The 144,179-nt window shown below is 26.9% G+C and overlaps 7 protein-coding genes across 14 annotated transcripts; 3 read left to right on the top strand and 4 right to left on the bottom strand.

The window, feature by feature from the left end:
• Positions 1 to 26,445: 26,445 nt before the first annotated feature.
• On the bottom strand, positions 26,446 to 95,950 carry LOC129605896 (carboxypeptidase Q-like). Of its 7 annotated transcripts, none has more exons than XM_055515937.1 (7): positions 95,543 to 95,950; positions 39,752 to 40,035; positions 39,524 to 39,670; positions 27,725 to 27,878; positions 26,959 to 27,638; positions 26,777 to 26,899; positions 26,446 to 26,704 (listed from the first exon to the last, which is right to left on the bottom strand). In XM_055515937.1, exons 2-7 carry the CDS (start codon positions 40,018 to 40,020, stop codon positions 26,572 to 26,574), a joined length of 1,506 nt encoding a protein of 501 aa, XP_055371912.1. In that variant the 5' UTR covers positions 40,021 to 40,035; positions 95,543 to 95,950; the 3' UTR covers positions 26,446 to 26,571. The 7 variants fall into 7 exon arrangements, with proteins under 7 accessions (XP_055371912.1, XP_055372132.1, XP_055372051.1 ...); XM_055516157.1 differs by having other exon boundaries at positions 95,620 to 95,950; XM_055516076.1 differs by having other exon boundaries at positions 95,647 to 95,950.
• On the top strand, positions 30,666 to 37,053 carry LOC129605833 (vanin-like protein 1). The gene is made up of 6 exons (XM_055515841.1): positions 30,666 to 30,927; positions 33,412 to 33,558; positions 33,735 to 33,872; positions 33,928 to 34,250; positions 34,337 to 35,128; positions 36,815 to 37,053. The coding sequence occupies exons 1-6, from the start codon at positions 30,874 to 30,876 to the stop codon at positions 36,915 to 36,917; spliced, it is 1,557 nt and encodes a 518-aa protein (XP_055371816.1). The 5' UTR covers positions 30,666 to 30,873; the 3' UTR covers positions 36,918 to 37,053.
• On the top strand, positions 65,531 to 94,305 carry LOC129605700 (putative uncharacterized protein DDB_G0286901). 2 transcript variants are annotated; one of them, XM_055515647.1, is made up of 4 exons: positions 65,531 to 65,744; positions 90,217 to 91,510; positions 91,761 to 91,814; positions 92,839 to 94,305. In XM_055515647.1, exons 1-4 carry the CDS (start codon positions 65,705 to 65,707, stop codon positions 93,695 to 93,697), a joined length of 2,247 nt encoding a protein of 748 aa, XP_055371622.1. In that variant the 5' UTR covers positions 65,531 to 65,704; the 3' UTR covers positions 93,698 to 94,305. The 2 variants fall into 2 exon arrangements, with proteins under 2 accessions (XP_055371622.1, XP_055371703.1); XM_055515728.1 differs by lacking the exon at positions 91,761 to 91,814.
• A 7,412-nt stretch (positions 95,951 to 103,362) lies between the features above and the next one.
• LOC129613950 (probable RNA-binding protein CG14230) lies at positions 103,363 to 105,810 on the bottom strand. The gene is made up of 4 exons (XM_055528337.1): positions 105,497 to 105,810; positions 105,016 to 105,425; positions 104,048 to 104,960; positions 103,363 to 103,949 (listed from the first exon to the last, which is right to left on the bottom strand). The coding sequence occupies exons 1-4, from the start codon at positions 105,693 to 105,695 to the stop codon at positions 103,759 to 103,761; spliced, it is 1,713 nt and encodes a 570-aa protein (XP_055384312.1). The 5' UTR covers positions 105,696 to 105,810; the 3' UTR covers positions 103,363 to 103,758.
• A 2,890-nt stretch (positions 105,811 to 108,700) lies between these two features.
• LOC129607997 (ubiquilin-4) lies at positions 108,701 to 116,065 on the top strand. Its single transcript, XM_055519330.1, has 3 exons — positions 108,701 to 108,947; positions 113,574 to 114,963; positions 115,035 to 116,065. The coding sequence occupies exons 1-3, from the start codon at positions 108,855 to 108,857 to the stop codon at positions 115,109 to 115,111; spliced, it is 1,560 nt and encodes a 519-aa protein (XP_055375305.1). The 5' UTR covers positions 108,701 to 108,854; the 3' UTR covers positions 115,112 to 116,065.
• Positions 116,066 to 116,842: 777 nt separating this feature from the next.
• On the bottom strand, positions 116,843 to 118,597 carry LOC129611341 (uncharacterized). The gene has a single exon (XM_055524476.1). The coding sequence runs from the start codon at positions 118,153 to 118,155 to the stop codon at positions 117,625 to 117,627; it is 531 nt and encodes a 176-aa protein (XP_055380451.1). The 5' UTR covers positions 118,156 to 118,597; the 3' UTR covers positions 116,843 to 117,624.
• Positions 118,598 to 127,723: 9,126 nt separating this feature from the next.
• Positions 127,724 to 143,216, bottom strand: LOC129612531 (hybrid signal transduction histidine kinase G-like). The gene is made up of 4 exons (XM_055526218.1): positions 142,479 to 143,216; positions 132,943 to 133,180; positions 128,841 to 128,926; positions 127,724 to 128,739 (listed from the first exon to the last, which is right to left on the bottom strand). Exons 1-4 carry the CDS (start codon positions 142,924 to 142,926, stop codon positions 127,985 to 127,987), a joined length of 1,527 nt encoding a protein of 508 aa, XP_055382193.1. The 5' UTR covers positions 142,927 to 143,216; the 3' UTR covers positions 127,724 to 127,984.
• Between the last annotated feature and the right edge of the window lie 963 nt (positions 143,217 to 144,179).

The raw sequence follows: 144,179 nt of genomic DNA, 5'->3' as shown, positions 1-144,179 counted from the left end.
CACTTTTCCAAAAATTTTTGCTCTATTTCAAAGACCGCATAAATCGTTCATCCTAAATATATGCAATACTAGAAATAGTTTCGTATATGAATGAAAATAATTTTATTGGTGTGGTAGGTATACATTGACTATATTTAAAAGAAGTATTTTCACTTGTTGTAGGGAAAAGTGCTGCAATACAAACCATTGGTTTGACTCAACTTTATTAAATATTTGACCATTTTTAGTACTTAAGATTAGTGGCGGTGATTATGTAAAATTAGGAATGTAGAAAATTAAAATCTTTACCGAATATGCTCTTATGGTTTGAAAAATAAACTCTTTAAAATTAAGAGTATTTTAAAATAGTTTTATAGGTTTAATATTGAATTATAAACAATGCTATAGACCAGGATAACATGATATGCAAATCATCCTGTCAAAAACCTAAATGATTATTAAGTAAAACTCATACTACATAATATCCTGAAACATTTTGTGCCAAAAAAACATAAAAAGTTAAAAGCTCATGCATATTTATGAAAATTGACTTTTTCTGTGAATTCTGTATATAAAATTAAATTTAAAGTAAAATTTAAGTAAACTTTTGCATTTTATGCATATATCAATTATATTTTATGACAATTATTAAAGATTTGCGATTGTTCTAAAAGTTATTTGGTCCTATCTCAGTAATTACTCAGCGCTAGTTTTGAAAATTTGTCAGAGCTGTTACGTATATTAAAATTATGTTATCAGGGCTGTTAGGTTTGATAAAAGCCGTTGAAATTTCTCGACTGCTTGTGACAGCTGCCATGCAACCTTATAAGCTGTTTGTTCATAGTTCGGAAACTATTAAATCTAAAAACTGAATTTTGAAAAAACACAATTGCAAACCATTTTCACTAAAACTTTCTTATATTTTTTTATTTTAACAATCTTATATGTATAAAATAGTACTATACATTAAAAGCAAGAGGTTTTATGAAACTGAGAGTCAATTATTTCCGACATTTAAAATAATTTATTCGTGCGGATATCACAGAGTTAACTGGGTCAACTATATGTATTCTCGCTTTCAATTATTTCGATTTTTTACTCTGTGTTTTCTTTTAGAATCCTACAATAAGTTTTATAAAAACTTTTAAAATAAGAATATAAGAAAACATCTTATGTTCTTAAGAACGCTAAAAGTTTTTTTAGAAAAATTGAATTTAATTATTAGAAAAATTTTTTTAAAAATTTCATGTTAACGTTAATTAAATTAATTTTTATTTTTTGTATTAAAAAAATAAGCGATATTAAGCTACACTCTATTTTATGGAAGTTGAATGGGAAAATCTATTGAATTCTTTTTATATGATTTGAAAAACGTAAATTATGATTTAAAAATGAGTTTACATTAATATTAAATTTAGAGCTTGCATTATTTTTGCCCATCGTTTTTAGCACTTTTCCAAAAAAAATTTGAAAAAAAGTGCTTATTAGTTTCACTCTGTCCGTCCGTCCGTCCATACGTCTGTCTGTCCGTCACACAGAGAAAATAAAATTAACGAATGAAAATAGACTGTATTTTAAAAGCAATATTTTCACTTGTTGAAGGGATAAGTGCTACAATACAAACCATTGGTTTGACCCAACTTTATCAAAATAAAGTTTAAGATTTTCAGTCTGTTTAAAATATTGTATTTTTAAATTCTCGAAAGTCCTCGATTTTTTCACTAAATTGTCAAGATTCACTTTATCGATCGTCATAAAATTCTTTTAGGCACATATCACATATAATTACGTAGTTCAGAAATTTGTAAATTCAATCAATTCAAATGTAAAGTCGCATTACCAAAAATCATGAAATAATTATTGAAAATATTTTTGATTCAGAAGTTTATTTAGACCCACTTATTACACAATATAGTTTAAAATCCTTAAAAGTAAAAACTATATTTGTTTGATCTCTAAATATGTTTATGTATTTTTGTATGTATTTTTAAGATCAACTTAGTTTTAACCTAACCTTACATAACAATATTATAAAAATAACAAAAAAAAGAAAAAACGACATTTTTCTATAATGGCTTTAACATTACATTATGTAATTATATGTATCGAAGTATATGAATTTACTTACATGCATATATAAAACATATAGTATACATTTACATATATTAAAAACACAAAAACTTGTTAACATTCTTTTGTTTTCCATATAATAAAAAAAAATTTATGAGTTACAAGAAGCGTATAAGTAAAAAAATACACCGAAAAAAAATATATATTAAAAGAAGAAGATATAAAAATTCTCATGTTAGAAAAGTGATTTCTCTTCTTAAAAAATTTTATCACACACATACACCCACACATATTAATGCTTGCACGCAGAATGATATTCGCAGACGCCATATACTCGTATATATAAATATACTCGTAATATTCACTTGGTTCTTTCTGTTGTCATTTCAAAATAATGTTTTCCTTTTTGCTTTTTTTTTTTCTTTAATTTTTATTTCTCATTGTGGAGGAGTTAAGAATATAAAAGAAGACAAAAAAAAAATTTTATTTTCCTTAATTTTCACACGTTCTATCATCATATTATTGTGTTTTTTTCTGCTATATATGAATGTGAGGGTATACATGTATGGAAAGGGATGTACATATATTCATATAATTCGTTATTACTCGTATAATTCCAGAAATAAAAAAATGAAGATATTGTCTTTTTTTTGTATATTTTTAAGAGAAAAAAGGACATATGCTTTAATAGGTTTTTTATTTAAATAAAAGAGCCATTATTTGTTCGAGATGTAAATGAAAAAAAAAACATGAAATAATCTGGCCAACACATAACAAACCGCATTGCATATATTTTTGTTCGAGATATACTTATAGTCTACTTATATAAGACTAGCGATTTCACTATATAGAGGATGAAATCGCACACATTTACACATTAAGTATACTTTTTCAAATTTAGAGAAAATCGTTAGAGTAAATTTTACCCGAGTTACCAATTGATTGTTTTATTATTGCGAGATATGACTTATTCGAAAAGTTTTTATTTTCTCAACGAATAAAATTTATAAACAAAATCGTATGAAAACTGCTTAATCCTTTTCAGTGCAAGCCACGACTGTTGTACCGTTAAATGACTTAGGTACTGTAACTATCAAATTATTGCTAAATGAAGTTGAGCCAAAACAATGGTTTGTAATTTTCGGCGCTTTTCCGTTCAACAAGTGAAAATACTACCTTTTCAAAACAATATATGTAGAGGCAAAAAAAATTTGAAGAAGTATTATAATAATGATTAAATGTAAGAGTTAATTGCGTGAGTTAAGAAAAATAATTATGTTTTTTAATTGCATGACATTTACCGTTAGCATTCTGCATTTAAAGATATTTGAAAAAGCTTGCAGTTTCAGTAATATAAGGTGCCAAAAATTCGAATGTTTCTAATTCTAATTGTAATGAGGTATTTATTAGTTTCTAAAACCTGCTAGAATTTCAGACTCCTACAAACAGCGATCTTGAAGAAATACTATGTCAAAAATTTGGAAAAAATTGATTTCAGATAACGATAAATTTTTTAAAACTTTTTTGGAAAAGTTCTAAAAATATGAAAACACATTTTTGGTTATAATATTTTTTCTTGCAAAACATAATGAATACCTTAACAACTGTAACTTTAGGAAATCATATGAAAATTCTTATAATTTTCAATTATAATTTAACTTTCAAATTTTTTATTCGGCACTTGCCTTAATGGGCCGAAAAATGACTTCCAGCTATTTTCTTTTGTTAACTTTGCCTTACCAGAAAAAGTGTGAAATTTTGAAATTATACTCGTATGATGTAAATATTTTGGAGAAATAAAGAATTTTAATAATAAACAAATTTGAAATAATGACGCCTTGAACTGAACTCGAACCAGTGACCTACCGCTTTCTAGGCGGACCCTCTGCCAACTGAACTACAGAGGTATAAAGAAATTAGCGACGAAATGTTCTTCACATTGCTTTATACTATTACGTCATCCATCTGTTCTGCAGTTTTATGAAGAAATTTCCATTGTGTTAATATTATTGGTATAAAAGGCACATTACTTATTAATTAAACAACTAAAGAATGTATTAGTAATTTAGTATTTCACATTTCTCAAAGACAGATAAATATTTATTTAAATGAAAATTATAAAAATTTGATGCAATCGGTCGTTAAAAATAGTAAATAAAATAAAAAAAATTGACGATCATTTAATACTTTAAACCTATACAGCATAACAATAATTGTTAATTTCAAATTTGTCTTAAAGATCAAAAGTGACTCGATCATAATCTACTTTAAGCTCCGACTATGTCGTTTAAATTATACAGAACCTTGATAAGAGCTTAATATTAGAATTAACGTTATTAGAGATTTCTTAAATGATAGTCTGTTGAAAATTTCTTAAAACTTACTAAATCATTTTTAGTCCAAGAATTAAAGGTTTTAAATGTATTTGATTTGAGACTACTTAATTTGAGACTTAATTTTATTTTTCCAATAAAACAGTGAAAATCATTCCTTCCTCCAGCATTTTTCATTGAAAATTCTAAATAATTAGTCATACAAATAAATTACATCAAATAATTTTTTTATTTAATGTAATGAAAATTATTTTCCACTGGCGTCTATCTATGAATACAGATTTTAAAGAGAAAAATAAATATCTTGTTGATTCTTGAAGTTATTTTATCCTCATTTTTAGCACTTTTCCAAAACAAAATGGAAAAAAGGAGCTTATGGTTTCACTCTGTCCGACCGATGATCCACGTGTCTGTATGAAAAGCTTCTACCCTCTTTAAGATAGAACACAAAAATTTTATGCACCAATAAATCTCTACAAGAAACTTATTTTTGTAAAAGAAAATTTTTATCTATTTTCCCCAAATGTTTTGATTATTTATATTTTATCGGAACCACAAATATTTTCTAAAACCGCGGAGCCGCAATTGTTCTTCACAAGGCCAGTAGATCGCCTTCAGGAATTTAAAATTTTTATTTGTTCAAGAGAAGAGTCCTATACTTTACAAGTCATTAATTATTTATTTTTTCTTCTTTCTTTTCTTTGTTATCGAATATCTTTTTTATTCGATTTGACACAGAGTTTTGAGACCCTTATACAATCATGTGCAAGTTGTCCTTATACATAATAAGGTTTACGTAAAACATTTTTTATAAACTTCAATTTACTATAGACGTAATGTATTTAGGTATTACATATTTATATACCTAGGATTATATATATATACTTACCTAATACATTACGGATTGTAGATATACATTGTGCATGTTATTTATATATGTATATATGTATATCTATAAAGTAGAACATTAAAAGTTTTATTAATATACTCGTACAACCACATATTGTTTGTGTTTATATAAATATTAAAAAGACTTTATCGAACCAAAACAAATATCGAATAAAATAGTTAATACATACATACATACAATATATAAATAAAAAATATATAATATAAATGTACATATATATGCACACAATATAACTTTTTTTGTTAATAAATAATAACATTTGAAAATTTATAGAAATTATATATGATAAATATGGAGTTTTAATTCTGTATTGTCAATACGATCTCTGATTGTAACTATGGTTTCACTTGCGCAATACATATACATAATATGTATATAAACATACAAAGCTATTATAACTAAATACGGAACAAAACCAAATCAATTTAATAGGCGAATATAAAAGCTAGTGTATACATATTATTTTTTCAGTAAAGTTCCACACTAATTCCAACTACAAAAACCCTTTAAGCCTTATACTGTTCTTACGAGTATGCTTGTATTTTTATGAAATTTCCTTTTTTAAAACTTAGATACAATAAGTAATTGGTTGTGGTACATTTAAAAATTTAGAAAATATTTATGCTATTGTTTATAAAAAAATGCAAAAAACAGATCTTTTCTACTCAGAACTTGAGAAATACTAACAGTCACAATTAATTCAAAAAATCGGTTCGAAATCTAGAAATTTCCAAATAGCGTTTGGGAAGATAATAGGGACTCGGAGAAAAATTTCAATTCTAATCTTGATATAGTCTTGATTATAAAATTTGAAGTAAATATATTGGATTCCTTTTGAAGAATAAAAAAATTTTAATAAGATCATTAGAGGTTTCAGAACATAATTTTATTGAGCTTAATAACTTATTCAGACATAATAACTCTGAATGTCGGCTCTATAAAGCTCTGACGGTCTCAGAAATATACCTGGCTTTGCAAAGATAATTGATTGCCAAAAAATTCGTGGCAATCAAAACATCACAATTCGAGAAAACGTTTTGTATGAAATTGCACTGAAGTATTAAAGATATGTTCCAGTTCTAAATTAAAACATTTTTAAGTTTTTTATAAATTTATTTATTGATACAAATTAAAATTAAAATAATAATATGAATTATTTAAATTAAAATTTAACATAATTCAGTCCTACTATCTCGAATTTAAACAAAAAATTCATTCAACAATAACGTAATAACTCAATAGTTTTTTTAAATAAAAACATTATTTAAAATCATAACACATTAAGATTCTTGGGATACCTGTTATAGTTGTTCTTTTTGCATATTGCACAGGCCTTTACTATATTTAATATTTTACCCGGAAAATAATAATTTTCGATGATTTCTGCCTGGTTTTCCTTTGAATTTCTATGTGGTCTTTAATGTACTCGTATGTATATCCCTTGTTATTTTATCAGAAAATTTAATTTTATAGTTCTTAAAACAGTCGAACAAATTTCTTGAATCTGATACATGATCTTTTTTTTTGTCATATTTCGGTTTACCACGTTCGGATTTAGAAGTTCGTGTAAAATTTTTACTAAGTCCTTTTCAGAGTATTCTTTTTAACAAATTGTATGTCTATTATATTTTGAAAAGAGAATGTCCTTTTCGCAATGTTCATCCTACCCTATTTTCAGAATGATTTGATTTTTGAATGCATTGAGGGGAGCGTAGATCAGAAGGATATTACTTTGAGAGTTGTTTTTCAGTGTTACAGTTAGAGTCTTTGAGAGCAAAATCAGTATAACTGATATAAAGTGTCTGCTACCACGTTACTTGTACCTGGTTTGTATTTGAATTCATGGTTATATTCCTCAATAATGGCCTTCCATCTTTTCATCTTCTTATTGCTATTTTAATTGCTAAATAAGTAAGAGGCTGAAAGTTAAAACTATATGGTCGCCATTCTTTTTTGTGAGATATTATATATTTCTCACCTCCGTCTTTTTCAAGACCACACCTTAACGGAGGTGAAAAGTAAGAGGAACACCTTGTATTTCCCCTTAGCCTGGTTTGACCCACACTCTTAAATTTTTGGCATAAGTACACAGCTTGAGGTAGATCTTTTGGCTCCATCCTGCTTAGGAAATGAAAGAAGTCCTTATTTAAGCTCCTGATGAAAGCATTAAGCGCTTTTTACCTGTAAAATAGAATCATAGTTGACCGAGAATCAGTTGGCAGAAAGTTTCTTCAGAATTAGGGAAAGATTGCAGTAGATTTCCTTATAGAAACCCCTACAGAAGAGTGTTTTTTATTTTGAGGACATCTGCTGCTCTAGCGTGAGAATTTCTCTTTTGTCCGCATTGTAACACTCCAGACATCTCATTATACTTTAACAATTAAGTGGAGTACTATATCACTCGAAAGCTACGTCCGCGCGGTCTATCATTTTATTTCGAATAGCGTCAACGATGCCATAATTTTTGGTATCCCTCACAAATGTTCATAAATGTCGACAACCTCTAAGGCTCTTTTTCTAAGAACAGTATTCTCCAGCCTCGCCTGAAAAGACCCTTAGTCTCTTAACTTTGTCAGACATTTTCTCCTGCTAGATCTCGATCGCTTTCAAAAATATATGTCATCTTCAAAAAGTTCTTCTTCTAATAAATTCGACGCGCCTCCGTTCTTAAGCATTTTCGTCGTCTAATACTGAACCATCTCTTTAATGGTTTTCCTGATAGTCTCATATCTTCCGTATTCATGCAAAGAAGGGAACCCGTGAGTTGGACAAACATCATCCTCACAACCAGTCGGGGGGAAAATCTTACTTAATAAAAAAAATACTTCTAAAAAAATACTTTACTATGAGAAGGGATGCTCACTATAGTCACCTTGAGTGTACTTTGCATACCAAATATTTTCTGCAGTAGTGAAAGTTAACCTTATCTTTTTCTATAATCTTGAACCGGAATTGTTCTTTGTGTCGGTTCTTCTATATTTTCGATTCCAATAATATGAAAGAATGCATCGAGTTGACGTACGCAATATTTTAATCCAATTAGAGAACTCAATATAATACAATCTCATTTTCCAAATAAAATCCAAAATATGTTAACGAAGCATTTTAAAAGTGAAAACTTGCTGCAACTGATTCGTCGTTTCGTTAACACGTCCATGAATCCGTCGTTCGTGGACATTTTAAGCAAACTTTACACCCTTGAAGATAGACAGCTGAAATTTCATTTGTACACAGATCTTTACTAGAAACATTTTTTCGAAGAAGAAAAACCTATCTCTCCCCTGTTTAAAGTTATAGCCCTCAAAGAAACAAAAATTGCATTTCGTAAATATTTATTGTAATATAATCACAAAGTCACTTTTTCCACCGTTGCGTACCATATATGAAATTTGAAAAAAGAAAATGGCCGTTAAAACTTACCGTTATCTACAATCGGTTTTTTACAAATTTTTGATATCGTTTTTCAGGCTGTAGAAATTCCGTTAGAATAAATTTTTTTCTACCTCCACCTCCTCTCAAGTCGTCGCTTCCGAAATTTAAAAAATTTGAATATTTGGCATATTTTGGGATTTATTGGAATATAAATGCAGAAAGCTAACAGCAAATTCCACGCCATCAAAAAATATAATTATTTTCAATTTTGAAAATATATTCGTATATGAATGAAAGTAATTTTAATAATGTACTACACTATGTAGATATTTTTTAAATGCAGTATTTTCACTTGTTGAAGGGAAAAATGCTGCTTTACAAAACATTGGTTTAAACCAATGTTTGCAGAAATTAACATTTGTTTCTTTTAGCAGAAAATAACATTTGTTAGAAACTAGACTTTTCAACAAATTTATTTTTGAATTATATGCAAAGGGGGCGGGGGCAGATGTGGTCGTTTTCGACCTACAGCCTTTTGAAAAAAAGGTACTAGTTTTTTCCTGCATATAAAAATGCTTGTAGCTTCGGATCCATGCGACATACAGTAGCCATCGTGAAACCAGGTCCCGATGGTTACACTATATCTCTATATACTCTAAATCACCTCATTCGAAATACTCTATATATTAACCAATTAAATTTTATCAATCGCATGGGTTATAAAAATTTAACTCTACAAAAATGTGTATGTATTTGATATTGTGTTTAGAAAAAGAGATCTATTATAAGGTAAGTACAACACAAATTTATTTACTTTGCTTTAAGTATTTAAAATTGATTCGATTTATCACTTTGTTCATATATTTTCCCTGGCTTCGTAATAAAAAAAAGTAAATTTCGGAAGAACATACTATAAGTAACTTAATGTACTGTAATAACATACAAATATCTTCATTCCACGAATTTTATTCTTTATATTTAAATTACTAAAAAATTAACCTTATAACACTACAATCAATTAAATTCAAAAATAAGAACAAATTAATTTTTTTCATCACATTTTATAATTCTTACTTTTCTTATGAGAGTAACCAAAAGGGAAAAAATATAGGTCCAAACAAATGGGCCGATCTTTTAAATCTCGAAAAATAAAATAAAATTTTTTGTTAGCAAAATCTAAAATAAAAGGCAAAATATATAAATGTAAGATATTTTAGCCCCAATATCACAAAAAAACAAATAAAAGAAAATAATAATCATATACACTTTGGTATTTAACCACCTCTTTATCAACAATTTAATTTTTCGTTTTTCTTTTTTTTATCTCCTGTATATTTAATTAATATACGTAGTCTATACACAAATTTATATATATGTACCTATATACAATCAGTAAGTTCATTTTAATCTTAAAATTTTGTATTTTTTCCATCCATGTTCAAGGCTCATAAAGTTTTTATGTCACATCCAAAGTTATCATTAACAACAATCATTTCATATCATTTCAAAAAAAAAATGTTTTATTTTTTTTTCATTTTTTACTTGTAATTTTCTTTTTCTTTTAGTCCTGCTTCAAATATTTTTTCTAAAGAAAAGGATCCTTGTTGACATTTGGTTTTTCTTCCATTTTCATAGTGTGTGAACTAGTATAGGGAATAATTAAAAAATGCCTGAAGTTGACAATTTAATATGATTGCCCTACTTGATAACTGATTTCATATCGATAAGAAAAATGCAAATATAAAAAAGCTTATAAACTTGATTTTATAACAACAACTGTATAAATACATAGATATCTACTAAGATTCTCCTTACGCTTAACAGAATGTTTGTTATTACATGAATTTATGTATTGAGATCTCTTAAATAATTATAACACACAATAATTATTTAGAACCAGAAGAGCTTTTAAAAAATATTTCTGATTAATAAATATTGAATTAAGGCTAGAAAGCAGTGTTAATGTTTCGTCGTAAAAGTTGAAATTTCAACGATTTCAGCACCAGAACACGATGCTCCGATGTTGATATGTTTTATTTTTGTATTTGTTTTTGACGATACGTATCAAAAATTTTTATCCGATCAGTACCGTTTTGAATTTAAGAAACGAATATTCAAAACCTAAATATCTTATTTGATTATAAAATTGCTATTTCTATTTAATAAATACGAGTATCTATCTCTTACTCAATCTGACATCAAATGAGAGGTTGAGAATTTCCTTTCTTAGCTCATATTGCATTATTTCCATTACTTCGGTTTTCGATGTAAAACTTTTATTAGTACATATCAGTTTTCCATTTGTGGTATGTTTTCATTCAGGCGAGTGGTCTTACTTCTAGGATTTATTGTGATTTACTTGATGGTTTTTGTAAAACAGTAAGTTTTTAGTAATTTTAGGTACGGAAATGGCATTTTGAACTTTTTTTTAAAGATTTAAAACAAAAAAAAATCTATAAAGGAAAAAGGTAAAAAATCTATGTTATAATTCCATGAGGAGAAGAAAAGAAAATTTCGAAATTATATCCATCTCGATCCATTCCGGCTGATTTGAAAATACCATTAAATCCCGAAAACCAATGCCATTTGTGTTAGATATTATTATTGAAATAGTATTATAGGAGTATAATATAGATTGAAAAAAAGATAATCTCAGCTCTTTTCGGACGCTTTGAATTTCCATCACGGCTGCAAAGCTCTGATTAGTTGGAACTTGCTGTTCCATTCTTATGAGACGACCGCTATATGTTTAACTTATGGTTTAACTTTTTTTATTTTCATTGTTGAAGTTTTTTATTTTTATTGCGCACAGAAAATACATACATTTTGTGCATTGAATTTTTATTTAAACCTAGATCTCGGCTTTCGTTTTTTATGCTTCTAGCCGAAAATCCTTTAATATTAGGTACATATTATATTGTATAATAAAAATTTAATTTTTTCCGTATCAATTGTGGATATAATATCACGGCTTGTGAAAATTAACATGATTTTACCCAGAAGAATTTTATGATACATACATCTAAGAACATAAATATTTCTTGTAAGGATATAATGAAATTCCTACCAAACTTTAATAAGAATTTCACAAAAATAATTCGAGTGCCAGAATAAAGATCTCAATTTCTAGTGGCTCATTAGAAACGTTTGTAATCTTTAGTACTGTCATGATAGAATTACAACAATGCTTTCTAGTAACTAATTCTGGTCTTTTTAACTGAAAAACTTAACTTTAATTCTTTCCATCAATTAACCTATAAGTAGTTATTCTAGGCCGAAGTTGGACCAAATTTTTGTGGTTTTATGTTTTGTCTCACTCTAACCAATGTAATTTTGTATGCTTTGTCCTTGTCTAGGTACGTGACTAGAATATGGGGGTACGTGACATGAATACTAATGAGGCTTTTAATTGCGGTTTTGTGGTTTAGCTAATTAGCATAAAATAAGTTAAGCTAATTTGCATAAAGTAAGTTTAGCTAATTAGCATAAAGTAAGTTTAGCTAATTTGCATAAAGTAAGTTTAGCTAATTTGCATAAAGTAAGTTTTGAAAGTATGTACGATCGGTAGGTAGGTTAATTAACATAAGTTGTAAAAATCATATGGAAAGTAAGTGCTCTAGTATGACATCATAATTCAATAAAAATAATAATTGGCGACATCTGTTGGATTGGTAGGTATGCCCACATTTGTTATTTGTTTATTAGCAAGATCATAATTTCCATCAGCAGTTAATGGAAAACTAAGAATCTGTAGGAAACAGAATTTTTTGTGTCACATTTGTCTTATAATGTCCAAATTTATCAATAGTTATTATGTAAATGCGAAAAATAATTATAATATTTTATAGTTCTTACTTTTTTCATATTTCATTCATTAATGATCTTTGATTTATTCAAAAAATTTTCATTCATAAACTATTATCTACATACATATATACATATAAATTTGCGTTTCTACCTCTAATATGATTTTAGTGACCATATGATTTTTGCAATTTATGTTAATTAACGTACCTACTGATCGTACCTATTTTCATATAGTTTAACAATTTAATTTTATTTTTTCATACTACTAACTCAACCACAAAAATTCCTTCTTTCTATTTTTTTCGTTCTTATTGTTTTTATTATTTTAATTGAATTATGATGTCATACTAGAGCACTTACTTTCCATATGATTTTTACAACTTATGCTAATTAACCTACCTACCGATCGTACATACTTTCAAAACTTACTTTATGCAAATTTGACGAAACTGAAAAACCATTAATAAACATATTCAAAATAACATGGATTGTACCTCACATAGTCACATCATTACATCCGATGAAAATAAATTACCATTATTAAAGATTGTTGATAATGCCAGACCCTTATCAATAAGTTTTCGTAGTTGGGAAATATATGAGTATCCAAAATTAGCAGAAACTACACATCATATATGGTCTGTGAAAACATCATCTCAGTTAGAAAAACCACGTTATATAGTTTTTGTATTACAAACGGATAGAGAAAATAAAAAAGGGAAAAATATTTCTCAATATGATCAATGTAACTTAATAGATTTCAAGGTTCATTTAAATGCAGAAACATATCCATATGAAAATTTAAATATATCATTTGATAAAGATAAATATTCTATTCTTTATCATATGTATGCTAATTTTCAAACATCATATTACCAAGCTATTGAAAATAGTCCAGTTATATCACGTGATCATTTTAAAAGCAAAATAGGTGCGATTGTAGTTGTAGATTGTACACATCAAAATGAGTAACTCAAATCGGGAGCGGTTGATGTGCGATTGGAATTCAAAACATCTATAAATGTTCCAGCTTCTACCTCAGCATACTGTTTACTTATTCATGATAGAGTAGTACAATACAACCCATTGACCAGTGAAGTTCGAAAAATTAATTAAAATCAAGAAATATGAATAATTATGTAATTATTGATGTTCAAGGTTTCAAAGATTCCCAAAATAAACTCATTTTAAAAGAAGTGTGTGTTTTATGGGAAGATGGAGTATATGATCATTTTATAATAAAGCAGCCTTATAGAAAAAATTTATTGTCAGAAACTTCCAGACGACAAGCAAATTGGTTGACAAATAATTTACACGGAATAAACTGGAATCAAAAAGGCTGTTCTTTCATTAAAGTACAAGATTATCTAAAAGAAAGGCTGATTAATAAAAAAATTTATGTAAAAGGTTTGGAAAAGTCAAAATGGATTTCCAATTTGTTTGATGTCATACATGTATTTAATATTGAAAACTATGGATGTCCGAATCTAAAACAGCTTAGAAAAGATTTTTGCTAGTTACAATAATGAGTTTACTTATTGCGTTAGAAATGTTTTCTTAATATACAGTTTTGTAAAACAACTACATGAACATTCTAAATAAGTGTTATGTATATGCATTTTGTTTAAATAATAAAAAGCACACAATATGAAAATATATGTATTTTGTTTTTTATTTACTTTTTTTCAGATAAGGTACCTAAAATGATTTAAAAAAAATTTTTATTCATTATTTTTTATTCATTTGTTTTTATTACTCTTATCAAATAATATATTTAATATACAAAATTACAAAATAATTAGAATAATGTATTATTAATTCTATAGTGACCCCATGGCAAAGTTTAATGTGAATTTAATAAAATATATCTCTTATCATCTGATGCATTCAACGCCAATTTTGATTGGGTGATAGTCTTAACATTATGTTTTTCAGATTTTATTAAATTCTGTTGTACAAATTTGTCTACATTATTATTTAAAGAATTTAAAAAATCATCAAAACATATTTCTTTTTTGACTATGTCTCTTTTGACACCCTTTATTTTTTTGGTTTTTTCTTTATGTTCTACCTTCAAACTATACATTTTGGCTCTTAAACCAACAAATTCACTCATTAGCTTACCATTGAGTTCATCTTTTATCATTCCTAATACTTTTTTATTAACAGATGGTATATCCCAAATATTATTTTTTGGATAATCACTTGTATCAAATCGCATGATGCAATCATTTTTTATATGATTATATATGTCATCACAGTATATTTCATATATTAAACTATCTGTGTCAGTATATAGTAAGTTACAATTACTATTAAATTTAGGTTTCATGTAATTATAATGAAAGTCATAAATTAATGTTTTTGAAATATCTAAAATTGCAGCTCCAACGAAAATTGGTTTATTGCAGTATATTTCGGCATTATTCAATTCAACCGCTATCAAATTTTCGTTGAAGATTGTGCAATTTTTAAAATATGGTGATGCTATTAATGATTTAGCACCATAACGCCCTCCCCATTATGTTGCTAATTTTACTCGAGCATATTTTCTTGTATTCTCCATTGATTTTCCATAACAACCATTATTATATAGTTTAAAACGTGAACTATCAAAATCATTAGTTGATGCAGCTCGTAATTTTGTATTAAAATCAATATATGGCTTAAGCCAAGCTGATTGACTGAATTCAAGGACAGCGTGTATATGCTTTAATTTTAAACCAAATAATAATGCTTGCTTTAATGCTCTATAATGAATTACATATTTTTCTTTGTCATATAGGGTAGCAACTTTAATTTTCCGTAAAAATCTTAATATCTTTTACCCATTTAAAATTGCCTGTTGGTAAAAATTGAGACATTGCATAACCATATTGATTATTGATATCCCAATACATTAAGTATTTATTAGGAACAGATGAATCATATTCAGGTAAATATGGATTATTTGCGATTGAATGTCTTTTACTAACTTGTGTCAAGCCACCTCTAATACCCCGCTCAATAAATAGTAACATATCAATATCAGTCAATAATTCTAATTTGACATTTGTAAATTTCAGCATCGCATCCCACGTATAGGAGGGAATTGTTATATAGTGAGCGGGGTCTAGTTTATGAGTATTTAAAGAACTAACTCTAAAATTCTCAAAAATATCAGCTAAAAGTAGAACATCTGTTTTTAAATAAAGATCAGAATAATCACCCAAGTTTCTTATTTCAAATTCTCTCCATACATTCTGGGCATGAAGATAATCGTTGTCACTTATGTTGCTTTTATTTAATTTATTATAAAAGCAATGTTTTTCGGGTAACTTTTCCTCGAAAAACTTATCAAAATTACTTATATAATCGTAAGGATAGACGCCCTTACGTTTTAATAAGTCTAAATTTTTGTGTTCATAATTTTTAAATTCTCTTTCAAGAATTGGAAAATTACTAGAAATAGAAGTTAAATGTTCTAAACTACTGTTTAAAAATTTGAAAGAGTCTATGAACTTATATTTTATTTTACAATTGTTGACTAATACCGTAAATGCCGTATATTTTTCTTTGTTTTTTGGTACTACAGATATTCTATTAGAAAGATCAACAATTTCTTTTATCAGAAAGTGAGAATCATAGGACGATAAATTATGAAAAATTATTGGTATACACAAATCATCCACATATCTCAAATTGCACATATTATGTGCAGCCCCTCTGTACTGTCCAGTAAAGTGACAGTGATCTCTGACTTTATAATTATTTTTATCATCATTAACAAACTCTTGTTCACAAATGTGACAAGTACGGGCTTGAATGAAATTAAAATGATCATCACTCGTCAAATTCATTTTGACGGGTGATACAATATCAGATGATATTAAAGTTGCTATCAGATCTAATTCATTCATAAACCATTTAATACAATCTTCCCCTCGATAGCTATTATAAACATTATAACTCGATGGAAAAGATGTTTTTATATAAAAGCCAATGGAACATGGTATATGTTCCTGATAACAACTATTATTAATTTCACTATTTTCACTATTTTCATTGCCAATGGGTTCTAATATGCATTCTATATCTGCATATATTACAAATGGTACCATTAACTTATTTTTATAATTCTTAAAGCTAACTATACTATTTTTATTATCTGGTAAAACAATCTTACCCATATTTTGATTATAGCAGTTTTCTGAATGTTTCATCAATTTTTCTTTACTTTTAAAGTAGTGAAGACATCTGTTGCAAAAGTGTTTTTTATGTCCATTAGAATTGATGGAACTACTTAACAGTTTAGACAAATCCTTTATGTATACATAATGTTGCTGAATAACAACTTTATCATTTTCATTGTTATCATTATCATCCTCCTGTATCTCTTCCAGTAGAAGCAAATTGATATGTCTGCGATCTTGGTGAATATACTTGGATATTCTTAATGGTAACACCTTTCTTCTTTTGTTTGTATTAACATCATCTTCATCAAAATCATAATAATTAATGTAGTTGTTATCATTTTTTGGGTTGTGAAAACAATATACATTAATGGATAAATTGTTGTTTTTTTCAAATATAGGTATTTGCTTCAATGATATTGGAAATGTTAAATTTTGTAAATTTAACTTTTCTTTATAATCGGGATAACTAGTAGGTAGACATGAATGATATTTTTGAGGATATAATGTTGACATAATAGCCCAAGCAAAGCAAGCATCGTCCTTATTTTGAACATTTATAATAGCATGCTTGCCAATTAATTCTGATGGAGTTGGTATATAAGCACTGCCAACTATTAAGGATAATTTATTAATGTTTATTATTATGTTAATTATTGCAGACAAAGTCCAACCGCTGTCCCGCTCTTGAAATTCTTCCAGCTTTCTTAATAAAACTTGCACAATATTTTTTGATATTTTTTCATCTAAATCTTCTTCATCGCATTCATGTTCAGATATTACCACATTTTTGGTAACAAAGTATTTAATTCCTTCTATAGTGTTATTAATAGAAGTATCCGAATCATTTCCATTAACTTTCTTAAATTCACCAGTAAATACTACATTCATTTTTATATGTTGATATTGTTGTAGTATGTGTGGTAAATTTCTAAGTAAAAGTTTCTTACAATCAATTAAAAAATCCTTTGGATCAATGTGTTGAATATTGGTAATTATATATGATTTGATTCTACCTGCAAAAGCTTTGATCGGTAGTTCTTCCCATACAACAGTATAATTTGATGTTGATGTTGGTGCTGATGTTGATGCTGATGTTGATGCTGATGTTGATGCTGATGTTGATGCTGATGCTGATGTTGGTTGTTGATTGAGACCGCTTCCTGTTACTCCTCTTCTCATAAACATCGATCTAAATCCATTCATATACTGTATAATGGATTTAAGCTGACATAATGTTGCCATCAAATGATGCTTTTCCCCCGTTGATGTTGCCAAGAGAAGGAAGTCGGAAATTTGATTCACTCGATCTTCACATGATTTGATTGATGCTTCGATAAAGTTGATAGACACACCCTCATTTTGCATCTCAAAAAGTTTGGATTTCTCTGCACTAATTACTTGTTCTGTGTAGTTTTGCATTTTTTTTTATTTTTGTTTTTTTATTTTGAAAATGAATTTTTTAAGTTTTTAACTTTTAAACACGCGTTCTCTAGTTGTATAGCTAAGACTGAAAAAAAATATATATTCAATGGTTTTATAATAAATACAAAAAACTTCAATTTTTATTTTACAAGCTCATTTCTATTAATCCATGAATTTTTTGTGTTAGGAAAACCTAACGACTTAACATATACATTATTGCCTTTTCTTTTTAAAATTTTTTCAACCAAATAAATGTCTGGATGATTCACTAAACTTAATTCTAATTCATAAAAACCTCCTCGTATTTCGTTCCCTTCAGTATCTTCAAATATATATGTGGTTGGATTAGTATTTTGAATTTTTTTTACTTTAAATATTTCAGTTGTCCAATTAGGTGTATAACCCTTTTCAAATATGTGTTTGTATTTGCTTATACGAACAAAATCGCCTACATTATACTGTATTGAACCTTGTTGTTTTATGTTGCTGTATACGGTTTTTAACAATTTTTTTTCATTGTTTTTATTAACATCTTGTGGTTTCATATTTATTGTTCTATGTTTTGTATTATTGTAGTCATGTATAAGTGACTGAATTATGTTTATCCAATTGTAATTGCCATTCATACTGAATTCCTTGAACATTTTATTTTTTATAGTTCTATTAAATCGTTCTATAATTGAAGCTTTCAAAGGTGAAAACGTTGAATATAAATTAATGTTATAATTTTTCATCAAGTTAAGGAAAGACTTATTATAAAATTCTTTACCATTATCAGTTTGTAAATTTTTTGGTATTCTCCCGTCTTTCAACACCTGTCTCATTGCTTCCGTAACCTTTTCACCTGTTTTATTTTTAACGGGAATAGCCCAGGCATATTTGGAAAAACAGTCTATTACAGTCAATAAATATTTATAGTTTTTATTAACTGTAGCATATTCATTCATTTCAACCAGATCTGCTTGAAACAAATCATTTAAACCTTTTAATACAACACGTCTTCTCTTAAAATTTTTTCTGGCCGGTTTATGTAATTCATTCACAATATCTCTTTTACTCATTTTTTTCTATCTTTTAATATAATTCAATTTTTTCTTTCTTCTTTTTTTAATTTTTCAATTTCGTCCTTCAATAACAATTGATATTCAACTATTACTTGCTTAAGCTTCTCAATCCTCTCATTTATATCAGTTTTTAATCGATCTTCTCTACTATTTAGTATGTTTATATAATTTCTGTCATGATCAAGAAACTGTTCCTTCAGTTTTTGAATTACATCAATTTTAGTCTTCATAATCGAATGCAAATTCTTAATTTTTTCCAGATTTTCATTTATTGCATTGTTCATACTAATTTCAGAATCACCTATATGCCTTTGCAATTCTCCTATAGTAGCATTAATTGTAGTACTATAATCATTCATTCTAGTGTTTAACATTTTTGATGTTTGTTTTTTTATATCAAGAGTAACATTTTTCAAAATTTCATCAACATAATTCTTAGAAACTGCATGATTGCCTTCTATAGGTTGACTCAAATTAATAATTCTTTTAAAATTTATGTCATAGTCACCATCTGATGTTAAACGAAAACCTTCTCCAGGTGGTCCCCGATCTCCTTTTTGTGCTTTCGTTGACTTACTAACACGTCCAAACTTATCCACACCCATTGTTAATATATATAAATTTATTTTTTAATTGCTTATTTATTGATCTCACTATTTTAATTTCCAGTTTCCAAAAGTTTTATTCGAAGTTCAAAATTTTCAAGAATTTTTGCAGATTGTGTATTGAAAAAAATTAATTGATTTTGTATTTCACCTTCTATACTATTCCATAAAAAGTTGTTTCGGGTTTGAATCTCATCTTCAATAAAAGTTTTAATTCTATCCTCTAATTTGCCAATTGCTATTTCAATATAATCTTTATTAATTTTATTTGCATCATCCAACTGTTTGTTGATTTCTTCAATTGTTTTGGATTTAAAATCTAATAATGAGTTCAATGTATTCCAATCCTTGGTATCTAACACATTATCAACATAACTTTTAATTGCAACATCTGTTGGATTAATAGGTATGCCCACATTTGTTATTTGTTTATTCGCAAGATCATAATTTCCATCAGCAGTTAATGGGAAACTAAGAGAAGAAGAAGAATCTGTTGTATGCTGAATTTTATGTGTTACATTTGTCTTATAGCGTCCAAATTTATCAATAGTCATTATGTAAATCAGAAAAATAATTAAATGTATACTGAATTTTATGATTAATATATATGATCATTTCATTCATAAATACTGATTTCTAATTTATATTTCACATGCTATATATAAATACATATACATATTCTTTCTGCTCTCTGATTTTAATTTATACAAAAATTTTCATTCATAAAATTATTATGAACGATGTATTGTGAAAAAAATTTTTACACATCAATATAATTATTGATCAAGCTCAGTACGAATTTTATAATTTTTATTATTGTTTTGTTCTTCTTACTTTTTCATATTTCATTCATTAAATGATCTTTGATTTATTCAAAAACTTTTCATTCATAAACTAATATGCACATACATGCATATAAATTTGTGTTTATACCTAATTCCCAAACATTTTCTTTTTTCAATATTTTCGTTCTTGTTGTTTTTAACTCACCATATGATTTTCGCGATTTATGCTAATTAACCTACCTACTAATCGAACTTACTTTCATATAGTTTAACAATTTGATTTTATTTTTTCATACTACTAACTTAACCACAAACACTCCTTCTTCCTATTTTTGTTTCATTCTTGTTGTTTTTATTATTTTATTATTGAATTATGATATCATACTAGAACATATACTTTATATATGATTTTCGTGATTTATGCTAATTAACCCACCTACTGATCGTACGCGCTTTCATACGATTTAACAATTCAATTACATACATACATTCTTTTCACCCCTTATGCTAAATACCTAAACTTACTTTATGAACTTACTTTATGCAAATTAGCTAAACTTACTTTATGATTAGTTAAACTTACTTTATGCTAATTAGCTTGCTTTTATGCTAATTAGCTAAACGTACTTTATGCTAATTAGCTAAACCACAAAACCGCAATTAAAAGCCTCATTAGTATTCATGTCACGTACCCCCATATTCTAGTCACGTACCTAGACAAGGACAAAGCATACAAAATTACATTGGTTAGAGTGAGACAAAACATAAAAACACAAAAATTTGGTCCAACTTCGGCCTAGAATAACTACTCCTATAGTAACATTCTATCCCATTAGCAAAATTATATTTAACATACGCCTGCTAATACCTCAAAGTTGTAAGTTTACCGCTTTCTTATCTTTATTTTTCTCTTGCAATACATATTTCTTCTGTTTTAAATCATTTTTTAAATATTGAGCATACGTACATACATATTTTTATTACAGTGGTTATCAAATAAGTCTCAGATATTATTCTTTTACTACTCTGTTCTTCTTTTAATTTTATTTTCCTGTTACATATTATATTTTTCTTTAATTTAAAAATATTTTCTTATAATCAAAAACTAAAAAATTTGAAGTGAACGATTTTTTTTTTTGTGCAATTATAAATCACTTACTTACAAACAAAAACACTTATGCACAATGGTAACAACTAAATTGAAAATTTAATAAAGTTGGGTCAAACCAATGATTTGAATTGTAGCACTTTTCTCTTCAACAAGTAAAAATACTGCTTTTAACAGTACTACCACACTATTAAAAATATTTTCATTCATATATGAAAGTATTTCTAAAATTGCATATATTTCGGATGAACAATTTATGTAGTCTTTGAAATAAAGCAAAAATTAATATAAAGAGGTGTTGACATAATGCTCAATTTTAATGAAAAATAATTATATTTTTTAATGGCATGGAATTTACCGTTATCTTTTTGCGTTTATAGAAATTTGAAAAAGCTTGCGGTTTCGGAAATATAAAGTATCAAAAATTCAAATTTTACAAATTTCAAGAGTCGATAATTTGAGAGGGAGTGGAGATAGAAAAAAATTTTCTTCTAACGAAATGAACTATTTGTTAGTGCCTAAAAGCTACAAAAATTTCAGGCTCCCACAACCTGGGGTCTAGAAGAAAAACGACATCAAAAATTTTGAAAAAACGAACTTTAGGTAACGGTAAATTTGAACATTTTGTTTTTCTAAAGTTTAATTATAGTATACCGCGAGAAGCAAGCCACTGCCTTTCTGCTTTTGCAAAATTGGAAAATGTTTATGGTTTCACTGCAATAAATAGTTAAAAAATGGCATTTTTAGGATTTTGGGTGTAAGGTAAAAATTTTATTCTACAGAAATAAATTTCTAGTAAAGATCTATGCACATATAAAATTTCAGATAGAATTATTATCTTCAAGGGTGTAGAAGTTTTGTAAACATGTCCACGGACGGCCGGACAGAGTGAAACTAATAAGCACTTTTTTTCAAAAAATTTTTGGAAAAGTGCTAAAAACGTGTCTCAATTTTTGAAAAATCTACTGTACATATTTGAAAAATTTAGTGTACATATTTGGGAATATAATATGAATGGAGTTTTACATGCCCTTAAAACGAAAACTCTTAAGTTATGTAGAAGCAAAGTTAACATTTGAGTTTAAATGAACATTCAAATATTACATAATCCTTATGAAATTATCCTTTTTTAAAAGAATTTCATAGAAATGTAGTTTAAATGATATACCTATCTACATGTAGCAATTGATGTTAAATGTAAATATAACGTATAACTAGTATGTATAATACAATATATAAACTGAAACATAATTTTTTAATATGCGATTTTTATTATATTATGATGTCCCAATTCACAGTTTTTATGTGCAATTTCAAGCCATTCATCCCAGTAAATTACAACAGTTAAAACAAAAATTTAGATTTTGTTAAAATAAAAATTTTTACATTTATTTATTTTTGCTATATTTATAACATACGAAAGAAAATACTTTCGCACAAGAACTCAGAAATAAGTAAATCATTTTAGATTCTTTCTTATTATGGTTTCAATTATAGTTATCAAGTGGTTCAAAAAAGTGATAGAATTTCTAACAAAACACTTAACAACCAATGGTAATGAATGGTCGAAATATCAATATACTATCACGACACGCATTGTAAAATCTCTTACAAACTCAATAATAATTGTTAACAATTATTAAAAACAAAGAAATAAAATTTTTGGAGTAGCTCAAAGAATTTTTCACAAATATTCAAATTCTAAACATAAAATATTTATTTCACCAAAAAAGTTTCCAATAATTTTCAAATAAGAAAAGCCAAAATAATAAATTGTCAGCTGATTCGGGGATAGTTAAAGAAGTTTAATTTAATAACTAGATTTATAACTGGACTGGATTAACAACTAGAATTCTATGTTTAAATATATATACAGTGTTTGAAAAATTTAAAAATCTAAAATTTTTTTTATAACGAACCAAATTTTGTTTACGACTTAATAATTTCAAAAACTACTTTCCAAGGTTCAAATTTTCTAAGTTCTATAGTAAAGAAATGTGGTTTATAAGTTCAATTCAACGATTTATGTGTGCCAACTATTTTCATTAAGTTATGCCTGATCTGAATCGGAGTTATAAAACGTATTGTTACAATATAGAATTAATCTAAACCCTGAATTTTACATCGTCCATGATCTTTCTTAGATGTTGAAATTTACATCTTTATAGGACTCTCTGATATTTGATATGATACCATCTTTCTTATACTCTTTCTTGTCTTTTATTTGACAAAGTTGAAACCAATGGTTTGTAATGTAGCACTTTTCCCTTCAACAAGTGAAAATACTGCTATAAAAACAATCTGTATATTACTCGCATTTTATTTTTTTTTTTTTTTTTGTTTGTAAACTTTATTTAATCCATTTTCTTCTTATTAACTATATAACAAAAAAGTTTAAAAAACAAAAATTTATTTACATAAAAAAAAAAATTGGTATAACTAACTTAAAAACTTATTGTTTTCTTGTAGCTAGTTGTATTCTGTAATGTATTAGAGGATTGTTAGTTCATTAAAATGATTATTAATTACAATAATTTCTTTTTTTTTATTTACTCGCATTTTATTAAAATTAATATCATTCATATACGCATATATTCCAAAGATTGCATATATTTGGGATGAGCAATGAACTTAATCTTTGAAATCAAACAAAAAAAATTAAAGAAGCATTAATATGATGCAAGAAAGGACTAATTGCGTGAGTTAACGAAAATAATTATACTTGGCATTGCATTCACCCTTACTTTATTTATAATTTATACAAATAAGGTAATTTTCATTTATAGAAATTTTGAACAGCAGTTTCGAAAATATAAGGTGTCAAAAATTCAAATTTTACGAATTTCAAGAGACGATTACTTTAGAGGGGGTTGAAAAAAATTTCCTTCTGACAAAGCAAAATATTCATGAATGTCTAAGAGCTACAAAATTTTTTTGAAAACAGCTAAAAATTAAAGTTGTACTTGAAAATCTAGCGACATGAAAATCAAGACAATGTGAACTTTTAAGTTCTTGCCGTCTTATAATACTTTATCATATGTAATTTATTTTGATTTTATTTGGATTAAAAGTTTTAATCGGTAAAAATTGAATGAAAAAAATAAATTACTTGAAACAAAAAGGTAATTTCCTTCGTGGTGTCTTCTTCATGTACAATTTAAAATTTCTCAATTTTTCAAAATAAATTCTTTAATAAATTAAAACAAAAAATCAAACACAGAAAATATTGCATTTTATTAATATCATAGTCTTTAAAGCACTTATGTATGTATATCTCGTCTGCTGTTTTCAAGGTCTAGATATTTTAAATTAAATTAAAAATTATGAAATGTTATTGCCCTAACTGGTGAATGAATCCTTTTAAAAAAAAAATCTGATGTGGTCAGCACATAACCGACCGCATTGTATATTGTCTAGTTAAGTGAAAGGGTTACAGAATATTATAAAAAAGTCTTTTAAATACATCTTTCCAATTTTTAGGACACTAGTAAGCTTATAATTAACATACCTAGAAAAATGTAAATTTGGCTCTTAGTAGAATTTCGCTTTGTGCTACCCGAATTCCCTAAAATGCTTGCCAGTTAGTTTCGGTAACAACCAGAACTGAAATATCAAATTTCAAGAAATTCCATCAATTCGTTCCGTAGATATGGTGAAAAATGTAAAATCGGCCCGCAGATCAGTTTTCGAGCCCTGATTTTTCCAAAAAATTTATATGTTCATTGTTTTAATACGAGGAATTCCAATATAAAATTTCAATGAAATCGGTCAATTATTTTCCTTTATATACGCAAAAATGTATATTTGGCCCGTAGTAAACGTCCAGTTGCTGATGCCTGATTTCTTCCAAAAGTTAGGAATTTTTGCGGACGGTCGAGAAAAGCTTATATATGAAATTTCAGGTAAATCGGTTGAATATTTTCTTCAAAATGTTCAAAAATGAAAAACAGGCCCGCTAAAAAGTGCAGTCCCCGAGGCTTGATATATCCCAAAAGTGCCATGATCAATCCGTGCCATGGTGGAAATAAACTTACATATAAAATTTCATCAAAATCGGTTCAGCAGAACTTGAGATACACTCGTGCACACACAGACCGACAGACCGACAGACCGACAGACCGACAGACCGACAGACCGACAGACCGACAGACCGACAGACCGACAGACCGACAGACCGACAGACCGACAGACCGACAGACCGACAGACCGACAGACCGACAGACCCACAGACCGACAGGTTGCTAAAAATAGTTTACTTACACTTCCCTACTATGGAGAAGTGCATTCCCACTGAAAACTCGATATGCAAAATTTGTTGCCATCACATAACCTACCTATTGTTTACACAATACGGTCGTTAAAAAATAAAATACTTTTGAAAAGGGTAAAATATTTTTATTTTTTAAAATAGCCATTCATTAGATTTATTATTTTTTTGGTTAGGAATTTTTTTCTACCCTTTTTTTTGCATTTTCTATACGAATTTTGATATTTGGTTGTCCATCACAAAAAAACTACCTATCCTAAGAAACTATAATATCCTAAGAAAATTAAATAATCAATAAGTTTAGAAGCACCGGAACATTCATTCAGCATATTATTTATACTACATTTTAAATGATCTACTCGAATTCCGCAATTTTGAGCCACTTTTGCTCAAATTAAACAAAATATTTCAAAATTGTTTTACAACATTGTAATCGATAAGAGATTGTTGATAAATATTTTCAAAAGAAAGTTTTGGCATTAGTTTCCCATGCTGAAATAGGAAAATAAAAAAACTCGAAATAAAACACAAAATATTTGTTTGTCACTGTTGTCAAATTGATTATTAAAAACGCTAAAATGCTTTATCTAATTCATTTTATTTTATTTTTGAGACAAAATAAAATTGCTCGAACGGAATCATTTTAAAAATTATTTTTTTTTTATCCCACAACTCTAAACTAAAGTTCGAGGAATATCAATGCTTAAATCGGCAATTACAAAAGCAGTAGCAGAAAATAACGCTGTTGCTTTATCAAGATCATCTGAATTTAAAACTTCCATGGTATCTCCAGCACTATGATGGAACCTATGATGGAAAATATTATTAGAAATCATATTAAAAAAAAAATGCAAAAATATTATGATTTTCCTAAAATACCAAAAATATTTTTCATTTGCATTTTTTAGTGAAGCTCCCGGAAATCCTCGATTCAACCAAAAACCTAAATCTGGTGTATCAGCACCATTATAAAGGCGTGTTGCATTTAAATTCTTCATTAACCTAAAATATATACAAATTACTTTTTTTTGCAATTGAAATAATATTCTTGTTTTGTTTACTTTAGAATCTCTTTTAGAATGCATTTTGCTTCATTATTACCACTAAAACCTAATCCTAATGGCGTAAATGTACCACTATCTGATTCCATCATAAAATTAAATTCTTCTTCTTCTGTCTCTTTATGGTCTTTATGATATTGACTTGCACCTAAATAACCGAATTCTTCGCCAGTCCATAAAATTGCTCTTAAAGTACGTTTTGGCCTAAGTCCAAGTTTTTTTAAATATTCTAATGATTTCCATGATATAAATGCACCACCACCATCATCCATTGCGCCAACACCAACATCCCAACTATCAATATGGCCAGATAAAACCACAACAGACTTATTAGATAAATTATTCTTTCCAACAAATTCACCAATTAAATTTCTAGATATTGCATCTGGTAAATTTTTATCATGCATTACTAAATGTATCTGTATTTTACTAATGCGAGATAATCTTAATATCATATTGGCATCCTCAATAGTAATACAACCAACCGGAATTGGTTTCACTCCACTTTGGTAATTTTGTGAACCAGTATGTGGGGAACCAATTGAAAACGGTGCTATTGTTTTTACTAATGCAGCAACTGCACCTTTTTTAGATGCCTCTATTGCACCTCTTGATCTATATTGCACAGTTTCTCCATAACTTTTCCATTTTTGAGCATACACGACGATTTTTCCTTTAACCTTAAATAATAAATAAAATAGCTTAACAAATATATATCATTATAATAAAAAACTATAAACATTTCATTAATAAAAACTTTCATAACCTCATCATCTGGCAAACTTCTTAATTCTTCGAAACTTTCAACAGCAATAACATCTGCGATAATTCCTTGAGATGGCGTTGCAATACTTCTGCCTAGTCCAAGAACTGGTAAATTAGCCTTTCTTGGATAAACCATTTGAGCCATTTCGAATCCTCTGAAGAGAAAACAAGTTTTGCAAAATTATTAATCGAAAAAGAGTCTAAAACAATTAAAGTCAAAATTCTGAATACGGCTCATCTAGAGCATAGATTGTAATAATCGTAATTTGTTCATCAAAACTTTGATAGAAGAAAAACTCGATTTTTGTAGACTTCAATATTTCTAAAGCTATTAAAATCGGCAACCACAAAATTAAAATTTTAAAAGCCAGAAGTTGAAAAAATCTTTTAAAACACCTTTAATTGTCTTCAAATATTTATATACAATACTTAAACTATTTATGTATTCGATTTTCGATTTATAACATGTTTTTAATACTATTTTTAGCACTTTTCCAAAAAATTTTTGAAAAAAGTGCTTATTAGTTTCACTCTGTCCTACCGTCCGTCCGTCCGTGGACACTTTTTTTGTTTACAAAACTTCTACACCCTTGAAGATAGAAAGCTGAAATATAATACTAAAATTTTTACATATCTCTCCCCTTCTAAAAATTATACCCCCCCAAAATCCTAAAAATGGCCTTTTTTAACTATTTGTGGCAATGAAACCATAAGCATTTTTCAAATTTTGGAAACGCAGAAAGGCAGTGGCTTGCTTCTCCTACCGTGGCACACTACGGTTAAACTTTAAAAAACCAAAGTGGCCGTTCAAATTTACTATTATCTACAATCCATTTTTTCCATCAAATTCATCAAATTTTTGATGTCGTTTTTCTTCTAGACCCCAGGTTGTAGGAGTCTGAAATTTTAGCAGCTTTTAGATACTAATAAATAGTTTATTTCGTTGGAAGAAAATTTTTTTCCATCTCCACCCCCTCTCAACTTATCGACTCTTGAAATTTATAAAATTTGAATTTTTGATACTTTATATTTCCGAAACCGCAAGCTTTTTCAAATTTCTATAAAAGCATAAAGCATATAATTATTTTTCTTAACTCACGCAATTAACCCTTAAAATCGAGCATTATTTTAAGCCCTCTTTAAATTCATTTTTGCTTGCATAAATAAAACAAAAAGACTGCATAAATCATTCATCCTAAATATGTGCAATCCTAGAAATAGTTTTGTATATGAATGAAAATAATTTTAATAGTGTGATAGGTACATAGACTGTATTTAAAAGCAGTATTTTCACTAATTGTTGAAGGGAAAAGTGCTACAATACAAACAATTGGTTTGACCCAACTTTATTTAATTTAATGAAAATATTAGAGAAAATGCTTTTTAAGACTCAAAATATTATCATTAAAATTCAACATCTTCCTGTCATCTTCTTCTCATCTATGTATAAAACATCTCCGTGCGTGGCATGTTTTTATAAACAGTCAAACCATTGAGCCAATTTTATCACCATGCTTACGAAATTGTTTGCAATAAAATTTTTTTGAAAAGTCTGTTAATTCGAAAAAAAACAAGTAATAGTAAAATATAAGCTTTAAACCTTTGCCCGAAACTCTGCTTCTGAGCCCCTATTATATTAAATTGAAAAACGTTTTTAAATAAGTATATCCATAAATTTGGTACGAAGCGTTAAGTAGGCCAATAATGAAATTTCACTCCCGAAACTCAAATGCCCTCCAAAAAACTGTTCTTTAATTTTAGTTCTAGAAAGCTTGCGGTTTCGTTACATCTAATCTAATTGTATTATTTAAATTTTATCTAATTATTTAGATAACATTTAAATAATACAATCAACTATTAATTGCTCAGACCTGACTTATATTCCGAAAGTGACACTATTCCGCTATCCACATTACCTCCTTTAGTGGTTGGTAAAAAAAAAAATAAATAGCCTTTGGAATAGACAGTTTTTTGAACGTAAATACTGAGAAAAATAAATCATAAAGAGAAGTAAAATAAATCATCAAAAATAAGAGTTCACACAATAGAAAAAATAGAAAATTTTATCATTTTTAAAAACTTTGTGATCATTTGAAAAATTTCTTATTAAATATGTTATCAGAAACTAAATTGAAGCCAAACATTGCTCAAAAAGAATTGAAATAAGTAAAAAAGAAAAAAAAATACGAACGAATAAGTAAAGCGTAAACAAAAATTCCAATAACAGAAATAATGCGGTAGATGTAGACTCTCCATATTGCCAGATTTTTCTGATTTTTCAGATTTTTGGAAGGTCTGCCATATGACCACACTTCTTACCCAAAATACTAGATTTTTTGTAGTTTACCAGGTTTTTCGACTCACCTGGTATCAAAATGGTATTTTAATAAAAGATAAGCATACCTGGTATTCGACTATACCTGGTATGCTTATCTTTTATTAAAATAGTCTTTCGTTTCCAGTGTAGTCAGCAAGCATAAATCGAACTTTTCTGTCATAAATAACAACCAAAAATAGAAAAAACTGTCAACTGATACATAAAAGTATGATTTCAAACAAAAAATCAATATACCTGCTATAATTTCATAATTAAAAAAAATATGTTAAATAAATTCAATTCAAAAATGTATAAAAAGTTAAGTAAATAATTTTTCGAAAACACTATGTTAGGCATTTTTGAAAATTTTCACTGTAATAGTAATGTAGAAAGCATAAGCTATATTAAGCGTTATTAAAACTGAAATGATTTATTTTTTTAAATACACAATAAAATATATGAAAATAAAAATGTGCTTAAATTGAATATAAAAGTCTGATTTTTTCAAACTTTAAGTCAATTTTTTTTTCTTTCAGATTTTTTGTAAAATCAATATGGTAACGCTGACACGTATGTATATTGTAATATTTAGAATCAGTCAACTCAAACAGTGTCAAAAGAGCTTTCAATCGTGTGACTATGTTTTATTTTTAAAAAGAGTAGTTGTTTTTTTTTTTACTTTTATTTCTTTGCACTCTTCTTTTCTTTATTAAACAAAAAGTGAAAATTTATAACTATGTATATTATTGTTTAAATCTAATTACATTAATAATATTGTTTATCTATCTTAATGAAAATAAAATTATTCATAATCATAAGGAAAAATTTAAATAATGTTAAATTTGTTTCTATTATTATCAATAACAACGTTGTTTGTTGCTGCTGAGGTAAACTTGGAAACATTATGTTGCATAAAATCTATTTCACAATATATTTAAATTAATAAATAATTTATTGTAAAGTTTACAAACACAAATTTTTTTTTGAATAGATTTTATCGCAATTATAAAATTTTTTTGGCGGGATTTTATTTTATTTTTATTACACACTTTTCATATTATATTGTGTTATATATACATAAGTATGTGTATATAATCGTGTAAAAAATATATTGAATAATTAATTTTTTATATGTATATTTTGTTTTGATTGGAGATAACCATGAAAAATTAAATTTGAATATTATGCAACTTGATTTATTCCGCGGAATCATGAAAAATTCTATAAAGTCCAAAAAATTATTATCTTGGCAATATAAAATATTAAATTACAGGCAAACTGGATATATGTCATTTGAAGTTTCAGTGATACTATTGATTATGTTGTATAGATTTTATAAATTTCATAATGTTTTTCGGGAAATTTTGCTCTTCCTTTAAAAAAGTTTATAAAAATCATATTATTACATCTTTGAAAAATATGAGTTTAATTAAGTCTAAACATTAAAAACACATTTTTTTTTAACATAGCATGAGCATAATGTTTAAACCTTTTGAAAAAATTAATAAAACAAATATGTATGTATACATATGTGCAGCCATACATTCCATGTATTCTGAGTTTGCAGTATTTTTTTATGCAATATGATTACGATCAAATTTATTTAACAATAATAACTTACATATATGCAATACAATTAATATGTCAAAAATATGTAATATTTTAATATAATTAATATGTAATAAAATGTTTTTTTTGTGTTTAAGTAAAATTTTATTAAGAAATAAAATTTTACAAATGTAATGATTAATTGAAATTAAATTAAATTAAGAGAGTTGAAGTTTTTATTTTGATTAAATTAAGTTAATGTAAAATATGTAAATACATATAATTTAGTTTTTTTAATAAATTTTAATAACTTAGTAACGAAAGACAGCTAAAAATGAAAAAGCTCAGCAACAATATACGCTCAAAATTTTCAACATAAATATTGAATACTTTTTGAAAACCTTTTCAAATTCATAAAATAAATTAGTCACAAATTGCCGTACTCATACTCATATACATATGTAAATTCTATACAGAATGTATTTGCACATTTATAACTGCTTTAAATTATAGAAAATTTCATTAATTTAAATAAAAAATATTAAGATTGCAGATATGTTGTCTTCAATGTCAATATTTTATTTCTTTTAGTCTAATGAAATTTTTGTTTATTTAATTTTAATGAATAAATGTGTATTAAATATGTGTGTATATAAGTACGAAATTTGTACATATATATATGTATGTACTTATATTTCAAATTTATCTTTTCAGTAAAACTCGCGAATTTTGTTTTTGCTATAAAAAGTTTTTTATTTTATCATTTCCTATGATAACCACAAGTTGCCACTACATATGCATTAATAAAATTTAATCAATAAATAAAAATTTCAATTAATAATCATTCAGAATACAATGCACATACTTGAATAGGTGCCCAAAAAAAACCGATTAAAAACAATTTCTATACATGAAGGAATATTTTATCTATAAACACATTAATGAAGCTCATGAAAATAAAAGTGGAAACTGCCGTCTAAAAGTATGCAATATGTATGAGCTTATATACTTTATAATCTAGCCTTGGTTTTAATAGTTAAGGTAGTCACGTGACTTTGAACTTTCGAATCAAACACAGAATTTTAAAGATTATTTAATAAATTTTCAAACAAACTGATTTAAATGCATACTATTTAATATTTTTTTTGTTTCTCAAATGCGTTCTGAAAAAAATATTGAAAATTTATATAAAAATGTGGGCATAATAATATGTGTAAGCATGTATAATCGTTGTAAAAACAGGTTTTTCATATTGATTTTTAACGATTATTTATTTTTATCTATATACACATGTAGATGTTTTTCAAATATTATCAAACATACTTAACAAAATATTCTTAGCATTCGTTTTATTTTATAAAAAAATCAAAATTTAATATTTTATATTTTTAAATAAGACTGAACTCATAAATGAACAAAAATTAATTGCGACGGATTTTTATTTTAATATGGTAACACTTAATTTAAGAACTTTATACGATAATCAAAATCATTAGTCATAAAAATTCATAACAAAGAAAAAGTTCAGGGTTAATCAGAATTTTTTTTTTGATAAAGGGGATTCCGTAAGGGAGACCATGAAATAGTTTTTTAAAAGAACTACATACAATATGAATTTAACGTTTTTTTTGAATTTATAAATTACACATTCAAAACATGTATTTCTTCTTTACAAATGACGAAATAACAAATATTTACTTTATTTCTTATATACATTCTAACTTATATACTATATTATGCTCTATTATAATGTATACTATACGAAATATAAAATATTGAACATATTTCAGTTTATGCAATTATTTTTTTCTTTTGTTATTTAGAAAAACAAATCAGAATTTTATACTGGGGGAGTAGTTGAATACTCTAGTTCAATTTTAACTGATACATCAAAAAATGTACCTACGGAAAAGTACTTACAAGAAAATTTGAAAGCCTATCTTGACTTTATTAAAAGCGCTAAAGGACAAGTAAGTAAAGGGAGTTTCAAATAAATAAGTATATATTATGTAACTAAAAATTAAAATATACAATAATATACATTGTTACATATTTAACAAAAGTTAAGACAAGCAATACAGATTATCTGATTTTATAAATGCATTAATTAATAATACCCTCTTAAAAAATTGTATTATTACTTCAGAATGTTGATATCTTAGTTTTTCCGGAAGCAACCTTCAATTATGCTAGAAGCCGTGAGGATATGATTAAATATGGAATTGAATTACCAAATCCTAAAGATAAAATTGCACCATGGGAGCATCCTAAATCTTACTCTGAGGTTTTAAAAATATTTAGTTTGTCTTTTAATATATTTTAATAAAATTAAGTTATAGACTCTTCAAAAACTCTCAAAGGAAGTCAGTGATAATCAACTATATGTTTTAATTAATTTAATTGAAAAAGAACCATGTGATACCGTTAATAATGACATAAAATGCAAACGTAAAAAACCTGATGGCTATAATATCTATAACACGAATACAGTCTTCGATCGTCAAGGCCGCGTAATATCTCGTTATAGAAAATATAATTTATTTAATGAACACTTTTGTGATATGCCAGATACAGCTGAAGTATCTATTTTTGAAACAGATTTTGACGTTAGATTTGGACATTTCATATGTTTTGATATTATGTTTAAAGAACCTGGTCTAAGGTAAAACAAAAAAAAATTATTTCAGTTTATGAATAAAAAAACTCTACTGACAAAATTATGTTTTTCTTACTTTCTTCTTTTTTTAGTCTTGTTAATGAGAATCAAATTACAAATATTTTGTATCCTTCATACTGGTTTTCAGAATTACCATTTCTTACAGCTATACAAACTCATTTTGGTTGGGCATACGCAAATAATGTTAATTTCTTATCAGCTGGAGGCAATAACCCACGTACAGGTACTTCTGGCACAGGTATTATAGCTGGTAATAAATATGTAGGAAACACTTTTATTTCTGGTACTATTGAAAAAAGATTAATGATCAGTCAATTACCAAAAAATGTACGTAGTTATAAACCAGATGGAAATAAAATTATAAAAACGTCATCGGTGGTTCAAACTCCAATTGAAATGCAAACTTTCCGTCCAACTGAAGATTGGTCAACATTTGATACACGAACATGGAATATTACAAATGGTGAAGTTCAGAGAGTTTGTGTACATACAGATATTTGTTGTACATTTAATATACGTATGAAAGAACATGAAATCCCTGTAGGAAAAATTGCCTATAACTATAGATTAGCAGCAAATTATACTAGACGTATTTATAGTTATGACAGAAGCTGTGGTGAATTATATTGTTCTATAGTAGCATGTACTACAAACAATCCAAAATCTTGTGGCCGTCATTTTAAGGACAATACGAAATTATTTAACGCTATTGAATTTGATAAAATTACAATTACTGCAAATATTAAAGTTCTAACAAACCCTGATGATATATTAATTATGCCAAATACTTTAGATACATCAATGACACCAATTGATTCAGATTTATTTAACTTTGGTAAATTAAGATCAATTCGTGAAAGTGGGTAAGTGTATTATTTTTCTTTCTTATATCATCATAACCTTTAACAACAACATACGAAACCCAAAAAATTAATCAAACTGCCATACTTTATATTTAGTTAAAGAACCGTTTTCATAAATGTGCGTCTTAAGATAAAAAAAAACTATGATTTCTGCTACATTTTAAATTTCAACTTTTCACTAAACCACTTAAAACAAAATTTTTTGTTACAATTTATTTCATATTTCAAAAAATGACTAACGCAAATAACAACAAAACATTATATTATACCGAAGTTGGCAAAAATTTTTGTTACTAGAAGCCCTTATCACTAGTCGCACTAAGTTCTAATATGTTCAAAAATTTTGAAACAAAATTAAGATATGAATATATATATCATTGCCATTGTAGTTGATCTTGACCTGAATTTTACAAAACAAAATATAAAAATCTTGCACCTGTATAGTGCTCATGAATAGTATGTTTAGTCTGAAGCTCCGGATGAATACATGCATTGAATCAATTTGCTTGAAATCAATCTGCTATACCATATCATAAAAAAAATCGAGTACTCAAAAAATTATACGGGTTTCAGTTGATAGAGCTACATAACAGAATGCCGATGATATGTGCAAGATTTGCCATTTTCAAGTTACGATTGCCATAATACAAAATGTTGAATTGAAAAACTGAAAATTTTTCAAAAAAACGCTAATTTATCGTTTCAAAAACTTTGCCGTAGCTTCAAAAATTTGGAAGTTATGACAGATGTTCGCAGGATAGAATTTTTTTATTACGACGTCCAAATTGCTCCAAACGAATCATCTACCAATAGCTCTAAACCTTGGTCTGGGCCACCCTGCATTTACAATTTGAAATGTTAAAAAGTTGTTAATTCTTTGCCCCGGTCGTAAACGAACTGAATATTAATAATCTATTAGCATACAAATAATGCATCTATAATGCATAGGGTGAATGTTTTCTTTTTTTCTGATTAGTATTTTCTGAGAAAAGTTCTGCAAAACTTTTTTTGCAGAAAAGTTCATGACCAAAAGCAATTACAAAAAAAGTAAATAGAATTAATTCTGTTTTCATCTTTAAGTATAACTTATATTCTGTACATATATATATATATTATAAATATTCCCTTGATGGTTTCATTTAATTTACAGAAAATTTCTAATAACTTTATAACAATTTTAAAAATAAATAGTATTATGTAATAGATATTACTGCGTAGAGTGGGTTTATTCAATTTTTAAACAAAACCTGTATGCACTTTATTCGATACAATTTTACGAAAACGATATACAAAACATACTTAGTTTTTTATGAGAATTGAGAATACAATTTTTCTTCGTTTCTTGTTTTTATTATGTTATTTTTTTTGTTTTCTCTTGGTGCACGATTTCTACAATTTGCGTAATGTATTATAATACATATACGAGTATAAGATGTCAAACGTTACACAAATAATTCTCTCCAAACAATATGCTAGAAAATTAATAATAATTCTTTGCTCAAATAATTTTGCATACGTTAAGGCAGTTACTTTTATTTTTCAATAATTATTATGTGCATAGATATGCCATATTATAGGTTTAATTCAAATATAATTTGAATTTAACAACTACAAATTTTTAATTATTATTTGTATGTATTTGATGTTTTGCTTGTTTAAAAATAAATAATATTAATTTAATTTCAGATCAACATACGAACGTTATCAAATAGAATCGAGAGATAATTTTAATAATATTCTGACATTTGGAATTTATGGAAGAAATTATGCATTGGATAAATTTGTTTAATTGTTAGCAATACATAATACATAGCTTTAGATTATCCTTTAAAATTGAGTATATACATACATATTATTATTATTATAATGACTTATTATGAAATTGAATGAAAATTAAATTTAAAATAACGATATTATATGTATTTTAAAGACCTAATAAATAATTCAAATGAAATGAAATTCTTATTAAATATTTCCGAAACTGTAAATTTTTCCAAATTTCTATAAATTCAAACGCTAAATGTCGTGCCATTAAAAAATATAAATATTTTTCTTATCTTACACAATTAACCCTTAATTCGAACATTACGAGTATGTTAACGCCTCTTTCAATTTTTTTCCGTTTTATTTCAAAAATTGCATACATTGCTCATCCTTACCATATGCTTTCTTTAAATTATATTGGTATATGAATGAATGAAAGTAATTAGCACTTTTCCAAAAATTTTTTTGAAAAAAGTGCTTATTAGTTTCACTCTGTCCGTCCGTCCGTCCGTCCGTCCGACCGTCCGTCCGTCCGACCGTCTGTCCGTGGACATGTTTACAAAACTTCTACACCTTTGAAGATAGAAAGCTGAAATTTAATACGTACATAGATCTTCACTAGAAACTTATTTCCGTAGAACAAAATTTTTACCTTTCTCCCCCCCTCTAGAAGTTATACCCCCCCAAAACCCTAAAAATGGCCTTTTTTAAATATTTGTTGCAATGAAACCATAAGCATTTTTGAAATTTTGCAAACGCAGAAAGGCAGCGGCTTGCTTCCACTTGCGCGGTATACTATAGTTAAAATTTAGAAAAACAAAATGGCCGTTCAAATTTACCGTTATCTAAAGTCCTTTTTTTCCAAATTTTTGATGTCGTTTTTCTTTTAGACCCCAGACTGTAGAAGCTTGAAATTTTAGGAGCTTTTAGACATTAACAAATAGTTCATTTTGTTAGAAGAAAATTTTTTTTCATCTCCACCCCCTCTCAAGTTATCACCTCTTGAAATTCGTAAAATTTGAATTTTTGACACCTTATATTTCCGAAACCGCAAGCTTTTAAAAATTTTTATAAAAGCAAAAAGCTAACGGTAAATTCCATGAAATTAAAAAATATAATTATTTTTCTTAACTCACACAATTAACCCTTAAAATCGAGCATTATGTTAACCTCTTTTTATATTAATTTTTGCTTTATTTCAAAGACTGCATATATGCGTCATCCTAAATATATGCAATCCTAGAAATAGTTTTGTATATGACTGAAAATAATTTTGATAGTGTGATAGGTATACATAGACTGTATTTAAAAGCAGAATTTTCACTTGTTGAAGGGAAAAGTGCTACAATACAAACCATTGGTTTGACCCAACTTTATTTTAATAATGCAGTTATAAAATGATGTAAAACAGCTTATTCACGTAAAACAAAAATTTCAAAATTATTTTTTCTACTGACTAGGACCCCTTAAACAAAAAGTCAGTACAAAAAATAAACTTTTTCTCTTAGCAGTTTTGCTCGTCTTTTAACAATGATCTATATTGACATTTTACTATTTTGTTATCATAATAAAAAAATTTGTTTTTTTTTTTTTTCTATTCTTGCAAGGTTTAAAAAAAATCAAAGGACTATTGTTTTCAATAGTTACAGTAATAGAAAAATAAAATTTTCATTTTGCAAATTTTTGTTCTACGAGAATAATCTATGAATTACACGATTTTTGGTAGTACGTAGCTGGATTGTATTTAAAAGTAGTATTTCCACTTGTTAAAGGAAAAAGTGCTCCATCACAAACCATTGGTTAGACCAAACTTTATTAATTTAATAAATTTAATTAAATTAGTAAAATGAGCCAATGTTTTCCACACACTAATTACGGAATACCTATAGTAACAATATTATTATTGATATACACGTGTATACAATTTATTTTTAACGTTTTAAGAAAAATTTATGTCATAACATATCTTTTTAAGAAAAATTATCTTAAATTCACATAATAAGTTTTTTACCTTTTTCATATAACAAATTTAAAATCCTGCACAAAAGTTTTTCCAAAAAATATTCAAGAAACAGCAGCTATTGTTCAAGAATGAGTCCAGTTTTTCTACTATAATAAATCTTGCAGAATATTAACAAAATTCACGTAATTTTCCACCGTATTAATAAATTTTTAATAAAAGTTCTCAACTTGTTACTTGCACTTCTGATACTTTTCTATAAAATATCAAGAATTTCACCTGTTGTTAACTGCTGCATTTAACTTTGGAATCACGTAGTTATAGCAAAAGAATTAGCATATGCTATATATCAACGTTTAAAAAGGAATTTAAGCCTTATGATTATATTTAGGAAATTTTTCATGTTTTGAAAAAACTCTTAGTTAAAAAATTAAATAAAGTGTAAAATACAGGGACAGAAGAAAAACTAAAGGAATTCGGAAAGAATGATTCTCTATTTGCGCATTAAGTAAGAACTGAATGCAAACTTGTGTTGATGTCATGATTTTGATAAAATTTTGCTAGGAAATTATACTTTAATTCTACTCCAAATTTTTGAGAACACAAATTTAATCTTCCAAAGTGCTATTGTAATATGCTTCTACTATAAGATTTTTATTTTAACTACTCACCGAACCCAATGTGTCACTGGAGCATTTTCTGTATGAACATTTTCCAAATTATTATTTTCAAATTCTTTAATCATATAATCGATTGCCGTCTCCAAATTTTCTGAACCAGCTAATCTTGATCCACAAATATCCGTCATATTCCGTAAACTGAAGATGTAAACACTTTACAACGTTATGGAAACATTTTTTTTTGGTAAACAATTATTTTGGAAATATATTAAAACTTGCCTTTTATAGGTATCACCCGAAAATTTTCCGTTCACTATTTCGTGAATAATTTCATTAACAACATTTTGATATCCTGCAATTTCATCCTTTAAATTTATAGGTAAATTGCATTGATCATAATCAATTTCATCTTTTAAATTATTTTGAAAATTTGGCGTATCAACTCTATTGTCAAAAATTCCACCATGAGTTACTTTAATTGAAATTATCCCAAGAAAAATGAGGATCAGACGACAACCCATACGAATTGTGTAAAACATATTTATCATGGTACCAGCGATTAACTAAAAAGACAAAATTTTTTAATTTAAATATTTATTACTTACATTTATTATTTACTATTTAAAACTAATAAAAAACGAGAATTGAAATCAGACTTTTCATTTTAAATTAAAATGCTGTTTTCAAAAAATGTGATTATTTTTTAATACTACGAGTATTAGTATTAGTATTATAAAATAACACTAAACGGTCATAGGAAATATGTATATGTAATCTTTGATATACATTCGTATATTAATAAAACAAATTTTTCAATTGTTGAAAGGGAAAATGTCACGTTACAGACCATTGGTTTCACCCAGCTTTATTTTGAATTTTCGTCTTACTATCTTTTTGAAAAAAACTGTTAATGAAAATTGATGAAATCTACAAGAGGTAACCGTGGACGTTCCCCGGGATTCAATTTTAGGGCAACCCTTTTTTTTCTTTTAATTGAATTTTTATTCAACGTTTTAAGGACAGTACAACGTAGGGTGGACCTACATTAATGTAACAAATTTTGATCAGTGCAAAACGTTTGATTTTACGCACTCTATTTTAAAGTAACCCTCTGAGCAACTATTTTGTTATTTGTGCGTAAATTCTTTTTCATTACGTTATTTTCCAAACAGTTTCGTTACTTTTGATATGAATTTGTTATTTAATTTTATTATTTTTTGTTGACTAAGAAATAAATAAACTGAAAGTAGTGTTGATTAAGCTGAAACCAATAAATACATACTTGCATATAAGTATACAACCTAACCTTAATATAAACATCGTAGGTACTGGATTATTCAAATTACTTACTTTCATTGATACACGACAATATGTACATCAAATTATTGCATACAATTAAAATTAAAATTTTTTGATCACATGCCTTTTTTCGTTAGTTCTATAAAAATTTAAAAAAGTTTGCTGTTTGGGAAATATAAATTACTGAAAATTCAAATTTTACAAGTTTTAAGAGCCGATAACTTGGAAGGGGGAACAGGTTGAAAAAAACAATATCTAACGACATAAACTATTTATTAGTGTCTAAAAGCTGCGAAAATTTCTTTTAATTTCATCGCCCATTTATGTTTGACTATACTGTATCACGGTAGAAGAAGCCATTCACTACTTTTGTGCGTTTGCAGAATTTAAAAAGTGATTGCGGTCAACACAATAAGTATAGTAAAAAAAGGCATTTTTACTCTCTAAACCAAAATCGACTAGAAAACGTAGTCATAACTAGATTGAGTCAATAGATTGGAGTAAAACAGTAAGAGATTGGACAAAATAGTAACTAGATTCTAGTAAAATTTCTTTACTAGAGCTTCTAGTCCTATCCTAGTTAGCTTTACTAGATAGTCTAGGTATTATTACTAGGAGAATTATTTACTAGAATAACCACTGTCGTAGATGTTTATTCTAGTCAAAATAACTTGAAAAAACTAGTTCATTATGCTAGAAAAAACTAGGATTGTGTACTAGAAATTTAATCGATCACAACTAGCTGAAATATTTTAACTTAACTAGAATCTAGCACAGCATTCAGCTAGAATTTACAGCTCTTGAAACTAGAATTTGAAAGAAAATGTTAGCTATGGTTAGCTAGCATAGCTGGAATTTCTAGCACTTTTACTTTAAAATATGGGTACTATAGCTGCGAAATAATTTTGAATAAAAAGAAATTGATTTTAGTAAAATTTTTTACTTTTTTTAAAAAACTTTTTAATATTGATAAATTTAAATTTTTATTTAATACACAGACAAAGTATCTCATTAAAATATTTATCTGCTACTACAAGTTAAAAAAACTTAATTATTCCAGTCAGCTTTTGTTTTTTTAAATATTTATGATTTTTTTAAATAATATAATATTTTAAGTAATAATATTAATTTTTTGATTTTAAATCACTTGTTCTTGTAAGATAACGTAATATTCGCCTACATCTCCTTTTTTTTCTCTTTGGCAAATTATATATGGATATGGATTGAATAGCTTCTTTACAAGGCCATCAATAGAATCTTCAATCTACAAAAAATATCTAATTAGAAAATATTCTTCTAAAATATTAAATATTTAAATTTTTTACCAAACAAGTGCGACAAGAATCAAATTATATGTAATATTATTACAACTGATCAATTTTATTAGAAAAACAAAACGCGAAATATTTTTTTGAACTGTATCAACAAATTCTCTCTTTTTGAGAACTTTGAGAGAATTAAAAGAGAAGGCAACTAGAATACAACAAAAGCAAAAATCAACAGCGTTTTTCTTTCAATTTGTACATATTTATATTAAAATTTCTACTAGAATTCTAGTTGAATTCTAGTAGAACTAAATTCTAGATGAATTCTGGTGAAACTAAATTGCTTGGATTACCAGCTTTTCAACTAGAATCTCAGGTATTATGAATGGACTAAAAAAATTTAACTAGGTTTTCAGTTATTACGTACTCTTGTTTTTTGTAATCTAGTTACAACAAGTGAAGTTCTAGCTAGCGTAAATAAAATTTCTAGTAAAAAAAGCATAACTAGGATTTAACACCGCATTCTAGTCGAATTTGGTTTAGAGAGTAGGGTTATAACTTTTAGAGGGAAGGAGAAAAGTAAAAATTTTCTTCTAGAGAAATAAGTTTCCAATAAAGATTTACTCGTATACATTCTGCAAGGGTAAAGAAATTTTGTAAACAGACACATGGATAGACTTACGGGCGGATAGACGGACAGAAAGAAACTAATAATCACTTTTTTTTTTTGGGGAAACCTGTAAAAATATCATTAAGTTTTAACGACATTTTTGAGTAATTTTTGAGTAACTTTATTTTATTACGCAATCATCATTATTATGTAATAATTATTGTTGTATTAATTATTAAACACTTGACAATTCGTTAGGGTTTTTGTTCTCGAACGTTAATGTATTATTTAATTTGTTTAGCACAAAATTTTGAGAAAAAATCAATTCCCTCTCAAAAAAAGACTCAAGTATTATAAACAGATTTCGAATCGGCCTTTTTAAACTTAACACACAATTTTATTTTTAAATCACCCCAAAAAATCCTCTTTCTTGCTAATGTAATCAAAAAATTTTTTCAACAATTGGACATATTGAAGAAAACATAATATATTAAGAAAGGATGATGTAAATTCTTATGCAAATGCTATCAAATTTATTAAAATCACACAAATTTTATTTAAATATAACTATTACTAATATTGTAGATATTAATTGAAATATTTTGTTAATGTATATGTACATAAAATCTTGTTAATGATTTTAAATATTGGAAATTGGGCTTATAAAACCTGTAAATTTATTAAAAATTCATTATTAATAAATAAATTAATACATTTATAAATTGCTTAATTGTCATTATTTTAGTTGTCTTAAATTTTTGTCAATATTTTGTTTACTCAAATTTGTTACCGTAAGATCTTTTCCCAATGTATGTAAGATGACATGACAATTAAAAAAAATTTGATGTGGTCAGCACATAACCGACCGCAATGTGTATTGTCTAGTTAAGTGAAAATGTTACAGAATATTATTTGAATGTCTGTTAAATACTTCTTTCCAATTTTTACAACATTAGTAACTTATAGTTATAACATACCTAGAAAAATGTAAATTTAGCTCTTAGTAGAATTTTGCTTTTTGCCACCCGAATTCCCTGAAATGCTCGCCAGTTACTCAAATATCAAATTTCAAGAAATTCCATTAATTCGTTCCGTAGATATGGTGAAAAATGTAAAATCGGCCCGCAGATCAGTTTTCGAACCCTGATCTTTCCAAAAAATTTATATATTCATTGTTTTAATACGAAGAATTCAAATATTAAATTTAAATGAAATCAGTTGATTATTTCTCTTTATATACGCAAAAATGTATATTTGGCCCGTAGTAAACGTCTAGTTGCTGACGCCTGATTTCTTCCAAAAGTTAGGAGGTTTCGCGGACGGTCGAGCAAAGCATATATATGAAATTTCAAGCAAATCGGTTGAATAGTTTCTTTAAAGTGGTCAAAAATGTAAAACAGGCCCGCCAAAAAGTGCAGTTCCCGAGGCCTAATATATTCCAAAATTTGATCAATCCGTGCCATGATCGAAATTAACTTACATATAAAATTTCATCAAATTCGGTTCAGCAGAACTTGAGATGCACGCGTGCACACACAGACCGACAGACCGACAGGTTGCTAGAAATAGTTTACTTACACTTCCCTACTATGGAGAAGTGCATTCCCACCGAAAACTCGATATGCAAAATTTGTTGCCATCACATAACCTACCTATTGTATACACAATACGGTCGGTAAAAATATAATAGATATACATACCTTTTTTATTTACTATCAAGACTATTAAAACATTAGTTTTTGGCATATTTCCAAAAATTGTATTTCTTTTCGCCTTACTGTGTCTGTTCGCATAAAACTTCTACAACATTCAACATATGTATGTATGTATGTATAAAACAAAATTTTATATGAGTATCCAAATAGATCTTACTGAAAGCTTTATTTCTCTAGAACAAAATTTTTAACCCTTCGTCTGCAAGTCTTAGTGCTATAACACCATATGAAAATGCATTTTTTTAAGAGCCATTATTTCAATTTCCAAACGTATAAACGTCAGGAAATATTTCTTCTATTATTAGAAACTGTAAATGAATTTTTGGCAGTTCAAGTGATGTTTTAAATTTACCATTAAAGTTACATTTCCCTAATTTTGTAAATAAGTTTTTCCAGTCTAAGAGAACGGTATATAATTATCGACCGCATTGCATACAATAAGGGAGGTTATGTGATGACAACAAATTTTGCATATCGAGTTTTCGGTTGGAATGCACTTCTCTATAGTAGGAAAGCGTAAGTAAACTATTTTGAGAGAGGTCTCTGTCTGTCTGGCTGTGTGAGTACGCGTGTATCTCAAGTTCGGCTGAACCGATTTTGATGAAATTTTATATGTAAGTTTGTTTCCACCATGGCACGGATCGATGAATTTTTGGTATATATCAGGCCTCGGGAACTGCACTTTTTAGCGGGCCGATTTTACATTTTTCACCATTTTGAAGAAAGTATTCAACATATTTAAATAAAAACGAATAAGAAAAATACCATTAAAAAGTTTTTCTTTTGTGCAAAGGACGGACCATACAACTCATTATTTATATTATAAGAGATTTTTTTCAATATTTTAAAAACTAATAACGATATAAATATAAATATATATATACGTGCGTCCAATTATACTCGTATTTCACATATATACTTTTTAAGAGAATGAAAATATAGTACCCAATTATAGCTCAGATATATTCCCGAAGTTTTTCCTAACCACCATACAATTCCAAAGCTAATTTCAAATATTCGTAAGATTCATGACACTGGCAGTATTGGATCCACTTATATGTAGGTCAGAGATATCCATGAAGAAAAAATTAAATTATAAATTTTTTGGATTGCACACATTTCCAATGTTTTAATAAATTTCAGTTAGTTAGTGATTTATTTTTTTTTTACAAATCCATACATACATAACGTGTATTTATACGTACATACATACATGTAGGTATATAAATAACGGGTGAAAGCTCTGCAATCTTTATTGAGTCAATTTTTGCTTCTGCAGATATTAATGTTTAATTTAAACTAAAATTCTTTAAACTTCAAAAGTTTTAAAATGAAAACACATTATATTTGAACCTCCAAACTAGGCTCAAAATTAAATATTTACACATTTACAAAATTTTTTAAATATTAAAACACATTTTCTTTCCACTTTCATGTTATTGCTGAAATGTGCAGAAAATACAGTCTAAAACTCAAATTTTGAATTCAGAATTTATTCCTTATCCTCGAAAAATCGCCCATTATATTATATTTGACACATTCTGTAAAGAGTATAAGGTATGTATGCAAATAAAACTAAGATAAAATACAAGAAGAGATTAATTTTTTTTTTGATAATTTCCGAGATTTTTATTTTAATGTCATATTCAAAACAACGTTATACCTCCCACCAAATGAAAAATTTTCATTTAATTTTCCAAAGTAAACATAATTATAAATACGTTCCAAAAAAATCGACGTTTTTAACTGTGAAATTAAAGGGAAGAAAAAAACAAAATTATGTGAGTGAATCATAAAGAGAAAAACTATATCTTATTAGTCACTGTGTATATACATACATACGTACATTTTGTACGAGTACGTAATTTGAAATGTACATACGTAACAATGTTTCGTATTAAATGAAAAACAGAATAAAGTTAATTCAGTCAGGGGTCTACAGTATAAATACAAAACACACAGCTAATTATTACCTAATGCAACTGTCGGCCAACTTCTGTGGGTTATGGGCAAACATGTACTATGTGATTATAAGTACGAGTCACTCGAGCTTCTTACATTACCTACTTACAAGAAGAAATAACCTTTTCAACTAACTTTATAGATTGTTTTGTTTTGCAAATAATAAACTTGTACGGAATTTTGTGCACGTATATATATCTGCAAATATTCTATATGATTGAGTTCTTAAAATTTTTCAAACTTTAATACTAGCAATCGAATTCTTTTGGGCCGCATTTTGAAGCTAAATGGGCCGCATTTTTTCGACCGCTGCCCTAATGTATACAAAATAAATGAAAAAGAGAAAGAGAACGTTATATTTGTTTCTTATTTATACACGTACATATTATGTGGGTATATTGTATACCTCCGCGTTATATATATAAATAGCACGAACAATGCTTGCTATATTTTGTATGCTAGTATGTACATTTTATGATGATAATGAATCGAAGAAAATATAAATATATGAACGTCGTAAAAGTACGATTTTTACTTTCAATAAGTTTTTACCCGTTTTAATTTTTCTTTTTCTGGTTCTTAGTGATTCTTCTGTATCTGATCTTTTCTGATGCTGGTTATTTTTAGATATGTAATTGTTTTTGTTGTTGTTTTTATTTTTGTGTTTCATTTAATTTTTAATTTTTTTTTTTTTGATTTAAAAATTTTGTATTTGTCATTAGTTACTCTCACTTTCTTCATTTCTTATTTCATTTGTTGTTTTTACTATTATTTTGGTTTTCTTGAGAGAATTTGAAAAGAATATTTTTAAAATTAAAAAAAATACTATTTTATAAAGTTTTAAAAGAGAAAAAAAAGAAATTTTTACTTTGAAACATAATTTTTATCAAACAACGACAATTAAATTTAAAGATCATTTTATTCGAAGATTTGTATTTTATGTACAACATCTACTTGCATACATGAGTACATACATTAATTATCAACTAAAGAATGAATAAAATATCTTTAGAAATTACTTTAGAATATTTTTAGCAACAAATTAATTTACAAATCAATTTATTTATTAATTAACTCATATAAGTATCTATACGTTATATGTACATACGTATTTATATGAATTTAAAATAACTAATCCAAAATACAACAGGATAAACAATAATGATTCATCAACAGAAACTTTAAGGATTAATTAAAGCTTACCAATATTTTTAATTATTAATTTTTTTTTGGAAAAAACAAAATGGCATATTTTTTATATGTATGTAATTTATTATATGTAAATGTTTGTACATCAAAATATATTACTTACCCATGTATAAGAAATGTATAAGAAATTATACATATTACACAAGGATAAGAAATTAAATACGCAAGGACATACATATTATATGTACATATAAATGTGTATATACATATGTACGTACATACACCATACATACAAAATATGTATATACAGGGTACCTTGTTATAAAGTGCTCTTCATGAGCAGACAAAACTTTTGTATGGAGACGATCTTCACAGCTCAACAGGTTCGCCGTTACAGGGGCTTAAAGTCAATTTCGACTGATTTTTTTACTTTTTAAAATTTTAAATATAACTTCGCGACTGTGTAAGACAGACGCATTAATAAATATGATTTGGAAACCTCAGAGTAAGGGCTTTCTTATGAGTATCAACATCAGTTATAATCTGTTCAGATTTCGGAATCAGACGACTTTAAAGTTCGAAAAATTTAAAGTTTTAACTTTTCATTTTTAAAAAATGTTAATTTTCTAGGTGACGTAACATTGGAGCTTTCCCACATTTTAGCACACCTCACAACCTTGTCAACTTAGTTTCAATTTCGTATATGTGTCATGTGTCATCTGTGGTTTAGGAGTTATTGAGAAAAATAGAGTACTGCAAATGTTATTTTATATCAAATTTTTTTCTTCAATGACGGAAAAATATGCAAGAACCGTTCAAAATGGCGTCTCTGTTCTGTTATGCAAATATTCAGCTTAACAACCGAGTTTCCGTCACATTTACAAATATACCGAAGAATATAGCGCCTCTAATTGATACAGCCCTGCAAGTCGGTTTTGATTTCAATAATCTTTTAATCAACAAAGATTTTAGATATGGTAATTTTTACTACGGTACTAATACTGCAGTTAAGTTGTAGTAAAACTATTTTTACAGCATTTTATATGTTACGGAAAAATATCACATCGAAAATATTATAATGCAATTTCACTCATATGCAGCCTACCCATATTTAAATAAGTACATATGTACATACTGTAAAAAAATAAGCCATATCCAACCCTATTTTAAATTTAACAAAATTTTAAATTCAACAAAAACTATTTTTTTTTTAAATTTTCAAATTCTATTTTTTTCCATGCCTTTATTTCATAAAATTTTTACATATTTTTTCTAGTAATATTCTATTTTTGGAAAACGCTATATTTATGTTATAATAAAACACACAGAGAGTTTTAACTGAAATGAAAAAGAAAAAAAATAATAAGAACAAAACATGCACGTTAAGCAAGCGATATAGGCAGGCGGGTAAATTTTTGAATACACATATAAGTACATACATAAAATAAATAATCTACATATTTAAAATTAAATTTTTTTTTATTTATACATACATATGTATATTAAACATAACATGTATATATGTACATATATTATGTATGCATGTAATATACACCTATATTATTTATATAAAAATTTTTTCATACTCTAAATTTTATTCCCATTCAATTTCTGAATTGTTTCTGATCTTGATCATATAGCCGTTAAGAACAAATACATTGATGCTAGGGGATACAAGAAAAACCCAGAAGAGAATAACATTAAAGTATTATACATAAATGTACATATATATGTATGTATGTATGGAAATTGTACCAAATAAAAAAAACATCGTCGCTATATATATATACACATGTACTATATGCGATCTTAAAAATACAAATGTTTGTAAATGAAGTAGTGCTAGTATCAGATCGGAGTAATAACATCCCGATCCAGAATATTTCTATTGTACAGATTTTTTGTACTTTTTTCATTAAAATTAAAGAAAACATAAGTCGAAAAGCAACAGCCAACAGGAATAACAACAATAAATTGAAAATTATAAATCTTAAAATAGACACATTTTTTTAGTGTTTATTTTTGAAAAAAAAAATCATCGTAATGCGCGTTTTTCACTCGGTTCTTCACTCTACATTATTTTAATTTTTTTTACATTTTTACTTTTGAGTTCATCATCCAATAATATAACGCACAAAAGCAAATAGTAACTTTAAGTATGTGATTTTGTTTATCGAAAATATAGAAATGCAATATTGTAAATTAACGCACACATGCGTTCATACACATATGCATGTAATTTATATTTATACCGGATGGTATAATGATAGACTAATTTTATTTTTAAATTCAAAATATACAACTAGAGGGTTAAAATAATGATTATGTTTCAAATATAAAGCATTTGTTCTAATGGTATTCGAAATTAAAACAACGCTATTCTATAAACTTAGAAAAAAGGCTAAATTTAGCTTGAAATTTATTTAATAATTTATTTCAAATACTTGTCTTCAATATCAAGTATACTCGTATTTAATGGTAATAGGAATATTCACTAAATGTGGCAGGTTAACAGTTTTATTTTGTAGTAATATAGTAATAATTTTGTAGTAAAGAACTAGAATAACTTTCGATTACTTAACAAATGTACTATTTGATTTACTAAATGTTAAATTTGTAAATTTATCCGTATATGTACGAAGGCTTTGCTGGTATGAAATATTAAAATGAATTATTTATATTAACCAATATATTTTCTCTTTAATATTCTAAATTTATAAATACATACAAAGTTTATTTCGATTATAAATCTCAATGCAATTATACACATATTCTATAAGTACGATTCTTGTAAGAAAGAAATTTAATAATTTTTATGATTTTAATCAATTTTACAATTTATATTATGATTAAACATTTTATATCAAAATGTAATAATTTCAATATTACAAGTAATTAACTTGCTGTAATGTATAAGACAGATAAAAATCGTTAACATAACCAAATTGCAGCACCATTAGATACATTTCAACTCAATTCATCATGCTAATTGCTGAATTGTGTGGTGAAACAGTGCAACTGCAAATCTGATGTCAGACTTGGTGACGAGTGTTCTAATGTTTTCCACTTTTATTTTAGTTTATATTTTAAAACATACATTTTTTTTATTTAAACTTTAGTATAATTAGTAAACTTTTAGTATTTTTCTCTGGTAATTTCAAATTTGTATTTGATTTACTTTTAACCGCTTTTTACTTGAAATTACAAAAAGTCCCTGTATCAGTGATGAAATCCTAAAATTTAAAGAAACTATATAATTGAAAAAGCTTTAAAATATTAGATTTTTTCTTCTTCGAAAGAATTTAAACTTATTCTAGTTATTCAACTTTTAAAAGAAAGTTATTTTTGTGCTCACCATTGAGCATGAGCTTATTCAATGGAGCTTGACCTGTTAAAATATCAATTGGTATGCATTATATGCATGAATACCAATTGGAAATGAAATTTGAATTTTTATAAATATGGAAAATTATGTCTGTATACCAGCAGCAATCAACCAATAAGTAATAATTTAATATTAAGTAATTTAACCTGTATAATACATTTGGTAAAAACTATCACTCTGCAAAAATACATTCTTATTAAAATAAAATACTTTTATATGCGTTGTTCTGTTCTATATAAGTGTAAAAACAAAACCAAAGCGGTCAACGACAATGGTCAACAATTTCTATTGTTAGCCCAGAACAACAGCGGAACGGCAAGTGTTCAGTATTTTGCATATAGAACCACACACACATGGAAACATATGATGTTAGAATAAACCGCCAGCGATAAAACGGGATATTTGGCTATTTTAACGCCAGCGGTAAAATCCGCGGATTCATTCTCGCAAGCCCATTTATATATGTATAAATTATATGAATTTTGACATTTTGCAGAGGAAAATCACTTTTGTTCTGTTTTTATAATTAAAAACATCTATTTAAGTTCATAAATAAAAACAACAATAAAAATAAAGTTGGGTCAAACCAATGGTTTGTATTGTAGCACTTTTCCCTTCAACAATTGAAAATACGTTTACGCTTTATGCGTTTATAGAAATTTGAAAAACTTGCTGTTTCGGAGATATAAGGCGTCAAAAATTCAAATTTTACAAATTTCAAGAAGCGATAACTTGAGAGGGGGTGGAGACGGGAAAAATTTTTCTTCTAACGATATGAGCTATTTGTTAGTGCCCAAAAGCTACTAAAATTTCAAACTCCCACAACCTGGGGTCTAGAAGTAAAACAATATCAAAAATTTGAAAAAAAATGATTTTAGATAACGGTAAATTTGAACGGACATTTTGTTTTTTTGAAGTTTAACTATAGTATACCGCGATAGGAGAAGCAAGCCACTGCCTTTCTGCGTTTGCAAAATTTGAAAAATGCTTATGGTTTTACTGCAATAAATAGTTAAAAAACGGCATTTTTAGGTTTTTGGGGGGAAATAACTTCTAGAAGGGGGGAGGAAGGTAAAAGTTTTCTTCTACGAAAATAAGTTTCTAGTAAAAATCTACGTAAATATTAAATTTCAGCTTTCTATCTTCAAGAATGTAGAAGTTTTGTAAACATGTCCACGGACGGACGGACGGACAGAGTGAAACTAATAAGCTTTTAACTAATGAACTTTTTTTCAAAAAATTTTTAGATAAGCGCTAAAAAGTAACAGAAATATTTCACTCTATTCACTTCTTTAAGTGTTCCTTAGTGCTTAGTGATTAATGCACTAATTTCTTTGCCGATTTCTTCTTCTTCTTTTTCTTTATTATAAGCATAGTTGCTTGTTTTTCTACGCGCTAGTCGTTCAATTACAGTTTTTTTTTAAAAAAATTATGGAAGTTATAAAAATGAATAGTTTGTAGCTAAAATGTTATGTTAATGGTTAAGTTAATTAAGTGTATAGTTATTTGTTTGATAGTGAAATAATAGATTGAAATGAAAGATGCAATTTCCTAAAGTTCCGTTGATGTAGATATCCAGCTTTGAGCCCATCGTTTCGGCGGTCTGCCTGGTAGACGTCTTCCAAATGGTTTATTATCTCTGGCTATTTTAATAAGTTGGTTTTGACTGGCTCTAGATACATGACTATCCCAGGCTTTTCTTCTGCTTTTTATGAATTTCGCAATGTCGGTAATGTCGCACTGTGTACGAACCTCAGTATTTCTTACTCGATCTAGTCTGGTCTTTCCTACAATTGCTCTTAGAGTATTCATCTCCGCCGTACGTAGTAGCTGTTTTGTTGTACTCGTTTCAGCTCTAGTTTCAGATACATACGTAAGTATAGGTCTGACAACCGTCTTATATATCTTTGTTTTGCTTTTGACGCCCAAATATTTATTTCTCCATACAGTATCGGCCAAGAAACCTGATACACGTGCTCCTCTCATACTGCTTTCTCTTACTTCTCTTACCGTGTTGCGTTCACTTGTTATTTCGACCCCCAGATATTTAAACTTCATTACTTGTTCAATCATTTTTGTTTCTATTTCGAGTTTACATCTAATAGGTTCCTTGGAAATAACTAAAGATTTTGTTTTTTCTATCGAGACCTCCATATTGTACGTTTTTGCAGTAACGACGAATTTATGAAGAAGCCTTTGTAGATCATTTTCTGTTTTGGCGATCAGGATTGCATCATCTGCATAGCACAGCTTTGCCGATTTATGTAATTTAATTAATTTTTTGCGATTTAATTTAACTAATTTTTTTGTGAATTTAACTTATATAACAATCAATATAACTTTTATAACATTATAACAATCAATAACAATGTTAACAGTAATTATTGTTATACTATACACTTACATATTATATCCACACGTAATTATTTAAACTGGGTAGGAGGGGAAGGCTGATTCAACTTATAAGATATGAAAATAAAACATAAATTAATAAGTTGTGCAGAAAATCGGTAAACATTTTATACGATATAAATGCGATATAATATGTACAGATTGAGAACACATATTTTTTTAATTTTCTACAAATTTTGCATATCGAGTTTTCGGTGAAATGTACTTTGTAATGGAAGTGTAAATAAACTATTTTTAGCAACATGTCGGTCTGTCGGTCTGTGTGTGCACGCTCAAGTTTTGCTAAACCAATTTTGATGAAATTTTATATGAAAGTTTATTTCCATCATGGCACGGATTGATCAACTTTTGGGATATATCAGGCCTCGGGAACTGCACTTTTTAGCGGGCCTGTTTTACATTTTTTGAACATTTTGAAGAAAATATTCCACTGATTTACTTGAAATTTCATATATAAGGTCAGCTCGACCGCCCGCGAAACCTCGTAACTTTTGGAAGAAATCAGGTGTCAGAAATCAGGACGTTTACTACGGACCAAATATAAATTTTTGCGTATATAAAGAGAAATAATCGAGCGATTTCATTGAAATTTAATATTTAAATTCTTCGTATTAAAATGATGAACATATAATTTTTTTGGATATAAATAATCTACGGAACGAATTGATGGAATTTCTTGAAATTTGATATTTGAGTTGTGGTTGTTACCGAATTTACATTTTTCTAGGTATATAAACTATAAGCTTACTAATGTCCTAAAAATTGGAAAGAAGTATTTGACAGACATTTTTATAATATTCTGTAACACTTTCACTTAACTAGACAATACACATTGCGGTCGGTTATGTGCTGACCACATCAGATTTTTTTTTGTGTCTTATTTCTTCTACAAGTGTTGAAGTACTAAGCCTAATATTAACAAAATTGTCAATTAAAATGAAGATGAAGACTCATATTTAATTTATCCAGAAAAGACTATTTACAAGTCAAGTTTTTTTTTAAGTGAAAAATTATGTATCCTCTTACTAACTAGTTAGTAAAATAAAGTTTCAACATTAAGAATTCACTATAAATGTAGGGTTTTCTATCAGAACATGAAAATTACAATTTTGTTTTTTCAAATAAAACATTTCTTTAAATTTTTCAAATATTGCTTCAGATTTTTTGTGTTACTTTCGTTTTACTAAAACATTTACTAGATACGAAAAATTTACTACAGATAGTTTAAAAAGTTGACATTTTAAGATGTTGCTACTAAATATTTAACGTACGTATATTATATTTTTTTTTATTTTAATCTCAAAAAGAGACGCACAATGGCTCGTAGAGTATATTACATATTTTGAATAATACATACATATTTCAAAACAAACAATATATAAAATGGAAAATATAACAATTGCAAACAATATTTGTAATAACTAAATCAATGAAAAACGAAAATACTATATTTACGAAAGAAGAAAATATCAAACCGTGGAAGGCTTGTACTAACATTCCAGCTTAACTGAAGTTCATTCAAAGAAACAGGAAATCAAAAACTACGATTTTATCATATTTGAAAGCCAAAAATTTGTAGTTTGTTGGATCAATTCGATAATCTGCCATTTGCTCATAGTGAGGAATATTTTTAATAAGGTCAATGTATCAGCAATTGTACACCTCAAAAAATTACGATTATACAATGCAAAATTCAAAAATTTTTTGGAATTAATTAAATTCCTTGAAACATATCGGGTTATCCAAAAAATTATTTATCGAAATTTACAAAGCTTTAAACTGAATAAAATGAATTTTAAATCCTATTTTCCAACTCTTTAATTTTTTTTACTTTTAATTTAACTTTACTTAACTTTACTTAACTTTATATTCTCTGAATTTAATAGGACTAAGGAACTATAGCCTGAATTACCTCGTAATCTATAGATTTACGTACCTTTTTGATTAAATAATATACAGTTTTTCCAGGTGAAACTATTAACAATAAGAACTAAATAAGTACAGTAAGGTTGAATTTGGATTTTCATTTCTAACAAAGATCTGCACGTTTTTGCAATTTGCTGACAAAAGCATTCAGCTTTTCTTGGTAAAACTGCGAGAGACTTCTGTCAAATCGACAGCATGAGTTTTGGTTTTATATTCGTAACCTTAATTAGTAGAAAATAAAAATTAAACTGATACCAGAGTTTTTGTTGGAAACGCTGCTTTTGTAGTTCTATTGCAGTGGGAGAACTGCAAATGCAACCTTTTGCTGTTATAATTATATAAAATATGCGTTTCATTTTTATAAATATAACCAACATGAACAATATGAATTTTTAATGTAGGTATGAATTTGTGCAGATATTTCATTTTCAACCTGATACGAAACAGTTAAAAAAAACATACATTTTCTACATTTCAATATATGTAATCTATCATACCAAAATGAAAAATTTCTCACAATATTCTATTTTTGAAAGCAAGTGATTCACATTTAAATAAAAAAGTTTGAATATGTCACCGAAAACTATAAAATAATACGTGAATAACGTATTGAGTCATTTTGCATAAATATTCGGAAGAATACCATTAAACTGAAACAAATAAAAATGAAGATTCTGAAAATATTTAAACTAGCACATGTTCAAAGAGTTTAAAAATACGTTAAGTTATAAAAATAATTCTCATATAAAATGCTCGATGTCTACCACCATACAGGCTCTGACTTCGAAATTTCAATAATGCAGTATTATTACACAATTCAACTAACAAGTTGTAATTACTGAACTTTAGCTTACTGCTAGTGAAATACCATGGTGAACCTTCTTCAAAAAAAATCAGTCTGCTGTAAAAAAAATGTAAAAACGTTTCAGTACATCTTAACCAATCAAATTATACCCTGTACCTTATAAATATGAGATTATAACAACTGGTTTTTGAAATACATATTTAAAATTAGCTTTTATAGTTGCACGCTTTTATAATTACCTTTTGAACCATTTCTCAAATATATAATCGTAAACGATTAACTGTAAGGATATATAATCAATTGAAAGAAAAAAAAATGTCATTAATTTGATCATACGTAATTATAAATTTTGCATGATTTCACAGTGGCCGATTCAACATGATCAGATCGCTTTGGTGTAATACGTGGCTTAAAAACAATAATTTTATAAAAAAAGTTAAGAAAAAAACCGTCGATCCCCTTTTTGCAAATTTTGCCCCTAAATGGTTAATGACAAAGTGTTCTAATATTTACACAAGATGATGACATGTTGTTGAAAAAATTTTATGTGCAATATAATTGCGCATTTTAACATTTTTCATTAATGTTAAAAAATAATTGAAAATCAACAATTATACAAAAAAGGGGTTTCATTCGAAAAAATCAATTAGTTTCAAATGAATAAAACATAGCTTCAATCAAATAAAATTTTGTTTCACTTCAGCTGAAAAGAGTTTCATTATACTCGAAACTAATAAATGCTATTTATTTTATTCAAGCTCCTTAATTAACCCTTTCTAAAGCTTTTTATTTTTAAGCTTCTATCTTTTTCGTAACGGGACTTGTAAATAAATATTTTATCGGTTTCAATTTGGGGAAATAGGTATTTCGAATACTCTGAAATTTGACAACCACTCCGGAACAAAATCCTCTAATCAATGCTATATATTACTATTTACATTTCTAAATCACCCTGTATAAAAGTTAATTATAAATTAAATTACATGATTATGTCTAATGCTCTCAGTACTTGGGATTTACCATTGCTGTAGTATTCCATTTCCATATTATAAAATTCTGTTTTAGGTATAAACGAGAAAAAATAGAGTTGACCTTGTCATCTCTGTGATACCCGTGCGAATTTGTTATACTATGTGCGAATAAAGATGCCATAACTGACTATGGGACAGACTATGACATTAAGTTGCCGTATTACCATATTAATTTATGCAAAATTTCAGCACAATGTGTTTTTCAAAATACTGTGTGTGCCAAACTACTATTGAAGTTGTATGACAGCTACCAGAAAGAGCCAAGAAATTTTAACGAATTTTATGAAGCACATCGGCCCTATTAACATATTTGCTTGTATGAAATTTCAATACCACAGCTTTTATAGTTTCTGAGATATTGGGAAATAACTTTTGAAGTTGTATGGCACCTACCAAAAGGAGCAATTTCAACGACTTTTATGAAACACATTGGCCCTACTAATATATTCGTTTGTGTAAAATTTCAATACCACAGCCTTTATAGTTTCTAAGATATAACCAAATAAATTTTGAAGTTGTACCCCGATCATGCCCAATTTAAATAGGGTTGTGGCACTTATTACAATAAATCATTTGTGAAAATTTGGAACTTAGCTCAATTAGTTTTTGAGTTATTGTTGAAACGGACGGACGGACATACAAAACTAAACCAACTCAGAATTTGACGCTGATCAAAAACATACACTTGAGTCTATATCTAAGACCATTATTTCTTAGCGTTACAAACGGTAAGGCAAATTTAGTATACCCCTCGACCATACGTTCGTACGGGTATAAAAATACTGAAAATATTGCAAAAATTTTTAGAAAATTAAGCCCAATAATTTTTTTATGGGTAGCAACTCTGGACTGTTTGTTAATACTGATTCAAATGTAATAAATGTTTACCGTCGTCTTAAAATGCCATTCAAGTGATGATTTAAAATCGTTGATTTACATTAAATATCATCACTTTAAAACTGCATTTTTAAAAAGTCACAGGTATTATTTCTGGTATCGTTCTTTACAACAGCTGCGTTTACTATATACCTTTTCTTTATACCTTAAATATACCTTTAGCGTTACCTAAGAAAACTGCCGAACTAATCTCAACGAGCAAAAATCTCCTTCAAGCGTGAAAAACTATATTTTTTGTAGAAATTTAATTTTAAAAATAATTAAACAAAATGTACTTATAATAATGTTGCGATAAGAAGTAAGCTTTTAAAATAAACTAAAAAGACCCCCTTTAAAGTTGATATATATGAATTGAAATTAAAATTGAAATAATGAAATATTAATGAAACAATGAAACGAACAAAAAAAAGTTTAGTTTTTTTTTTTGTTTCTTATATTCGCATTATTCTAAATTTAAAACACCCAATAATTATTGCTTTAGTCATCACTGGCTATACAATTACTAAGAAGAATAAAAAAATTTCTTTTTTGTTAAAAAATTAATATAACGGACCAAATGTAAGCTAAAGTTAAAATTTTTACAACAAAAACATCAATACAATTTGATGTACATAAAAAAATACTACAAAGTATGATAATATTCATACTAATATAAATTATTTACTCAAACTTTAATTCAATTGTTAAGTATGTGTTTAATATAATATGTTTGTGTTTGTAAAATACTTATGTATAAAAATAAGCAAGTACACATTAAAAGTTTGATAAAAATAATAAAAAAAATAACTTATTATATCAATAATACTTTCGCAAAGTCTTAGATTTTTAGAGCTTAATCTGTCACTTCTTCGAAACGCGAATGCCATTTTGATACTGTTAGCATTATTTTGTAAAATTTGACATTATGACATATATTATTATTATTATTATATCATTATTATTATATTATTGACTGTTGTTTTTCAAAATATACATATTACATTTCTATATTTTGAAATATATATTACATATTCTAGAATGTAGTATTTTAAATGCTTCAGTATAAATTTCAGAAGAAAAATACTTTTCTTTAAATATAAATTTATTTTTATTTTAACTCATTTCCCTTTTGTGTTACTTTTTTTCTTACATATCTGAACATTATTGAAAACGATCTAAAAACTATCCTTAAAATAGACAACCATATTTTTTTTTATTTGTAACCGTTACAGACTAAAACAAAGATGTGGTACGTATTTGCAAACATATGTAATTTCATTTGAATATACATATATTATGTACATACAGCGTTTGTATGTGCAAGTATATAAATATATACCTACTAAAAACTTACAATAATTAAAATTTAAAGGGGATTAGAAAACATTTCATTAATATACAGTTTCTTTTGATTTATTTTTGGTTTTTTTTCTTATGTTTTTATATTGCTTATATCTAAAAATAGGTACACTTACTAACTACAATATTAGAGCGCACATCTTTAACAGACATTTTAAGAAATATTTTAACATTACATATGTATGTACATCAAATATTTTTGATGGGTATAAAAATTTGACTTTTCGTTTATAAAACATGGCTTAAATGTCATTTGAAAAATCATATTTTTTAATTGTTTTTTTAAATAATGAGGTGAAATAGAGGTGGATTAATTGGTTCGTCGTTTTTAAGCTGATCGAATTCACTTTTTTTAACACTTTTCGAAGAGCAACTTAAGTTTAAATTAATACTCTTTTACAAAAATACTTTTAAATGGAAATGAATCAATGAAAATATAAGGAAGTTTATCTAATTTTCTCATCATTAACTTAAAAAACCTTGCCAAACCTACCAAACATTTTATAAAATATACTTTCACAAACGTAATTCAGTTTATTTTTAAGATAATTATATTCAATTTATTCTTAAGACAACTCATGTAAACATTTACTTTTGTATTTAAATTACAAATTTTTAGATTTATGCTTTAATATTTTTTTTTACTACTCATTTATTTAAAAAATTTTAGTACCTTTGATTAGAAAATGAAAAACCAAATTAATTAAAATATTTTCTGCAGGGTGTTAATAATCAGCAAATACATGCAACTATTTTCAATCTAATTTTGTCATTACATTTGATATCTACATAAACTAGAAACGAATTTTAATTAGTACCTAATAAACAAAACAATTTTAAAAATATATATAGTTAAAAAAGCCTTAAAACTCCATCAATATGGAACAAAAGTAATTCATTCTGTATTATCCATGTCAATTGAGTTTAGATAAATTTTTAAAGTTTCAAACTCTTTAGTCTTCCCGCCAAACTTTGTTTACAAAATCAAAATTTAATTAAAGTATTGCAAATATTTCATACATTGATAACGCTATAGGTTCTCTTGAGACATATCAAAGAACTAAATAAAATAATAAATAAGGGCTTTTTCGATATAGGATGGTGGGCTGCAAGTTCTTAATCAGAATTAAAAAAGCTTTTTGGCAATATTTGGAGTATTAGAAAGTTTGAAGTTACCACTTTTGTATGATGCGCAATTATGTCAGAATTAAAAAGAAATGGAGGGCGAATTTATTTCAAATATGTTGAAAACGTAATTATTTCAGGGCATAAATAAAAGAGAAAGATAAATCTTCAATGTCCAACATTTTAATGTTAAAAATCACTTTTGCAATGTCCGAGTTATTTTTTGAACTGTTCAAATGCTGAAGCTTTTTTAAGCTTTTACTTGCAGTATGATATTAAATAATTTTTTTTTCAAAAAAGTAGCTTTTATTTTTTTTTAAATTTGATCTTTGGATAACTTTTTTAAAAATAATTAATTTTGCAGGTTTAGCCACAACTCAATAGAAACTAGATACACACATATGTATGTATTAAAAACACAATTAGAAATTAATATTGGTAAATTTAATATTTAAATTAAATATTTATAATAAACAAAACTTATACTATGTACTGGTGTAAACATTAGATTGGAATAACATTTTCTTTACGGCAGAAAGTAAATTAATCTTCTAAGTTAACAGTTTTCAACCACTAACAATTAACTGGTTAAAAATACCCCCTCCACTAACATTTTGAATTTGAATGAATGACAACTAATGATTAATATATATGTATAAGTGAATTGGAAAATAAAGTAAAAATAACAGTAAACTGTTATAATATGGAGAATTAAATAGAGTTTAACATTAGAATTAATATAACATAAAATTCAACAACTGAAAAATAAATAACGGTTTATAATATCCATTTGTGAAAAGTGCTAATGAGCTTTAAAAAAAAAATTGAACGTACTTAGCTGCAAAAAAGTTGGGAATAAAAATCTTGTATGTAGGTAAATTTGCTTTAAAAGCATCCGAAAGGCGCTTAAAATTTCAAAGTGAAACTTTCCTAAAATTTTGGGATTATTTGGCTCTATACATTTTCATAAATTTTTAAAAGCTAATATTAAACTTAATTATTCCTTTTCATTTGTCATTTAATGTTTTAGTATTAATTTTCTTTTACAGCCTTTTCTTTTCATTTGTATTAAATGACAAATTGTTTTAGTATTAATTTTCCTTTACTGCCTTATTCATTTCCTTATATGTATGTAGATTAAAATCGTGTTAAAGAAGCGTACTTCAAATGAAAAAAATGTATACTTCAAATTTTCTTACTTTAAGATTAAACAAGATCACAACTTGGTTGCTAGCTTTTCTCATTTTAAAATGTTACTGACCATTTCAAGATAAAAGGAGTTTCCCAATTTAGTTTTAATCAAATTAACAGAAGAAATACCCTTTCAGCTACCGCACTACAACGCGCTAAACTGAGGTAACTTTGAATAAATTTTTCAAGTTTTCAATAATATACTCGGTCAACTTCAATTAAAATGTCAAAACTGCAATATTGAAAATCTATTGAAAAAATTCTATGCAAACATATTTCAACTGCTGACGTCGGCGAATTTTCCTAAGTTTGGTTATTTGACACTTTAACTGACTAATTGATTAACTTGACTACAAAAAGATGGATAGCGGCTTTTGAATTAGCAGAAAAAGGTATGACATAATTTCGCTAGTCAAGGTATTGTCAACGAATTTTTAAATATTACAAAAAAATTTTTTATTTTATTTAAGAATTATATTTTTCAACTAAAAATTTTTTTTAAGAATAATTGTCAATAACGTTTTTAGGTGTTACTAAGGAAAAAACAAAATCGGAGCCAAAATACAAAAGGAGGAACCGGGGACACAAATTTTCAAATCGGAGCCAAATTGCTCCGATTGAAGCCGAACGACAGCCCTGGGCAAGTATAAACTTCGACGATTTTGGCTTTTGGAACTTGGTATATTTAAAGAGTGACCGTAAGGCTAAAAAGTTTTTAAATCTTACAAATTAGTAGGTTGTATTATGTATGTATGTAATGTATGTATATTAATATGCAACATATTTACATACGTTCATACATAATTACTCCATTTTGAGGTAGGTATATCGTGATTTAATTTTATTTAATCTGCAATAATTTTATTGTAAAAAATAAACAATTTTACACCGGAAATAATAGTCTAAATGCTCTAAATAATTATTGAAAGTTATTTCATTATATTCACTCTCTCTCATTCTTTTTTATGTATGTAAATAATGTGAAGCCTCTTATTTTTCTTAATAAATATTAGTTAGTCGAATTTAATTAACTATCTAAATATGCACATTCCAAATAACATTTTTTAATATAAATATGTGAATAAGCATGCATATAAAATATAATTTGATTTTAAATTACATATTTATATGTATAACGTATGTATAATGTACGAACGTATGCATATTTGAATTGGCCAGATCAACTGCTATTGTGACATATGCATATTTACATATATAAATAAAACATTTTTGTACATATGTTTTTGCCTGATTTCGAAATAAAGTTTTTTTTTGTAATTATTATTGTTTATTCTCTATCTTTTAATATATAATAATTTACATACATACATATGTGCATATGTATATACATACACGTATGTAACTATACATAATGTAGTTCTCCCTTACTTTTCTAAAATGAAATTTAAAAAAAAATATTCTGATTTTTATCATTCATTTCTTTCTGTCTTATGGCGTTCTCTATACATACATTCTCACATATTTTTATTTTAATAACGGAAACATATATTAACCACATTTTTCCTTGTTTCTTCTGTTATTATTATTATTATTATTTTTCTTATTATTTTTTTTTTGTTCCTCTTCTACTTGCTTGCTCTTATTCTTTTTCTTATTATTATTATCATTATTCTTATTCTCTTTTTTTTATATTTAAACATATGGATCATTTCTGAAAAATTTTCTTACCCTATTGAAAAACGAAAGTTAAAAAAAAAATAAAATAAAATTAAAAAATTAAATCTGAGGAAAAAAAACAAAAATATAGCAAAAGAAAATTCCGTTTATACCGTACGGTATCGTCCCGTAATCTATCTATATACTCCGTATAGTTTTTAAATAAAATATTCACAAAACAAAAAAAAAACACATAAAAATAAACTAAAAACATACCACCAACCAAACGAAAATCAACCAACCAAGTGTAGTACTAAAAAAAAGTACAAAAATAAAACTCTGTAGACTCTGTAGATTTCTGCCTTTCTGATGGTGATATGTTGTGTACGTACTGTTTATTCACTATAAATTCGACGATGATATTTTCAATTTATTTTTATTATTATATTTTTTTTTTGCTGTTATTATTATTGTTTATTATAATTATTGTTATTATTTTGAGAGTTTTCTACCATTGCAGAGACTTGACTTTGGTTGATTCTATTCTATTTCTGGTTTGCTCACAATAGTATATAACTGACATTCGTCGAGCGAAAATCGAGTGTCATTCGACTACTTTCAGTTTAAAAAAACAAAAACGAAAAAGGAATATTTTTTTATTTTAAATTTTCTTTTTCGTTTAATTTTTTTTTTTGATATTTTTAATATTGTTGCTATTATTATTATATTTATAATTTTTTTTCGCAACATTATTATTTAAAAAAAAGTAATGAGTTTTTAATATTTAAAGTTTTATTTTTTTTTTAATTTTTAAAAAAGTTTTGTTAATTATGAACTATTAAAAATAATATAAATTAAACAAAAAAAAATTTTAGAAATAAATACCTACATAATTTCACAAAAAAAAAAAATATAATAAATTCCATATATGAAATAAAAACAAAATAATATTTTATAATAATCCGTTATAAATAATTTACAAAGATTCAATGGCGCATGCGTATAATATAACCGCGTTTTTTTTCATTTTAATTTTCTTTCACATTTTTATGAAAGAAATAAAGATTATATTTTCATTCTTGAATGTACATATGTATATATGCATACATAGTTACCATGAATAAACATACATTTTTTCTCCTCTATATCGTTTTTTTTTTGTTTGTTTGTATTTCGTCCACTAAGGAAAAATAATAATAATCGATCATAAAATTATAAATTTTTTAAATAGTGTTGTTATATATTTTGCATTTCAATTCTTTTATTTTCTTATTTTTCATATTTTGCTGTTCTCGATAATAAAAGTATATGGTTAACATGAAATGTCATAATTAAATAGAATACAAATGATCGTTTCTCCAGATCATTCAATATTATATGTATATGATAAAACGGTAATAAAGATTATTTATAAATTAATGATGAATAAAATATTTATTAAATTTTGTGAACATAAAAAAGGAACGTTCCTTTTGTACACAATACATTTAATTAAAATATAAATTAAATATCTACTTAATATCATATCAATATTGCAAATACACGTGTACTTGTGAATAATCTGTAATTTACATTTGCAAAATTACAGAAGTTAAAAAAAACAACAACACGATGTGATAAATATATAACCGTATACATAGTGTTATTTTGGAAAACAAAGTCAGTATTTTATAAATAAATTTTCCAATTAAATATTTTAAATCTTCAAGATTTCAACTTATCATATTTATTATATTATGGAAATTAAGCTGAAACCTTATAAATATAAAAATATAATACCTTAGTTATTCTTTTAATACTTTAATTATTAAAGTTCAGTTCAATTATTAATATTGAATAAAAATTCTATTTTTGAATTCAAAATTCTAAAATTTGGACATTATTTTATAAGCGATTATTTCAAAAGACCATTTTGCATTGGAAGATTTAATTTACGTTGATCTACTAAAATAATGTAGCATATATACACGTGTATGTATATACATAGTTTGTACTTATACTATAAACAAAACTTTTATACTTATGTACTTATAAATTTATATTTGCAGCGGAATTTTACTTTGCATTCATATTTCTGACGAGTTATTAAAATTAAAAAAAAATTAAAAGTTTATTTTAAAAATATTAAGTTTGTAAACTTTGTTATTAAATTAACTTAAAAATTGAACTAACATAAGCAATATACATATATACTCAGATATACATATATACACATGTGTTTATAAACTATTTATATTATATATTTTTGAAGTAAAAACTTAATTTTTAAAAACTTATACAAAATATGAAAAATTAAAGCTCATATTCAATAAAAATATTGAATCATTTGATAAAAATATTTTGTTATAAAATTAATAGAAACCATTTAAAATTATTGAAATCTAAATGCAGAAATATATTTAAAATGGCTACCAAAATCATTAATAATATTACAAACTTGAATACGATATTATAAAATGTTAACATTTAATTTAATATTAAAAAATTATGAAGAACTGAAAGGATATGCAGGAGGATATTTTTAAAAAATTCAATAAAATAAAAAGTAATTATTTTAAATTTTGTTAAGTATACATACATATAATATTATTTTATTTTGTTTAATATAATATTTTAAAATTTTTCTTTTCATTCTATTCTATTTAAGAAATGTTACAAAACATGAACATAACAAGTAATAGTTTTGTTAAAAATAATTAAAATTAAAATAAAATTAATTTAATTTACTAGTTGTTAAATAAATAATTAATTTTGAATTTATTTTAAAATCATAAGTAGTACGTAAATATAAATAAAATTATATTTATATATAAGAAATGAATATCTTCTCAATTCAATGACAGAATTTGGCAACTTCTGCATCAAGAAATTTGTATATATTTAAATCTTACCATTGAAAACTTACTTCAGGAAGCTTAGTCTGTAGTTGAGTTGTTATAACAATAACTAATTTTTCAAGTATTTGCTTAACTAATTTCATTTAATATCTTAGTATATCAAGATATATTTTCACGGTAATTTAAATAAATTAATTCTTATTCTGATCGTAGTATACCTTTATGCCTAAGTAAAACTCTTTCCAACTAACAAATTCCTTATTTTTATTTTTCTTATATATGCTCCTTGTTTCTGTATGTTGTTTTAGTTTTCAACTTAATTTCAATGTGAAATCAACTTAATTTCGGTTAACATTACACCATCGGTAGATTGAAATCCTAACAACACTTCACCATCAACAAAATTGAATCTTTCAATCGAATTGAAACGCTTAGAAAATAAATTACATGAAATTTTGTGATGGTATTCTATTATAAAGAGATAATAAGTATTCTATATTTCTTAAAAAAAACTTCTTAACATAAGGTTTTAAGATCATGTCAAAAAAGGATTTTAAAATATTTCAATGTTTTTCAGTTTTAATTATAATTAGAATTTTATAAATTATCACAGAAAAATTTAATGAAAAAGAAATTCTGTAAAGAAAAAAAGTTTTCAAACCGATCGATATCAAGTATATACATACATACATACATATGCATATATATCAAAATTGTCTACATTTTCGAATATGGTATAAAATTGGAATTTTGTATTTAAAATTTTATATTCAATTTTATTCTATTTAATTTTACATTTCTTTATAAATTTATTTTTTTTTTTTAATTTTAAATATATTCCAAAAACAAAAACAAAAAAAAATTAAAATAAGCTACCTTTAAAATAGAGTAACGAAAAAATAAATACTTAATATGAATATTTCGAAAAATTGTAAATCAGTAATCAATTTACGTACATATGTATGTACATATAGGACTATATAAAATTTCCTATATATTTAGTTTACATATTATTCACTTTTATATACATATACATATACATAATGCAAATATAATTTATGCATGGACAAAAACGGACGTGTGTGTTTTTTACATATACACACATAATATAGAAAAATGTAAATATATTCAAAAAATTATACTTTATTTATATTTAGAAGGTAACAAAAAAACAAGTAATTTATATAAGATATACAACTATTTGTATACCAAAGGGTAAAAAAAAAGGCCAAAATTTCAATTTATAATTTGTCGCTTTTTTTTTTAATTTTCTATTTATTGCTTTTTTTCCACCAATTTTATTTAATATTGCTGTTAATATTAACTTTTTGTTTGAAAAAGTTCAATATTATAACAAAGGAAAAGCAATTCTTTTTTCATTTCGAATTGTGAATATTAATATATTTAAATATATTTTGTATTATTTCAAAATTTTTATTCTTCTTTTTGAATTCATTTAATCAACTGGGTAACAAAATATTCGTATACAATAAAAAACACAGAGTCGAGTTAAAAATGGAAGTTATTGGACTTTACTCAAAAAACAAAACTTATAAAATAAAAGTTTTTAATTAAATTAAAAGAAAAAATAAAAAAAAAAGAATATTTTAAATACTCACTCACATGTATATATTTATATCTAAATACATAATACAAAATTACATCTTGTATATTACCGATCATAATACCAACGATTCATATTCTCCAAAAATGTCATTCGCTTCGCCGATCATAATAAGGATATGTATATCTGTAGACACGGCTGAAAGTGCCAAGTGGCGTTGTTACAGATACGTTACATTATTTTCAATATTATCTATGTTGCTAATGTAAAAGATATTAGAAAATACTACAGGGGCAAAAATAGAGAAAAATTTTATTATGGAGGTTTATGAATGTTGTTTTTTGTTTTTAAATTAAAAGATTATAAAATAGTTTTTAGTCTCTCAGCATTACACAAAAAAAATAACTAATTCTTAATTTACTATTTATTTTTAATCTATAAATATTAAGTATCTACATTTTTTTAATTATCATAATTGAACTTAAAATTACTGAAACATAAAATATTAAATATGTGAAATAAATTTCATCTATATTTTTATGAATTTCAAGCGGTACGGGATAGTCAGAGAAAATGTTTGGGATTGCTTTTGATAATTATAGAACTTACTTTATAGCTATCAAAAGAAAATGTTTATGCTGCTGTATCATTTCTTTAAAAAAAATATTAGAATTTTGATATTACCTTTTCACAAAAAAAAACGGCCTCCGGACCTATTTATCATATCCATATCCTTCGTCCCTAACAAAAATTCAGCTCCAATATCACCTTGATTATTTAACCCCTAAATAAAATTTTTGCACATATATTGAGTAAAGATGAAAATTTGAATCGAAAACATTAATAAAATATACAAATTATTTATAATGTGTGACGAATGACAACTTTAATCAAAAATCAAATATGTAAATTTAGCATATGTGTATATATTATGCTAAACATATTTAATTCTGTAAAAATTTCTATATTTATTGACACCGAACTTTTTCTCGCTTCTTTAAAAGAAAAGACACTTGGCAAGCCTAAATCTAATAAAATTTTTACAAATTTTTTTATATTGTCAAATAAATTGCTCTAATATTTATTGGCATGATTTACTTCCAATTTGATTTTTATAAATAACCACTTCCAGATTGGGCTTTAGTTTTAACATATTTTGTTGTAAATAACTTATTATAAAAAAATACAGAACTAAAATTTAGAATAAAATTTGATTCACTTTTTACCTTAACATTATATGTACCTACACATATACATATTTCATTTTTTAAAGACAATAGGCATCTACATAATATGTACATAATGTAATATAATTGTATAATGTAATTATAATAAAGTTGCTAAAAACTATCAAGTATTGCGTATATATACATCTACGTGTACATGTATGTATATATACCAAATTCAACGTACATATGGCGACACACCAAAAAATCTCATGTTATTTATATTATTTACCAATTATATTACTTTACATAAATAACACTCTTTTAATAAAATAGCCCCCACAATATTCAAAATACTTAAAATAGTTTATTCTACACAAATAAAAGTTTGCATACAAAATTTTCAATATCCCATTTTTATCAAAGTTTTACTTACAATCTATGTACATAGAGATAATCACAAACATCTATAAAATAAAGATTCCAAATGGATTTTGACATTTGTTTCTTTTAAAATGTATATTTCATAATATGTACATATTTGTATGCATGTATGTATGCATATGAAATATATGCACTCTAATTGTTCTCCTATAATTTGTAAAGAACATAACTAAGATTGTATTTTATATTTTCGTCCAAAATTTAAGCATAAACTTCATTTAAATCCAACATTATTAATATTCCTTAACGTATGTATGTATGTATTTTCAGAAGTGGCCTTCTTACATTTTGTTATTCATTATAAATATTTTATTTTTGACACTAAGTTGTTTACTATTCTATTATAAATGTAATAGGGTCCCCAAAAAAAAAATATAATAAAAAAAAGCAAAAAAGAAACTGTTTTGTTTTTTGAAACAAAGGATTACCTAATTCAAAATTTTTGTATATTATAAAAATCTACATATGTACGAATATACATAAGCAGTCAATTATTTTTACACATTTTTTAAATTTTGTTTTGTTTTTTTTTTGGAAATCTAATAATTTATTGAATATTTTATTAGAGCACGAGTATGTAAAACTATAAAGTTCTGGTCTGGTTATAACGTTTTTGAGTATTTACTGAAAAAAATAGTCAATTCTTTAAAGATTAATCTATCTAATTAAGTAAACATATACAACATATAATACATTACACTATGATTTAAAATATGATTTTTTTTTCATAATTTTTGGGGACCGCATTGCATATTCGAAGTTATGTGTGGTGCTAAAATTCACATCTGGAATAAATTCTGCGTGTTAAAGCAGTAAACTTACAATTTTTTACCATACCTAAGGAACTAATTGAATTTCTTGAAAATCAATATTTGAGGTTTGGTTATTACCGAAGCCAACTAGTGACCTTTTCAGAGAATTCGGACTGCTCAAAATAAAAGTCTACTAAGAGCCAAAATTTCGTTTTTCTAGTTATGTTATTGAAAACTTAAGAACGGTGGCCATAAAATTTAAAAGAAATGTTTAAAAGACAGTTTCATAATCTCTGTGGAAAATTTTTCCTAAACTAGGCAGAACACTTTGCGGTCGGTTTTATGCTTACCACATCAGATTTTTTTATTTGATACTTACTGAATTACTTATTAAATTTGATGTCATGCGATATACATACATACATCCGACTCATATCATTACGCTACGGCTTTAAGAAAACAGCATGTTAAATGTCGACCTGACAAAATTTACGAGATTAATAGTTTCCTAATGTTAATGAATAATTAATGTTTTAATGATTGTACAGAAGATTTTGTCTAGTTCTGTATATTTTCATTTATACACACATATATTTTTGTGTAGTTGTGTTTTATGTATAGATACAAAATTTATCACCATTTTTATTGTTCTTATATTCTCGTTATTGTTTAGTTATATATTAATATTGTACAATTGTTATTGTTAAACTATTTGAAAATTTAATTTTTTTATACTTTTATTTGTATATGCATATACATACGTATGTATGTATATAGGTATCTGTATAATCTTTGTACAATCTATTTTATATACCATTTTCGTTTATTTTTGCGATTCACTTACATTTTATAAGATTTTCTAATTAATATTTTTTTTACTTTACTTTTGTATTTTGGATTTTTTTTATTATATTATTAAAATATTATGTACTTATGCATACATATGTATGTATATTTATGAAAATGTAAATATTAAAACATAAAACAAAATAACAAACGTTCTGTTATGTTATAAAATTTGTTCATTTAATTTATACATAAGTAAAAATAGTTTCACTATTTACATTATTAATTTTTCTTAAAACGTCTTTTAGAAACTGTTTTAATTTTATAAAATTAAATATATGCAAAGTTAATATCAAATATAAATTATCAAAATGTTAAATAGACATTAAAAATTCCTCAAGTTCTCATAAGTACGTTCGTATACTATACGTCCTAACCACGGGGGTCTTTTTTTTAATGACCATTGTCGGTAGCGATTTAAGTCGTTATTCGCTACCTTGGTCATTTAAACAACTTTAGTCGAGTCGTGGTTCATATAAAAATATATGAACTACTTTTAAAATCGTGTTTAAAAAAGGTTCACATATTTTTATTTTCAGAAAAATATTCATCAGTAAGGCACAGCTGGGAAAAATTTTTATCAGTCAATGTAATTCATTTTTAATTTAAAATTAAAAAATTTTTAATTTACCTAATTTCTGCAAGTTCCAAAAAATTCGAAGCATTTCTTATTTATCTTTTATTTCACAAAAAATTAATTGATTCGCAATGTTTCACCTCTTTATTTTCGTCCTCTAACATTTCAAAAAAAAAAACTAAATTCATTCAATAATTTAAAAATGTACTGTACTAAAATACTGTATTTCACCTTAAACGGCATAAATGAAAATAAAGTTAGTCAGTTAAATAATGTTCAATTTTAAGGCTTAATTGCGTTAGTTAAGAAAAATATATGAAAACTTTCAAAATAATTATATTTTTTAATGTCATGGAATTCACCGTCAGCTTTTTACGTTTATAAAAATTTGAAAAAGCTTGCGGTTTTAGAAATATAAGGCGTCAAAAATTCGAATTTCACAAATTTCGAGAGGCGATAACTAAAGAGGGAGTGTAGATGGAAAAAAATGTTCTTATAACGAAATAAACTATTTATGAGTATCTAAAAGCTGTTAAAATTTTAGACTCCCACAATGTACGGTGTGGAAGAAAAATGGTATCAAAAATTTGAAAACAACTAACTTTAGATAACGGTAAATTTAGCGGCCATTTTGTTTTTTTTGGATTTTAAATATAGTACGCCGTGGTAGAAGAGGCCATCCATTATATTTCTGAGTTTGCAAAATTTAAAAAATGCTTATAGTTTCACTGCAGTCAATAATTAAAAAATGGCATTCTTAGTGTTTCAAGGGGGTATAACTTTTAAGGGGGGGTGACAGAGAAAAATTTTCTTCCGCGGAAATAAGTTCCTAGTAAAGATCTATGTACATATAAAATTTCAGCTTTTTATCTTCAAGGGTGTAGAAGTTTTGTAAACGGACACACGGAGAGACGGACGGATGGACAGAGTAAAACTAATAAGCACTTTTTTTCAAAAATTTTTTGGAAAAGTGCTAAAAATAATGCTCACAAAAATATGTTTACAAAAATAAAATTGCTTTCATTCATATAGGCAAAAATTTCAATACACTTATGCTTCAAAAATTCAAAATTGCATACACTTAGGATGAGCAATGTGTGCAGTCTTTGAAAAAAACGAAAAAAAAATTGGAAGAACCGTTAATATGATGCTCGAATTTAAGGTTTAATTGAATGAAACGGCAAGTTCCATGCGTTAAAGAATATTAGTTTTTTTTTTAACGGCATGGAACTTGTCTTTAGCTTTCGGCATTATAAAAATTTGGAAATATAAGCTGCCGAAAATTCAAATGTTACAAATTTCGATTGGAAAAAATGTCCTTTTAACGAAACAAACTATGTATTTATTAGTGTGTAAAACCAACTAAAATTTCAGACTCCTACAACCTGCGGTCTAGAAGAAGCACAATATCGAAAAGTTGGAAAAAATGAATTTATACAACGGAAACACGAAATTTTTAAGTCTTTGAGGGGCTATAGCAAAATTACTAATATGACAGTTAATTGACATTTTGACAGTAAAGCTTTAAATGTTTTACATACGGCATCTCTAACTCAAGTTGGTGGTCTAACTCAAGGTCGGAAATTTACCTTTGCGTTGGTGAAACATTATTTAAACGACTTTAAAAATCGAGTCAATTAAAAACTTATCGACTCCAGCGGTTGAGGTCAGACTAAAATTTCTCAGCTAAATCATAATTTTGCTCAGATAAAACATAATTTTGAAAGTTTTCAAATATAATTAAAAGAAAATGAACGTTGAATCCATAACTTAAAACACTTTGTTATAAAAGGAACTCTTGAAGTAATAATAATGAGAACAATAATGACACTCAAAAACATTGAAAAATGTAATAAAATTGTATATTACTCGAACCTGTCAAACCACTCAATGGAAACTTCACGGATATTTGATAAAATAACTTTAATATTTTTCCAAATACTTAAATTTGTTTTTGGAGTTGTATGGCAGCTACCCGAACTTGTCAACATTGAAAACTTCAAAATATTCAATTCCTTCAAAACTTCATGGATATATCTGAACTATAATTGAATATTTTTGTAAAATATTGGCATAACATACTTATGCAATAACAATGTAACTATACTAGAAGCCCCTAGGGCGAGTCGCACTAATTTCAAATATTTTTGAAAACACTAAAGCAAAATTAACGCGTTAAGCTTTATAATTATAAAAAAATATAAAAAATACTTAACGTTGGTTTTAGCAATTCTAAAAGGCGGCGTAGAGTCCGAGCTCACCAGTGATCAACTTACTTTAAGTTCCTGTATCACAGGTGTAATCCTACAATTTAGAGAAACTGAGTATATGTACCCGTATGTAGAAATAAAAAAGCTACCATATATAAAATTTTAAGTTTTTTTTTCTCTCTAGAATTTATCTCCGCGTAACTTAATTATTCGTATGTCCAGCAACTATCCAACACATACTCGTATAGACTTTTTTTCACCATTTTTTGGGATTTTAAATTTGCTCTCCAGTAATATATTAAGACTCAACGTGTTAAAATATGAATGTACATTAGTAAATCATTTAATGAAGGAACGAAAATTAAAAAATAAATAAGGTAAGCCGTTGACTCGAAAATATAAAATATTACATCCACACATCCACAGTGCTCATTATAGTAAATCAATGAGTAATAATTTGAAATAACCATGAACTTAAATTTCAAAACAAAAAATACAAAGACCACCTCTCTATGCATTTTTGGTTTGCTCTAGCATCTGTACTATGTGCATTAATCACATGTTTAGTATTAATATAGTAATGCTCTGAAAGAATAAATTCATATTGAAATGAACCTAAACATGCAGATGCCATATAAACATTAGGTTCTATATAAACTAATATATTAACTAGCATAATATTTTATAATATCCTTTGAAAACATTATGTTGATTTACATCAACCAAAATCTTATATAGCCAACACAAAACATTGTCTAGTTTAGCTAAAATGTTGCAATAGACTTCAAAAATGACTTTTATCACAAATTTTAGGTAGGTCTGTACGTTTTTGGTTAACATACCTGGAAAAATGTAAATTTAGCTCTCATTGGAGGCTCAATTTATGCTATCCAAATTCCCTGAAAAGTTTGTCAGTTAGTTTGGTAGCAAACAGGACTCAAATTTTTAATTTTAAGAAATTTCGTTAATTAGTTCCATAGATATGGCAAAATATGTAAAATCGTTCCGCCCTTGTTCGATTCCTAATCTAGTCCTAATCTTTTCAAAAAATTTACAAGTCCATTGTTTTAACACTCTAAATTTCTTTCAAAGAAATTAGTTGAATATTTCTCTTTATATGGGCGAAAAAGTCCGCAATCAGCCCGCAAAAAGGTCCCACTGTAATTAATGCAAAACTTTTTTGGTTACCTAAGTTTATGAGTAAAATCGGACATGGGAAAAAATTTTTTTTTGAGTATTACTTTATTTCATATGCGTTGTTATGATCCATGCACAAACTATATTTCTTTGCGGATTTTATTCATTTTGCAGTAAATGTATAAGAAACAATAATATTAAGAATAAAAAATTATATGTACATAAATGTATGTTATCGCTTCTGCTGCGTAACGGGCTTATTAAACTTAAGATCAAATAAACACAGCCCAAAAAAAAATTCGTGCTACAATGCATACCTAAAATGTTGAGAGAATTCAGAATGTTTTTTTTTTCATTTTCTTTTTCTTTGTTATTCTTCCGAAGATGAAGAATACAAGCTAGAAAACACGATGGTGGCTTGTGTAATGTAATATAGATTTAAAACAATCAAAGTAATAAGTATATCATATTTCGATTGTAATAAAACCATACTCAAAAAATTTTTGTTTAAATTTATGTTAAAAACCCTTGAGACACAATAGTCAATTATACAAAAACCTATAAATGATTACCTTTTAGCTAGAATGATTGTCTTCAAAACTAATGCTGCTACAAATTGGTAACTCTAAACGGTAATTATTAGAAATGACGGATGCTACTAAGAAAGAATTAAAAGAAAAGATTTATATACACACATACCTATGTATGCAAATGTCAAAAATTCTCAAACGAATAAATAAAATAATCAATAAAAACATTGAATTTCTTAGATTTAGCACTCCTAAATTTAAATAAATTTGAGTCAAACTAATGATTTGTAATTTTCGCTTCAACAAGCGATTTTTTTTTAACCCCACTTCGCTCCTGGGAGGAGCATATCGTGGTTAACCATTAAACTATTTTCTTCATTGAATTTTGCTAGATAGGTATTAAACCTATCTTATTTTTTCCTTGATATTAAATATTAATGATTATTAATATTTATTGTTCTATTTTTCTGGTATTTTCATATTGAATATTATCCTAATATTAATATTATTAATATTTTCTTAGCGATGATTTTTTGGTAATGCTCTCATGGTAGAAAGCTAGGATTTGGTCTTTTTTAGTTGAAGTTTTTTTCAGGGGATTTTTTAAGTGATTTTTATCTGATTTTTTTAAGTGATATTTTTGAGTGATTTTCTTGATGTTGTTTTTTTGGTAATTGTTCTTACAAAGATTTTAATTTTTTTTTTACATTTCTGTCAAAGAAAAAAAAAATATAAATAAAATAGAAAAAATACTCGTATAACAAGAAAGTTTCATAATACAACCCAGTTTTATATTTTTTTTGTTTTCTTGGGTCGCTAAAACTCAAATTTTTTTGTGAAAAATTTTGAATTTTTAATAATGTTATTCTAGAATATACTTGAAAGATCTATTTTCTTCAAAAAAAACTCAAAAAAGTAACTGAAACAATTTCATTCAAAATTCCTGATTCACTCATGATGTTTCCATCCATGACGTCATCATTGAAAAATCACTCAAAAAGTTACAAAAAATTTAAGCACTAAAAAAATGTTTTTTCCGTAAACACCAATGGTTTGTAATATAGAACTTTTCCCTTCAACAAGTGAAAATACTGTCTTTAAAAACAATCTACATAATGTACTACACTATTTGAATTACTTTCATTTATACACGAATGTATTTTAAAGATTGCATACATTCAGGATGAGCAATGAATGTAATCTTTGAAATAAAAGAAAAAAAATAATTTAAAAATGAGTGAGTTAAGAGAAAATAATATTTTTTTATGACATTGAATTCACCGTTAACTTTTTACATATCTAGAAATTTGGAAAAACTTGTAGTTACGGAAATACAAGGTGCCGAAAATTCAAATTTTACAAATTTCGAGATTCGACAACTTGAGAGAGTGTGGAGATGGGAAAAGCGAAATGAACTATTTATTAATATGCAACTTGAGGTCTAGAAAAAGATAATGTCAAAAAGTTGAAAAAAAAACAAATTTTAGATAACGGTAAATTTTAGCGACCATTTTGTTTTCCGAAAAGGTCATACGCATGGTAGCAGAAGCCAGCCAATATTTTTCTGCGTTTGCAAAATTTTAAAAAGTCTTACGGTAAAAATTTAACAATTATAAATGAATAGTACTAAGTTAAATTCTGTAATTTGCACTGTTCTAATTTGTGTAATATCGATACAGTTTGGGCCTCGCTAATATGCAAATATTTTAAATTGCAAGATTAAAAAAGAAAATATAAGAATATATTTAGAAAAAGAAAGTAGAATTAAATATGGCAGCCGAAATAATTACAAAAACTGTTCAAGCTATAACTATTTAAATTTAACAAAAGTAACTTTAATAATAGTATCATAAAAGCCTGTAGATTCAATAGACTCGCTAAAAGCGTAAAATGAAACTTCGAAAAATAAAAGTTTTAACTAATTCATTTTCTGATACCCTTACATACACGCAAAACTCTTAAAATAATTTAATTAATGTAAATTTAAGTTTTTATACCCGAACGAACGTATGCTCGAAGGGTATACTAAATTTGGCTTACTAAGAAATAACGGTCTGAGATATAGACTAAAGTGTGCTTTTTTTCTTTTTTCCTTATTCACTTCTAGAAGGAGGATAGGGCTAGTGCATTATATCATGCACTAGTTTCATAGCGTCATACAGTTTAACTAGGTAGATAATTAGCCTGCCGTAGTTTTATTTATATTATAAATATTTGAGGTTATTAATATTTACTGTTTATTTTTCTTAGTTTTTTTTTTTTTTTTAATATCGAATATTATGAATGTTTGAAAATTACTTGTATAATATTTATTAGTATTGTATATTAATCTGACTGGGGTTTGAACCCGAGACCCTTCGGATAAGGGACCGGTGCCATAACCACTGCACCAATGGTCAGATAAAGTGTATGTTTTTGATCAAGTTTAATTGATAAGTCAAAAACTAATTGAGCTAAGTTCACCAAATTTTCACAAATGATTTATTTTAGTAAATGCCAGAACCCTATTTAAATTGGATGTGAACGGGTAGCTGCCATACAACTTCAAAATTTATTTGACTATATCTTAGAAACTATGAAGGCTTTGAAATTAAATTAAAATTTCGCACAAGTGAATATATTAGCAGGGCCAATGTGTTTGATAAAAGTCATTTAAATTGCTTGGCTCTTTCTGGTAGCTGCCAGAAGAAAACTTCAATAGTAGTTTGGTCATATCAACTTCAATACTGAAATTTTACATAATTATATGATAACCCCAAGCGGCATTTTTGTAGACTGGAACGTAAAATGTCACTAAATTTGGAATGATAAAGTAATTGCGATATGTTATTTCTACTCAGCGGGTACTCAGCAGCTACGTGCCCGGTACCAAAATGGGGAACAGATTTTGAGTGCCTTTCTGCTACAAAATAACGTGCCCGTACTCGTAAAATAAACGTTCCTGTTTCGTCTTTGTGTGGTTTTCGGCACTTTATCTACCTAATATTATATTTTGTAAAATAAATATTATAGGTTTTTAGAAATCAATTTCTCGGATATTTCTCAATATTTTTCTACTGAGAAGAAAATTTTACTGATAAATATGACCATAAAATTTTTAAAAAAATAAGCGCCATCCAGAAATAATTATTTTTGACAAAAAAATTTTAAGCATTTTTTTGATACAAAGTTTTTTATAAACTAGAATTTTTACAAAGTTTATATTTATTAATAATATAATAAAATCTAATAATGATGCTAAAAAATGCTTTGAAAAATAAATTGATATTTTTGTTTAATCTAATTATAATTATAATAAACGATTCTAATTTTTTTTTAATTTAAATGTTTTTATGATTATTGTTTAAACATGCAATTATAATAAATTCATACAATATGCATATAAAATATGTTTATACACTACAATTTTGAAAAAAAATTTTTATCATTATTTTATTTCTGTAGCATAAATCTATGCTACAGTTTTCTATAATAATTGTTAATAAAGTAAAATGGTAACCTTTGTGTATATTGAATTTTGTAGATACAAAAAATAAAATGTCTTCTTCAACCTTTTGCAACTTTATGGTAAACAAAACCGGCCCTTGGTACTACAAAGTGACAAAGTGGATAAAGAAAGTCCCCGCAACGTAGCCTTGAGTCACAATGTGTGATATGTCACTGAAAAGTTTTTAGTACCGCATTAACTCACTTTACCACCTAAAGTTTAAAAAAGAGAGCATACTTGGAGCATTCAATTTTGATTCACACTTAAAAATTATTGTTTATGTTTTAATTTTGTATTAGGACAAGCGCATTAAATTCAACGTATTTTTATTTTCTTTTTTTTTTGGAATTAAGTATTAAAGAATTAATTTTAAAAAATTAATTCTTAAATACAATTCCAAGCAAAAGGTTTTTGGAACGATTAAGTTTTTTTTTTTTGCAGTTGGTTTGCAGTGGTTCCAAAATTAAGTAAGAATTTAGTTTTTGGAATTTAAACAGCGACGTACCGAATGACAAAATTATTATATTTATTGCGACGTTCCGCAATGTCATCAAAATCGCTGTCGAGAAAGTAACTATTGAAGGTGGCAAAGACGTTATTATTTCTTTAATATTCACTGCATAGAGGGAATTTTTTTATTTATTTTTTCTTACTACGTGCTCGCAAATTTTAGTATTCGCTACGTTTTCGCCACTTTTTTTGTATCAAAAAAGTTTTTGTGACTTTTTATTTTACATTAAAGTAACAAACACCTTAGATGGCACATTGTCACTACTATTACTGCTTGGGATATGATAACTAAAAGTCACACCCTGTCCTATAGTCAGTTATGATATTTTTATTCGCACATAGGATAGCAAATTCGTTCGGGTATCACAGATTTGACACGGTCAACTCTATTTTTTCTCGTTTTGTTCTTATTTTTTGTGTTATACATTAAATGTGCCGAAAAAGGCCATGAATATTTAACCTGTAGTTTGTTTTACCCAGCGATTAAAACTGTATTGAATAAGTCAATTTGGTAAAGTCCCCTCCTTTTAATTGTATCTCCTTATTTGACATTCATAGTTTATACATACAAATTTATCCTTTTCAATATGTCAGATTGACCAACACTTTCAACTTAATTTAATTTAGCAACTCAATTTAAATTGCTGAATAAAATTTACTGAAAATTAATTAGCATTTAGGCAAATACCCAACAGCCTTTAAACCTCTTCAAATAGCTAATTCTAATTTAAAAAAAACACAAGCACGTAAGGAAAAAACAAACTTATTGTATACACTCATATTTGCGCATACTTGTATTTTCGACCTAAAAAATAACGATCATACATTTCATAAGAAAAAAAAGAAACTGCTATTAAATTATTAGGAACCAAAATTAATAAATAAATTAATATAATTTATATACCTATACATAAATACATGTATGTATATACCTACATGAAGTCATATTTATTTATATTTATATATAGTAAAATACATTTTTATATTGAAACATACATACATTATGTAGATAACATATACTGAAGAAGAATATAAAAATGTAGGGAACTTTAATAGTAAATAAGTATTAATATTATTAAATTGACTGTCATTAAATTAAATTTGAACAAAAAAAATCAGCAAAATATAAACTCAAAAATTAAACTAAAAAAAATCAGACGGCAACGGCAATGATAGTTTATGTTTTTAGTTCAATTTTTATTACTGCCTTTTCTTCCCTACAATTTTGCTCTTTATTGCCAGTTTGTTTGTTATTATTATTTTTGATAATCATTCATTTAACGCGCGCTCTAAAAACCAACCACAAAATCAACTAAGTTTGTTTCTTTTTTTTAATTTTAAACCCGATATGAGAGTCCGATCTCGTTTATTGTTGTTATTTTCGTTATTTCTTAATCATCGCATCCACAAAAATATTTGTTTTATTATAACAAGAAGAAAAAAAAATATAGTTAGATTCATTGTTACCAATACTTGTAAATAAGCGCTTCATACACTATAAATATTTAATTGTATATACAGTTATAATAATTGTAGATAATATGGAAGTATGTACATTCATATGTATACATGAATATACTTATCTTACCATATTAATAAATAAAATAGCTATTTATATATTAAAGTAACTGTACATACACATTTTGTAGATTATATAGTTTTATATAACGACATTTGTTAAGCATGTGTGCATCTAAATTCTAAATTTTTATCAACATAAAATTCTAAATTTTACAAAGTTTCATTTTATGCTCTTGACGAGTTGTGAACGACATAATTGTAAAGCATATAACGGTAATTGATGGGAAAATGATTGTCATAAAAAATATTAAAAAAATTACGTTTTTTGGAGTATTAAATATGTACATGTGATATACATAAATTACATACATACGAGTATGTATGTCTGCTTTCTTGATTTATTCTTAAGTAGATCTATGTGGCATGTATTTCAGCTTAAAATACTGCGTGTAATGCAAATCCAGGCTCGCGCATATACGAGTTCCCGGTCGTACCACATATACGTTTGGAAGATTGTCGATTCTGATTGTTGCCACTGTGTGTGGGTTTCTACTCCTACTAGCAACTAATAATACATAGGATGCGGAGTCTGTAAATAATTTTCTAATATAGTTTCCCATACTCTCATTTTTTCATCGGCTAACCTTATTAGTTGATTATTCTCATCTGGAAGACTAGTAATGTTTCTTTTTTTGTAAGCTCCAGAAACTTCTTTTATTTTTTTTTATAAATTAAAGTCATCATGAATACGTTGAAATCTTTCAATTTCATTACACTCTTGATTCAAGCAATTTATTTTAGCTTTTCTTATTTCAAATCTTATCGCTCGATGAATTCTTATATACTCTGCAGAATTTTTGTTCTTGAAATTTCTTCTTTTTTTCATCATTTGCAAAATGTGTTTTGTCATCCACTTTTGTTTTGCCACATATCTTTTGGCACCTAAAATATTCTACGACGTGTCGTTTAGTATCTATCGTTTTCATTTGCTCCCAAACGTTTATATTTTCATTTTTAACCGTTCGTAGTTGTTTGTTTATGTCCGTTAGATTAGCTTTTACCTCATTATTTTTTAATTTCTCCATATCCAGTTTCGATTGCCGACTACTTCTCCTTGATCTTCTCCAAACAGAACCACGAATTGGAGATTTTAAAGTTTTCTTCCCGACAAAACTGTGTTCCTCTTTCGTACCTTGTGCCTAGAGCGTTTACTCTTACAGCGTCCACTTGTGCACTAAAATCACCGGTCACTAAGTTATTTTCGTGTAGTTTAGTTTGCCTTTGTTGGTATGTTACTTGATCGTATAATTTCTCTATTTGTTCAGCACATTTATCAACAATAGAAGCATATATTTGGCTATGATGTTACATTGCTAAAGTCTTTCAATTTCATTATCGCTGTTCTATCTAAATATAGTACAAAATTTGTTACGAGCTCTTTTAAATGATCAACAACCATGAATCCAACGCCAGTTCGATGGTTTTGGATGTTGTTTTCAACTTAGTAAAATTTTACGCCCATCATATGTTGCGCATGCTATATTTTCATGTTCCTTTTTTGTATTTTTCCTCTACTATTTGAATCAAGTTGTAAATATGTTAATGAAGAGTTATAGTTTCCTCTCTATTTAGTTTCACTTTTATACGTAAACACATTCTCACTCGCGAAAAAGAAGAACGCAATCTGATTTTGGCAAAAAATTGACCGCTAGAAAAGTTTATTTGTATGAATACAATTTCCAAATCAATTTAACTATTCAAATTCCAATAAAAAAACACGAATTTTGTTGAAATGTAATGAACTAAAGCCAATTCCAAGTGAAATTCGCGGAAAACTAATTCAATCAAATGTCTATTTGCTAAAAGTATTTGGTTTTCCAAGCAGTAAAAATTAGTTCGAAAACTAGGTTGTAGTATATTAGAAAATATCAACGAAATTTAAGTCTGTCCTATCACGTCTTGATTCCTTTCTTGTAATACAACTTGTTGTAAGTGTAATGGTTTTGCACTATCTATTGATTTTGACAATAACTTATATTTAAGCTGTTAACATAGTCAGAATGCAAAGATGCGCTTCGAAATTGAAAGTATGATTTACATTTGTCTAAACGTCAAAAACAAAAAAGATAATGTTTATTTTGCTTGGAATTAGAAATTCAAATCAATTCCGCTATTGTGCAGCGTTGTCGGTAGTGTATATTTAAGTGTGTAAAGATCTTACAATTACATTTGTTTGCGAAGTTGCGTTTATTGATTTGCATCGATATTTAAAGTTTATTGATTTGCATCGATTATCTTAAAGTATTATTCAAAATATGGTACTTTAAGATATATGTATATTATATAATGTGTACCGTTATTCTAATATATTTCAACATGAATTTTCATTCATGTTCATACACATATGTATGTATAAATTTTTTTTTTGGGGATGATGATTGACATGTAGAAATAGATAGTTGTATAATTATTCTCTATCTTTCTCTCTGTAATACGTTTTCTTTTTCCTCTTTTCGGAGCAATAACTATTTAAATACCGAACTATTTCTTTATTTTTAATTATATAATCATAACGTACATATGTATACTATCAATGTTGGGCTTGCCTGTAAAGATCATATAAAGTTATTAGATTTTTACATCATATAAATAATAAAAAAATAAAACAATAATGATACAAATATACAACGCTTTTTTTACCTATACAAATTTATTTGTTTTGATTTTTGACATTTATATATATGTATGTATGTATGTATATGAAAAGAAATAGATCGTAAACGATATTAATATCAGTACAGGAATATGTTGATGGGTGGATGGGTCAGTCGTTAGTTTTTTAATAATATTATTTTGTTACTTTATTTTCACTATAAGCAACTTTATTCAAATTCGTTATGTTTATCGTCAATGTTTCCGGCTTAAAATATTTCAGATTAAGTTGTAAGTACACATTATATAACAACATACATGTATAATATAAAAAATGGCAATATAAAAAGCAAATTTGTGAATTTCAAATAATTTAAATATATTAATAAAGATGTACACATTTATGTATACAATATAAGAATAATGTAGGACGTAACGCATTAATACACACAATATTAATGCTTCGAAAATCAGAAATGGATAGTTATGTATAATTACATAGGTATATGTATATGTATGCACTTGATTAAGTACTTTATGAATTTTAATAAAATGTGATTTTTTTTTAATTGTTTTAAAAAAATTTCTCAATTTTTATTTTCCACTCAGTTCAATAAAATTACATGGACCCAAAAATATCATAAGGATGTAAATATTAATAGATTTCTGTCATCAAATTAATTTTAAAGCTAAAAACTTCTTAAATTGATTATTTGGAGGTTAATTTGAGAATAAAATTTGCCTTACTAGTAATAGTTACGCATACATAAAAAATTGAACCTTACAAAAATGTTCATATATATTATGTAAAACACCATACATTTAATTGCTCTGAAAAAAGTGAGGTACAAAAAAGTTGAACAAAAACCTTTTTTTCTAAATCTTAAACTTTTCAAATCAAATTGGGTTGAAATAAAAATTTTAAACAAATTTGTAGAATAACAAATTAATAACAATAAAATATTAAAGGTTGTGACACAAATTAATCAACTTTGTTTTTGCTCTTAGTGCAAAAATCATTACGGCAACACTTTCTTTAACTGGATCAGTTACAAAAAATTTCAATTTCAAGCAAACAAACTATGAAATTGCATGTATTACTGATTGAGCATGAGTAATCATACTCAGTAGTCAGTGTTATGAGTTTTGGTAAATGAAATTAATATGAAAATGTGGAAAACTGAATCGCATGCTATTTTTGCATTTAACTTGATCTCAAAATTTTAGATTGAAGTTCAAATTTGATTTGAAGGTTTAAACAATTTCTTCTACTTATAACTTTCCTTATACATACAAAAGCGTATACACATTTACATATGTATGTATACGTATGAACATTAACATGTGTATGTAACTCTGATAACTAACTTCAATAACTTTCAAGTACCTAACAAGTTTTTAGCGATGTTATTACAATAATTTTAAATAACAGAAAAACTGTTTTTTGAAGTTAATCCATACCATATCTACAATACAGTGCATTGATAACACCCCGTATGTACATACGCTCATAAACATGCGTTCACACATTTATTCAATCATTTTTTAAATCATTCAAATTACTGATCCATATCAAAATATAACTATGAAAAAATTATTAATTAATAATGTACTCATACATCTGCACGTACATAGTTCATTAGAATGACCATGTATTCCTCTTTGCAAAAAACTTTTGTAAGTGCTCAATATTAATTAAAGCTCAGTATTAATTTCAAAGCTTTTTTAAACAAAATATGTAAAGGGAAGTAAGCAAAGTAAACGTAGTTGCAATAAGAAGTTTATTCGGGCGCTTTAACAACGGTCAGTATGTTTTTGTCTTAAATAATTTTACTCTTTCTCTTTGATTTCGTAAACTAATTTCTATTTAAATATTTTTTCAAAAATTTATTTTTGTTTTGTTCTATTCATTTTGATTTTTGTTCTATTCATTTTGATTTTTATTATTTATTTTTTCAAAATTTTTAGACTTACCAAACAAAAATTGTCTTTTTTATTGTCAAAGCTTACAAAGTAGGGTATTGAAATGAAAAATGGGCATTTGGCGCTTTACTTACTTTGAAAGCTTTCTCAACATTGTGGATTTAGTCTATTTTAATAAAAAATAGTGTAATAATTTAAGTACTTATGTAAAAATATACTTTAAATAATAATTGTTATGCTTTCCACACGATGTAACAAAAATAGATTATCATTATGTAATTAATGTCCAAGTTATGGCATTAGCTTAGCATTTTTAATAATGCCAAAATTTGATATAAGCAATGGATATAGTTACAGATACAGAAAAGTTGTAAAATTTGCGATAAATTGTTAAAAAAGAGGTAACAATCGAATGCTGTTGCGATGTAAACGTGTTTAATATCAAAGTCTCAGGTATTAAAGAATTCACCTTTAAAATAAATTTTATCGTATGATTGTATGTTACATCCGTTTTATTCAACAATTGCTACTGATTCTTGTTATTATTTCTTTTTATACCCTGCACTTCGTGAAGGGTATATTAACTTTGGTATGGAGTTTGTAACTACTTGAAAGAGTCATCTGCTATATGGACATATATATATATACTTGCTCAGCGTAAAATTCTGCGTCGATTTAGACATGTCCGTCCGTCCGTCCGTTTTTTCTTTTGTGCCAAGGACGAACCCTATTGTTATTGGACTAATTCGGACAACGGGTTCGGGTAGCTGACAAACAACTCCAAAAGTTTATTTTAAATATTTCAAAAACTAATAAAGCTATAAATATAAAATTTTGTATACATGTGTCCAATTATATTCTACACATAGTCTAAAAATTAAAATGGGATAGCTGCACCGCTTCAGGTGACTGCCATACAACTCCAACAGTAAATTTTTTATATTCGGAAAAATAATAAAGTCAGATTTATGAAACTTGGCAGTCATGTGTCCAATTATAAGTCAAGTATATTTCTGAAGTTTTAGAGGAATTTCTTGACAGGTTCGGGTAGCTGCCATACAACTCCAGAATAATAAAGTCAGATTCTTGAGACTTGGCAGTCGTGTGTCCAATTATAGGTCAGACATATCCGTGAAGTTTCTATAGAATGATTTCACGGGTTCGAGTAATTGCTACACAATAACGAAAGGTGCAGGGTATAATTCAATCGATTTATACCGACTGAAACGTTTTTACTTGTTTTTATATTAAGACTGAAATTGTTTTCTAAATTTATTTTTTAACATGATCTATTTAATTTAGTTACATATCTATGTATGTGTGTGCTATACGATAAATAAAAGAAAAAAGTTATTTTAGTTTGACCAGGTTTACTCTGAATTACCAAATTTTAAAATTTGGCAGCATGGCAGAAAATTTGTGTCTAAAACATTAATTAGAGATGAAAATCAGCTTTGATAAAGTACGTATGTAGCGCACGAAATATATTAGCAAAAAATTGAAGTATTTTATTCCGAATAAAAGAGAAAAATAAAAGTACATATTTTTATTTCGAAAAAATTACCAAAAAACACTTTCATTGAAGATTTTTTTTTAACATTAATTCTGATCTACTGATATGATTACATTCTTTCAGTGTTCAGGCTCGAATTTTTGTCAGTTATGGATATTTTATTTTTCATTCTTTAGAATAAAATTTAATAAAACATTAACCTTCTGTTTCTTCATGAGATTATTTTAAAATATTGGCGTAATTTCATCAACATAACGTTCGCTTTATATGCATGAATGTATATATGTGCATGAATGTAAATATATATATACATCTCTTTATATATATATATATATGTATATATATATACGAGTTTAAACAATAACGGACAAAACTTATTTTACCAATGCTTTGCAATGGTAATCGATAAAATGCAAAATTTTTCTATTTTGATAATAATTTTTATGCTAATTGTAAACAATAATTGGGTTAATTGTTCAGCCGCTGAACCATTTTTTATACACTTTCGAATAAAAATTTCCGTATTAAGCATTTTCAATTTTTCCTCAATATATTATGCAAAAATTTTTAAAATATGCGTCGACCTGTAATAACTTTTTAACACCAAGTGACTGTTAACGCCAAATGGAATGATATGTACCTGAATTTTGTATACTTTTTAAAAATACTAGATGCTGTTAAAATTAGAAATTACATTGTAGGAATAGGGAATACCCTTTTTTTCTCGTTTCACTTGAGAATATGCTATTTACTTGTCCAGGCCACCATTTAATTGAACTGAATTTATCGTTAATTTGTAAAATTTTTTGAAATATTTTTTTTTATAGCTAAAACTGATAAAGCAATAATTTTTATACCCGTACGAACGTATGTTCGTAAGACTAATTTTAAAAAGTGTTTTTGCGCTTTATTCATTATTATACTTATTTGCTTTATATGAAATTTAGAGCAGTAACTCCAGCTACATACGTATGTTATATCTGATTTTTGATAGAATATAGCCATTATAAACAAGCTCAGCTCCATGTGTTGGGATACCGCCAGATCCTTTAATAGCCACGCTTATAGGGATGATCGTGTGCTTCAATTTTTTTATGTGGTAGTCCCATCCTATATTTTCTTCAATTATCATTCCTAAGTTCTCAACATTATCTACATTTTGAATTGTATTACCTTTAACCTTAATTGTGATATCATTAAACCTTTGTTTAGGGATTTTGAATATTATATAATTGGCTTTTTTTGAAATGATACACAATTCATTGTAATCTAGCCAGCAGCATAAGGTTTTCAGATCGTTATTTAATATATATTCTAATTCTGCTAATAATTTGGCTTTTGCAATAAAATTTGTGTCATCCCCATAAATGATATAGTTTGATCTTTGATATAAACTTCTGTTTTGGTATGTTCATAATATATATTAGCAGGTACAAAAGCGGACCTAATATAGAGCCTTGAGGTACACCTGTTATTATAGTTACTACATCACTAAGTACTTCTTGAGTCTTAACACATTGGGTTCTATTTCTCAAATAACTTTGTAGTAAAGCATTTCAAATACCTCTTATTCCCATGTTGCTTAACAGATCACAAAGTCTCCGATGATTAACTACATCAAAAGCCTTTGTTAAGTCAACGAATACGAAATAGTGCCCCTCGTCCAATGCATCATATATTTTCAAAAATATATTTGATCACTATTTTCAAAAAAAACTGTATTGATTCTTATCAAAACCTATTCCTTGCTTTATGAAATTTCTAATTCTTGCGCTCAATGCTTTTTCATATATTTTTTAAAATTGAGTTTAAAAGTGAAATTGGCCTACAATTCGCGCATTCCTCTTTTAAGCCAGCTTTATAAATTGGAACCAAGCTTGTTTTATTAACTTTTTTATCTCCTTTTTAGCTTCAACTTATTTTATCTTATTTTATTGTTCTTTCATAGTTGTTCGGTTTTCTTTTAGCTCATCATACAATGATTTCCTATATTTCAATTTTTCCACTAAGGGCAGTTTTATCCAACTGTTATTTCTAGTTCTAAAACGGAAAATTTTTGTACACATTTCCTTTGCTTCTTGAAGAGTTTTTATTAAAACATTAATTTCCGTTACCGTTGTTCCACCTATTTTCTCTTTTAGAAGATAGGTGGAAGAAAATAATCTGAAGTACTCGATCATAATCTGTTCTGTGCATTACCCGCGTTTTCATAGGCTATTTTTTGGGCATCTCGAAGTTAAAAGCAACCGTGGCTAGCTAGCCGATGATCTGATAAATTATTATCTTCTATTTTGAAACTAATATTGAAATTATTGTTAATATTTGTACGTTAATTATATGATCAATTAAAATCTTTGTTTGTTGTGTTACTCTTGTACTTTCAATTTTGTTTACTATGTAATATCCTGCAGTAGCTATCATATTTTTATATCTTACTAATATGTTATTATTTTCAAATAAACTCAAGTTGCTATCAGTAAAGAATAAATGATCTGAATTAGTTTATTTTCTAAATATTCTATAAATAAATTACTGTTTTCTGCTGGAGCGTAATAAAATGTACCGATTTTTATTTTCGGTTAAGTTTTTTTCTTTGAAAGTTTTTTTAAGCAAAGTAAGTAAAGCAAACAAAGGAAGATAATCGTAATCATTAATCATAGACCCAAAGAAAACTTCTTTCGGGCCTAGGTTAACAAATAGTGATAACTACTTTTGGTATAGTTATCACTATTTGTCAACCTAGTTTACATACAAAATTTTAATACAGGAATTCGAAATTCCAATAATTCTAAAAAAATAATATTTGATATTTAACAAATATTATTTTTTAGAATTATTCGAATACATTCAACAAATATACCAATAAAATTCAAAATTATTGCACTATAACTATATTAAAACAAACTAATATGAATTTGGAAATAAAATATACCTAAGTAAGTTTTTGCTATTTGCGTGTTTATAATATTTGAATTTAATTTTTGGAAACAAATTTTCAAATCAATATGACATATTTTAAATGTAAATATTTTGACTCATTAAGTTTTTGAAATCAATTCAAATAGTAATACATTTATTTGTAATTATGTATTGGGGTGATAATACTAGATTTTAATTACAAGTCAAATACTTCGAACAATCTTCTTCAACTTAACTTGACACAATCCGGTTTCGTTATATAGGTAACATGTTTGTACTTATATATTTGTATGTGTATATTTGTGCTTTTGTATATAAACAAAACATATTCCTGTTAAAATTTTTTTAAATACATACATCACAAAGCAAACACTTGTAAACCTATAAAATTCTAATACGCACTTATAATTAAATCTTCTACTTTTTTAGGTTATAATTTAATAACAGAATACAAAAAACAATCGCTCTTTAACTCTCGTCTGCAAGGAAGAACTAAAAAAATTATGCACGTTCATCAAAGGACACCACGTACACCTGAAAGTTATTTCAATGTGCCAGAATCTATAGCTTTATTAAATATTGTAAAATCAGAACGAATTCAATGTGCCTTTCAATCTAATCGGAAAAATCATGCCAGTGTGTGGGAAATGGTTGCTGGAATATTAAATAAATATAGTAATCGTAAGAGAAGTGCCAAGCAATGTTGTAATCGCTATGAGAACTTAAAAAAAATTTATACTCAACTGAAAAAGAATCCAGAACGACATGTTCGACGGAATTGGCCATATATGTATTTGTTTCGGGAAATTGAAGAGCAACGAGGTGAAACTTGGGGTATAACAAATAAAAGGGCTGCCACAAATCTTTTGCAATCAGCATTAAATGGTGAGGGTCTGGAACCAATTGAAATACCGGATTTGAGAGATGTTAATACAAGTGGCAATGGCTTACATCAAGATCATATTATTGCAAATCATCAACATCATTTATCAAATCAAACTCATCCGTCAACAGTAACAAATCAAAGTGCTGTTGCATCAGCTATAGTATCAAACGTACAATCATCATCAAATTCATCATCATTGGTTGCGTCAATAGCAGCTGCCGCAGCAGCTGCAGCTGCTGCCGCTGGTAATTCTAGCACGATTCACACAAATAGTCATGGCAATAATAAAATTAAACATGAAATATCATATTATCAGCGAAGAAAAAATATGGTAGCGTTAACGAATATGTTAATGAATCGTGAAGTAATGTTAACAAATTTAAATAATAATAGTGAAAATAGTGAATCTGATCGATTGTTACCAAATAATTTTGTTGAAACAGAATTGCATGAAGATGATGAAGATGATGATATCGATGATACTGATAACATCGATAATCAGAATGATTCAATTATGGTTAGTGACAACTGTAATGATGTAACACAATCTAAGAATAACAATAATATTAATAATGATCTAAGTATAAATAATAATCATGGTAGCATTGATTTATCAATGTTTGGTTTAAGAGCCGTTCATCACAACAATGATCATAATACTCAGAGTAAAAATGACAGCCGCCATAATAACATTAATAATCACAATATTAATTATAATAACAGCAATAATTGTAGTAGTAATAATAATAACAATAACAACAGCAATATTGCAAATAATCATAACAAAAAAAGAAATATTCAAGAATTTGGATTGCCAGACTTTTTAAGCAACATTAAGTAAGTATACATATTTATTTTATTAAAATAATTAACTAACTAGCATAGCATATTATTAATTATGTATCTTATAAAAATCCTACTGCACACTAACTAAACTTAATTGAATTAGTTTATAATTGAAATAATGTTTAATTGCAAGTGATTACCTATTTATTTTGTTTTTATTACTGTTGATTTTCTAATTTAATATTTAAAAAAAATCTCGATGTATGTATGTATTTTATAAGTTTTCCTTTTGAAATTTCAGGGATGAGCCCGTTTCGGATCATGAGTCATGTAATATTAAAACTGATAAAAACGGGTGAGCTCCTCAGTAGTTAAAAATATAAAATATTTTATTAATGTTTTAAATTATTTATTTTATTTTATTTGTATCAACTACATACATAGGTGTTTAATTTTTAACATGCATGTATACATATTGTTTTATTGTGGTATTTTAAAAGAAAAAATAAGAAAATGTTGTGCCTATTTTTTAATGGCTAGGTATCCATTATTTAGTCCTTAATTAGAATTTTCCTTTCTAGAAATTACACTTTTAAAAATAAGCTTTTCAATTTGAATTATGTTGCTTCAACTAACTAGTATACATATATTTATTTTAACATATACGTAATACTTGAAACAAAATATGGGGTATAAACACCCTTCAAAAGTAAGATAAGAATGCTACGTTTAAAACAAAAGTGTTTAGCAAAAATAAAATAACTATTTAAGAATAATTAGAAAATAGCACATATTTAACTGAAATTTACTTCTCGAACATTAAAATTTTATAAAAAAATTAATTTTATTTTCATATTAACAACCTTCCTTAAATAAACTTGGAAGCTAAATTAATTCGGTTACTAAAATTTTACAATTATTGGTTATAAGTGTATGAAAAATATACAAATATATTATGTCATAATATAATTTTCATAATAACAATTTTAATAATCACTTGCTTGTAGAGCTCTTGAGAAAAAATTTTATTTTCATATATGTAAATATGATTGTAATAATGTTTATGCGGAAATTAATATGCGTGTAATTGAAAAAGCATTGTAAATATGTTTTACTTCAATTTTAAATAATTTAGTCAAAATTAATTTTTGATATGATAAGAATGAAATCTATAAGTATGTATTTAGAAAAAAATTTTTAATATTAATTAAATTTTTCGTAAAACGGGAAAAGACCTTGAAATTATTATACAGCTACATTTTTAATATGCATAGTTTAGATATAAGTTACTATTTATACTTTTTCAACATACTAAAATGATTTATGTACCTGTTACTCTGTATGGTAAAATATTTTTTGATCATTTTCATATATTTTAGGCATCCAGAATATTTTATGAACGGATTAAATGGACATCGAAAAAATAGTATCATTAACAACAGTGATAGTAACAATAATAGTAATAATAATAATATTGATAACCATAACAACCTTAACAATAATTCACTTACAAATAATATCATTAATTCTAATGATATAACATTTGATCCAAATAATGATACATTGTCAGAATCTTCAAATATATCACTGACAACACGTAATAATAAACGACGTAAGTCGTCTACTACTGAAACGGATGGTGGTGAAAGTACAAATTATGAATTAATTGAATATTTAAGAAGAAGGGAGAAACGCGATGAAGATATGTACAAAAAAATGAATGATAGAGAAGAAAGACTTATTAATTTATTAGAAAGGACTGTTATTGCTTTTGAGCGCATAGCTGCTGCTGCCAGTACTAATATTGCAAGTCAACAAAAGCAACATCAACAACAACAGCTATTCGGTTTAAAAGAAAATCAGCAATTATTTATAAAACCCATAAATGCAAATCAGAGCTGTAAAAAAACTAATAACATTGATCATACGGATTTAAATGCAGTTAATAGTAATAATAATACTAATTCTGCAATCGAAAATATTAATAATGATAACAATAACAGTAATAATAATGAAATAATGAGTAATAACGAGAATAGTGTCAATAATGACAATAACCGCAATAATAATGATAATAACAATACTAACCTTAAAAGCATTAATAATAGTTCTAATAAAAATAACAGTAATATTATTACCGGTAATAACAACAATAGCAGCATTGAAACAATAAAAATATTAAATGTTGCATCTGTTAATAAAAAAAGTATAGAATCATCATTATCGTCGACATCGTGAAAATGGATTCAAATATCATTCATTATACTCATAAAAAATCACACAAAAATTCTTTTCAAGGAATTTTTTGTTTTAATTAGAATTTATTTTTTATAAATCATTATTTATTTGAATTTTATGAAATATTGCTTTAAAAACATAGAATTACATACATTGAGTCATAAACGTTGAAATATTTTAGAAATTAATTTAAAAAATTGCATTTTAGGAAGACTTATTTTGAGATAAACGGGGTCAAACTCAAAGCCATTAAGTTATTCATCAAAATTAAAAAAAAAAAAAAAGATTTTAAATATATGTATATTTTGTAATAATTTTCATTATTATATAATAGAATGTTCATTATTATATGGAATATTTGAAAAAGGTAATTCATGTTACATTTGAAATTTCATAGAAAGAACTATCAATTTTTGTTTAATTTTCTAATTTAGGAACTAGCGCAAGACTGAAGCATTTTCTCGAAGTTATATTAATTAAGTTAAACTAGTATTGTTATCATATTAATTAAGATATTTCAGAATAGTAACCATATGCTATTTTTATAGTTATATAAAATAATAGCTATTTGTTATTATTTTAAAATATTTTGATACGATTGGTTTTCCGTTATTATATAACTTATACATATAATTTAAAAAACTTCTAAATATTAAATTAAATATAAATAAAAAAAATCTCCAGTTTCTATATTTCAGGCTCAGTTTTTTATTCATTAACTAGTCATAGCTTTCGTTTTATTACGTTCTAAAATATTTCAATGTTATTACTTATTGCAAAGTAAATTAATAAGAACTCTTCAAATATGAACGATATTTTTAAAAAATTATATAAATTTAAAAAAAATTGCAAATAAACTTTCAAAAATTAATATACATCTTATGTATATTATAAATGTTACAGTATATATGTATGTATGCTTAGTTATAATAATAATTTTTTAATAATTAAGTAGCCCTTTTTTAATAGCTTCTTTTAAAATATACATAGACATGTATAACTTAAAACTTAAATATAATTAATTTTTATTTCATGTTTTCAAAAACGCCAATTAACTCAATATTCCACTAAATGTTACTTGTACATGTTCATACATTGTACATCAATTTAAATAAGAGATTGAATATGAGATTGACTAAATATAATAAAGCAAAATTTAATTGATTTATTCAATTGGAAATTATATAAAATCTTGCCATTACCAAAAAGAAAGTCGAAATGAACTAATTATGTCGAATATTTTTGAATATACCAAATACTGTAAGAAATTCAAATAATTATAATACATATTATATTAGTTTTTAAATTATTATATTTTTGTAAGTAGTACTTAAGTAGACCTAGTTTTTTTAATGATTATTTTAAATACATATTCTTCAAAACACGTTGTCAAATTAACTTAGAAATTTTGAAGAACACTTCAATGAAGTTTAGACCAAACAGCATTTTTTTAAAAACTTTATATACTTTATATACATTCAGTGAAACTACATAAAATCACTAAAGTCGTAAACATCATTAATTAAATGTAAATTCATAATCTGTATGAAGTTACATTTCATAAAGATTATAAGGTTACATTATCAAATTTGTGATGTAATTGTAAAGCTACTGTGTCACATTTATGAAATTCAGACCCGTATCACTTTTTGCGGTGCTGCATTGAGCATATTTAACAACAAATTAACATGAATTAAATACCATAAAGTTTAATTACAAATAATTTATGTTGCATTAATAATTTTGATTAAAATTTAATATAACAATGGGTCGAATCTTGTTATTTTTTTAACTTTTATAATTTTTGATTAACTAACCAAAAATCAAACCCATGATCGTGCATACCTTATTTTATTGCTTGTTTTTAAACAAATGTTTATTATTTTTTTAACATAATTTTTAAAAGTAAAAGTTAATAATACCTTAACGTAAAAAAAATTAATAATTACATATTTCAATTGCCTTTGGAATAAACTTTATTCCTTATACGCCTATTATGATGCAAGAAAATTTTTCGAACACAGCTCAATCACATTAAAATTTAATTACACTTTCGTTCACTATAATTATTCAATGCCAACACATCAAAATTTTCGAAATATGTATAAGTAATGAATGAATAAAACTATTTCAAACAAAAATTATCAATGTAAAACAAAATTAAAGTTATGATTTTAATTTAAGTTGTTCGTCAAATCGAATATTAATGCCAAATTAAAATAAAGCATTAAAAAAATATTATAACGTGCCAAAAATTTAATAACCTAAAAGAAAATTCTAGCTTGAGCGGTTAGAGTTTTTTGTTTTAATTATAATTTAGGTTTAAGTTTACATTTTTATTTAAAACTTTAGGTATGTTAAAAATGTATGTTATTACACTTTAGTTTAAGATTTATAAAACAAAAATCTAAACATATTTGTTTAATTATTTTATTAGTACAGAAATGTTTTTTTTTAATCTTCTAAAATTTTTTTTAGTTCAATTATGAAAATACAATGAAACTAAGTGCCAATAATTTTTTATATGAAACAATATCAAAGAAATAAATTAATAAACATGATTTAAATTGTTATTATTTGATTTCGAATAAATAATCGAATCAGCACCTTTTGTTTGGAAATTAAACTTAAGAATTAACTACAAATTTACCTTCTATTTATTTATATATGCCATTCAGGGCAATCAATTTAACAACATAATATATACATAAATATATATATATATATATGTACACATACGAGTTATCTAAAAAATTCAAAATCAAAATTATCATTTAATAAAATTATAACATTGCTATGATTAAATTATAACCATAATTTAAATGATTGATAACATACTTATTACTGAAGTACATCTATTTAAGAAATTGTTCAACTCTCCGTCAACATAACACTAATGCAATCACTTACCAATATTTGTACATAAAAAATTCGCTTAGCTAAAAGAGATAAGAAGTATAGAGATAAGAATTAAAGAGATAGAGATAAGAGATACCTTCTTATTTTCAATTTTATACACATAGGAATTTTTGGGATGTAGAAAGAGTACGGAATAAATGTTTACCTATTTTTTTATAATGTATTTTTAAAGGCGAACAAAAGTATAATTTTCGTATTAAAGTATAGGGAAAATTATTAAGCACTTTAAAAGCGCCCAAAACTATTCCTGTAATTCATTCCAGTATAAAAGCGAAACGATTTAAAAAAAATGCGTCTTATACCCTACTCATACAATGAATAACATATTGCATTGCGTTTAACTAGAAATTTTATATGGAAAAATTCTTCCCAAGTAAAATGTGTCTGCCACCATAACATACTTTTCGAAACATGTTTTCCTATTGTGAAAGATTTATTTTTAAGATTTTTTACTCAAATCAAAAAATATTTTGAAACAAACTTCAAAAATTTATAAAAAAATTTATCTCCATAATAATTTTTAGTAAATTGAAATCCAGAAATATTTCAAAATACAAAAATGACATGAATACAAAATAGAAAAATATTTTCTATAACAAAATAATATAAAAAGTAAAAAAAATTGCAGAATTTAAAAATCCAAATTTGAAAATAGTCATATCTAAAACTCATTCAAAATCCAGTATGGACCAAAAATTCGATATTTTTTTTATTAGTTCTATTAGGTTTATAATTTCTATGCAAATGTTTTGCACTCCAAAAAAATTCATAGAATTCAGTATTTTTGACGAAATAAGCGTAATCTTCGAAAAGTTATTGAAGTATTGCAATAACATGCAGTAAAAGTTGAATGTGAAAAATTGAAAACAGTAAAAAAAAAATCTGATGTGGTCAGCACATAACCGACCGCAATGTGTATTGTCTAGTTAAGTGAAAGTGTTACAGAATATTATAAAAATGTCTGTTAAATACTTCTTTCTAATTTTTAGGACATTAGTAAGCTTATAGTTAACATACCTAGAAAAATGTAAATTTGGCTCTTAGTAGAGTTTCGCTTTGTGCTACCCGAATTCCCTGAAATGCTCGCCAGTTAGTTTCGGTAACAACCAGAACTCAAATATCAAATTTCAAGAAACTCCATCAATTCGTTCCGTAGATATGGTGAAAAATGTAAAATCGGCCCGCAGATCAGTTTTCGAGCCCTGATCTTTCCAAAAAATTTACATGTTCATTGTTTTAATACGAGGAACTCAAATATTAAATTTCAATGAAATCGCTTGATTATTTCTCTTTATATACACAAAAATGTATATTTGGCCCGTAGTAAACGTCCAGTTGCTGACGCCTGATTTCTTCCAAAAGTTAGGAGGTTTCATCGCCGGTAGAGCAAAACTTATATATGAAATTTCAAGTAAATCGATTGAATATGTTCTTCAATATGCTCAAAAATGTAAAACAGGCCCGCTAAAAAGTGCAGTTCCCGAGGTCTGATATATCCCAAAAGTTGATCGATCCGTGCCATGGTGGAAATAAACTTACATATAAAATTTCATCAAAATCGGTTCAGCCGAACTTGAGATACACGCGTGCACACACAGACCGACAGACGGACAGACCGACAGACCGACAGACCGACAGGTTGCTAAAAATAGTTTATTTACACTTCCCTACTATGGAGAAGTACGTTCCCACCGAAAACTCGATATGCAAAATTTGTTGCCATCACATAACCTACCTATTGTTTACACAATACGGTCGGTAACAATGGCGAACACTATGGTTGGAACTTTTTTGCAACATGAAATCGATACAATAATTTATTTCTGAAAAAGAACAAGAAAATTTTTTAGCTAATTCTCCATTTCACTGTTAGCTATCAGCACAAAATAACATTTAAAATGAAGATTATGTATATAATAAAATCAATCTTACCTTACCAACAATATGAAAATATCAAAACCAGTATTCGGTTAATCAAGTAGAAATTCGCTGTCTATTGAAATTCACATTAATATGAATATTATTCAACTTCAATAATTATATCCCTTATTGTAAATATCACTCGTAGCACTGAAATTCGGAGAAGTTACGAATTTCATATTGAATTCCGTAGTAGTAGAACGAAATCCGAAATTCCTAATAGAGTAATAATTATTAATCACACTCGTAAATTAATATAAGCCAGTATTCAAGAGTGGTCGGCATAGATAATATATTATATAATTAATAATAGATACATAGGTAAGTAAACACTTTTTTGAGGTGGCGACATTTTCATTTGGTGGTAGTGGCTCGAACTAATGCTAGTTCAAAAAACTAAATATAGATGTGGCTTTTAGTGTTTATTATTTAAATAAATTGCTATTTCTAAAAAATATTTTAATTTAAAATTTTATAAATGAAACAGAAAATATACAATAAGTTTTTAGTTTTATTTATTAGACAAATAAATTAAAAAACTTATTTCAAATTTTTTTGATTTGAAAATTCATTTTTTTCCATATTTAACGTACTCCAACTGACAATGCAATCTTAAAAAATTATGTTAAAAAATGTCAATATAAAAAAAGTCAATAAGTACATATGTATATGAAAAATCGTAACCATTTCCACCAAGGTTTAGGAACCTGAAGCTTTTTGACTTAAAAAGAAATTGTTCGAAGTTGGCATACCGTGGTGGCGTGAACTTGGTCATTCAGCAGACCTTTGAAAAATCTGAAAAACTGCAATTTCATTAAACATTTATTTTTTTTACTTACAAAAGATGTCAACTCTGAAATATCCTGTTATAGAAAATATAATATACGAACTGTTTGATTACTTAATTCATAATTGCATGCGACCACACAGTTGCAAGTGTGCGCACTTGAATATAAACTTATTCAATACAAATAAGCAAACATGTTGTTTCTCGAAAATTGTGTATAACTATTTCCTGAAGTCGATTATTCATTTTCTAACTATACATTTCTTCTTTTATATAACGTTTTCTATTATGGAAATATTTTATCTATGTAAAACATTTCGGCTGTTTCATTCTCGTGATACATGCAAAGATATGTAAGTATTTTGAAACTATTTAAATTAAAAATAATTAATCTTTACATTACATCATTTCACAAATAATTGGGTATAAACGGAAAAAAATCGATGCAGCAACGATGCAGTAATACTTTAAAGTTTGGTGTACAAAAATGTCAAAAATACGCATCATATTAAATCAGCTGTGCATAAATTCTTACAATTTTGTATTGATGCATTTTTTATGTGGAAGCTGAGAAGCAAATAATTTATAATTTTAACTCAATATTGAATAAAGTTAATTATTTCTTTATACATGGTATTAATATTTTTAAATGTTCCATTATATTAAAATGTCCAAAACTTAATTGAAATTAAAAAAAAAATGTTTAATAGATTTTCAGTTGTTTATAATTTTAATACTTTTATCAAACCTTTTCAAAATAAACGCCAAAAAACATATGATTTAGAAAAAGTCAAAATAATATTGCATCAGCAAGGTAAACGCGTCACATCGGTATAGCATCAGCAACTTTTTTCGCATCGACGCTGCATTGCTGCACATTTTTGATTACTTTCCGATTATACCCATTGTTTCGAAATTCCTTTTTTTTTACACAAATAAGTGGTTTTTTTAAATTTATTTTCTTTTAACAGATATTTCAAGTAAATAAATATTTTAAAATATTTTTTAGTTATTACTTTAAATAAAAATTTTTGTTTGTCTTGCATATACATATTTTATAGTACATAGTCTAGATAAAAAAAATAAATATGGCCCTTCTACAAGTTTGACAATATTCGGTCTGAAGAAATTAGTGCTGCCAGATGAAACAGCTCAAATATATCCATTTTTGTAAAATAAAATCTAATTTTGAAGATTTATTTAAAAATATTTTCACGAGGTCAAATCCTATCGTGATCTTCATTTGAAGATCAATTGAAAAAGTAAGAAGCAGGGTTGTTAATTTTACTACAATTGTAGTATTTTACTACATTTTGGCGTTCTATACCACTGCAAAGCTATTTTTACCACTTTTTTCCCTTTATACTAGAAAATCTTATTATTTGCATTACCAATATTATATTGTTAAAAAACCACTTGCACAACTAAAAAAATTAAATTTAGAATTTTGTTTGAAAAATGTTATCGTGAAAGAAACGTCTAAACGCTGAAATTTTTTATTAATGAAAACTCGCAGTTGTAATTTTTAATATGAAGTATAAATGCGAACTTTTGAACGCGGATACATTTAGTTTATTAAAATTTGTTTTGAATATAATTGCGTAAAATCGTTAAAAAGTCTTTACAAAGCTAAAAAATGTATACACCAGTAAATTTATATTATAAAAATAAATGTAAATTATTGAAATATATTATCAAAAATAATTATACTTCGTTCCACCCCTCTGAAATATACATATATATTCTTATTATTTACATATTTATTTATTTATATATATATTTATTTATTCTTATCATTATTATTCCATCAATAAACGTATAAATGCTGATGTCCCTCAGGGATCAGTTTCAGCTCCTATGCTTTATAATATTTACACCCATGATTTCCCTCAAGTCACAAAGTGTGAATCCTCAATTTTCGCAGACGATACTGCAATATTCACATCAGGATTATTGGCTACTGATATTATAAATAATATTCAATGTTCAATTGATATTCTTTCAAATTACTTTGAAAAGTGGAAAATCTTAATAAATCCGCTAAAAACACAAGCTATATTTATAACCAAGAAGAGAAAGGCTTGTTTCTTACCCCAAACTAAATTAAGAATTCATAATACCCCCGTTGAATGGTCCAATCAAATTAAATATTTGGGTGTCATATTTGATAAGAAGTTAATTTTCAAAAATCTAGTTTCATATGTAATAGACACACTAAATTTTACCATACGGACTCTTTATCCTTTTATTAATAGAAAATCTAGAGTTAAGTTAAGGTAATATTTCAACCCATGATTTTTTACGGTGTACCAGTTTGGGGTAAGTGCGCCAATACCTGTATCAGAAAACTTCAAGTACTGTAAAATAAAATATTAAAAATGATATATAACTTACCATTGCGTTACCCTACCCTTGCTTTGTATGATAGTGATAACATTTAATATCGGAAAAAATGGATATTTTAATCGAAGGGTTTTCCATAATTGTGAAAATTCTGAAAATCCCTTGATAAGACAAATATCAACAAATTATTTATAAATTTAGACTCAGTTTTACTATAGCATAAGTTTTAATTAAAACTAAACTGTTTATAGGTTTTTCTTTAGTTTTTCCTATTATACATTTAAACTGATTTTTTTTTTAGATAAACAAGTTTTTTAAATAACATGAAAAGAATAACATAAAATTCTAGCACTTAAGACATAAGTATATATTAAAATTATTGTAAAATGTATATTTAACTGGAAACAATAAACAATATTGAATTGAATTGAATAAAATATTTAATAATAAGTGTCAAAAAAAGAACTTTGTAAAAACTTATGAAAAAAATATAACAAGTGAAAAAAAGAAAAAAATTTGTATTGGAAAAGAATTGGAAAAAGAAAATGGTGTATAGTTCCAAAATGTTATTCCCCTTTGCAAAAATAAACATTTTTTTTCACAACATTTACATGTTAATATTATTTGTTTCAATAATTAAAAGTAATATTTATTCAACAGTTCTTTGATTAATTCGTAATTTGTCATTTTATTAAGTTTTTAATTATGCAAAGAAAACATTTGCTTTTGTTTTGTTTTGTTTTAAATTAAAATTACTTCGAATAACACAATTTTACCTGGACCGGAATCTTTTTTAAGCAAAATGAGGTTATGTTTGATAAAATGTAGCATACAAACAAATATTTTAAATCAATTTTTTTTTTATACCTTTTATTAGAGTTCTCCTAGAAATGATCAAATGAAATATATTTCCATTTATAGAGTGAAGATTTAGAGTTGCTCAGTAAAGCTTTCAAAGCTGATAATATAAAAAATTTTTTAACAAAATATGTTCATTTCCGAGGATCATAAAATATTGTGATATTGAAATACAATATTTGCAATTTATAAAATAAATTTATTCAAAGAAAAAAAATAATGAATTTCATTTAAATTTGTTTTTTTTTCACATACATACATATGTATATCCAAAATGAAATTTTGAAATATATTTTGAAATGTTTTTAGTTTTTACTTTTTTAAGTTAAAAATTTACCTTTGAAATCTTTTTACAAATTACACATATCACACATAGTAGAGGCCAGACAAGAATATGTATACAATATGCTTATGTTACGACTTTGACTATGTTTAGGGCAAAGAAAGGGATAACTAGAAAAAGTTTGGCTTTATGGTTTTTTCAAGATGCTCCTACCTTTAGTATTTCTAATTCGATGGGAAAACTAATAATATCCACTATATGCCATATAATGTTATAAGTCGTATTCGCATTTAGTTAATGCGCAAAGTCGATTAATTGCAGCGGAGAATATCAAAAAAATTTTGTCATAAAAGTAGTGTTACCACTGGTTGCCAATTAAATTGACTTTTTGAACAAAATGTTTTTTGAAATTGAATAAAAGTTTAAAAATTTTAAAAAAATTTTTGAACAAACAATATGATCAAAAAACCTTTATTTTGAAGATAAATCTTCATTTTTAGTAGCGTTAAAAGAAAGAAACAACTGAAAAAAGAAAAAATATGGTTTCAATCAAATTGAAATTGAAATAAACTTGCCACTTTATTATACTAAACATTTTCATAAATGCAGTACATAGCGATATTGAAAACTATGCTTCAAATTACACATATTTTATAGTAGAGGCCCTCCTCTTGTTTCTTCATAAGCATTAGAGAAATGATAATTATGAGTAGCGTAGTTAAATCATATGAATAGACAGTGTTGATTTTATTGAATAGTAAAAATTATATTACATGTTTCTCACGTTATGTTTTTGCTTTAATGTGTTTATAAAAATCTCTAATATTTACAGACAACAAAAGAGTTGTCCCACATTTAACTTTTATTCAGAAGCCATTTAGCATCATACAACGCCTCCCCAACATCACAAAAAAAAATAAATTTATATACATACATACAGTGTTTACGTTTTTATTTCTTCTTTCTCAATATTGATATTTTTTTTGTCTTAAGTTTATCTCTTCCTTCCATGGACTTTTTGGATTTGATTATTTTTTTATTTATTATTTGTCTCAACTGTTCCTTCACTTTATTGTAATCTTCTTTTTCATTACTATCATCATTTATTTTCGGCCTTTTACATTCAAAAAACTCCTTTCCTTCTGAAGAAGAAAAATTCAAGTCATAAATTAAAAGAAGTGAATTTCACTAATATTTTGGAAAAACTAGCTTATATAATGTAAAGACGATAAGTATGTACCTTTTAATCTTTTATCATTTTCAAAAATAAAGAAACTTTCAATCCATACTTCTGATTTTGCAGTATTATCGTTTCCCATTTTAATCTTATTTTGTTTACTAGGTATTATTTCCATTTCCTTGGTTTGTAAATTGTCTTCAGAATCTGATGAATCAAACTTGAAAGGATTTTCTTCAACATCTAAAATTGGTTTTTTTGAGCTTTTGATCAAAAATTTTTCGTCGGTTGGATTTATAATTTTCTCTTCATTTCCTTCTTCTTGTTTGCCAAACATGGATAACAGACTAAATCCATCACCCCTGCGTTTTAAAGAGTTTTTTAAATCATCATTAATTGCGTAAAACTGATCTTTGGACACTTCGTTATCTCTTTCTTCTTTTTGCTTTTCGAAGTTTGCTGTCTTCAATTGAGTTTTATCTGAAGCCAAATTACTTTTTCTTTGAATTTTATTTAATGAATCGATAATTTCCCGGTGATCCTGATTTTTCGGGTCATATCTCATAACAGACTGGGGAAAAATTTTTCGATTTGGGTCAACTGGTCGCGAAAGTTTATGTCCAACTATTTCTTCCATTATTCGAATTTGTGCTTCTTTTTCATCTTCGTTTTCGACATTTACATTTTTACTATGAGTTTCTGACGAAGTTAGTTCCAAATCATCCGCCTCCTCAGCATCAAAAAAATGTTTATCCATTTTAAAGCGAGGATCTGCGTTAACATTATTCTTCATTTTTAATATATTTTGGTCAAAAACTCTACTTGTTTTTATTGAATTTCCTAAATTATTTTTATTTCCTTCATCAGAATCATCTTCGTTTTCAAACAAATTTAAAGTTTTATGTACAATTTTTTCTGGCACTTCTTCTTCTGATTCGTAAAAATCGAATTTAATTTTCTTAGAATTTATGGCGTCCTAAAATATTTATTATGTATTTAGTTCATATTATCAAATTGCTAGATTTTCCTACCAAACCAGATAAAGATTTTTGAATAATCATTTTCTTATTTGTATAAGCCTCATGCATTTTTTGCAATGATTGTATCCTCTTTTCGTTATCATTTAAAGGTTCTGGTTCTTTAGCTTCTGCTCCGTTAAATTTTTCATGTGTCATCAAATTCTCACAATTCACGTCCTTTTGAAAAATCTCATCATCAGAATCGAAAGTTTTCCTTTTTTTGTTATCACCTGTCTGAAAACTGCTCTGCTTGTCATTAATTACACTTTTGCGGTAACCGTTCTCTTTTCTAAAGGGAGTACTTTCAAAATATGAATTAGCCTCTTCGCGTTCTTTTTTTAACTTATCTAAGAAACTTTCTTTCGCAATACTAACATTCAAAAACAAGCCGTTTAAATCTTTTTCCGAAAATCTATTTAAACCTGAAACAAAAATAATTATACATATATAAATAAATATACACATATTCTTAGCTTAAATTTATTTTCTTTACATTTATTGAGTGAAAATTCATCAGTTAGAATTGTAACAAAGGCGAAATAAGTTGGGTTCTCTGGATCTACTAAATTATTTTTTCTTTTTATTTCTATACTTTCAACTTGTCCATAACGACCAAATGATTTTTGCAAATCTTTTTCATTCGTCTCGCTTGTAATATTACCAACAAACAACCTCCTTGACGATTTTTCCATAATATAATTTTAATATTATCTTGGTTTTTCAAATAAATCAGCACCCATAAAGTTAATATGATTATATTTTTTTAAGAAACTCGCTGTATAAAATCACGTGTATTCAAAAAGTGACGTTTTCGTACGCTTTAATATACTATCTTATAAACAAAACAAAATTTTGATAAGTAGGGGTAATAACGATAGCTCTTGGCAAAATTGATATTTTGATATTATTGTGAGTGAAGGCTAGATAACGCTTTGTCGCGAAAAGCAACCGGATTGGCTGCCAGTTTTGATTATTTTGTATAAAAGTGTTAACTTCATTCACGTTTGGTAATTTTTCCAAATTGAAAAAAAAAACAAATTAAAACAAAACCAAGTAATCTTGATTAAAAATAACTTAGTTACTCTTTGAAAAGATCAAATTATAATTTTCAAATAATTTTTAATAAAACACTCTCGCCTTAATATTATACAAAATAAGCCCAAAGCTTAATATTATACAAAATACAACTAATTTGAAGTTATATACATAAAAGTGATTATATTAAAATCAACTGAAAGAAATAAAACAGTGTATATGTCAATCAAATACAACTAGTAGGAAAAGCAGAAATTCGTATTAAATTCATATCCATACTTATTTATATGTCTCACGGATATACATAAATAAATTTTTTTCAGACTATATTTAAGTTACCTTACTCTTACATATATATAAATTTACCTTATCGTTAGAAATGGATTAGTAACCAATTAGAATTATTATTAATGTATGATTAACTATTGTCATTAACTAAAGGAAGAGCATCTTTGTTTCTATTTCGCGCTCTGCAAAAAGTTGTGTCAAAAAAATAAACACAGTGAATGTAATGCGAGACAAAAAATTTAAACTGGCAGCTTTTTCTAAAATCTTTTGTTTTTGAAATTTCTGACTGTTTTCTTAAAGTAACCATTTGAACTATTTTAAAATAGTCTTTCCCCTTAATGTATATTACCCAGCATTTACACGTACAAGTTACTTGCAAGAAAGTTGCAAAACATACAAATATTTTACTAACACATTGAAATATTTCTACTTGCTTGTTTACTTGCAGTTCAACTTGCAAGAAAATTTTGCTGCCAGTAATTTGAGCAAGTAATTTGACATATTGAGAAATTCACAAAAAAAAATTTGTTGTTTTGATTTTTTTTTTTTTAATTTAAAATTTTTGAATTTTGTTTTGGTTTCTAAAATTTATAAACAATTATATATATTGCTAGTTGTTTTCTTCTCAAAGACATTTTCAAAAATTAACTTGCTAAACGCCTACGTCATAATAGCAAGTAATTTGACATTTCGAACAACTAATTGACAATTAATATTATACAAACTTGCATGCAAGTAACTTGTATGTGTAAATGCTGGGTTAATGTGGTACTTATGGTTATTTTTTTAAAAAACTATGAATAACAAAAGATTTTGTAGGTTAAGATTTAAATATTGCTCTTGCTTAGCAAATCATTTTACTTATTATAATCAAAGTTTGTAAGGCTATAGAAAAAAAGTTGAGTCCCATAAAAATAAAATTTGAAAAGGGCGACGTCGGGAAAAGGGAAGCGAAACAAATTTGGAATAATGCATTAATTTTACCATTATCGTAAACCACGGTTTTTTATTTTGACCTATAATCATAATTGCAAGAACGTCCCTCATGGATGTTTTGTTCATATCATCGTCATCAGAGTGTGCAGGTGTGTTAATAGCAAAATCGACAATTTTTACAAAAAAATGTAACCAAAATTCGCAAAAAAGTAATACATATACATGTTTGAAAAATTTTACACACTTTCACATTCTATATAACGTAAGGTATACTGAATGTAAAGCATGCAAAGCATTATAACATAATACATTATGATATTGCCTTTAATTTAATTTTTGATACATTATATAAAAATTTCTGTCAAAAGTAAGAGAATTGAAAAGGCCACTGAATCGCTGTTGTTGGTTGTAAATATGGTGTTCCAATTCCTGATATAATAAATCAAATATCCATTAAAAATAAAAATAAAAAAAAATATGTTTATAAATAATAGATTATGTTTGTTCATATCTATATACAATTTGTACGTCAAAACTTCGTATTTAGTTCCAAAAACGACACCAGGTCTCGCATTTTTACTGTTAACTTTCTCAATAGAATGGAATTAAGCAAAATTGAGAAGAATTTTTGTTAATACCGAAAATAATGAATTTTACAATTATACTTTTTTAAAATTCTTGCAGCAAATTTTTAGAAAAAGTAGCTCAATTGACGAAAAGTAGGCTAATATGGGCACTTTGATTATCATCAGCAAAAAGTATATTGCAAGTAATAAATATCAAAAAAAAATATGTTCAGTTCAAGAGCTTTAAGATATTGTAATATAGAAATACAATACTGTATGTGATTTGTATTTAAAAAATATTTTTTTTTCACAGAGAAAATAAAATTAAAGCGTTTTATTTAAATTTGTTTCTTTTTTTATAGATAGTTCAAATAAAAAAAAATTTAAAATATTTTTTAGTTTTTACTTTAAAAAAAATTTAACTTATTTATCTTTCTTACAAATTACACATATTTTATGGTAGAGGCCAAATAAATAAATAAAATGATCCTTTTATGGCTTTGACAATGCTTGTAACAAAAAAGAGAGAACTAGAAAAAATTTGGCTTTATTGTTTTTTGAAGTTTCTTCCTCCTTTGGTATTTCTAATTCGTGTGTTTTTCAACATGATCCTTTCTTCAGTATCTCTAGTTTGTTGAATGTACTGGGGTACTTATGCATCGGTTTATTAGGATTTTTACATTGTGTATGAAAAACATCAACATGATAGCATGCAAATTACTTTACCGATGGACAATTGAATTTTAAACATGGCGTAAAAATTTTGCCTTGTTTTCGAAATTTCAAAACGAAACCCATTCCTGAACTGTCATTGAGAATGACAAATGACATTTTGAAAAATAATTTGTCGCCTATAGTATAGAGCGGTGGACAATTGCTGCAAGGCTACAATTAGATTAGTCAATAATCTTGCTTGCTTGTCGTATTTTGGGAAATCATCATCATTTTAATTAAATAATAATTGTTAATTTTATATTTTTGTGAAGTTTTTTAATTATTGTGAAAGATAAATAAATATCAACAAAAATGGCAGAAGGTCAGAAGAAAATTACGTTAAACGTAAAAACGCCAAAGGAAAAGAAAACAGTTGAAGTTGACGAAGATGCCGAAATTAAAGATGTAAGTTGAAAAAAATTTATTGAAATAATGTTCGAGAAGCGTTGACGCGTTTTTTTCATTTCAATAATAGAAATATTACTTGCATTGCGAAAACACAAAATGTTTGTTTTTTAAGTAAAATCTGAAGGAATTAATTGACTTCTTAGATGTAGTACTCATAAAGTACGTGGCCTTTAAAAAATTGAAATTAATGAAATTGAAAAATACTTATTTTGAAAAATGTGGTAGCGCAGATACAAATTTTGCGTCAAAAGTCAAAAATTGTGTCATGTCTTGAAACAATATAATTTTACGTAAATTTATTAAAGAAAAAAAAATGTATATCCGGAAGTTACCATTTTTATCTTTTAATTAAAATTCAATATACAAGATTTTATTCCAGTTTTTCCTATGTTTGTGGCAAGATATTGCAAATGAGCAATATCTTGCCACAGAATGAGAATTTGGAAAAAACATTTTTAGTTACTAATTATAACTCAATTGCTTTTTGAAGTGCTCCTCGCAATTTCCAGACTTGTTGCAATTTTAGTTGTACATATAGTGTTTAATTCATATTTTGTTTGTTTATAACTCAATTGGAAAACAAAAATCTCAAAATGCCATTTCGATTTTTTATCATTTTATAATTAATAAAAATTTTAGTAAGTTAGAAGTTTTTTTATATCAGTTGCAATTTTTCTTTTGGGCTGTTAATTTTAATTTCGAGTGTATTTAGTTTTTTAAATATGTTAACCATTCTCTCTGCTTCAATATTTTCCACTCCAAATACTTTATAGCAAAAGTCGTAAAAATTTATTTCTTCAGGTAACTTCTTAAAATTCCGTATAACTTGTGCATCATTTAATTCACTGATTTTACGTTTTATGCCACGGTCTTCAATATCAAGCAATTGAAGAAGGTACCGCATTGCTTGAATTTCATAAACTGTTTCTCCTTTGGTTGTCATTAGATCCAAAAAGCGTGAACGATTCACAGTACTTATTACACTATTGCTAGTTACTTCAGAATCAGTACTCTCTTTTAACATAAATTTTAAGCAATTTAATATTTTCTTAAAACGATAACCATCAACTGGTCTATGATTAAAATATAATTTGATGAGATCTGTAAAAGATATGTGGGTTAAAGTGTCTATCGAAGAGTCTCTGCTCCTTTTGATTTCATTTATTAAATTTTTAGCCTAAGAGAAAAAAATTTATCTTCTAATAGAAATCTCAAAGCTGAGTTTAGATTAAAATAATGAATAGTATTCACCTCGTATTCGCTAGGGAAAAAGCCAACAGCTCTCATAAAATCTATTACATCAGCTATTTTAATGAATTCTGTTATCTTTTAGCAAAAAAAATATATATATAAAATTTAAATTAGCATTTCGAAATATATTTAACTTACGTTTTTTCTTTCAGCGGCGTCAGTAGATTCGCTTATTAATTGAATATAATAGAAAAATTGAATCATTTCATTGAAAACATTACCATTTTTACCTCCTGGTAAAAGCTTTAAGAACGGTTCTAATCCCTTACCGCCAAACTTGAATTTTTTGTTAATATTTCTACAAAATCAATTGTATATAACAAGAAAGTTTTTATTACAGTAATAAAGTTACTCTCGTTTTATGTTCCAATATATTGGGCCAACATCTCCTACACCATGCACCAAAACACCTGTAAGATCATTATTTAGTCGAAATAACGTTATCTACAAAAATAAGATAAAATTAGTGCTACTTTTATTTGAAAGCAAAATACATATAATTTTTATATACTTCTGTGTGATGTGCCAAAATTCCAGAATATTTAAATGGATTGCCATCTATAGGTAATGTTGCCGTTCCAATACTTTTTTGGGTTGCAAAGAGTAACATTGATGGTTCATCAATACCAAATCTTGGTGGACAAAACTATGTAATTTAAAAAAAAAAGGTGTGATTGTTATGTTAGGAGAAATAGCACTTATGCTAAAGCTCTTACGATAATTTTTTGTATTGGACTGTCGTAAATAGGTCCCAAAAAAGTGAATAAATTTTCAGTGGTGTATGCGTCATAAAACACAAATTTGAATTGATTATTAGCGACAAGAATGACATTTTCACATTTTGATGTGCAATTGTTCAAAATATTTGATTGTAAGAAGCTAGCGGCAGTCAGTTTTGGTGCTTGATCTAGACGAATATCACTTTCTGGTATTAATGGCTCTTTTTCTCCTTCAAATATTTTATAACGAACATACATTCTATCGTGTCCTATTGTTATTAAGTAGTTTTTCTTTTGATAAATGAAAAAAAATATACTGATTATTGGCATACAATGGTAATGATATTTTGCTAACATATCCCATTTTACACCATTAAAATGTATATAAATTAGTGCGTTTTTGTTGTCCTAAAATTTCATATTAACTTAAATTTTAAAAAATTTAAATTAATTAAAACTTACAGTTAAAACGCAAAAATTGCTATCGTTGTTTTTAAAGACTATCTTTTTAATCGCATAATCTGTAAATTTTAGTGGAAATTCGTGAATTTCTTTTGCAGTGATTGGATCAATCATCCATAGGTGCCCATTTGCATATCCTAATGCAACTGAAGTTTCTGGGAAAGTAATATAAATGGAATCATATTTCATATTATATCGATTTTTCATAGTAAAAAAATACCTACCGTCATTAGATACTTTGATGTAAGAAATATTGCTCCTTACTAAAATTTTACGGTCAATTTTGAATGATTTGTCCCTTGGTTGGAAATTGTATTGAGTAATTTTTTTTTTGGTTTCATAATTGTATATCATTAAACAATTTCCTTTTGTACAACCAATCATCCATGGTTTAAATGGATATATGTCCATTGCGACATAACAATCTTGTGGTGATATTAATAATATAGTCTGCTTTTTTTTAACAATATCAATTAAAACCAATTCATCTGTATTAGTTACTAAATTTGTTTGAATTAGTTTATGTTGTTAATGCTACAGTTATTTTACGTATTATGTAAAAATATTACTTACTTAAAAAAAATTTAGTGATAATAAAAGGCTCTTCATGAATGGTACAGGCTTGGGGACATTTCTTTCGAGAAATTATAGTTTTTTCACCATCTTCATCTTACATTGTAGTTATTTTATCAAACTTAAATATAATTAAAAATAAATTGTAAATTTTTTACCTTGTATAATAACACTTTCAGAAGCAATTTTAAAAGTTCGTCTTTGAAAACTGGGTTTGATAGCAAACAAAGTAACGTCGCCTAAGTTCAACTGTTTGGTTGTACAAATATACATTAATTTTACGTTTTTATCGTAGAACCTTATTTCATTGTCTTTGTCAACTATTGCAATATATTCATCAATTTTCTTCATGTCAATAAATGTTGAATTTTTTAAAGTTATAATTTTGAATAACTTTTTCCTGTTTTGGGTCTGTTCTTTTTTCTTTGAATCATAGTCATCCCATAACAAAGCCTTACCATGAACCATTATACTTATGGCTAATGCCGAATTCTTAATAAAAATAGTAGATATTATAGAATCACTCCATCGTAACGAAGATGGTTTGTGAATTGTTAACTTTCCATCATCTTTTATGAGACCAAAAATAACTTTTTCATCAAAACTGATAACAAAAGATTTTTCATGGCCTTTATTACAGTTGAATGTTATATTTTTGACTTCACCATATGAGTTATTTAATTTAATACTGTCTAAAATATAGTTTTGAATTTAAAATATGTTTGCTTTGAATTAATTTTTATTGCCTTCGAAAATGTCACGATCATATGACCAGTTCCAGTATTGAATGGTGTAGCCCATCACAAACTTGCCTTCTCCATCATTTATGTCTTTTTCTATTTCTGTTAGTTCATGTAAACAACTAATAATAATTAAATATCTGGAACACGAACTTAACGCATAATTCGCAGCTTCAACATTTTTTCCAAATGGGTCTCTAATAATTCTCAAAATAACTACATCATCATTGCATTTTAAGTCCCAGATAAAAATAGTTTTTATATCAGAACTAATTAAAATTCTTTTATCGTCACTTAAAACAATTCTTGTTATTGCGTTAATCTGAAAATAGATTGCATACTTTTTAAAAAACATACATGCATTTATGTACATACATATTATTATCTTCTTAAACGTACATGTCCAGTCACATGCTTCCATGCTTTTTGTATTACGTTATATAAACATATGATATTACTCATGCAATAAACTATTATAAGTTCTCCACGTGTGTTACGCATTGAACAAATCCCAGCTTGTTTTGCAAAGCCAAATGTGGTTCTCAAACTCTTACAATATTTAAAAAAAAACATTTTGCAATTTTTTAATTTTTTGACATTTTGCATCTATGGGTACTTACAAAAGGGTGAAATGCCACTGAATCTTCATCATGCCCCTGATTCTTAGATGCCACTAATTCATCATTCTTCTTTGTTGGCGTATTCATTTTTATTTGAGCTTAATCATGAAAATTGATTATCGAATGTTGAAAAGTTTTGTTCATCAAAACTCACTTTATCGACTACGGTTGCTAAGATATAAACTGTTTTTTCAATATTTTTCCCTTAATATGTTACCTATTCATTTTTAATTTTTTTTATTTTTTTTCTTGTTTTAGTTTAAAGCAATCATCGCAGAAAAATTTGAATCTGAACCCGAGCAACTGGTACTAATTTTTGCCGGGAAAATAATGAAAGATTCAGATACTTTAAAAACACACAACATTAAAGATGGTTTGACCGTACATTTAGTAATAAAAGCACCAACGCGTCCAAGTGATGAACAACCAAGACCGCAAGCTGATATAAGGCAGACGCCGTTTGGATTGAACCAATTAGGTGGTTTAGCTGGTTTAGAAGCCTTAGGTGCCGGTTCATCAACATTCATGGATTTACAAGCACGTATGCAAAGTGAGTTATTAAATAATGGGGATATGTTACGTACAATATTAGATAATCCATTGGTACAGCAATTGATGAATAATCCAGAAACCATGCGTACTTTGATGACATCAAATCCACAAATGCAAGAATTAATGGAACGTAATCCTGAAATATCACATATGATTAATAATCAGGAATTACTACGTCAAACTATGGAATTAGCACGTAACCCTTCAATGTTACAAGAGCTAATGCGTTCACATGATCGTGCCATGTCTAATTTAGAAAGTGTTCCTGGTGGCTATAACGCATTACAAAGAATTTATCGTGATATTCAAGAGCCAATGCTAAATGCAGCAACTGACTCAATATCTCGCAATCCATATTCTAGTTTGTCAAGTGAATCAGGAAGTAGCGCTAATCCTCAGCAGGGCACAGAAAATCGTGCTCCGTTACCAAATCCGTGGAGTTCTGGTGGTGGCGGTAGTGGTCCAGGTAATCAACCAACACCAGGTGTTATGAATACACCACCAATGCAAAGTTTGTTACAACAAATGAGTGAAAATCCAACATTAATGCAAAATTTATTAAATGCTCCATACACAAGATCAATGATGGAAGCAATGGCATCAGATCCTAACTTGGCAAATCAATTATTGAGCACAAGTCCAATATTGGCTAATAATCCAGCATTGCAAGAGCAAATGAGTACAATGATGCCGCAATTTTTACAACAAATGCAAAATCCGGATGTTCAATCAATGTTTACTAATCCTCAAGCTTTAAATGCTATATTACAAATTCAGCAAGGTATGGAACAATTACGCGCCGCTGCACCTGGTTTAGTTGGCAGTTTGGGTATACCACCGGCACCACCAACAACAGCAGCATCCTCAACTACAACAACATCATCAAATACAACAACAACTACCACAACAGCTGGTAGTGGCGGTGCTGCAGTTGGAACTGGTAATGCACAAATATTTAATGAATTTATGGCTAGAATGATGAATGGTATGGCAAATGGTGCAAGTAATACAAATGTACCACCCGAAGAGCGTTATTCTTCACAATTAGAGCAATTATCAGCTATGGGTTTTGTTAATAGGGAAGCTAATCTCCAAGGTAAGAATTTAGAAATAAATAGAGAGAAATTTTTACTTTCACACAATAATTATTTTCTATTTTCTTTTTAGCTCTTATTGCAACTTTTGGGGATATTAATGCAGCGGTTGAACGATTACTTGCTCTTAATCAGCTATCCTTAAGCTAACTAGCATAATAGATATTAATATATACATTATTAAACTTAAATGTATCTTCAAGAAAATTAAAAACAACTATAAATAAGGAAGAAATGCTGAAAAAAAGGAAAAATTAATTACAAACCTAATAAAAACATTTTTTTTCTGGGGACATTGGAAGACATATTATTTTAAATAAATTACATTAAATTGCAAATAATAAGAGCTTGTAGGTAATCCATTAGTGTATATGTATATGATCTATCTAGGTGTATACATATCCATTCACATTCATTAAGGTAATTGAATAAAAAAAAAACTTAAAAAAAAAATAAAAATGTTTATTCGTATGTTTGAAATTATTAAAATTTATCTATATTTAAAAAGGAAATATTGGTTTGAATCAGAATTAAACTTATTACAGATATAAAAAAAATGCTTTGAAAAAAATTTTCAAACTATATCCATATTTAAAAGCAAAATTAAAGATAATTAATATAAAATAAAGATGTACCCTTTTACTTTATAAAAGGAAATAATCTAATCAAATGAGAACATTCAATTGGAAATATTGAATCCTTTCATTTAAAATAAATAAAAATATAAATACATACATATGCAAAAATTGTAAAAAATAAAATAAATATTTTCAGAAATATATACATACATAAAAATTAACGTGAGCAAATTTGGTAGTGTTACATGATAGTTTTCTTTCTTTGTTTTCAATTTTTCATTTTGAAAAGTTATAATATTCTTAAATTTTATATTATATTTTACATATAAAATAAATACTTAATACATTTCCTCTTTTCCCCTTTTCCATCCCATTTTCATTTATTGCATAATAATAATTATACAGTTTTTTAATTGTAAATATAGTATTTGAAAACAAAATGTAATCATTACAAGAAATACAAAAAAATGTTGCAAGTAAAAGGGAGTAACATAAAAAAGTAAATAAAAGAATATGTTTTAATTGATGTTTTTTTTTTATTTAACATAATTTATTTACAGGAATTTCTGCTCAAGATGATGAGTTTTAATGTTTTAATTTATTAAATTTAAAAGTACTATTTTAAAATTTAAAGGATGCTGAGGCTCACGAGGTAAGGTAACGTTAATAAATAATTGTTAAAATTAGGGTATCAAAAGAAGTTATTGTAAAGCATTCATTTGGCAATAAATGCTAGATGATTAACAGTTTATATAAATGCTATTTATATAAACAGAAAGTGCTTAATATGTATTTTATTTAAAAAGAACAAATAATACAACGATTGATTGACCTTTCCCTTACTGAAGAATTTTGTAAATAGGCACGTTTTGCTATTCCTGTAAGATATACTTAATATGTACATATGCGCATACACATTCTTAAATGATGGTAATCTGTTCTATGTCAACATATAAAGTTTTAAATATTCGTACTTTAAAATGTAACATTTATCAGTTAGATTTATAAGTATGTATGCAAGTAGAGTTTTATTTAAAACAAGAATAAATGAAAGAATCTAAAGAATAAAACAAAAATCAATTGAATAATAATTAAAGAAAAAAATTTCTCTTACGCCGATTTCTTTGCCAAGGACACAATGATGTAAATAAAATGCAAAGTTAAGCTGATCGCTGCTTTTTAATTTAATGCGTAGGTATTAAACAGAAAAACGAAATGTAGATAAAATAAGGACGTATGTACATCATTTTAAAATGCAAAACTAGTTATAAATAAAACTCGTTGTTGGTAGTATTTTAGTATTTTAGTATATTTTTTTTAATCTTTAACATTTGGCTGTTATGCAATAATTTTTTTATTATATTTCGTCATTAACAATTTTGACATCTCTTGCAATTTTATTACTAAATCGCTCACCTGGGAATTGCTTATGCTAAGAAATGTTTTTGTAAAGTTCCCTATTAAATTAAAACAAAAAATACCATGGTGCATACAGAAATATATTTAATTATAACTTATTTTTAACTCCATATTTTATATAGATACAAACATCTACATTATTTTTTAATTTCATAGTGCTTCCGATTTATATTTTGCATATTTAATAAGCTTGTTAATATTATTATCTAATATAAAAAATGACTCGAAATGATTTCCTTGATTTATAGATATGCTTAAAAGTTAAAAGTATAAATTAAATATAAATTTTAAAATATATATTTTTATAATTTAAATCGTATAATAAAATAATTGGTTTTTTTCTTCCCTTGGTAAATTGTACTTCTTAAATAAGTTCCCTAGTTAAACACACATATTAAGGGATTATTAGTCTTTGAAAATTTAATTAAGTATACTTTTAATAGACAAATATCAAATTATTATTATAGCTGTTACAATAAAAATTATAATTATATATAAATGAAGTACTTACGTAAATATGATATTTTAATAAAATTAAATTTACAACTATATTTTATGTTAAATATTTTTAAGATGCAAAGATACAAATATTTACATCTAATTTGAAGCTGATAAATTGTTTTATAAAAAACAAAAAGCATATATTTATTCAAAAAGTTTTTAATTTTAATAAAGGCTGGTTTTTTTCATGATTCTAAGAAACTCTTCTTGATTAACCTCACCATCACCATCTAAATCAGCTTCATCTATCATTTCTCTCAATTCTTCATCCGTTAAATTTTCACCCAGCTCTCTTGCAACTCTTTTCAAATTTTTAAATGAAATTTTTCCGGTTTCGTCATCATCAAATAATCTAAATGCTTTTAAAATTTCTTCTTTGCTATCCTTTTCAGCCATTTTCATTGTCATTAACTGCAAAAAGTCAGTAAATGATATTTTACCAGTATTATCCTTATCGATTTCAGCTATCATTCTTTTAATTTCTTCCTTCTTCGGTTCAAACCCCAAAGCTCTAATTGCTACTTTAAGCTCTTTGCTTTCAATATGTCCTGTACCTTCAGTATCAAATAAATCAAATGCTTCTTTTATATCATTTTTTTGTTCTTCAGTTAGCTCAAATTTTGGACCAGATTTTTTTCTCCCTCCAACAGGCTGCATTGTTTTTTTATTTGTCACCGCTGCTGTATTTTTTTCCATTTATTTTTTACAATACTTTAGGAACGTTGATTAGAATTCTTTATCGCAGAATTAATTGAAATTAATTTGTTTTGTTTTTCAAACTTGTTTAATTTTTAATTTGTTTGTTTAAATAGAGTAAACATTTTTGAATATTTTGTTTTGTGTTGGTTAGAAACGGTATTCAAGTTCACGGCCTCCACAATTTTCTTGCTTTTAATATTTATAACTAGGCTGGTTCTTATGTTACTCGACTTGCAGTGTGTAATGTAAATGTATAGACTACATATTAAATATACACTTCTCCCAATCTCACAAATTTTTGTTTATTAATTTTTGAAAGACAATAAAAATGTTGAAACAAATTGTCAAACACCTCGATCGAACAAGTTCAAACACGATAAAATTTTGCAATACAATACAACTATTACACCGGCTGCGTTTGTGTACGCGAGTACATGCATCAGGGCTTGTCCATTTTCTTGTAATATTTGTGTTTCTATAACATGTCATCAACATGATCTCCATTTCGTGAAAGTACCTTAAAATAAATATAAAGTATGTAACACAATATTAAAGAAAAGCTTAAAAAAGGAATTCATTTAAGATTTTTTTAGGCGAAAATTATTTCTGCATGATATAGTACACGAAATTTTTTCTGAATAAAACCGATTTTCGTGCATACAGTGAACCAAAAAAATTATTTCGGTTGCAACTAGTAAAAAAATTTTACTTATTTGTGAATACATGTGTAAACAACCTTGTAGTTTGATTCGTTTAGTTTTATATACTTATAGATATACGCCGTAACCATACTCATGTCAACAGAGCCATTGTACTTATTGTTTGCACATTAACATAACAAAAAATTAGTGTTTATATCAGCCGTACTTTGTAGTAACCAATAAGCAATACTAAAGGAAGGAGCATCTTGAAAAACAATGAAGCCAAATTCTTTTTAGTTGTCTCTTTCTTTGCTCCAAGCATTGTCAAAGTCGTAACAAGAACGTGTTTATTTTATTTTCTTATTTGGCCTCTACTATAAATAAAATTTAATCGACATTATGTAAATCGAATATATACTTACAGAATGCTAATACTACATACTTCTACAGAATGCTACTTTCGCATGCTTTTTATTCCGATGCCATATTGTTTACGAGTCTTATTGCGAAAGTTTTCGAAAAAATGAAACTAAGCAATGTAAGTGTTGAATTTATTTAGCTTTATTAAATTAAAAACTTGTATTTCAAATTTAGTGCATTTAACTAAATTTCTGTAATTAAAAATTATAATAATATATATCAATTCCATATTCAATGCAATTATTCCATATTAGACTGCCAGGACATAATTTTATTAATACATTTAATTTGAAGTCTGATTAAACTGCAGAGATTTGGAAAACGCAAACAGATCCCATCAAGTCTTTATTTTGCAGTTATTGGTTTGCACAGTAAACGCTTAGTATCAACCCTGTTTGATATCACAAGTCGGTTATATTCACAATATTTTTGACAAGCAAAATTTTCATATATTTTTACACATATTCGAGCTCGCTTGATAGAATATTTCTTAAATAAATTCAATTTCGCTCGCTTAAAATGACATAATTAAAATTCTTACTTTTTAAAAATAAAAAATGTAAATATTTTTGTTTGCGACACCTGTTGGTGATTGTTTTTTTACAAAATTTTTGCAAAAAAAAATATACCGTTGTAATGATTATACCGTTGAATTAGTTGTCAATTACGATTTGTAGTTGGAAAGAAGTGGTAGACGAATTTCAGCTGGACTTATTAAAGTTTCAAATTTTCAAAACCAAATATATTTTCTTCTTTTAACTGTTTTAACTTCACACATACATTATGAACTAAATAAAATACCCGAATACTATTGAATTGTTTTCGTTTATTTTAAGCTTGCTTATTTTATAATCACCCTTATTGTAAATCTCACTCGTAGCACTGAAATTCGGAGGAGCTACAAATTTCATACTGTGAATTCCGTAGTAGTAGAATTGTATTCGGAACTTCGTAAAAGAGTAATTATTAATCACACTCGTAGTGAAAATAAGTGTTCAAGTAATAAGTTGATTTTTTAAAGTCTGTGTTTATTTTCTAAACTTTTTTTATGTAAAACAGGAAAATGCAAGTATACAGTAGAACTTATTTTATCATAAAATATCGATTTTAACACTCTGAAAAATAATGTTGAAAGATTCATAATCTGTACGAGTGATATTTATAATTACTCAAAAGTCTACGTTCGTAACTTAGTTTGAAATTGGTAGAATTCCTCGAGTGAGATTCATAATAAGAGTGAATGTGACCTTATAAGTTCATAAATAATGTGAATAAATATCAGAGCAACGCCTAATTTTACAGCTCCTTTAAATTAGAAATTTTTTAGTTTTCTATGTGATATTAAGCATCTTTGACTGTATTATAATATTGAAATGGTTACTAGTAAATATCATAAAACTAGAATATTGTCCCTTCATATATATATGTATGTATATTCGTGTGGAAAGTTGAACATTTTGTTTTTCTTATTTTAGTCTTTTCAAAACAGATGTTGAAAAATAAAATAAGGGTAAGATACAAAGATTTAATGATTTAAATTTATCGGATAAAATGTACCAAACGTCTCGTACCTAAGTACACTGCTATATACCATTGTATGCAAAACTTTTGTATGGGGACGATATTCACAGTTCAACAGGTTACAAATGCTTAAAGTCAATCTCTACCGATTTTTCTAGTTTTTGAAATTTTAAGTATAACCTCGTTCATGTGTCAGATAAGAACGTTACAAAATGAGATTTGGAAACCTCTCGACAAGGATATTTTCGTGAAAATCTACATTAGTTATCGTCTATCCAGATTTCGGAATTATATGACTTTAAAGTTCGAAAAATTTAAAATTTTAACTTTTCATTTTCAAAAATTTCAATTGTTTTGGATGACGTAATATTTATTTTTTTCCTAAAATCGTGGTAACAATATCGCCAATCGTTTTAGCCAATCTAAATTTCATTTTCTTTTTCTCAAATAATGCGATTAAAAAAAGTACGTTTTCCAAGCAAGGGTTTTCCAAGCGTAAAACGCGGTTGTCTCTACATATTTATTACATACTCGTTTTTAAAATTGCTATATTTTTTTTTTTTGAGCAGGAAATTTTTTTGTTGTAGCTTAAAAATTTAAGTTTTCTCTCAGATTTTCAAGCCATAGGGCATATTTTACGAAGGTAAGTTTTCAAATGCAAATGCAAAAACGGAAAAAGCGATCCCACGAACAAGTTAACCTATCGTTCGTTTTTTTATGGATATAGAGAAAATTTTTTTTTTTTCTGGGAAAAATTAGATTTGATTCAACTATATTAAACATCTTTTCTTAAAATTTTTAAATTTTGTTTTTTTTTAAATGAAGTTTGTAATTTATGTTGTGTCATTAGAGCAATTTTTTAGTTTTTCTTGAAATACCTGAGTTTTTTTGTCAAAATTAATTCAAAATAAATTAAAAACAAGTAAAAACGTTTCAGTCGGTATAAACCGATTGAATTATACCCTGCACCTTTCGTTATTGTGTAGCTGTTACTCGAACCTGTGAAGTCATTCTATAGAAACTTCACGGATATGGCTGACCTATAATTGGACATCCGACTGCCAAGTTTCATGAATCTGACTTTATAATTTTTCCAAATATTTAAAATTAGCTTTTGGAGTTGTATGGCAAGTCCCCGAACTTGTCAAGCAATTCCACTAAAACTTCACAAATATATCTGATCTATAATCGGACACACAACTGCCAAGTTTCATGGATCTGACTTTATTATTTTTCCAAATATTAAGAATAAGCTTTAAGACTTGTATGGGAGCTACTCGAACCTGTCAAGCAATCCCATTAAAACTTTAGAAATATGTCTTACCTATAATTGGACACACGACTGCCAAGTCTCATGAATCTGACTTTATTATTTTTCCAAATTTTTAAAATAAGCTTTTAGACTTGTATGAGAGCTACTCGAACCTGTCAAGCAATACCACTAAAACTTCAGAAATATATCTAACCTATAACTCGACACAAAACTGCCAAATTTCATGAATCTGACTTTATTATTTTTCCAAATATTTAAAATTAGCTTCTGGAGTTGTATGGCAGGTACCCGAACCTGTCAAGCAATTCCTCTAAAGCTTCAAAAATATATCTGATCTATAATCGGACATCCAACTGCCAAGTTTCATGAATCTGACTTTATTATTTTCCCAAATATTTAAAATTAGCTTCTGGAGTTGTATGGCAGGTACCCGAACCTGTAAAGCAATTCCTCTAAAACTTCAGAAGTATATTTGACCTATAATTGGACACATGACTGCCAAGTTTCATGAATCTGACTTTATTATTTTGCCGAATATAAAAAATTTGCTGTTGGAGTTGTATGGCAGCCACCCGAACCGGTGCAGCTATCCCATTATAATTCTTAGAGCATATGTAGAATATAATTGGACACATGTATACAAAATTTTATATTTACAGCTTTATTAGTTTTTGAAATATTTAAAATAAACTCTTTGAGTTGTATGGCAGCTATCCGAACCCGTTGTCCGAATTAGTCCAATAACAATAGGGCTCGTCCTTGGCACAAAAGAAAAAACTTGTGAAAGTTTGGTGTCGATTGCATTATTCGTTTTTGAGTTATCGTGCGATCGGACGGACGGACGGACGGACGGACGGACGGACGGACGGACGGACGGACGGACAGACGGACATGTCTAAATCGACGCAGAATTTTACGCTGAGCAAGAATATATATATATGTCCATACCGCAGATGACTCCTTCAAGTAGTTACAAACTCCATACCAAAGTTAATATACCCTTCACGAAGTGCAGGGTATAACAATAAAAAATACATTTCGTCTTGTAACAAAACAATTTTTGGTATTTTTATCGCCATTAACAGTTGAAATTAACTGTTTAATACTAGATATAACAAAAATATCAAGGCCTGGACCTTGACATAACAAAAATATCAAGGCCTCGACCTTGACATAACAAAAATATCAAAGCTTGGGATCTTACTATGTAATTTGATTTTCGTTATTGCAGAAATGGAAAGGTAGTACCATATAAATCAATTAGTACTACTTTACCATTTATCCGAATACGAGAATCGTTTCAGGAAAATCGAATTACTCGTATATAGTATAAATAAAGAAGAATTATATGGACTTTTAATATAAAAAGAATTCACATATGCAATAATTTTTATACCCTGCACTTCGTGAAGGGTATATTAACTTTGGTATGGAGTTTGTAACTACTTGAAGGAGTCATCTACGGTATGGACATATATATATATTCTTGCTCAGCGTAAAATTCTGCGTTGATTTAGACATGTCCGTCCGTCCGTCCGTCCGTCCGTCCGATCGCACGATAACTCAAAAACGAATAATGCAATCGACACCAAACTTTCACAAGTTGTTTCTTTTGTGCCAAGGACGAACCCTATTGTTATTGGACCAATTCGGACAACGGGTTCGGGTAGCTGCCATACAACTCAAAGAGTTTATTTTCATTATTTCAAAAACTAATAAAGGTACAAATATAGAATTTTGTATACATGTGTCCAATTATATTCTACATATGCTCTAAAAATTTTAATGAGATAGCTGCACCGGTTCGGGTGGGTGCCATACAACTCCAAAAGTAAATTTTTTATATTCGGCAAAATAATAAAGTCAGATTCATGAAACTTGGCAGTCGTGTGTCCAATTATAGGTCAAAGATATTTCTGAAGTTTTGGTGGAATTGCTTGACAGGTTCGAGCAGCTCCCATACAAGTCCAAAAGCTTATTTTAAATATTTGGAAAAATAATAAAGTCAGATTCATGAAACTTGGCAGTTGTGTGTCCAATTATAGGTCAAAGATATTTGTGAAGTTTTGGTGGAATTGCTTGACAGGTTCGAGTGGCTCCCATACAAGTCCAAAAGCTTATTTTAAATATTTGGAAAAGTAATAAAGTTAGATTCATGAAACTTGGCAGTTGTGTGTCCAATTATAGATCAGATATATTAGCGAAGTTTTAGTGGAATTGCTTGACAGGTTCGGGTACCTGCCATACAACTCCAAAAGCTAATTTTAAATATTTGGAAAAATAATAAAGTCAAATTCCTGAAACTTGGCAGTTGTGTGTCCAATTATAGATCAGATATATTTGCGAAGTTTTAGTGGAATTGCTTGGCAGGTTCGAGTGGCTCCCATACAAGTCCAAAAACTTATTTTAAATATTTGGAAAAGTAATAAAGACAGATTCATGAAACTTGGCAGTTGTGTGTCCAATTATAGGTCAAAGATATTTCTGAAGTTTTGGTGGAATTGCTTGACAGGTTCGAGTGGCTCCCATACAAGTCCAAAAGCTTATTTTAAATATTTGGAAAAGTAATAAAGTTAGATTCATGAAACTTGGCAGTCGTGTGTCCAATTATAGGTCAAAGATATTTCTGAAGTTTTGGTGGAATTGCTTAACAGGTTCGAGTAGCTCCCATACAAGTCTAAAAGCTTATTTTAAATATTCGGCAAAATAATAAAGTCAGATTAATGAAACTTGGCAGTTGTGTGTCCAATTATAGATCAGATATATTAGCGAAGTTTTAGTGGAATTGCTTGGCAGGTTCGGGTACATGCCATACAACTCCAAAAACTAATTTTAAATATTTGGAAAAATAATAAAGTCAGATTCACGAAACTTGTGTGTTCAGTTATAGATCAGACATATCCGTGAAGTTTCTATAGAATGGTTTCACAGGTTTGAGTAATTGCTATACAACAATGAAAGGTGCAGGGTATAATTCAATCGGTTCATACCGACTGAAACGTTTTTACTTGTTATGAATTATGAAGCATATAAATTTAATTAATCCATGAAAAATATATAGTTATATATGTACATATGAGATTTTTTTTGCAGTATAGCATTTATTGAAATTTTTATCCTAAAAAATGAATAGAGCCTGGAAGGTTTTTTTAAATCAATTTGTTAATGTTTTAATAACACAAACTTTAAAAACGTAAGCACTAGTAAAGTAAAAGATTGAATTTTAACTTTCTCTAATTAAAAATTTGAAAAAAATTTTATCTTGTGGGAGATTTATGATATTAAAAAAAGTCCTCTATTCCATAAGGATACGTATAAATTCTTAGCTGTGAACTGTCTCTTAGGGTCCAGGCCTGTCTTTCTGCCAGCCGTGATTTTTCTGCTTTAAAAAAGTATTGAATAAATTGAGAGGGAAACACTTGTGTTTACACGTTGATTACTGCACCAATATATGTTTCATTTCTCTTGCCAGAAAATAGACTTCCCCAAAAAAAAAAATTTTTAAAAACAAGTACATACAAGAAAATATTTTTCAAGTTTATTTTTATTTTTAATGAGTGAATAATAGTTGCAAACAAATTTGGCAAAAAAACCTTGTTTTGTTTAGCAAATATTTGCGTTATTATTAGTAACATGAGCGCTCTATGGTTTCTTATTTATTTCGAAGGTTCAAATATGTATGTATATAAAATTGGCATTACTAAGAAACATCTAAGGAAGTCGTCCAATAATGAGTTTTTAGTCCTACCACGAATCCCACCCGTAGAATTCTATGAATTACGAACTTAGCTAAGATGTAGACTTTTAAATGATCACAAATTCTTTTCGTAAAGATTTTGAATCAAAGGCTGCACCATTTTTCGGAATGTCAAAATCAGTATTTTATTTAACTGTCAAATGTTTATTTATATTTTTTGTTCCTATTTCAGTGAACAGTGAACTTTGATACAAAAGTATGTTTTTTACAATATTTTTTTCTATGAAAGTTGTGCAGTTTCTTTAGCTTTGGAATATTTTTGAAAGTGGAAAATAAATTTTTTAGCAAATATAAATTCATTTTCCTTCATCGTAGCTGAAGGTTAGAAAACTAACAAAAAAAATCATAATTTGAAAATTTAATACGCCCATTATTTTTAATATGCTTCTTACATCTTGCGTAGACTTGTGATATTGCAACTAAAAAATATAAATTAATATTTTATAGTTGAAATAAAATACTAGTTTTGACACTACGAAATACTGCTACTGGTGATTCATAATCTCTACGAAAGGAATTTGCGATCATTCAAAAGTCTATGTCGTAGTTAAGTTCGTAATTCGTAGGATTTTACGAGTGGAACTCATGATAGAGCTGATCAGGACTGTCGTTTCATTTTTTGTACGGAGAGCAGAAATATCCAAAAAAGGGAGCCATTTTAAAAAAAGTGGAGCCAATTCCTATTTTTCATAAAAAAACACTTTACCATACTTCAAATTTCCTTACTGTTAGTTAAATAGGATCACAACTTGGTTGCTAGCTTTTCGCATCAATATTTTTAAATAATTCTTTTAATTTTAAAATGTTGCCTAACGTTTTAAGATAAAAGGAGTTTCTCAATTTAGTTTTAACTAAATTAACAGAAGAAATGTCCTTTCAGCTACCACACTACAATGCGCTAAACTGAGGGAGCTATAAATAAATTTTTCAAGTTTTCAACAATATACTCGATCAACTTCGTTATCGTCTATTGAAAAAATTCTATACAAACATATTTCATTCACAGACGTTGACTAATTTTCCTGAGTTTGCTTATTTGACACTTTAGCTGACTTATTGATTAACTTGACTACAAAAAGATACGTGGCGGCTTCTGAATTAGTAGAAAAAGGTATATGTACATAGTTTTGTTAGCCAAGGTTGTCAACAAATTTTTAAATATTGCAAAAAAAGTTTCAACTGAAAAATTTTTTCAAGAATAATTATCTATATTGTTTTTGGGTCTGACTGAGGAGAAAATAAAATTGGAGCCAAAATGCAAAAGGAGGAGTTGGGGGACACAAATTTTCAAATCAGAGCCAAATGGCTCCGATCCGCCTGTTGACAGCCCTGGAGCTGATGATCTGATTGATTAAAATATTTTAAAAGCTTTTGGGTGCATTTTATGTACGTATGTATGTAGCAATAAATAGTACATTTGGTTATTAATGTGTTCACTTTTTAAAAAAAATGTATGCGAAATATTGTTTTGCAACATACAATGTGAGCAACTTTAATGTACGTACATATGTATGTTTTTTTGGAACAAAATTGAAATAATTCACCCTCTGTTGTTTCCCTGTTCATTTTACAATGATTGAAAGCAACTAACAAATAATATATAATATTTTATAAAAAGTATGAATAAAAACGATAAAAAAAAGAATGTGTAGTTCGAAATAATATAAAAGTTAATAACAAAGATATATTTTTTCAATATTCTAAAATAATTATGTATATTTGCTAGTTTATACAGCACGAAGCTCTTCTATAAACTCATTTAATTTAAATAATATTAGAAATGTTAAAATGTTTATAACTATTACAACTTACACATACGAATATTTTGTTTTGTAATATTGTTTAAATTACAATTACAATTTAATTGAAACAAATTTGCATGCTTGAATCTTTATATTATATAAAATTATATAATTACTTATATAATATTATTACTTTTTACTTATATGACATACAAATAATTTTCTACACATTAGGTAAAATATTTACAAGTTTTATATATAATTTAAAATTATTTAAAAAATAAATTAATAAAAAAGATATCCATATATACATACATATATGTGTGATTAAAAAAAATATAAGTCCTGTAAGGACCAATAGGGTTTTTACTAGTTAAAAGTTTACTAGTAATTTTTTTTTGTAAATTAAAAAATGAATTCTTATTTTCTTTTTATTCCTAATTTAATCTAAAAAGAAAAGCTTTTAGTTTAATTACACCAATGTTGATAGTTCATGTGGTGATACATTAGTCACGTTACTTATTTCTAAATTTGTTGGTATTCCTGGACTTATTGAGCCGCTAGCATCTCTATTTGTACCATTTATCGTTGGTGGCGGTGGTATAACTCCGCGTGTATTATTATTATTATTGTTATTTGTTCCGCCACCAATTGTTGCATTAATTTTAGGTGTCGGTGGTGTTGCTGTTGCAGCTCTTACAACATAACCAGACATATATGAATGATTAAAGCTAATATTATTATGTGAATGATTTGGTGATATTGGTGTTAATGAAGTTCCATGACTATGCTGTGACGTGTGTGTTAATGGCGTATGATTCGCTTGATTATTCTGGTGTAAATTTAATTGCATTTGACTTAAGCCAAGTGGTGTTGGATTAATTAAATTATTTGTGTTATTATTATTATTATTATTGTTGTTGTTATTGTTGTTATTATTATTATTATGATTAATGTTATTATTATTATTTGCAGATTGACTGTTTATGTCATTTGTATTAATTTGACTTTGATTTGAAAATTGTATCGGTGGTGCTATAGCACTTATTTGTGGTGAAATTTGCAATTGAAGTGGTTGATTTCTTACACAAATTGTTTTTTCTTTTTGCCAAACAAAAACATTATGTACCATTGCTCCGCCACAAAATACAATACCAATACCAATTAGAACACTTGTTATTATAGCTGGTGTTGAATGAAATTGTGTAAATGTGTACAATATAATTCCTAAAAAAGAACAAAAATTAAATAAAAAAAATATGAAAATTTTGTATGTACACATAATATGTAAATAATTTCATATATTAAAAAAGAAAATATTTAAATACCAGTTAAAAATATTGGAATGGAAATGAAAAATCCTCCAACCGCACAAACCCGACTTACGCTTGATTTTTCAAGATATTTGTTACCCCTGCAATATTTCAATGAAAAAAGATTATCATTAATAAATAAAGAACACGAATTTTGTATATGAATAAATTTAACATTTTGGATTAATTTTCATCGAAAAAAGCATAAAACAGAAAAATAATAATAAAAATTTTTAATACAGAAATTTTGAGTTTTTTTAAAAAAATTTCAAAAAAAAAAAGCTGAAATTCTGACTTTAATCTCAAAAATTATGGCTCAGATCAAATTGATTATAACACAAAAGTAAAGAGCAATCAATCGCCTGTAAAAAAGCTAAACCTCAGATGGTTTCTCTATGTCGCATTGTTCCGAAGTTATAAGTATTTATTTATATGCAGGAAGAATCTGATTTTTTTTTCAACAGGCTGTAGATTGAAAACGAATATGTCTGCTATAAATTTACATACAATATTTTTTTTAAATATGTACATATATTTTAATACAAATACAATTTATTAAAACAAATAAATTGATTCTCTTTTAAAATTTTCAGCAGTCAACATTTACACTTTAAGTTACCACAAAAAAAATCTGATTTGGGGGTATTGAATTTCTTTTGAATGAAGTCGTAAAACATTCCTACTTAATATATCTTAATTATATTTAGTTATTCTGTTGTCTCTTTAACTTTTTCCCGATTAATAACAGAAAAAAAGCAAATCATAATCCCATAAAGAGAATGCAGAGTTAAGAAGTGAGTGGCATCTCGGAAATGAAAGTTTTTAAAGCAACTAATTCGACATAAGAATCACAAACACAATTGGTTGACTTTAAAGAATTTGAAGTATATCCATGTTAACCGAATTTAAAATCTTGTTTATTAACCTAATACAATGTTGTACAAGTTTGTAACCCATAAAAAATTTCCCTCCGCATTGTCTTTTTTAGCGCCTAACTAATTTATTTTCCTTAAAAATTCTCTTATTCGAAAAAATGTTAGAGAATAAGTATTTCTTTTGATAATCGATCAAATATCACTTTAGGTTGAAAAGGGCATATAAAAATGGGTTTTTAGGCTGCAGCCCTATAATATATTATAAACAGGCCGCAGCCTACGAATCTAAGCATGCGGATTAATATGTTATATAATAGTATTTGACAATGAAATAAATCGGGAAATTCACTCAAACGCTAACGCTGTTAACTATGCTTTTGCAATTTCTTTAAAAAGAAACTTGTAGGCATGTATGTTGAGTTGAATGAGTCTAATGTAAGTTGAGAAACTTCATATAAATTAAGACAACATGTAAGTTAAGTTTATTAGCTCAAGCGAAATGTTAAGCGCAAAATGAAAAAAGAAATATTTTTATATATATGCTTGCATAGAAATAATGATGAACGCATTTTTGAGTTGAATGTTTATGCATTATGTAAGTATGTACAGGGAAACCTTAAAAATATTTGTTTTATTTTCATTGATAGTGAGTTGTTCCACCTGTGGACAAAACATTTTCGTCTATGTCGTTTCATAACCCTTAGCAGCAACGAAACTTTAAGAATTTTAAATAATTATGATTAAAAATATTATCATATTTAATTGATAAATCACATATAACTTCGGAATTTTACCTGCTTTATAATAAGTATGAATTTATTTTGTTATTTCTTCTCAAAAAATAGCCATTTCGATTTAAAAAAATCATATACATATATTAAGGTCGTGCTTTCAAGTTTTTCTCTTAGACTTGTTTAATATAAAGACATTAGTTGATCTATAAATGGAAAATTCAAACTTTCTTGTATATATTCTTGTATGTAATTTGGTCATTTAGAGGCGTTTACAATTTAACGAAATCTGGCACAAGCAAATTATATTTAGTTTTGTGAATGTTGATGTACAGACCGATTTGCTTACTGTGGTGAAATTTAAGTGTCGCTATCGTGTCTGTTATCTTAAATATTTTAAATGAGACAGTCGTGATATAGGATCTGAAAAAGATGAATTTTAGTTAGAGGTTCTTTTTTTTATGAATCCGTTCTCCCGATATAGTGGTGATAGTAGCTCTATTATTTTTCAACACCGTTTCTTTTTTATAGGTGGGTTTGTGTTTGGATATAATCTGTTTTCCCTTTTCACAGGCATCTTGCCCTTGTTTGCAGTCCTTAGGCTTATTTCTTTTTTGATTTTTCTGATTGAGTTTTATCTGTTGTGACCGTTGAAGATTTTGTGTCAGATCACTGCGCACCTTTTCTTTGACATTAACCAAATTCTGATAATTTACTGCAGAAGTGCTTCCATAGAATATATCGGCGGGTTTTTTCTTTGTTGCTAAGTTATATGTGTTATTGTAGCGATCTACTGCTTATTGAGGATGTTCTTTTCGTAGACACCTTGTGATTTATAATATTATTGAGTGCGCTCTTGCAATTGTTCCGCTTACTTCGTTATTCTGGATGAAGTTTTGTATATCTTTGTTCCTAGGTCCTTAATGTAAGTTAACAAAATAGGGCTAATTAATCCAACTTCGTCATCCATTACAATTATTTCCTGCAAGGTGAAGCAATAAACTACTTTTGTGAACTTATCTCTTAAGTGCAATGCTACCCAGTCCATAAATCCAAAAAATTTAATAAATTTAGAGAATTTGTCTATGCATATAATATATTTGTCACCTTGAATTTCCATTATGTTTAAATGGAGTATCGGAGAGGATGTCTATCATACTTATTACAGTTGCAAATTTCGCACAATTTGATATATTCTTTGATGAGTCTGTTTATGCATGAAAAGTAGTAATTCTCTATTATCTACTCTCGGTTCTCCGTCTAACTTTCGCGTGTCTTCTACCATCATTTGGGTGATTCTAATTTTTAAATTGTTGAAAAATTCCCTGTAGACTTCGTTAAGCATACTCAGGTATTCTTCGGTAATTTTGATCATTTTTTTTAGTTTCTCGTTGTGATTGCGCTTGCCAGAGCAAATGTAAGGGGTATTTTGATTATTCAATAAAAATAATTGCGCAAATCACACAATACCATCTTCTTCTCATTGGTGACTCAATTGACATCATAGAGTTCCTCTATCTTTCTGAGTGATCTTAAGATATACGTAATAAACTTATCGCTATCGTTATGTGCCTAAAGTTCTAAATCATTGGCACCTAAATCATAGACACCTCTTATTAAGTTGATAAGAGATTTCGCAACTTTTGTGAATTATTTTATGAACCTCTTTTAGATTTATTGATGGTTCAATTTGTCGGATGGCCTCTACTTTCTTGGGATTCGGTTTACGAACGTAAACCCATACGAACGTATATTCGAAGGGTATATTAAATTTGTCTTACCGTTTATAACGCTAAGAAATAATGGCCTGCGATACAAACTCAAGGGTATGTTTTTGATCAGCGTCGAATTCTGAGTCGATTTAGCTTTGTCTATCCGTCCGTCCTTCTGTCCCAAAGATAACTTAAAAACTAATTGAGCTAAGTTCACTAAATTTTTTCACAAATGATTTATTGTAGTAAGTGCCAGAATCCTATTTAAATTGGACATGATCGAGGTACTGGTTCGGTTATTAGCGAATTTGACTACATATTAGAAATTATAAAAGCTGTATTATAGCAGCGAATATATTAGTAGGGCTAATGTGTTTGATAAAAGTCGTTGAAATTGCTTGGCTCCTTCTGGTAGCTGCCATACAACTTCAAAAGTTATTTGGCTATACTTCAGAAACTATACAAGCTGTGATATTGAAATTTCACACAAGCGAATATATTAGTAGGGCCGATGTGCTTGATAAAATTTGCTAAAATTTCTTGGCTCTTTCTGGTAGCTGCCATACAACTTCAATAGTAGTTTGGCACAACCAGTATTTTGAAAAACACATAGTACTGAAATTTTGTATAAATTAATATGGTAATACGATCACTTAAAGTCATAGTCTGTCTTATAGTCAGCTATGACTCGTCCCATAGTCGTACGGGTATCACAGAATTTGCACGGTCGACTCTATTTTTTTCTCGTTTTTCAAATAAATTTCTTTATTTACTTTTATTAACTATGCATTCTACTCACCTTCCTATCGTAGCTGGTGCTCTGACTAATTTTACAGCAAATAAAAACTGGATTGCGCATACCAATAAACAACATAAATTTAATGATAACGATAGAGCACATAATGCTAATGTTACATCATATACAATTATATAATCTTCAGGGGATGTTGGTCCGGGTGGTGGCGGTGGTAACTCTCTTCCTCCAGGTGAAATTTTCAATAAAAAAATTAAGGAGAGTAGTGCTAATAGCAAAGACACTAAAATGAATAAAATATAAATAATAATTAAATTAAATGAATAAAATATAAATAATAATTAAATTAAATGAAAAAATTAATAACAACTTCAATACGCGGTCACCAATAACCAACGAAAATCAAACACCTTCAAACAATTACCATACTCAAATACCGTTGACAATAGATATAAAAACCATAGAAGAATCCATCGTAACTCTTAAGAATCGAAAATCACCGGGAATTGACGGTATAGTTAATGAGTTCCTAAAATATAGTGGAATTGAACTTAAACAGGAATTAACTAAATTGTTCAACAACATACTGGCCAATCAAACTGTTCCTTTAGAATGGAAGACAAGTATTACAATTCCCATATATAAAAAAGGAAACAAAAAAGATACAAAAAATTACAGAGGAATTACATTACTAAGTGCGGTTCAAAAGTTACTAACCAAAATAATAAATAATATACTTTTATCAACAATAGAAATCAGAGAAGAACAAAATGGATTTCGAAAGAATAGGTCCACCGTAGATGCCATATTCATCATAAGACAATTAATCGAAAAATCAATCGAATTTAATAAGCCTCTTTTCATGTGTTTTGTAGATCTTAGTCAAGCGTTTGATAGAGTGCGGCTAGGCGATGTGCTTGGAGTTTTACAGGAAAAGGAAATTCATCATTCCTTAATAGGAATAATTCAAGACTTGTACACCAACAACAAAACAAAAGTCAAATTGCAAAATGTGTTAACCGACGAAATATCAACGTCAACTGGAGTTAGACAAGGCGACAGTCTAAGCCCTACTTTGTTCAATTTGATCATGGACAAGAAAATTGAAAGTATTGACAATAGTTCATGGGGATATCAAATTGGCGATAATAACATCAAAATTATATGCTATGCAGATGACGCAGTATTACTTGCAGAAAATGAAGATAATCTGCAAAGATTATTGTATCGAGTGACAAAAACTGCAGAAAGATACAACATGGAGATATCTACAGAAAAAACCAAATCCATGACTGTATCCAAAGATCCAGTACGTTGCAAACTATCCATCAACAATCACATTATTGAGCAAGTGTTCAATTTCAAGTATTTGGGTGTGAACATTACTAGCTCTCGAGATAATGAAACTGAAACGTGTGCCCAAGCAGGAAAAGCCGCAGCCATATCTGGTTATCTACGCGACGTCATATGGAAAAATAAATATATGCTTATAGAAAACAAAGTCCGCATATATAAAACCTGTATTCGACCCATATTAACATACGCCGTTGAGACTAGAGCAGATACATCCAAAACCAAACAAAGATTGCGAACCACAGAAATGCAAACTCTGAGGCAAATCTGTAACTACAGCCTAAGAGACAAAAAACGCAGCAGCGATATCCGCAATATGTGTGGTGTACAGGATATCGTCAGATGGGCCCGCTCTAGACGAAGAAACTGGAGAGATCACGTGCACAGAATGAATGAAAATCGTCTGGCGAAAATTGCAATGACTGGTCAACTAACATCAAAACGACCAACAGGAAGACCGCCGAAGCGATGGAGGGAGTGTTGGACATCACAATCACAAGATCAGACAGAAAGGGGTTAATTGGAAAAACAGGCAATATTGCCTAATACAAGAAGAAGAAGAAGAAGAAAAAATTAATATTAACATGAAAATAGGAAATAAAAGTTTGAAAGAAAAAATTTACTTCATTTAACGTTAATTTAATTATCGTGTTTGTTATTAAAACAAAAGGTTAATTTATGTACATAATTACATTTTAAATTTAATATAAGACGATGTCGTGACATTATAGTCTAAAAGCATTTTTTATTTCGTTTTTTATTTTTTATTGAACTTCTAAAAAATATTCATTAATTCGTTCATCTATAAAACAGGGATATATTTATTTGTAAGGACAAATTTGCTTGTCTAATACTTATTTGAAAAAGTTAGAAAAATCATACTTAATCTGAATCTCGTTAATTAAAAATATGTTTACATATATTTTAATTCAAATGTAGTGTTTACAAATAATTAACAAAATTATTTTGAATCAAAATATTGGAAAGGTTAGTAATCAACGCCATTAATAATTAACGGCGTGATGTTAGCGCTTCTTAAGAGCGCTTCATAAGAGCTAATACAACGAGTTTCCTGAAAACTCCTTACGACATAATCGCAAACGTCTCGTTCGTTTAAAGAATATTGTACAAATTAAATGTACACCTACAATTTTAAATTTTAACTATAAAAACGTTTTTAGACAATAGTTTATATATAAACTTAACCTTATTACGAAATGTCCTCTTCATATGATGAACTATGTTCATATCCGAGAATGTTTATGTTCCCTGATATTTTGACTTGTGAACTTAATTAATTTTATGTAATAAAGCATATTTTAGTGTCTTATTAATTGTACAGGATATAGTATTACGTTATTTGCTTAAAATAATAATGATGAAAAAAGTTCCCCCATCTTTTTTGAATCTCTTAACAGAAGTTGAATTGGGAAGCACGTGTCATTGTTTTCTGCTATCCAATAAAAATCCCCAAAAATATTGAATTACCAAATTACCATTTTTAATAAGAATGAAAAAACGTTTTTAATGATACACAAACACATATACAACGATATATAATATTAAAGAAACTCCATTTGATTGAGTTCCTAACGTTTCCTTTTTCTGTCTAACTATTAAAAATGAACTTTTTATGAACTAAATAACAAAAAAAAAAAAACCTTCAATGGTTAAAGGGATCAAAAACGAAAAAAATATTTTATTTAATAAGTTTTTTGTTTTTTTACTAGTAAATTCTACAATAAACGCAAACATGACAGGTGCATGTGAATGGATACCTTGTTTATTATACAACAAATATAGGGTGAAAAACTTATATGCGTTACCCCTATATGGCATGCGTTAAAAAAGTATACCTTTAAAATAAAAACAAAATAAAACAAAAGCATAATAGCTGAAAAAAGCGCCAAAAATTATTAAAAAATATAGAATTTTACGGTAAGATGTATATTTTGGTCAAATAACTTGATTACATATTACATAAATATTATGTATGTATGCATATGTATATATATATATGCGTTTGTATATGTATATATATATGAATTAGCATAAGTATGTGTATATGTTTAAGCAAAGCGTAATGAATACTAACTAAGAATAAACAACATGCAAAAAATATATCAGGAAAATTATGTTAACACCTGCCTACGCGGAAATATAATTTTTATATAAAAAACTAGCATACATATATGCAATACTATAAAACTATAAGTTTATGTCAATATAAAATCTAAGTATGAATGAAAAATTAATACTTCTAAAGTAGAATTTTGCATGTGTGAAGTTCATACATTTTTTATAGTCACTAATTTAAAGGTTTACTTAATAAACTCAAGTCAACTCAACTCAGGTCTATAAGTAAGAATATTTTCCTTAAAAAAATACTTGTTTTGCTAACACTATTTGATGAAGTATAACTTATGTAGTAGTAACTTATTTTCAATAAAATTAACATGCAAAATTACAGTCGAAAAATAAAGTTATTATTGTTAAAATTTTAAAGAAATTAAAAAATTATATTACACCAAATAAATAAACCATTAAAATATTGCTTTAATAAAATAAGAATATTTATAAACTGTTAAAGCTATAAACGTTTACAGTTTACCGCGTCTTAGAGTGACCTGATGAAAAAAATTAAAAAAAGGAGAAAATGTAATTACGTGGATAATATTAAATTTTATCAGATTTAATTGTGTTAGATGGAAATCCATATCTTTCTGTAATTGAGGAATAAAAAAAAAATGTTTGTTTATAAAAATTGATTTTTTATATAGAATCACCTATAATAGAAAACTGCTGCTTTCTATCTATCTTTAAAAGAATAGAAGTTTTTTATACAGAGACACGAAAGAACGAAAAAAGCATATTTTGCAATTTTTGTGAAATTTAATGGTCACATATATAATACACGTTTATTGCTATTTATGATACTATCAGCAATAAATTATTTTTCCAAAACAAAGAGTTTCTACATTACACTATTATAATTTTATTTGAAATTTCTGTGTGAATTGTCGTCACTATTCCTATTAACTATTACTATATAAAAAAAGTAAAAAAAAAAATAAAATCAAATTCAAAATTTCTAAAGAAAAGCTATTTCGCCCATTAATATGCACTTGTCTTGAATTTGAGACTGTTATGTGCTATTTACTTGTAATATAGCGAACGACGTTAATGTTCATAATGTTTACAAAATGCCAGTCAGCTGGATGTTCTTGAACTGCCTCTCTAATTGAATTATTATAAGTATTTCTCCATATTCCAACTTTAAGGCGCCATAACTCGAGAAGGAGAGCCCAAAAAGTAAAATATCACCAGGTGTTTTTTTGATCGTCAGAAGTTATCCTAATACCCTGCTTCGGGAATACCATTGAATTTCCAAAACTCTGTATAGTCAAAGTTTAAACTTTTGCTACACTACTTATAGGGGAAAATTGCATTTCAAAAAATAATTACAAAAGTTTTTATTAATTATTCAAAAAAATAATTAAAAAGTGAAAGTTAAAACGTTTAACTTCATGTTAACGGTAATTGTATTTAATGAAATTCGTTACAATTCAACACAATATTTTAATTTAACAAAAATTCTTTAATAATAGAAACATTAATTTTAAAACTTATATACGGTGTTCGATTTTGCATTACAATCAGCCTACTTAAAACAAGATGAGGCGTAGGTGGATTATACTTAGCGTCAACTATAACGTTAACGAACTTATATATATTCATAAAAATATAATATTATAATTTTTTTTCTAGAACATGTATTTGTGATTAATAACTTGTGTACAGTATAAGTAATTGAAAATTCTTTTTTTTTTATAAATTTTTTTCTTTTTTTTATTTTTAATTAAAAGTTTCTTTTTCAGAACTTTCAAAAATTTGTCAAGACTTGATTTCTAAATTTTTTCTTATTGTTTTTTCAATTTTTTATAAGAAAAATAGAAATTGTTTGACTACTTTGTAATTTTAGTTTAATTTTCCATATATTTTTTTAAGTAATTTGAATTGCAATTTTCAAGAAATCATTTAATTAATTGCAAGAAACGTTCTTCCGAATTAGAATACCCTTGTCATTTATTTTGACTTGAAACAAAAAATATTCTTAAATGAAGCTATTTTGTTTTCAAAGTTAAAGTCTAATTTCAAAATTATAAAAGACAAAGATCGAAACTTTTATATTGAAAACTATCACATTTGCTCTTTGATAATTTACAGCATCAGCAAAATTATATGCAATAAGTATGTCAAAAATTATTATCTCATATGTATATCCTAAAATATTTAATTCTTATAAACTAAATCCTAATGTAAAAATACCTGGTATTTTACCTGTCTGGTCGTTAATCTGCAGAAGGTCATTTGGTGGAGTAAAGAATTTAAATGATCCTAGAAACATCTTGATGTTAAACGTGAGGCCCGTTTAAGAATATGCATGTCAGGTCTGTTCGTAATGTTGATATAGATCGTATTGAGGCTGTACAGAGGCGTTTCTTTCGTTTTGCTCTTCGTGTTTTCGATTGGTCAGATCCGTATAGATTACCCCTTATGAAAGTAGGCTCCAGCTTTTAACTTAACAGCTTTTCAATGTTCCGCGTTATAATATGGGCTTTGGAAGGCATGAGCCAATGATGCGCGAAATTAACTTGTATTCGTCTGTCTTTTGTACGAATATAAGTAAAAAAAGTGCTTAAAGCCAGACGAATATGCAATAAGTATGTCAAAAATTATTATCTCATATGTATATCCTAAAATATTTTTTTTCCTTTGTTCACTTCTAGAAGGAGCATAGGGCTAGTGCATGATTTCTCATGCACTAGTTTCATAGCGTCATAGGGTTTTAACTAGGTAGGTGACTAACCTGCCGTAGTTTTATTTATATTAATTATTTGAGGTTATTAATATTTACTATTTATTTTTCTAAGTTTTTTTTTAATATCGAATATTAGGAATATTTGAAAATTACTTGTATAATATTTTTATTAGTATTGTATATTAAGTTATAATAATATTGAATATAATTTTTTTATAGTGACCTGACCGGGGTTTGAACCCGAGACCCTTCGGTTAAAGGACCGGTGCCATAACCACTGCACCAATGGTCAGATATCCTAAAATATTTAATTCTTATAAACTAAATCCTAATGTAAAAATACCTGGTATTTTGGCTGTCTGGTCGTTAATCTGCAGAAGGTCATTTGGTGGAGTAAAGAATTTAAATGATCCTAGAAACATCTTGATGTTAAACGTGAGGCCCGTTTTAGAATAAGCTCCAGCTTTTAACTTAACAGCTTTTCAATTTTTAAATTAGACGTATTTGTTTTATAATAAATAGAAAATGCATTTTCTATTTATTGAAAACATTTTTTTACAATATTTAATTAAAATTTTGTGACCCAGTAAGTAAATTTCAACTATAAACTTCAAAAGACAAATAATCTATATTATTCGTTTCTCATTTTTATAATTAGATAGGTTTGTACTTATTTATACAAAAAAAAAATTTAAGCGTTATACAGGAACGTATAATACGTTATACAGGATTCTCCGCAATTATATATTTCTCTGAGAGAAAAGATTTGTTACAACGAAAAATTTTGTCTAATGAGATTGTTGCGTAATGTTGCGTAATGTTGTCATAGTAAAAAAACTGAGAAAATAGGAGAAAACAGCAAATTTATTATTTACATCATCTCTTCATTAGATTCAAAAAAATGTATTTATTTTATTTTTTGAGTAATATCGCTGCTGTTAGAAATACAGACCTGGATCGTGAGAGAATGTGACAGTTCACAGTTGATGAATTAAAACTATTGTTATGGAAGCTATAGAGGGTTTTTTTTAACATCATAAATACCCCACAAGGTCAACTTTTTTAAAATTTTTAATTAGAAAAAATTAAAATTCAATCTTTTTCTACTTTACTAGTGATTATATTCTTAAAGTTTTGTGTTATTAAAACATGAAAAAATTGATTTAAAAAAAACCTCCCAGGCTTTTTTTTAACTTAATGGAAATTTCTTCATGCGACTGCAGAACAGATGGATGACGTATTCAAAGGAACGAGTTAAAGGCAGAAAAATTCATTAAAAAAATTTTTCTCCTCGAACTGGACTCGAACCAGTGACCTACCGCCTTCTAGGCGGACGCTCTACCAACTGAGCTACAGAGGCATGAAGAAATTGCCGACGAAATGTTCTCTACATTGCTTTATACTGTAATCCACATGATTACTAAGTATTTGTTTTGTTTACATTGACTGCTACATACAATTTACTATTGAAACACAAAATAATAAGAACATATATATTTATAGGATTGTGCCTAGGGTTTCTGAAAAACAGTGGTTTTGAAAAAACAGCTGTTGCTGTTTTATAATTTTGAAAAAACAGCTATTAACAGCTGTTTTACTGATTTTTCATATAAAGTGAAATTTCATATAAATTTTCCAATATATGAGAGTGAAAAGCTGAAAAGAGATAACAATTTTAATAAAGACATAAATTTTAATAATTTCTACTTCAATTTATTATTTTAATTCATACTTTTTTTTACATTTATGATACAAAAATTCTTTAAAATTTACTTTTTATAATAATATTTTAAAAATATCAATGCTAATATTGATTTGTCTGATAGACGTAATTAATTACGTAATAGACGTAATCTTCTAATTCTTTGGTCATTGAATTTTTTTCGTTTTGTTGCATGATCCCAGACTGACATTACTAATATAATAAAGAGGTTTAAAAATGGGAATTTTGTATAACTTCAAAATGGGAATTTTGTAAATAATTTTTCATATACTTACTACTTTTCGTGCAAAATTTTATTTACAAACAATTAAGTTGAAATATTTATTTATAAATTATGTGGTGGTTGACGTTGAACTGAAACACTAATTTTAAATAAAGCCAGTGACCACTATGAAGACGAACATTTTTTTTCAATTTCTTAGGAAATTTTTTCCAGCAAAAATTCAAATTTTCTAAGATGACTTGATATTTATACAAATTGTTGTAAATAGTTTGTGAATTATGATAATAAAGATTTACTGAAGAATACATGCTTGCTAGGATTTTTCAAATTTGAATTAAAATTTAAAAATGAAAAACATTAAAAACAGCATTTCAAAAACAGCTGTTTCTGTTTTTTTGCTGTTTTTGATTTTTTCCAAAAAAAACAGCGGTTTTACTGTTACTCTTAAAAACAGTCCAGAAACCCTATGTGCCTATAACACTAATTATATTATGAATTTTACTAATACAACACCATAGTTGTGAAATTAATAAGTATGTGGTTATTACACTAATAATTTAACTTAATGGAAATTTCTTCATGCCTTCCAGGCTCTTTTAATTTTCTTTAAGATTTCGAAATATTTTCACATTGTTAAGAAGTCTAATAATTATAAAATTATAAAAGCCCTGTAATTATTATAAACTTAATTATAATTTGACTTCTAAAACTTAAATTCTAATGTAAAATCTAATAAAATATCTAGTAACTTACTTTCATATTGTGTATTTTGCCACAGTTTTGTATTTTATTCATTTGTGTATTAGCCTAAAAAATATAGCACCACATATTTTTATTCAGTGTATTATCATTTTTTACTCTCAATTCAATCAGATATCTTGCATGACATGGTGGGTTTGACCAAAAATTCAAAACTTCATTTTATTTTAAAAATTGTGAGGTTTTAGTAAATTTTTGTCATATAAAACTTCCAGTAAATAGGCAAAAATCATAGCTTTAAATAAAAATGATTCAGAAATGTTATTTTGCTATAAATACATTCCCAGCTTTAACACATACATTCACAAAAAAAGAAGAGTTCTGAAAATATTTTTGGCATGTCAAGGGTGCATAAAAATAATTTGAACGCAACCAATACTCGTATTGTGGTGTTTTCTGTTTTCTAAAATTAGTAGAAATGGCGATTCATTATTTAAACTATGTACTAGTGGATCAAAAGCTAAATACAGCGAGGTCTAATAGTGTGGTGGAATCTCCATTAAAAGCAGCAGAGCCAACGTGATTCAAATTTATTTAAACGCATTTCTTAAAACTACCAAATTTAAATTTCAATAACATTTTGACAATTCTATGGTAAGATTAAAGAATACGTAAAAGATCTGAACAATAGAGCGTTATAAATACTAAATTAAAATGACATTACAAAGAAATTATTAAATGATAAAAAAATTTAAACTTACCTAAGCATAAAAGTCCTAAACTGGTTAAAGCTTCTGTGGCTCCAATTCGAGTTTTGGTATTTAAAATGGTGCTATTTGTTGTATAATTGCATGTTGCATTTGTTAAATTTAAATTATGATTATATTGTTGATGATTATTATTACAATTACCTTTTACATTACAATTATTATTACTATTTATATTAGAATTTGAATTTGAAGTTACTGTTATTGGAGTTGAATTCAATAAAGCTGAATATCTTAAACCACCATTTGCAATTAATTTTGGAGGTATTGTTAATGCTGTTGTTGGTGTCGATAAATTTGATACATTTAATGTTTGAATTGTTGATGACGATGGTGGTTGAGGCGGTTGCCTACTGCTTGTTGTTGTGTGTGGATGTGGAAGGCCCCGCGTCGGTGGACGTGGCTGACCTGACGAGGGGCCAGGTGTCATATGTTTTAACATTCAAATTCAAACCGCAAATAATTGAAAATATTTTTATCAAAACTTCCTTTTTTTCTCTTCTGGTTTGTATTAATTATTTTTGTTTTTTTTTATTTAGTATTTATGTATATAAGTACATATAAAAATATTATAAAAATTCAATTGTTTGAGTTAATACTTCTTTTGACATGCAAAAGTTCAAAACAATTCAGTCTGAATAAGTTTCTATTTTTAAGAAAATAATTTAAATTATTATTTAAACTGTACTTAAATTGAAATTTTAAATTTATAGATATATTGAGTAAACTATTAATTTTTATATTACAGATATGGTCAATGAAACACATTTTAATTATTATAATATTCCATATATTCAAATTGTTTTCAGTCAAACTAATTTACATATTTAAGCATTAATTTTGAGGTTTTTTTCTTTGATTGTTTTATAAATTATGAAGAGTTGCTAATATCAGAAGATACGAGTACTTTAGAATTCATGGCAGTATGGAAATTTTATTGCATAATCAAAATCTGAAACGGAAAAAAATATCAAAACAATTTTCATAATTAATTTTTTATATATTAATTCGTTTAATGAATTTTCTTTAAAATTTTTTGAAAAAAAAAAAAATACTAATTTCTCTTGAAAGAAAAAAAAAATTGTTTTTAAAAATTTTAAAATTTAATTGTGATTAAAATTTAACTCTTTTGATCTGGTGTACTTTCTCACCATGAGAGGACTTAAACTGTATGGTCTGTATGCGCACCAATGGCCACAAACAATGTCTTGGCAAGTGACCCAGTCGTATCAAGTTGTCTTCCAAGGTGGTCTTCATTCCTAAAACTGAAGAAGCTCACATAGCTCCTATTCTTTATACCATTGCTGGATCTAGGAAGAGCATCGATTCCCTAATTCGACTGATACAGAGGGTCTTTAACCTCGTTTCTGACAGTACTGTCTTTAAACCCACAGAAGACGAATCTAGTTATTTTTAACAGGAGATACAGGGTGCTAATAATAATAAAGTGTCCAAGAATAATAAGGTCTGATTCTTAATTCACAGCTGAACTGGAAATCTAACATTATGAAAGGAGTTACGAAAGCAATTATTGCGCTTTACTCGTGCATGGTACAAAACATGGTTTATTACTTAATTATAAAGAACGGCAATGGTATATGTTACTGGGGTGTTGGGCCTCACTTCTACTCACGCTCTTGAAATTCCCTCATTCCTCTTCCGTCATTGGATATACTGGAACAGATGGCTACCTAG

Source organism: Condylostylus longicornis, unplaced genomic scaffold (genome assembly GCF_029603195.1).
Source record: "Condylostylus longicornis isolate FDR11 unplaced genomic scaffold, ASM2960319v2 ptg000001l, whole genome shotgun sequence".
In the NCBI taxonomy this organism is placed as follows: domain Eukaryota; kingdom Metazoa; phylum Arthropoda; class Insecta; order Diptera; family Dolichopodidae; genus Condylostylus; species Condylostylus longicornis.
Note: the sequence above shows the minus strand (reverse complement) of the source record. Positions and strands in the feature narration are given on the sequence as shown.

Coding starts and splice junctions, on each gene's coding strand:
- LOC129605896 (XM_055515937.1), bottom strand. CDS start 40,020: ATGATAAATATGTTTTACACAATTCGTATGGGTTGTCGTCTGATCCTC. Junction 27,879..39,523: donor CCAGTGACACATTGGGTTCG/GTGAGTAGTTAA, acceptor TTTTCTCTTCAG/AGGATTCGAAATGGCTCAAA. Junction 27,639..27,724: donor GAAGTTTGCCAGATGATGAG/GTTATGAAAGTT, acceptor TTATTATTTAAG/GTTAAAGGAAAAATCGTCGT.
- LOC129612531 (XM_055526218.1), bottom strand. CDS start 142,926: ATGTTAAAACATATGACACCTGGCCCCTCGTCAGGTCAGCCACGTCCA. Junction 133,181..142,478: donor TTTAGGACTTTTATGCTTAG/GTAAGTTTAAAT, acceptor TATTCATTTTAG/TGTCTTTGCTATTAGCACTA. Junction 128,740..128,840: donor CATTCCAATATTTTTAACTG/GTATTTAAATAT, acceptor GTTCTTTTTTAG/GAATTATATTGTACACATTT.
- LOC129611341 (XM_055524476.1), bottom strand. CDS start 118,155: ATGGAAAAAAATACAGCAGCGGTGACAAATAAAAAAACAATGCAGCCT.
- LOC129613950 (XM_055528337.1), bottom strand. CDS start 105,695: ATGGAAAAATCGTCAAGGAGGTTGTTTGTTGGTAATATTACAAGCGAG. Junction 104,961..105,015: donor AAAAATCTTTATCTGGTTTG/GTAGGAAAATCT, acceptor TAAATATTTTAG/GACGCCATAAATTCTAAGAA. Junction 103,950..104,047: donor AAATGATAAAAGATTAAAAG/GTACATACTTAT, acceptor TTTCTTCTTCAG/AAGGAAAGGAGTTTTTTGAA.
- LOC129607997 (XM_055519330.1), top strand. CDS start 108,855: ATGGCAGAAGGTCAGAAGAAAATTACGTTAAACGTAAAAACGCCAAAG. Junction 108,948..113,573: donor AAGATGCCGAAATTAAAGAT/GTAAGTTGAAAA, acceptor TTCTTGTTTTAG/TTTAAAGCAATCATCGCAGA. Junction 114,964..115,034: donor TAGGGAAGCTAATCTCCAAG/GTAAGAATTTAG, acceptor TTTTCTTTTTAG/CTCTTATTGCAACTTTTGGG.
- LOC129605833 (XM_055515841.1), top strand. CDS start 30,874: ATGTTAAATTTGTTTCTATTATTATCAATAACAACGTTGTTTGTTGCT. Junction 30,928..33,411: donor CGTTGTTTGTTGCTGCTGAG/GTAAACTTGGAA, acceptor TTTGTTATTTAG/AAAAACAAATCAGAATTTTA. Junction 35,129..36,814: donor AGATCAATTCGTGAAAGTGG/GTAAGTGTATTA, acceptor ATTTAATTTCAG/ATCAACATACGAACGTTATC.
- LOC129605700 (XM_055515647.1), top strand. CDS start 65,705: ATGCAGGAGGATATTTTTAAAAAATTCAATAAAATAAAAA. Junction 65,745..90,216: donor AAAATTCAATAAAATAAAAA/GTAATTATTTTA, acceptor CTACTTTTTTAG/GTTATAATTTAATAACAGAA. Junction 91,815..92,838: donor ATTAAAACTGATAAAAACGG/GTGAGCTCCTCA, acceptor CATATATTTTAG/GCATCCAGAATATTTTATGA.